The sequence below is a fragment of the Bos indicus x Bos taurus genome, chromosome 28 (assembly GCF_003369695.1).
Source record: "Bos indicus x Bos taurus breed Angus x Brahman F1 hybrid chromosome 28, Bos_hybrid_MaternalHap_v2.0, whole genome shotgun sequence".
Taxonomy (NCBI): Eukaryota; Metazoa; Chordata; class Mammalia; order Artiodactyla; family Bovidae; genus Bos; species Bos indicus x Bos taurus.
The window spans coordinates 43,294,133-43,414,315 of NC_040103.1; the positions used below are offsets into that span (position 1 = coordinate 43,294,133).

Consider the following 120,183-nt stretch of genomic DNA (forward strand, 5'->3'; position numbering starts at 1 on the left):
TTGTGACAACAACTTCTTCCCGTCACAACTGCTTTAGTTCAGCGTCCAGGGCTGTGACTTGGCAAGGCAGTCTCATTTGGGGATACCCTTTCCCCATCCTTGCTTCCTGTGATGATTCCGCCACACATGACCAAAACCAAATCCCCCCCAAATCTGAGAGTCCGTGCACTGTGCCTGCAAGAGCCACTGCATTCCATTCTGAGCGATGGGTTCTTCGTCCTTCATTTAAATGTATAAGCTGCTGTCCGTGTTGAACACTGCTTATCTACAGCTGTTCCCACAGACGCTTTACAGCAAAAACACACTGAAGAACGTTCCCTAGTTTCCATTTGAATGATATGTATTCCTTATCTTTAGAAATTACAAGATAGGCATAGTGGTGTATTTGATAGAAAACAAATAAGGAGACTTACTTTTAAGTTTATTCTGAAAATAACATTAAGATTTATCATCCCTAAGAAGCACTGGGAACAAATCACCCATTGCTCCCAGCTCCGAGCAGAGTTTGGACCGCTTGCTTCCAGATAACAGTGGGGCAGGCTGTGCTCAGATGTTGCCAAGAGCTTCCATGATTCTCTTAGGAAGCATGTTCAGTAGGAGGTGTTGGTCTTGAAGCCTCTTCTTAAACCCTATGTCAGTGGATCCCCTACTCACACACCTCAGTGTGGATTTATGCAAATATGACCAGGGTTTTGGAGCAAGAGTCTGAATTGAATCTATATCAATGATTTGTTGGATTTTAACCTACAGAGACCCTTCAAAACTCGGCTCTTCTTAGTGGAATGTGTTCATTTCCATATGTGATGATACAGAGCTCCCACTGAATTTAACACGGTGGGTCTGCAGGTGATTGAAGTTCGATTCAGTTCTGCAGAGGCCCAGAGGCCTCCTACTCCATTGCCCTCTCTCCATCACCTCTCAGATGCCCCACTCCCCACTCCCACCTGCTACTCCCAGGGCCCCACCCGTCTATATTTTAATAGCTCCTTGTGCAAATCAGGAAATCACTTTCCTTCCTCACAACACCATGTAACTATGTCCTACGGAAGAGTGCCATGATAAAACATGATAGAATGCCTAGGATACTAATGATATGAAAGAGGTACTAACCGTATATTCTCCTGTTCTAAACCATGTCCTCTTTCTGCAAAGTTCTAGTGAGATCTTCTTCAAAAATTGCACAGCTTACTCACTACCTTGGAAACTTGGCAAGAAGGAGAGTATGAGGTGCAGGCACAGGCAGCAGAGAATAACTTCCTTTTTGTAAAGTCAGGATGTTTTCGCTTCTGGAAAATCATCACCTGCTCCTGACTTGGACCCTTTCCAGGAAACCACGAGAGGCACTCATAAGCCATCACGGTCTTTGGGAAAGTTACCATAGAGCTAAGTTCATGGACAAATATTTACTTTTTAAAGTTAACACACTGAGAGCTTTAAATAGTAAAGGCACTTCATTTTAAAAATATGGACTGGTTTTAGCATGCATGTTAATATAGTGTACTTGTGTAGCAATTTCTAGCATCCAGAATCTTCCAAGTCATTATCCCATTATAAGAATTCTATGAGAGGTTAACTCACCTTTGTATAAATAGAGTCTGAGACTAAAGGGGATAAGAACCTCGACCAAGTTCACATGGCTGTACAGAGGGGCACAACTCACATTCAGATTGTGTTTAAAATATATAATTTAACATATATACATGGTCCATTACAAAGCCAAACAATTTCTGTAGTGTGCAGTAAAAACCCACCCAGAGTGCACTCACACACATCAAGTGTCCTTAACAACACAGCTGATAGCTTGGCCTGATCCAGAACGGTGAGGTCATGGATGTCATGTAGGTCCACAGAGCAACTTTCTCATAGATCTATTTGCCAGGCATCCCTGCATCTCTCCCACTCAAGTCCATTCGAATTAACATGCAAAGTTGAGTCAGCAAGGCAGGCTGTGATGGGCCAGCACAGGGGGAGGGTGTGAGGGGGTATCCAGGACACGTTTTTCCAGCCAGGCTTATACTTCCTACTCTCCTACCATTAGGGAAGCAGTCAAAAGACTTTGCTCTTACACGAATGGATGTTCAATTAGAGATAGTAACCTTGGCACACTTCCAAGAGGCCCCCTTCTTCTATTCTGCCATCAAAAGCACACCACCCTGCTCCTTTTGGAAAAGGGTGAGAACTTCTTGGAGAATAGTCTCTATCCAGGGATAAGCCCCCCTGCCAAAGGGCTGGAAGCACTTCAGAATGAACAATGTTCTACTTGCCCTGTGGCTGTGGACAATAATGGGTGGGGACATGGGCACAGGGGTATCCAGACAGTACACTGTCAGCTTAGACCTCAGACTGCCCCACAGTCTGTCTCTCTGCCCTTGAGTCAGCAGGGTCAGTGCATCTACTTAAAACAAGAGATGCTATCTTGAATGACTGCTTACAATAAGCACTTTATGCTGCTCTGGGTGCCCTGGTAATGTTATCTGATCCTTTGAAAACCAATTAGTACATCTTTACCATCTCACACTTGGGCCCATAATGGTATTTCCTCTAGCTATATACTATGAGCTTGATATCACAGATACAGGGAGGGTAGAAGATTAAAATTCAGATTAAAAAAAAAAAGATAAAGAAGAAAAAAACATAAAGGGGTTTGGCTCAGCAGAAAATCCTCTTGAATGGTCTCAGAATCAGAGTCCTCACCCTTCAGGGCTCAGACCCAGAAAATCTTGTCCTGGGAGATTTATCCAAAGGGCCGCGGCCCCTGCTCTTCGCAGAAAGGAGCGTCATGCCTCTCTGAGGGCACCTGAAATGCCACTGGAAAGAGGCTCCCACCACACAGAAGGCACGAGTGAAAATACAAAAATAAGGACTTTGTATCCAAAGTTTCATAAATAACTGGAGTGGCAGATATTAAATAGGACGCAGGGTTACAGCTTGTTCTCCTCGAAGAGGATCTGCGCGTAGACCGTGCTGGTGGGGATGCCCTTGGCTGCCCGGTGGGGCTTGATCAGCTCCAGCTCAGCATAGGTCAAGTTCTCCTCCGCGATCTTAGGCTATAAGACAAAACACAACACAATTGGAGCCGACCACAGGAGCTCAGCGTCACACATCCATTCATCAGGCATGTATTTTCATAGCACTTTGGGGATTCAAAGGGAAATAAATGGGCAAAAAATTTTAAGGCATATGTAAAACTTAAATAACCTAAAGCTACATCTTGTCATCTTATATAGAACACTATGTCCTGCAGTTAAACACCATATGATTTAAGTTGTCATAGAACACTTACAAAAAATGGTTAAACATGAGGCCACAAAATAAACTTTAATTCCAAAGTAAAAATAATGTAACTAACAGTCTCTGCTGGAAAGAATAAAACAGAGACAGAAACAAGAAGTCCTAGAAATTAACAACAAAACTAGAATGCTATCACCTAGAAATTTTAAGTGACTTAATCTATATAAAACTAAAATTTCAGCATATGATGAAAATAATGGCAAAGAAAATATTACATGCCAGAACCTAAAAATGTAGTACTTGGAGAAAAGTCATAACGTTAAATATTTATATTAAACAATATGGATGAAATGGATCAAACATCCAATTTAAGAAGTTAGAAAAAAAAAAATAAACAAAAGCAGAAGGAAGAACCAAAAAAAAATTAACACTAGACACATAAGTCAGAAGATAGGAAAACCATAGAATAAATAAAAATAGCCAAAAGTTTATGCTGAAAAAACACCAATGAAATAAACAAAAACTTAATCAAGATAGGAAGGGAAAAAGCATAAATGAATGGAATGCTGCTGCTGCTGCTGCTGCTAATGAATGGAATGGGAAATGCAAAAACCTTGAAATTCAAGATAAAGTGAGTAATATTGTAGAATAATATAAATTATAAACACTAGCATGTGAATTGGAGAAGGCAATGGCACCCCACTTTAGTACTCTTGCCTGGAAAATCCCATGGACGGAGGAGCCTGGTAGGCTGCAGTCCATGGGGTCGCTAAGAGTCGGACACGACTGAACGACTTCACTTTCACTTTTCCCTTTCATGCATTGGAGAAGGAAATGGCACCCCACTCCAGTGCTCTTGCCTGGAGAATCCCAGGGACGGGGGAGCCTTGTGGGCTGCTGTCCGTGGGGTCGCACAGAGTCGGACACGACTGAAGCGACTTAGCAGCAGCAGCAGCATGTGAATGTGCTAATTCCATCAAAGAAAAGAAAGAAAGAAAAGAAAGGGACAGAGGAAGAAAGGAAGAAGAGAAAAATACTGTCAAAAGCACCCGGCACAGGCAGTGTGATAAGAGAACTTCCAAAAGAAATCCCTTTGAGGAACAGATAATCCCAATATAATTAAGCTGGTTCGGAGCATTACAAGAAAGGAAAAACGTCACATACTTTAGAACAATCTCATTTATTAGTGTATAAGTAAGCATAAATCAGATTTACTCAACACAAAAAAAGCACACTAAAAGATGATCATGCTCAAATGGATCTTATTCTAGGAGTAGAATAAATGAAATAAATAAATGAATGGAATAAATGGTTCAGTATTAGAAAAATCTAATATAATTCATAAGAGTAATACAGAGAAAAACCATATGGTTATCTCTACAGATACTGGAAAGGCATTTAAAATTTAAAATTTTTGTTAAAAATAATTCTTGATAATATAATACAGTCATAGATATTTTTTCCTACCATAATTAAGGAAAATTATTAAAATAAAGAATAATTTGTGATCCAACTCCAGTGACATTAAAAATATAAAGCTACTATAATTAAAACTCTGTGATACCAACAAATGAATACACACCAATGGGATTGATGAAAACATGCATAAATTAACCCAAATATTATTTTTCAATAAATGGTGTTGGGATACTTGGGTAGCCAATTGAAAAAAGTCATATTGTTCACATCTATCTTTACATTAGATAAATTCCAGATAAATTAAAAAATTTAAATTTTAACATGGAAAATAAACTCAAAAGTGCTAGAAGACTGTGTGAGGAAATTAAAAAAAATAATCTCAGCAATTATTTTAAAATTATTTAAATTATTTAAAAATTATTTAAATTATTTAAAAATTATTTTTAAAAATCTCACCAATTTACAATATGTGTTTTAAAGTCTTACACAAAACCCAGGAGCAATAGAAAAATGACATGTAGATTTTCATGGGATATATTGCAGAATATTCTCTAAATAAAGTCAAAGGACAATTGAAAAAACTGAGGAAAATATTCACAACTCAGATCAAAGGGTCTTACAAGTGAGTAACAATAATGGCCAACAGTCCATTGGAAAAGTAAGCAAAGAGCAAGAGACAGGATCAGAGACTCCACAGGAAGGGAAACCCAAAGTTCTCACACGTGTTAAGTGAGACTCCGCCTCCCCCAAAATAAGACCAGAATGACTTAAAACCACTTAGATGTCAGTTCTTATCTTTCAAGGCGACAAACTAAAAGTTTTCGAAAAGAAACAGCAAGAATCAAGTCCTCTTGTATATTGTTGGTGGAAATGTTATTGGTACAAGCGAAAAATGGAAACACTTCTGTGGGCATCAATAGGAGTCTGATGCATTCTTTTTCTTTTTTTAATATAAATTTATTTAATTGGAGGTTAATTACTTTACAATATTGTATTGGTTTTGCCATACATCAACATGAATCCGCCACAGGTGTACACGTGTTCCCCATCCTGAACCCCCCTCCCACCTCCCTCCCCATACCATCCCTCTGGGTCGTCCCAGTGCACCAGCCCCGAGCATCTTGTATCCTGCATCGAACCTGGACTGGCAATTCATTTCTTATATGATATTATACATGTTTCAATGCCATTCTCCCAAATCATCCCACCCTCTCCCTCTCCCCCAGAGTCCAAAAGACTATTCTATACCTCTGTGTCTCCTTTGCTGTCTCGCATACAGGGTTATTGTTACCATCTTTCTAAATTCCATATATATGCATTAGTATACTGTATTGGTGTTTTTCTTTCTGGCTTACTTCACTCTGTATAATAGGCTCCAGTTTCATCCACCTCATCAGAACTAATTCAAATGTATTCTTTTTAATGGCTGAGTAATATTCCATTCTTAATGAAGTATTCAGCACAGTCTTTAAAAAGAATGATGAAGCCATCTGACTACTGTATGTTTTATCATTTGTGTAAATATGTGTGTATGGGAGTAAATACACATGTATATATTTTATGTGCTCAGAAAGCCCTTAGAACTCACCTGGAAATCAAGAACTTGGTCTTCAAGGTTCCTGCTGGGGAAGTAGACCGTGTGGTTGGAGAGAGACTCACCCTTTATGGTATATATTTGTTGAATCTTGTAGATGGCACATTATTTAAACAGCAGATTAATTAATTTTAATTCACAATTAGAAACATAAAAGTTGGCCACTGATTTATAGTTGTAAAAACACCTCACTTTTAAGCATCTCTGCTTTTATTTTTTGGTTTTGATTGTGTTGTCATGGTTTTATTTTCATTTTTTGTGCTATACCTTGATTAACTCACCAAAATTCAGGACAAAAAAATCGTATATATCACATTAAGTTTCTTAAAATGTATGCCAAAGGCAAAGCTCCTCCTTTCTTTTGAGATGAAGCATCACACTAAGGTACAGGGAGGAGAATGTAAAGAACTACTTACAGCAGTACCTGCTAGCGAGGGGCACCAGCAGGCGACCTTCATAATCACCTGGCTCTGTTTAAATTCAGAGTCAAGGGCAGTTACGTGGGTCAGAGCCTCCTGCTTGTCCGTTTATACCAAAGATCTTCACCGTTCTTCTCAGTCATCCACATCTCACCAGCCAACAAAAACGCCATTTACCTCTTGCCTTTCGGTTTAGTTACATTTCACGTTATAATGATTCCGTTTAGAAATGTCATGTGTCCTCAAATAAGCACACAAAACCCAACTCATGTAAATTTTAGAACCAAGATTTATGAAATCATATTGTCCAGGTGTTTGATCACATTACTCTGAAACTGCATTGTTTCCTAGCGTGGATTATCTGTTTATTCTTAAGTTATTCCATTATGTTTGGATGGGAAAAATAACACTAGCTTTCTCAATACAGGTCACCAGGCTGGCTGGGCTGATGTGCTGTTTTCATACATTTTTATGATGTTCCTATAGTAAACATAATTTAATAAAGCCAAAGCTCACTAAATAAATAATTGCATCTAGAAAAGCAATAAAAACAAATAAAATTAGTACTTTCACAAGTGGAAAGGTACTTCAATTACTGCCACAAGCAACAGCCCACCATAAAATGTGTCGAATCGTTCCCCTTATGCATATTTCTGGAATATAATAATTTGATTGAAGATACGAGGCGGCACACAAGAGGCTCTGAATTGTGAAGTGTATACAGTTTCCAACAGGAGATGCATAATATCAGTCCTTGGCACCTTTAAAGAACCTATTGTTTTTCTGGCATGCATCCTTGGCTATCCCCATCAACCACGTGCTTAATTACATTTCCCAGCTTGTTTAACTAGAAATAAATTTCTTACCGCCACTAAAAAGTGGAAAATGTAGACTTCTCACCAGTTTTCACTCAGCTACCTTTCTCTGCACTGATGCTTTAAGGGAAGGCTTAGGTGCATTAAGAAGCAGCTTAGAGAATAACATTGGCATATCAGTGAGAGTAGGTAAGACTCAGCTTCCCCGTTGGCTCAGGGGTAAGGAATCTGCCTGCCAATGCAGGAGATGCAGGTTTGATCCCTGGGTTGGAAAGATCTCCTGGAGAAGGAAATGGCAACCCACTCCAGTATTCTTGCCTGGAGAATCCCAAGGACAGAAAAGCCTGGTGGGCTGCAGTCCATGGGGTCACAGAGAATCCGACTTGACTTAGTGACTGGAACAACAGACAACAGCAACCACAGGGAAGACTACAGAGCTGGGAGCGAGACTGGGAGCCAGGAGCGCAAGGTCAAGGTTAGGGGCAGCTGCAGCCGCGCAGAGCCAGGGTGAGGGCCCGCCATAGGGCCCCACCTGCATTTCAGGTGGTGTCTTGCCGACACGAACGTGTTTAGATTTAAGATAAAGAAGCACTCCTGATGTGTAAGGCAATTCAGGAACTGGTGTGCAGTGAGTGGGTCTCTGAAAGTGGATCAAGACACACTGCAGCTAGTTCTCTGGCAGCTTCTGGCCCTCAAATGGCCCCCTTCAAGCCCCTGTCCTAGTCCTGGAGGTGCAGGAGGTACACGGGACATCAGCAGTCAAGAAAACAAACTGAAACACTCTTGAACTGGCTGTTCACAAGCACTCCGACAGCAGCTCTCGCCTGCACTTGAAAACATGAAGGAAAGTGTGAAGGCAGGACTTCCAGCCGCAGACACGGGCTTGACACCCGGGCCTGCTGTTGCTGCATTTCCCGGAAACAGGAGGGGGCTGGGGACCAACAGCCGGAAGTCCTGGTAGGGTCCTTTAGAAGAAGCCCCAGAACTTTCTAAACCTGTGAGAAGCAACAGCCCTTTTCCCAGGACTGTTTGGTTTTACTTTGTTTTCCCTTTCTCCAGGCCTGAAAGACTCAGCCCATTTCTCTTCGTATTCCTCCAACTGCGGCCCCGCATTTGTGTCAGCTGCTTGCTGTCTTGTAGGTTCTAAACCCCTTTGTTTCATGTGTCTTTAATCTCACTTTTCATCCATTTCCTCCCAGTCATGAAGAACCCACCGCCCTGCTCTGGAGTGGAATTCTGTGAGCAAGAGGGGATGGAGGCTCAGATGCAGACACGTGTCAGTGCATCCGAGGAAGGCAGGAGTAACAGGAAATTTTCTCAGTTCAGTGAACCTGTTCATGGGGAGGAGGCGAGGAGAGTGGCCCCGACACCATCACCCGGTAGCTGCCTGCAGAGCATGGGAGCAGGGGCAAACTGCTCACTGGACAAAGGATGAAGAGATTTTATCATACATTTTTATTAATTTATTTATTTGCATATATACTTCTATCTTTCTAGCCATGCCCCTGAGCTATGCTCTTCAATGTGGGTGACACCTCCTGCCCCTCCACCCCACAGGTTCACCCAGGCATGGTGCACCCCCTGAGCTAGGATTAAAGATCTATTCTCACCTCCTACTATGTCTTCCAGGGACACCAAGAATTTTGTTTCACTTCTTAATTTAGAGACTTCCCTGGTGGTTCATATGGTAAAGCGTCTGCCTACAATGCAGGAGACCTGGGTTCAATCCCTGGGTTGGGAAGATCTCCTGGAGAAGGAAATAGCAACCCACTCCAGTATTCTTGCCTGGAGAATCCCAGGAACGGGGGAGCCTGGTGGGCTGCCGTCTATGGGGTCGCACAGAGTTGGACACGACTGAAGCGACTTAGCAGCAGCAGCAGCAGCAGCAGCAGCCAGTATTCTTGCCTGGAAAATCCCATGGACAGAGGAGCCTGGAAGGCCACAGTGCAAGGCATCACAAAAAGTCGAACACGACTGAGTGGCTTCACTTTCTTTCTTAATTTAATTTTCTTAAAAGACATGTAGTAAAAGTGACTTTCTAACGGGTCATTGCAGGCATCCAAACACAAGAACAGGTTTCTGGGCCCACTGCCCCCACAGGACTCAGGACAGTCCCATCACATGCCTTCAGGTTATCTCTGCAGTCCCGTCCTCCCTCTAACAAGACCCTCAGGCAACCCTGACCTGTGTTCTGTCGCTGAGGCCTTCTCTCCTAAAGCGTGTCATGTGAAAGGCATCGGCATGTAACCCTGTGTGGTCGGCATTTTTCTCTCAGAATAGTTCCCTCATGTGTTGGCCAGCTTGCTGCATGCGTCAACAGTTTGCTCCTTTGGATCACTAAGTATTCCACGGGGGGTCACGTGCCACACTTTGCTTATCCATTCACCTGCTGAAGGACATTTGGGTCATTCTAAGTTTTTGGTGATTATGCACGGAGTTGCTATAAATATTCATTGCAGGTTTGTGTGGGAGATTTTCGTTACTCTAGGGTAAACACCCAGGAATGGGGCTGCTGGGTTGTATGGAAAGAATGTTTAACTTCAAAAGAAGCTGCCAAGCTCTCCATTCGGAGTCCACACCATTCGAACCTCCCCCAGCAATACTGAGAGTGTTCACTGCTCTGCACACATGATGGCACTTGGTACTGTCCGTACTTTTTATTTTAGCCATTCAAGTAGATGCTAGTGGTCCAGTAATTACCTTCTCACTGTCCTCAGGGGTCTCAGCAATTCCAGACTTGCACTCAAATTCTCACTGATGCTGTGCCCAATTAAATTCCCACACTGTACGACATCCCCTCAGAAGAACTGGGAAAGGATGATCACACAGACCAGGTTTCAAATACAGTGATGGAATCTTCTGGACTCCAGGTGTAACAAAGTGAGTCTACAAGCATCAGAGTTTGAAATGCCATGTCTCCCATCCCCTGTCTTTCCTTTCTGCCAGTGGTGAGAGGCTGCTACAGCAGATGACAGCCTCCAGGCTGGATCTCCCACTTCTCATTTAAGCTTTAAACTTACCCTCAGCTTTAGAGTGATGATTATGGAACATATGTCAATGGGGAAGGATTTACTGGCTAAAGCTAACACCAGAAAAGTCAGCTTCATAGAATTCAGAAGTCGTGTACCTCCTGGAAACACACCTCACTTCAAGCTCCTCATTGGAAATTTCTGAGTGCTTCAATTTGTAGGTATGTTTTTTAGGAATCAAGCCAAGAAATAACTTTCCTACCAGGAGAGAGAGAGGTTTAACAATCTATGCAGACTCCTGCAAAACAACACCTTTTCATAGAGATCACAGATGGATGTGCAAGTTGAATTAAGTTGCAGGAATAAAAGAAAAATGCAATTGCAGCCACTGCAAATTCTCCAATGTCAGAAGTTCAATTGGGTAATACCATTATTGCAGCAACAGATCAATAACTAGGACATGCGATGTTTATGCTAACGTCACCTTAGAGCTTAAAAATGTGATTGCAGTTCTACCGAGTTGCACGATCAGGAATCTATTTACCCAAGAGAGAATTACATATTATCCATATTATCGAGGGCAGACTTCCTCTTCCCCTTTTGAGATAAGTGCTCATTTTTTATTCAACAGAGGAGTACCTGGTAAAACAAACACTCCCCTCCTAACATCCATACATGTGCAACTATGGCCTCTCGGTGGGGGGAGGTGCTGTACATTCAGAGAAACTCTATTTGATGGAAAGTCTTTAGTGGAAACTTGTAGGTCCCAACTCCTGAAATGTCCTGTAAGAATCAACTTCCCTTGGAAATGAACTTGACTTAATTTTGAGTTCCACGGGTCTGTCAAATGGCTTATTTATTTATAGTTAAGCATATTATGGAAGGAAAAAGTAGAGTTCCCTGGTGTGCACATTAAATGAAAATAAAGGCTCAAAATGAACAAAATAAACACATTTCCAAGACAGATAAGTTAAATGATAGTACAAAGGATGCAATCCAGAAGTGACTTTGAGAGGCGACAGACAGAGGGGTTTGAGAAGTGGTCCTTCTGAGACAGAAGTCAGGAACTGTTAACTCACCTTCATTAACTCACTCACTCCTCACATATCAGTCCTGTGAGGTGGGGCCAGTGGTCATGGCCACTTCACAGAGGGGCAAACAGTCTTTAAAAGGCAGGCTCATGGCTCCAGGTCCTGCAGCCATTGCTAGGCAGAGTCCTGCCTGGAATCCACCCTCTGCTTAGGAGCAGTCCCCTGACCTTACACATGCAGGGTCAGCAGCAGCGACTAAGGCTCTGATGCGGACGCACCGCACCCAGGTGAGCCAGCCAGGCAGACAGCAGATCTTGAAATCCCAAAGGGGAAGAGTGACCTTCCAAGACAACAGGGAAGCTTTACTGGTACGAATCTCTGGAGGGCGTGTTTTCAGAACAGGCCTGCACTGCTCAGTGGGCAGGCAAGCTCCAGATAAAGGGGAAACGGGGCCAGGAGACCTGCCCACCCCCACCCCCATGCGAATCCCAGGCCTGGCTTGGTGTGGGGGGACAGAGGCTCTGAGGGCAGATGCGTGAGGCTGACACCGATTGGAGGACGACGGATGAGGAGGGGAATCTCGTTGGAATCCCTTCAGGCGATGCCTTGTCTCTCTCTACAGTCTTACCCCCAAAGGACTCTTAGCCCCCAAGAAAGGAGCAAGTGTGCCTCTGACCAGCCCGGGAAGAGGATGAAAAGGGTACAGGCTCTGCTTTGACCAGGCAGCATGTGGGGTGGCAACAGACTCTTGATTAGAGGTGCCCACTGAACAGGTAGAAATATGCAAGCCAATATGCAGGAAGGACTAGGGATAGGACTGAAAAATGCAGGGGAGTTTTCCAAGGCACCCTGCAGCTAGAGCCACGTGCCAGGGCTAAACTCACCGTCTCCTCGGAGCTGAGGTCAGTGGCACATTGGGATCTCTGGCTGTGGCAGCATAACTCGCAGCAGCATCCTCCTCAGCTGGGGCTGGGATCCAGCTGCACTCCCACACCCAGCAGGCAGCTGTGACCGCAGACGTCGGTGCACCTTGACAATCTGAACTAGAGAACAGGACTCTGCACTACTGTGTGTGGGGACAGAGGTGCTCTCTGAGCCCCACTCCCTTTGCTCCAGCCATCTATAAGCCTTGCAGAGTCCTACTCACACCCAGCTTCCCCTCCTCATGGTTACCCAGTGACTAACGGTCAATACCCAGTGTTATCTAGGACTCTGGAAGGATTAGAAAGCCTCTGTAACTCAGCAGAGAAGCCGGGGATGGAGATAAAGGTTTCAAGGTCTTATCCAGGTGTGTTGGCACCTTGGGTTGGATGAAGTCATTGAGAAACCATGAGCAGAGCAAATTCACATCATGCTCCTGAGTCTAGAGAATTCAAAGGATGTTTAGCAAAGTGCATTCCCTGAATGACTCTGACATGATGGAAAGTCACATGCCCCTGGCTAATTGCTCTGAGGACAGGCAGAGGTGACTGGCTTTAGAGGGTGACGAAGCCCTGCCCTGAAAGGCCTGAGGCTTACGAGTCATCAGACGGATGGATATCTCTAGATTTCACCAACATATGTTTTGGAAGCTAAAATGTAATTATGGACAGTGCTCTTGGGAGGGTCCTGATAACGACACCTCTCACGGCGTCACAGTGAGAGCTCCATGATCCAATAGAGTCGCTCATTTTCTCTTCCCCATGGACCGCAGATGAATGTTTTCCCAGCTGTCTTCCCAAAGTACTTTTCCCGGCAGTATTGTTCAAGAGAACGCTTATGCTTCGAATAAGAGAGTGTTTGGTTACCTACTTCCATATAGAAGTCCACTTTAAAAATCTTCACTCTTGAATCTCAATCTTCTAATCAACTTCAATCTTTAACACTTAGATTCATGGGTTTGAGCAAGGGTCTGCCTGGCGGTAAGAGCATGGACTCTCGGAGACTGACTTATTTACTGTCTGTGTGACCTCGGGTAAGTTGCTTAACCTTTCTGTACCTGTTTGTCTGTAAAGTGGGACCCATACTAGTACCTGTCCCACAGGGTTAGTTTGAGGATTAGATGCATTAATAAATGTAATGTACTCAGAAAATTACCCAGCAGCTAAACAGCAAATGCCACACAAGTGCTCAGTTATTCTTATGACTATAATTTTTATCACAGAAATGAACAAGTGTTGCTTTAACAATTGGTCCCTTTGAAATATTTAGAAGCAGAGAAAAGAAGACAGTCAGAGATTATTTGGAAAACATCATGTACCAGATACTGCTGGGTGCCACTGGAGCTCAGACAATTGCCCAGAAAAAAATCAGGAAACTTTTAAATAGTGCGACAGATAGTTGTTCTAAAAGGATAAGCTGAATCCTGCCATTCCCTGCTCTGCACAAAATTCCCCGTTGTTTCTCTTCACACTTGGAATAAAATCCAGGGTCCTTTTCAAGATCCTCATCCTTCAGATCTTGCCCTGGGACTCGTCTGTCCCCAGCTCACATCCTGTGTCCCCCGTGCTGACCAGTGCTCCGGCCATGTTGGTCTCCTCGTGTTTGTTGGACACACCTGGACAGCACTTCCTGTGTGGGGCCTTTGCCTGGGCTATGCTCTCTGCTTGGACTGTTCTTTCCCCACATGGCAGTGCGGCTTGCTCCCTCACTTTATCAGGTCTTCGCTCCAAGGCAGCCCCACCCCATCAAACACGTCCCTGCTTGGCTCCCTACCCTGCTCTCTTGCTCTGCAGAGCGCATATCACCCCTTGGCACTAAAAAGCTCTGTACATTTGGTGAGCTTCTGTCTTCTCACACTGGGATGCAACGACAGCACCTCGTGTTCACTGGTGCACCAATAGCTCTTGCATAACGTCCTCTTACTGCCACCCTCTTTTCACAGGGAAGGGCAAGCTTGGGGCCAAGAGCTAGCAAGCGCCAAAGCCAGGGCAAGGACCAGCCTCTCACCGGATCACTCAGCTCAGTGGGAGCAGGGGCTCTGCCAAATGTACCACTGCACCCAGTGATATGCAGGGACGTTGCTGAGCAACTGATCCCCCACGAAGAAAATTCATTCCTAGCATTTGCTGACTTACATATGTAAATCCTCCCACAGTGGCTGATTTCAAGATGCCAGAGAGATTTCCTCTCTCTAGTAGACAGGAGTGGGCTGGAGCATGCCGCTGCAACTTACCTCCTAGAAAGATACCCGACCTACTGCTACCTGGCACATGGGAGCTACTCGATGTTGTATCGGTAAGCACTGGGGTAGCGCCTGCATGGGCACATGCCATCAAAGTGAAGTGTGTTATCACTACTATCAAAACCACCGTTATCACCACCTTCATCACACCCGCACCAATACCATCACCAACACGAGCATTATGTCACAGACACAATGCCCAAGGCACGAAGCAAGCACGGAGCACAAATATAGAACAGCAGTAGGTATGCCAGTTTATTGGTTGGGTTTATATGTAATGCGGGCAACGGGCACCTATGACTGAATTCACAGTTTGCATCCATCATCTTTCTGTGCATGCTCTATAAGCTTAATTCACAGGGCTGTGTCTTATTGCCGCACATGTGCTTATTAGAATTTATCAATTCAGCTTTAGGGAATTATAATAATAGTGAGCACTGAACGTGGCTAGGGAAACAAAACCCCCTACATATACCATTAGTTTGTCACGAACTGAGCTTCACGTAGAAATTTTCTTCCTGACGTTCTGGGTGCCTAGCTTGATGTTACAGATATTATAGGTTGATGATGCTTTATTACTCTCTTTTTTTCCCCCCCCAAAATGGTACTTCATTTCTCGTTTTCTCTATTTGAGATTGAAAAAGTCTTCTAATAACAATTCTGAAGTGCTCTGCATTCAAAACTGAAGTTTTCAATGAAATAGGCTTTTTTAAAAAAAATCAAATATACAAATGATATTGCTCCATGAGATTACAAAAATAAAACAGAATGAAGGAGTTTAAAAAAAAATTTCCTGGCAGTGCAACGATCCCAACAATGAAGTTCCCAATAAAGACAGCAAATTAGCTGAGCTGAGATGGAAAGAGCTGCCTCTCACAGGGACGTTCCCTGTAGACACTCAGGGACGGGCCTGCCCCAGAGAGGGTTCAAGACCCCCACAGGCAGGGCGGGTCTGCGTGACCAGGCGGAGTCACTCAGTGGACTGCCCTGCTGGACTTCCAGCCTGCTTTCAGCCTGGGCTGTCCTTGGCCCCAGCTCACCTCTGTGACGCCTATTCACCTTTGTCAGGGGTCAAAGGCTGCAACCCCTAGAGCAACTCGTACACTCCTGTCAACACTGGATGTAAGACAGCAGAGCAATTCCAATGAATCTGTGACGCAGCAAATGGGAGAAACACAGCTCCGAGGTGGTCAGTCCCGAAGCCACCGGCCTCCTGAAAGCACACAGCTGCACAATCCTTCGAGAACAGAATGGGAACGACTCTGTCTGTATCACTTCTAGAGGATTCTCATTGTCTCCCGAAAAAGGGTCCCCAGTGAGTGCTTAGGGTGCTACCAGTCTTAAAAGATTCCTGAAAGCAATGGCTTCACTTGGGCCATCCTTAAGAACATCAGAGTCTTGACCAGCCTCCACTGGCCTGTGATACAGTTGAGAAGCCTCCAGCCCAGCAGCTGTTTGGAGACAGCGCAAGGCAGCAGAGGGACATCAGAACCGACCTCCTGGCCTACAGGGAAGTGACAACCCTGCATCAGGGCTGAGTCCCTAATTCGGGATGTTCCCACTGCCACTTCTGGGACGCCTGATCTTGCCTCCTTGGTGATCACATCTCATTCATGAAAGACCCAGCCGCTCGCCCCTCCCTCTCTGACTGAAGGAAGCCCATGAAATGAAACGACTTCTGTTTTCCCCACTCTCATCCATTCCGAAGCCCCGCATCCCTTCTTCCCTCCAGTCGACATACATAACTCCCCGTGACAATAACGGGATGTGCATGTGTACCGAGGGGGGCATAGAATTTTTATCTCTCTAAAAATGGGACTAGCGTGGTACAAGCATAGTTTTTGTTTGTTTTCCCAAGGCTTTTACTTGGGGCGATATATTGTTCATGTGGCTGTGGGTTTTTTCCTTCTTTTTAATTTTAAATCGAGATTATGCACATATATTATGCAGGTTAATATATCCTTTTCATGTAGAATTCAACTGGAACCAGTGCTGGTACATTTAACGACAACAAGAGAAATTCTCCAGCTTATTATAAACATCCTTCAAGAAACCTGAAATGCATGTCCTCTGGAAATAATTTTGCTGGAGTTTGGGTTATTATTAAAATCTTCTCAGAATTCCATCACTGGGGTCTAATGGGCCTCAAAGCCCTTTTCCGCTACTGAACAGAGAAAAACTCTTTTTGGTCTTAGAAGTACATTCTGGGTAGTGAAAACTAAGCTGGAAGAAGGGGGCTTCTTTCCAGACACCAGGGAAATACTGAACAGAGCTAGCATCTCAGTCCCGGGCTGACACTGGGCGGAAGGAAGGCCCTGTCCTAAGACAGGTTCCCTTTAACAATGATGGAATGAACCTCATCCTCTGGCTGTTTTAAGTGCTCTGATCTTTCAGATTCCATGAGAGGAGGCAGGTTTACTGCAGACTTTATAAACTCAAGGGAATCCCAGGCAAACGGGTCTTGGCTACACATTCCCTACATGTCAGAATTCTCTACCTGTGACTGTGAGGGGTCCTAGAAGCCCACAGGACAGAGCTACACCAAGCTGAGATGGGGATGAGCTCTCCAGGAAAGGTTTTCAGGAATGAGGGAGAGTCACAATACCCTTGAGAAGCAGATTCTCATGTTTAATCATCTCTGTTGATAATGAGAAAATTCACCATTCTCCCAAGTGGGCTGACCTGTCTTACTAAAATGTTAGTATAACTATTTCTGGAGGTGGCCAGTGATGACTCGGTCTTGCCAGCAATAACTCAACCAGAGCTGGGTACTGTCTGTTAAGTTACGCAGAACTGTACTTCTTAAACTTCAAGGTGCATCAGATTCATCTGGGACCCTGTTGAACTGCAGATTCTAATTCAGTAGATCTAGGGTGGGGCCTGAGCTGCTACTTTCCCAACAAGCTCCCAGGCGATGTCCAGGTTGCTGGTCCCTGGACCTCACATTGAGCACTGAGGACTTAGAGCTGCAATCTCAGATCTTTGTCCTCGACTCATTCACTCCACACACAGTCTGCAGATCCCAGGTCCCCCACTGAGGACACAGTGATGGACAGGTTGTCTATGACTTTAAAACTAATGTTAATCAAAATTTAAAACTTCTGGGCATTAAAGGACATAGTCAACAGAGCGCAAAGGGAACCTACGGAATGGATGAAAACATGTGCAAATTATATATCTGAAAGGAGTTAATATCCAGAATACATAAAGGAACATCTACAAACACACACAAATCTGATTTAAAAATGGGGAAAGACTTGAACAGACATTTCTGCAAAGAAGAGGTACAAATGGCCAAAGCACACGAAAAAGATGCTCAACATCACTAATCACTACGGAAACGCAGCTCAAAACCACAGTGCGGTACCACCTCACACCCGTTAGCAAGGCCACAAAATAAAACACGGAAAATAAGGGTTGGCAAGGACGCAGAGAAAACGAAACCCTTGTGCACTGTGGGTGAGAATGCACATCCATGTTCATAGAGCATGTGGCAGCATCCCAAGAGTCCATCGACAGATGAATGCATAAACAAAATGTAATATATATACATAAATCAAAATATTATTCAGCTTTAAAAACGAGAAGGAAATTTTGACACATGTGGCAACATAAATGATCCTTGACAACGTTATGCTAAGTAAAACAAGCCAATCACAAAAAGATAAATACCAAATGATTCTATTGATATGAGGTACCCAGAGCGGTCAAATTTACAGACAAAGTAGAGGGTAGCTCTCAGGGACTGGGGGAGGGGAGAGTGGAGAGTTATTTAATAGGACAGACATTTGCAAGATGAAAAGAGTTCTGGAAATTGTTTGTACAACAATGTGAATATACTTAGCACCACTGAACTGTATACTTAAAATGGCTAAGATGCTAAATTTTATATTATGTGTATTTTAACACAATTTTTAAAAAGCTTTTAAAAAATGTTTTCAGTGTCTAAGGTGTCTACCATGTCCAGCCTTCACAGTAAGAGAAACATAAAGGTCACTTTGTAAAAAGGCACGATGTGGTTCTAGCGAGGGAGAAAGTTGAGTCAGGCATGACAAGTGCCAAGATACAGGTGAGGCCAGGTGCTGAAGGAGCCCCGGGGGGCGGGGGGCGGTCCTGAAGTCAGACGGATGGGGAGGTGGTGGGCATGCGGGCCAGCTGTGGCCGGGGAGGAGGAAAGGACAGCCAGGGGCCTGAGAAGTAACAGATAGCCTTTGGTCACCAACGAACATGCAGATGAGGGAGAAGAAGGCACTTAGAGTTTGGACAGCAGGGATATCCTAGGTGGGGCAGGACCAGGGGAAGGTGATGAATTCTGTGTGCTTAAGTTGGGGTACATGTGGAGCCCCCTTGGGGAATGTTTCACAGTCAGAAGAGCCACTGTGGAACTGTCTTGAAGACTGAGACTAGGAAACCAATGCGCTGCACAGCTGGCTGTTGCACCTGTGAGTGTTGAGCCTCCCAGGCAATGTGTTCAAGGAGAAGAGGACCCAGAGGCAGGTGACACTGAGGAGGTGGAGGAGCGGAAGCCAGCCTCACCGTTTGGGGACGGGGGGCAGCTGAGATGGAAAGTGGTCAGCTGGGGTGATGGCAGGAGACCCAAGTTTACTCCCAGGGACAAGGGCATCAGTGCCTTGCGGGGTCAGGTAGAACAGATTAACTAAATGGTGCCATGGGAGTCGGCAATGGCAAGGCCCTGACATACAGAGGGGAGCACTGATGCCTAGGAGAGTCCAGATGTGTGAAGAAGTGGGGTTGAAGGAGCAGGAGGCCTCAGAAAAGAAAGTGGTGTGTGAGCTCCCTCCTGGAGGTGAGAGGCAGCCCTGTGGTAGGATGAGCCAGGCAGCAGGTGCAGGACAGAGCCTGTGGGGCCAGCAGTAAGGGGACCTGGACCACACAGGCTGGCGGGGTGGAGGAGGGGAGCGGCAGACCAGTGATGACAGCTGCCGCTGCAGGAAGCCATGCTTCATCCTGGAGGCAAGGGGGAGCCACCAGAGTATTTTAAGCAGGGAAATGACATGACTGGAGTTGGGTTTGAGAAAGATCCCTAGGCTGTAGTGCAGGAGATGGATCCGCGGGGGAGGCAGGATGCAAGAGACCCACTGGGAAACTTGTTGTAATTAAGCCCCTGATGTTGCTGATTTCCCCGTGTCTTCAGCCTTCTGCTCACAAGGGATAGTTTCTCCTTAGAGAACAAGGGTAGTCTGATCTTTCTAGCTACAGAGTGCTACAGGCAAGTGACTTGGTTCCAGAGAGAGGAAACAGAGGTGACCCACTTAGGGAGCATCACTGAGGAGGCGTGACCCTGAGGCAGGAGCCCACGGGCCTGCATCCTCTGTGAGTCGGTCTGGGGATGCTGCCAACCCGACCCTCCAGCTCACAGTCCCTGTTGCTATCGAGGTGTCACCTCCCCATCACAGAGACTGTTTTCTCTTCCTCCACAAGGTCTCTGAATCAGTAGGGCAAGAAAAGGAAATCAAACGCACTGTTCCTTCTGAAACAAGGGGGCGACAACAGCCGTTTCTGGAAGTGTGCGAATTATCTCAGTGGGGTCAGGGATCCCAAAACCACGGGGAGGAAACAGGGGTCCCCTGAAGGCCTCGGGGAGACTTTGATCTAGTGTCCGTCCCCCCACCGCCAACTGGAAGGATACACATTTTGAGTTTTGGGAAAGTGCGTCCTGGCCCCCTAAGGATGAAGAACCACTGATATATTGGAATAATGATTCATTGTCAGCATTCCAGGTTGTTAGACAAAGGGAACACACTGTCCATCAGAAAGACCTTTGGTGATAAGGCATGGCTTCATAAGCTAATTTTGAGAACAGATTGTTGTGTTTGGTTGTTTTGTAAAACTAGGGAAAGGCAGTTTTGACACCTAGATTATAAAACATCTAAAATGCCTGTCCCACCTCTTTTTTCTTCTTGAGTCCTATCATTGTTTCTTTCAAACCACTATTCATCTCTGGTAAGCTAGTGGAGGGGATGGAATTCCAGTTGAGCTATTTCACATCCTGAAAGATGATGCTGTGAAAGTGCTGCACTCAATATGCCAGCAAATTTGGGAAACTCAGCAGTGGCCACAGGACTGGAAAAGGTCAGTTTTCATTCCAATCCCAAAGAAAGGCAATGCCAAAGAATGCTCAAACTACCGCACAATTGCACTCATCTCACACACTAGTAAAGTAATGCTCAAAATTCTCCAAGCCAGGATTCAGCAATATGTGAACCGTGAACTTCCAGATGTTCTAGCTGGTTTTAGAAAAGGCAGAGGAACCAGAGATCAAATTGCCAATACCCACTGGATCATCGAAAAAGCAAGAGAGTTCCAGAAAAACATCTATTTCTGCTTTATTGACTATGCCAAAGCCTTTGACTGTGTGGATCACAATCAACTGTGGAAAATTCTGAAAGAGATGGGAATACCAGACCACCTGACCTGCCTCTTGAGAAACCTGTATGCAGGTCAGGAAGCAACAGTTAGAACTGGACATGGAACAACAGACTGGTTCCAAATAGGAAAAGGAGTACGTCGGGCTGTATATTGTCACCCTGCTTATTTAACTTATATGCAGAGTACATCATGAGAAACGCTGGGCTGGAAGAAGCACAAGCTGGAATCAAGATTGCCGGGAGAAATATCACTAACCTCAGATATGCAGATGACACCACCCTTAAGGCAGAAAGTGAAGAAAAACCAAAAAACCTCTTGATGAAAGTGAAAGAGGAGAGTGAAAAAGTTGGCTTAAAGCTCAACATTCAGAAAACTAAAATCATGGCATCTGGTCCCATCACTTCATGGGAAATAGATGGGGAAACAGTGGAAACAGTGTCAGACTTTATTTTTCTGGGCTCCAAAATCACTGCAGATGGTGATTGCAGCCATGAAATTAAAAGACGCTTACTCCTTGGAAGGAAAGTTATGACCAACCTGGACAGCATATTCAAAAGCAGAGACATTGCTTTGCCAACAAAGTTTCATCTAGTCAAGGCTATGGTTTTTCCAGTGGTCATGTATGGATGTGAAAGTTGGACTATAAAGAAAGCTGAGCGCTAAAGAATTGATGCTTTTGAACTGCGGTGTTAGAGAAAACTCTTGAGAGTCCCTTGGACTGCAAGGAGATCCAACCAGTCCATTCTGAAGGAGATCAGCCCTGGGATTTCTTTGGAAGGAATGATGCTAAAGCTGAAACTCCAGTACTTTGGCCACCTCATGGGAAGAGTTGACTCCTTGGAAAAGACTCTGATGCTGGGAGGGATTGGGGGTAGGAGGAGAAGGGGACGACAGAGGATGAGATGGCTGGATGGCATCACTGACTCGATGGATGTGAGTCTGAGTGAACTCCAGGAGTTGGTGATGGACAGGGAGGCCTGGCATGCTGCGATTCATGGGGTCACAAAGAGTTGGACACGACTGAGTGACTGAATTGAACTGAACTGAATATATACTTCTTGCAAAATGCCACGTTATCTTGGAAACGTAAGAAAAGATATTAAGCTTTGAGGATGAAAACACAAGGACCCAGGCCTGTCATTTTTGCCTGGAGCCCAAGGGTCTGCTGGGGGTCGGCGTGTGTGGTTGGGATGAGGGAGATGGAGCCTGCAATCACCTAACAGAGGAGCTGACACACAGTAAATGCTCAATAAGTGGAGGCTCCTCCTTCTTGCCAGTGAGTCAGCAGAGGCAGTAGGCAGGTTGCTTTCTTGGGGTGAGCATGTGTCAACATCACTCTGGACAGAGGGGCTGGGGAGCTGGAGAGCTCTGTGGCCCATGACCACTCCAGGAAACATTGTATTATGGACTTTGTGGCAAAATGCAGCAATTATAGAATTAAACACCTAAACTGGTACCAGATCCCAAAGAAAAGATGTTGCCAAATTATTTTCTAAATTACCCACCAAGGCCTGTGTGAGTCAACAGGTAGCTATTGACTGCAGTTTCAGCTGCCATCAAGACTTATTGATCTGAGAGATAAATATCGACCAAATTGAGACTGAGGTCAATGCTGGACTATTGGGAAAATAAATCTTAATATTAACCAAAACCTGTAGATGCTAGGCCTGGTATTTTTGACTCTAAACTGCTGATCAGGCAGAGGTACACTCAAAGTCAGTTCTTTCCTTTATTGTGTATTGGTGTAGGTGCAAACTGGCCTTCAAATTGACGCATTTCTGGAAAATTTGGTTTAAAACATTTTAAGTCTTTTCATATCTTAAATGATCAAAGGACAGGAAAATTGGTATTTAATAACAGCAGTATGGATATTTCCAAAAAACAAAGAATCCATTTTGAACTGCATATATGACTGCCCTGACTTTCTGTGCAAATCAATAATTTCCTCTGTTGGATCTCCGTCCCAGAGGAGCACACCAGCTCAAACAAACAAACAAACAAACAAACAAAAAGTCCACAACATTAGGAAGGAGGTGGGCAGGGGGTTCAAGATGCAGGGGACACATGTACACCTGCAGCTGATTCATGTTGATGTACAGTAAAAACATCACAATATTGCAAAGTAATTATCCTCCAATTAAAATAATTAATTTAAAAAATAAAATTTGATGAAAAATGAAAAAAAAAAACTCATGTGGAGCCAATTCCAATTAAAATAATTAATTTAAAAAATAAAATTTGATGAAAAATGAAAAAAAAAAACTCATGTGAAGCCAATTTAGGTGTGAAGAAAGTTTTAACCATCCCCCCAAAAAAGTCCACAAGAAAAAAACGTGTGATTGGGACCAGTTATTTTTGAAAATGCTATTGAATCTACTTCATTTATAAGTGGCCCCAAACTGCTGAAGGAGGCAGCACTGTGTCGCTGTGAACTAGAGAGCTGCCCATTCAAGGCTGCTGACATTGCTCCGTCCGGGGGGAGCAGCCCTTTCTTCCTGAGAGATGCAACGCTACCGCGGGTTGTAGGAACTCACTTTCCTTAAGCAGAGTGTTTGTGTGTCCCCACAGGCAAGTCTAGGAATGGGGGATCTTACTGTGAGAATTAAATACGATGACATGCAAAAAAGCACTTTTTCTTATACATCCCTGGGATGTATCAATGGAACGTCAATAAAGAGCAGTTTCTGTTTTCACAAGGGGTAAGAGATTAGATTAGAAACAACAGGCCCTGAGCAACTTAGGATGTAAAATGGCAAAAATTTACAGAAGTGTAATCAGCCTTGAGGTTGTTGATAAATACATGGGTTAGGAATAAAAGATCTGGAAAAGATGCACCCACACCTACACACGTGCAGTGGTATGCACAGCCGGGAGACTGAGCTCAGACTCTCGGGGGAGTCTGCTTCTCATGGGTAGGATGCAGGATGCTCTAAGAAAAGTGGACCATTTCAGCCTCTGGGTTCAACTGAGTTTCCCAAAGTCCACTGAATGACCATAAATCTATTGAAATTAGCAAAACCTTGGCTGCTGTATGTGAGGACAAGACAGGTATAGCCAATAGAGCAGAAATGGTGAGGAATTTTTGATAACATGAACCAGATGGAATCACCCTGCATGAAAATAGAACCCACAGTTCATTGCAGGGAAAAGGATGGTTCTCTCTTAGAAAACAGAGGAGCCATCCTGTCCAGAGGAACAGCAGGGAACCTGGGCACAGAATAGGTCAGAGGTAAGGCTGAGCCAGAAGATGTCAGAGTCATGCACAGAGATCCAGGTTTCCCTCGGAGACAAAGCTTTGAATAAGCTGGTTAAAACCTTACACTCTGTATTCAGAAGGACACAGGTTCTGATTGCAACCATCAAGCTCTCAACATTACAGATTTGAAAATCTTTGCTTGCCCTGACCTTGTGTAGCTATGCTTAGGAAGCTTTATTTTTACCTTTCATACTAATTAATTTTTTGTGTGGTGTGAAGTACCACATATATACGGTACCATATACAGAAAAGATAATCACCATATACGGAAAAGATAATCCCTTCTTCACTGCGCTGCAATGTCACTTTGTCATAAAATCAAGAGACAATGCATACGCAGATACGTTTGGGGCTCTTTATTATCTTCTTTTGGTTTATGTGTCTATTCTCGTGCTGATACCATTACTTGAAAGTGAAGTGAAAGTGTTAGCCGCTCAGTCATGTCCAGCTCTTTGTGACCCCATGGACTGCAGCCCGCCAGGCTCCTCTGCCCATGGAATTCTCCAGGCGAGAATACTGGCATGGGTTGCCATGTCCTCCTCCAGGGCATCTTCCCGAGCCAGGGATTGAACCTGGGTCTCCTGCATTGCAGGCACATTCTTTACTGTCTGAGCCACCAGGGAAGCCCAATTACTTACTACATGGCTTAATTACTGTGGTTTTAATGTAAATTTTGTGAACTGGCATACATAAACTCTCCACTTTTCTGTTCTTTTCCTTTGCAATACATACACATTTTAGAATAGGCTTGCCCGTTTCTCTGCCTCTCTCTCCCTCTCTTTTTCTGTTTCTCTCTCTCTCACACAAATATACAACTGCTGAACAAACTTAGCAACAAAATGAATAACAATACATTTAATATGTTAAACAATAATTTAAAAGAAATTAAATCTCCATGTATGCACACTGATGTAAAGAAATTAGTGAATAAATCAACAAGAGAAGGGAGCCAGCTCGTGCTTATAGAAGAATTTTAAGTAGTAAACAGAGACGGGTTGAGGAAAACAGAAAATCACCATTAATTCACCATAGTAATAAGTGCTACAAGCAAAATTCGCTGATGAACACTAAAATAAGTAGATGAAAGTTCAAGGAAAAACAGACTATTTGCATAGGCTGGATGAATCTCCCCTAAAATACCTATTACTGTGGTGGTTTTCATATGTGTCCAAAGTCTTTAATCTCCCTCCCTTCAAGAGGTACAGCTTCACGCTCCTCCTCTTGAGTGTAATCTGGACTTAGCGACTGACTTCTAACAAACAGACGACGGAGAGGAAAAAGTAGTGATTTTATATGAAGAAGTCTGGCAGACTCACCCTCACTAAGTGGTCAAGGTCAGCGTCACAGCAGGTCCCCCCCATGGGACGCAACGAGAAAGGCATATCTCTTCTGTGTTGTTCTTTCCTCAAATCCATAAGCTCATTTCTAATCATTAAAAACCTCAGAGAAACCCAAGTCAAGGGAGATTCTAAAAATGTAGCTGCTGCTCTTTTAAAGTGGCAAGGCCATAGATCTGAGGCACTGGGCTTGATTGGAAGAGGTTAAGGAGACAGGACCATGAAATCCATGTGCTAGCCTGGATGGGATCCTGCACCAGCAAAAGAACATTCGTGGAAAAACTGCTGAAATCTGACCCGAATCTGGAGTGCAGTTAATGGTAATATGCTGAGGCTAAATTCCTGGTTTCGACAAATACACCAGAGCTTTGTGAGACGTTAACCTTAGGAAAAGCTGGGCACAGAATAGACAGGAACTTTCTGTATCATCTTTCTAACGCTTTTGTAAATCTAAAAAGTATTTCAAAATAAAAAGGTACAACATACATTCTGGAAGGTTCTTTCGCAGTCTCTTCAGAGTGGTTATCAAGACAAATCTATACAAGCTGGTCCTCTTTATATTTTATACATTCCAGAGTGTGATTTTTTTTCCTTCTTTTCGAAAAGGAGCATGGATGATAAAAAGCAATCCCATGTGGATTTTTCAAAAGCCACTCTGGGAACTAGGTATGGAGAAAAATTGGCTTGAAAGCTGACCCAAGATGAGAGAACGGCTTTGCTTGGGGACGAAGCACCAAGAACTTGGAGCATGTTTTGAGTCAATAAAGGTACTCCTTGGACCAGAGTGTGTTTAGGGCTTGAGGGGACAACACAGAGAATGTGGTTACTCACCAGGGTGACTTTCCTCTGTGGCTTTAACAGCTTCGGTTTATGGAACGTGGTGGCGATGGGAGCTGTAGAAACACATCAAGGGTTTAGTTTGCAGTTCCTCCCAGGACCCCTAAAGTCCACATACCGTGAGTACCACAGACCCAGAGTCTTCTGGGCCCCTTCCTGCTTTGGTGGAGGAACTTTAGTTTCTGATCCAGGTAACCGCTGGACTGCTGCCCTTCGGGGAATGGTGATCCCCTCCTAGCCTTTGGACAAGTCATCCTCTCTCCTCAACAAGGTCCACAAAACACCGCCAGCTACAAAGAGGTCAGATGTGCAGGTGAGAGCCAAGTCCCCTTGGTTAAGGCTGAGGCTGGAACTTTCCCTGGGGCTTCCTCCTAGCTGCACACTAACCCTGACAGTGGTGACCTTTGACCCTCACAGCCACCCTGTGAGGTCATTAGGGAAGGTCTTATTGTCCCCAAATGGGAGGAGGAGGAGGAAACTGAGGCTCTTCCTGCAATGTCATGCAACTGATTCATATTTAAATGAGTTGGGACTTGAACCCAAAGGCAGGCTCTGCCACGTGGTTCTCTGAGTCTGACTTTCGTCTTTCGTTAGACAGGTCACTGACCACTCTGATAGAATGAGACGCTACAGCAGTGCACTGCCCAGCCCAGAGCAGGGGCCACCCCCTTCCCTCCCAGACCCACACGTGCCGTGCCTCCCAGGAGGCCCGTGCCTCCCAGCCTCTTCTGTCCACTGATGTATGTTCAGACTCAGCACCACTGCCTTCTGCCACACGGCTCAAAGGCAGCTTAGGGAACATCCTAGAAAGCCCTGGCTGAGGAATACAATGGATCTTGTCTTGCTATTAAATTATTCACTGGGGCATCCCTTGTATTCCTAAATCTATATCAAAACCTTTGAGGTATGACCTAAATTAGCCACAGTTATTTTAGGAACTATTGAAAGACACCTTTAGTTCTTGCCTCAGGAAATGCCCATCTTCCTCATTTATGCTGCTCTGTCATGATTCCTTGGAATCAAGGAATAACCCTCATTTTATCCCTAGAACAAATCCAAACTAAATTATACACCTGGTTTTTATCCTTAGAAAAATCAGAGAAACTTTTTCCCTTAAATTAACAGACACCATTTTGCCCCATCCTGCTTTGCACAGATCATGTTAGCAGTTCAGAAGGAAATACACTTTAGAATAGTCTGTAGAGGTTGACCCCCCACCACAACCCCCGCAGCTCCCTGATAAAGCCCTGTGTGGCCAATGGCACCACCCCCCACCAGCCCACCTCAGGGACAGGGCTCAGATAAGATCAGAATCTAGGTGGAGTTTTCCAGGCCATATAATCAGGAATGCCGCATGCTTCATCTGTCCGTCTCCCATCCTAAACTCACATCAGACCCCAGGTGCTCTGCTCACCACGCGGGTGACCACTGGCTAGCTCCCTACCTTTGGCAGGAACTGCGGGAGGAACGTCAGCTTTCTCCTTCCGCCTCTTGCCCTTCTTGGGCTGCAGTGGAGCCAAGCTGGTCACGCTAGTGACAGTCTCCCCCGAGCTGTAGAAGAGAAAGGTCCAGGTGAAGGCAAAGGCAGGTTTGTTCCAAGGAAAGGAAGCAACAGTTTCTGAGAACCCAGATGAAGCTATGTAAGGCAGGAGGTGTTTAGGCTGAAACACCTGGCTGAAATGAGATGGCTCTGTGCTTATCTCCAGGGATGTTTGGTACTGACCCATGGCTCAGGATGATGAGGTGAGCTAGTTAGGACTATGTGCTGTGCTGTGTAAAGTCCCCAGATCTCTGGAGAGACCCAGGGCCAGCTTGCTTACATTGCTTGGGGATGTATAGATTGGTGGTTTACACGTAGTTAATGGGTTTACCCAGTCTGGCTTGGCTGTATCACCAGCAGGGATTCAGGCATCGCTAAAATCTTCTCCTTGAGCCCCCTAACACCAGCATTCCTTGCACATGTCTTTGTAGTTCACAGTCCAGAGACAGAGCAGCCCCTGTGCACGTGAGGAAGGACCCTGGGGAGCTGCAGCTGGGAGCCCCCAGAGGCCACCATGACGGGGCATACCTTATCCTCCTGCTGTACCTTCCTGTAAGGCAGAGGCCAAAATGACCCTCAGGAGTGTGGTGAGTGTTTTCAATTATCTGGGTGGTCACTTATATAATCACTGTAGTATCTATCATATTCTATGTGTTAACCATTATAACCCAAAGTAATGAGTAAGCTTATATTACAGCTAAGAATACCAAGACTCAGAGATGCCAAGTGACTTGCCCTAAGCGACACTGTTGGTAAGCACCCAACACAAAAGCTGCAAACCCAGGCTGGCCTGATGTGAAACCTGTTGCCAATGCCACCTGCGTGACAGAGTTCACACACGTCCTTGAATGGCCATCAGTCTTCTTTCAAATGCATCCTATTGGCTCCAACAACCCAGAGGAGACTGCCTCTCTTGTCCTCAGACACATAATCGGCCAGGTACGTACAGATACCAAGACAGGCTATCTCCATGATACACAGGATGTCTAGAAATCCATTAAACTACGACCCAATAACCAAAATGAAGGAAGGTGATAAGCAGTTTCACCCAAGAGGAAAGGCTCATACCTAGGAAAACGTGCTAAAACTTCCTCAAGAAAGAGGAATCCAAATAAAAATGCACTGCGCTTCCTTTCTGCACACATCAGATGGCGACAGTCAGACTTAAGGCAAAACACTCTTTCGGCAAGGGTGTGAGGAGTCAGGCACTCAGGAGTATTGGGGGTACAAGTGGAAACCCTTCCCGATGCAGAGTAATTCAGCAATCAGGATCATGGGGCTATCAGAATTACAAAGGTTTATATTCCATGACCTGGCAGTTTCACTTCTGGGAATTGATTCTGTGGATATTCTTGCATGGGTACAATAGGTCCATGTAAGTCCTTATCATGCTCTTGGTAACAGCAATAGAGTAGAGACAGCCTAACTGTCCACCTGCACGGGACTGGGGAAGGGAAGTATGGTGAATCCATTGGTAACAGCAATAGAGTAGAGACAGCCTAACTGTCCACCTGCACGGGACTGGGGAAGGGAAGTATGGTGAGTCCATAAACGCATACAAAGTGTCCTTTGAAACTGGAATGAGGAAGCCATTTCCACCAGGATAAGGAAAGACCCATGGTTAAGTGAAAAGGCTAGGTGTTGGACAATGTGTAAAATATGTCACTTTTTGTATAAAAAAAGGAGAAAATGATATATATTAGTATGTATGTACACAAGTACAGAGAAACTTTGGAAATATTCACTTTGGAAACATTCATTAGAGAATTTAAAAAGTATTCCTTAGAATGTGGGTGCTGAGGAACTAAAGAGATAGAAGACCGACAGGGAGAATTATCACTGCACATATATTTTTTAAATTAATTACTTAACTCTTAAATTTAAATTACTAAACCAAGTGATTGTATAAGGGCTTCCCAGGTGGTGCTGGTGGTAAAGAACCCCCTGACAATGCAGGAGACGTAAGAGATGCGGGTTTGATCCCTGGGTTGGGAAGATCCCCTGGAGGAGGGCATGGCAACCCACTCCAGCATTCTTGCCTGCAGAATCCCATGGACAGAGGAGCCTGGTGGGCTACAGTCCATAGGGTTGCAAAGAGTCGGACACAACTGAAGCGACCTAGCACGCAAACATGTGACAGAATAATTTTTGAAAAACAGTAAATTAAACACAAATATCTATCTAAATATGTATATATTTAATAAAAGAAAATAGACTATTTTAAAACAGTCTTAGGGTTTTAAAATAACAAAGACTGAGTCACACAGTGACTAGTGGGGAAATTTCTAAGAATATAGTTCACACCAAGAGTTCCCAAAGATAGCTTATTTTTATTGGGCAGAAACTCTAACTGGCCATGCCTTTAAGTATAAGGTCAACTGTGTAAACTCACAAATAGCCAAAAGGAATGTGTGTTTACAAAACTCTGGCCACTAAGAGGGAAAAAGGGATCAGAAACCCTCAGGATTGTTTAAATACACAACCACACGTACAGCTTCATTTCCTAGCATCTTAAAGCTTGAAAAAATTTTTCTTTCCATTATAAACTAATGCATGTTCATGTTTTAAAATGGTAATAACAGACATGAAAACAAAAATAATAAGTCTATTGTAACCTTTGTAAATATTTCCAGTCTTTTTCCTATTCTGTTTTATTTCTTTTTTTTGACTTTATTTTTGTGAGCAGTTCTATGTTCACAACAAAACCGAGCAAAAGGTACAGAGATTTCAGACAGACCACTGCCCAGCCACATTATGAATGGTATATTCCACCAGGATGGTGTATTTGTGATAATTAAAGAAACCAGTTTGACACATAATTATCACCCAAAGGTCACTGTTTAATTAGGGTTCGCTGTTGGTGGTGTACATTCTATGGGTTTGGACAAATTCATAGCGTATCCACCACTAGAGTGAGGTACAGAATAGTTTCCATGCCCCCAGTTCCTCTGTGCTCCACCTAGTCATCCCTCTCCCCCGTCTCTGGCAACCACTATTTACTATCCCCATAGCTTTGCCTTTTCCAGAACGCCATACATTGTCTGAACCTTTTCAGATTGGCTTCACTCACTTAAAAATATGCATTTAAGTTTCCTCCATGTCTTTTCATAGCTTGATAGCTCATTTCTCTTTAATGTCAAATAATATTCCATTGTTTGAATGTACCAGAGTTTATTTACTCATTCATCTACTGAAGGACATCTTTGTTGCGCCCAAGTTTTGGAGATTATGGATAAACAGCTGCTTGGAGAAGGCAACGGCACCCCACTCCAGTACTCTTGCCTGGAAAATCCCATGGACGGAGGAGCCTGGTAGGCTGTAGTCCATGGGGTCGCTAAGAGTCGGACACGACTGAGCGACTTCACTTTCACTTTTCACTTTCATGCATTGGAGAAGGAAATGGCACCCCACTTCAGTGTTCTTGCCTGGAGAATCCCAGGGACGGGGGAGCCTGGTGGGCTACCGTCTATGGGGTCGCACAGAGTCAGACACGACTGAAGTGATTCAGCAGCAGCAGCAACATCCATGGGCAGGCTTTTGTGTGGATTTAAATTTCAACTCTTCCCTGGCTCTTATACATTGTTTTTTAAAAAATAAAATTGTATTACAATTTTGCATCCTTCTTGTTACTTAATCTACATTTTCCAAATTGATATATCCTCCTACTATTCTAATGACAAGACATGCTGCAGTTTACTTAGCCCTTCCCCAGCATCTAAACATCTGTTTCCCAATTTGATACATAAATAACATTGCTATAAATATATTTGTGCATGATGGTTTTCCATTCTTAGACTTTTGCTTTTGAATTCTTAGAGCTAGGAATACTAGTTCAGAAAAAAGGATCATGTTAAAGGCTATTCAATACCCACTGTCAAAATGATCTCTGACAAGTTAGTACTATTTTATAGCCGCTTGGTCAATGGATAAGCATATTTATGTTTTCATCCTTTCTGACACCAGATTTATCAGTTTAAAAATTTTCTTTCATTTAATAAAGAAAAATGTGATATCTCTTTTTATTTGCATTTCTCTGCTGGCTAGGAGGAACCTTTCCGGTGTTTGTCTAATTGTGTTTTCTCATTTATGAATGATGTATGGACACCTTCTACTATTATTTATTAGGATCATGAGTTTTTCTTATAGATCTGCTTGCACTTTTTACATCAATCTGACATGCTTATTGCAAACATTTCTCCTGTTTTGAATTTTGGCTTTTTGTTAAATGCACGGTCATTTATTTTTGTTAAAATCACTTGATATTTTATTTTTGACCAAGGCCTAACAACAATGTGCTCTGCTATTTTCTTGGCGTTAATCCTCTTGCTCCTTAAAATAAAATGAAAATTTTGAAATATGTAAGTCCAAGCCGTTAAGTCCAGGGCTTTCTGTAAGCTGAAAAAACCTCTACCTTGTCAGCACCATTCTCCCCGAAAACAGTGAAGCTGCACTAAACTCAGCTCTGCCTCACACCTCGGTCACGAGCCCTCAGATACAGTGAGTCACCACAATGGCATATGGCAGACAACTGTCCTCCCCGGGCCTTACGTCTCCTGTTGGGCCAGCAGGCCTGGCAGGAAATTTTGACAAACAAAGTGCATTTTATGATTCACTTACAAGAAAAGTTATCCTACATCTTGGGTTGCAACAGGACTGTATTTTGTGTCTGACACAAGGGAGCGAGCATTGCTGGAGCCAGTCAAACTGAGGAAGGTAGAAGATAGGCCAGAAACTCCAGCTAAGTTAGAGAGCTGAGTGATTGAACAGAGTGCTGTTGTGGGAAACGGGGCAGTTCTTCTGGATCCATCCCGGGTTGGGGAGGAGGCGCACGTGTGGGCCCCCGTTGTGGCGCGCACAGAGCTCCGGCCCAGCTGCCTCTCGTGGGAGTCCCCACCCCACGAAGGCTGGGCGCCTCTGCTCCATGGCACTTCATGGCTGGATCCAGCGAACAGGCTCTGGTGCGGGCAGAAGTGCACTGAGTCTGCTTCCACTCTGAGCAGGGAGGTGATGCAGGGCAAGTCCCTCACTTCCCTGGGCCACATCTCCCAGCCTGCAAAATGGGGAGATCCCAGGTCGCTCAGTAGTCAGAACCCGCCTGCCAATGCAGGAGATGCAGGACACGCGGGTTCTACCCTGGGTCGGGAGGATCCCCTGGAGAAGGAAATGGCAATCCATTTCAGTATTCTTTCCGGGGAAATTCCATGGACAGAGGAGCCTGGTGGGCTACCGGATAGCAAAGAGTCAGACACGACTTAGCGACTAAATAGCAACAACCATCCCCGCCATCTATCTCACAGAGCCATCATCAGGGTCAGATGAGACAGCTCAGCCTAAATTAGACGGGACATGAGCCAAGCAGCACGGATCCTGCCCTCCAGTCTGTGGATGCAGGTGAGGAACGGGGACATTCCACGGGGCCACCCAGCGAGAACAATTTTACCACTTGGTTATCTCACGGTGCCACGTCTTGCCCCTGAGGGGAAGCACAAACTTCAACTTAAATCTTGATCAGAAAATCTTTCTGCCTGATAGAGTACGGTGTGCTCTTCTAGAGCCACTGACGTAGCCACAGACAGACGGGTACCAGGCAGGACAGAGCAAGCGAGCAGGGCGTAGGGAGAGGCTGCGCCCGAGTGGTGGGCGGCCGCCCTAGGACACCAGGTAAAGCAGGGAAACTGGATTCTACCAGGCCCTGAACTCATTGTGACCAGTCATATTTTGCAGAAGCTCAAGTTAATAAGAGCTATATCAGTCTACCCTAAGCAAGGCACTGTGAAAAGTACCTGATGGCCATTATCTCTGACCCTCCTAGATGGGAAAATGAAGCCTCAGAGGGGTCAAGGCAGGCGCACTGGGATCTGAACCAGTTCCATCTGCCGCCAGGCCCTGAAGCAAGGACTCTGGGCCCAGCCCAGACAACAGAGAACAAGAAAACTAGGGCAGGAAGAAGGTCAGTAGAGCCAGATCCAGAACGGCTGCTCTGGGCTTAAACCAGCTTCCTAAAGAGAAGGTAGCAGAAGGCGTTACCAGCATTTCACTGCGTTTTCAGTCTATACTAAACGCAGCTGCTCGGAGCTCTGTCCTGGTAAGAGAGGTTGGACTGAGTGCTGGGGTCTGTAGGGTCCTAGAGGTCACGACAACCGTGTTAGCAACTCACTGTCATCTGCAGTCACAGGTCCCCCTCACCAAGGTCAACTGCCATCGATAAAGGCCAAGGACCAGTGTAAGTAGGGTGAATTTCCTGACATCTGGCGCGAGGCTTCTGAAAGCGCTCCATAGACTTCCACTACACACGGTCCATGCCAGGAGCTCTGCACAGCCTGCAGAACTTCCCTTTCAAGGTGGAAGAATGGTGCTTCCCTGGAAAAGACTTTTTCTCATAAATACGTCACATTATGTCAACACACAGAACTGCATCTGGTAAGTAGAAGCACTAAATGGGTGTCACCTGTGACTATCTTACCAGCATTGGTATCATCATTATTATGGAATCTGCTCTCTTTGAATAGGGAGCTGGCTGGACATGGCAGAGGTCTCAGAAATCTGCACCAGGGTGGGAGCACCTACAAAGGACCTGCAGACCCCTGGGGATCCTGATGCATTACTTTCTGCATAAGACCTTGCATGCATTTTGCAGAGAGCATCAGGATAAGAGCTGCTCCTTTGTGAGGTCATTGCCAAGGCAGCTTCCTGTCCACAGCCTCCCCATGGCCTTTCATCATATACTGTTTACATCACCTCAGAGGTTCTGCTGGGTCTTGTCATGAGAGCTCGTCCTTTGCAGTCCCTGCCCGTTCTCACTGAGTCTGCACACAGGCTTAGGTTTAGTTTGTAAGTTTAAGATCTCTGAACCCCAACTGGTAAGACTGGGAGGTGCTTCCTTAATATTCAGCGGTTCCATGCAGTGTTGGCCTTGGGTCATAAGAATAATGGCAAAACGCGATCCCTGGGGTTATCTGCCCAGCACCCACTCACTGCCTTCTAGGGCTGAAGGGACACGTTTGGGTGGCACTGACCCCCAACCCCTGCTCAGCACAGTCTCACCCTCTGGCCATAGAGCATGGTTCAGGTTGGTCCCATAACAGTGCGTGCAATTGCGTTTGCTTCCTGTGGAAGCAAGATGAGTCCTTCATGAGGCCAGGGTGAAGGCTCCCAAGCCACCTCTCCTTTTCTGAGGGGAGCAGGACTGGCTGGAGGATACATCAAAACCTGGAGGCAGCACTGCCCAGAGGGAGGCTGGGGACAAAAGTCACTGCCCCGAGGGCCCAGTGTCCCCTGGGTGGAGGCCCACTCCCTGTGGAGGCAGCTCTGCCCGGAGGCAGGCTGGGGACAGAAGTCACTGCCCCGAGGGCCCAGTGTCCCCTGGGTGGAGGCCCACTCCCTGCAGCATCCCAGCCAGGAGCCAGCCGAGTCTTCTCCTGGGTAAGACCATCTGCGCTGTCCTTTCTGTCGCTTGCAATCAAAGGTCCGTAAATAGTATAGAGGGCTAGCTATTCATCTAAGAGTTGGCAGTTTTATTCATGCTCTTAGTCTGGGGAGATTAATTTGTACCTGGCAGGCTTTTTATGAAGATTAGAAATAAACCCCATCAAGTGTTCAGCCACAGAGGTACACGGGCCCTTGATGAGTAATTATGAGGAATTAGTCCACAGCCGGTATTATCTCACTGAATCCTCATGACAACCCTGAGCCACAGGGACAAAGGCAAGTTGGTGCCCTTTTGGTGGAGAGTGAACCAGTCCCACAGAAGCTGAGAGACTGGCCCCATGTCACCATGCAGCTGGTGGCATATTCCAACTGATGCCAAAACCAGGTGGAGGTTTTTCATGTTATTCTAGGAATAACCAGATCCCATCACCACGGCCGTCCTCCCCTTGCATGCCTCTGCCTGGGACTCTGAAAGGAGAGAGGTGAGCCTGGCCCTGGTGTGGGCCAGGGATGCAGGAGTGAGACCAGGAGACACACACCAGCAGCCTATCGTCCCAGCCCTCACCCACGGGCCTGCTCAGCTGAATGTGGTCACAAGGGGAAACACCTATACAAACCTATGCCTATGACCAGAGGTCACTGGACTTTTCAAAGTCGGGAAGAGGCAGAGCAGCTGCAGTCATCTCCAGCCAAGTCCTTTCCACTTCTCCTTCCATTGCCCTGACTTTTCTGCAGCATTTACTTCTTGTCCATTTGTGTGACTGCCAATACCAAAGCTCTCACAGTCAGACCCAAGCTCCCCAGGACGCCTGGGCCAGCGTGTGAGCCCCAGAGCCAGGTGGCCTGGGCTGGTGGCCCTGCTGTTCCTGCTCTCACTGGTCAGGAGACCTTACCAACATCCACACTCTTTTTGGACTGGTTTCTCATCTGTAGGATGGGGATAATCACAGCAGCCACTCATGGGGTTGTTGTGAGGCCAGAAGGAGATGGTATGTGTCCCGTGCTTAGCACTGTGCCAGGCATTTAATAAATGAGGCTTTGTCATTACTTTTAATATGATGACTGCCATCCTCTGGAATCTGCCCTGCCACCATCTCCAGCCTCACCTCCCTGCTGTTCTGCCCTGAATCTCCAAGATTCCTCACCCCATGGATGAAATCCCTTCCCTAGCTGTGCTCTTCTCACCCCACTTCTGTGTGCTGCCCCATCCCTCTTCTCCTGGAATGCTCTAACTCAGCCTTCAAGACCTGGCCCAGATCTCAGCCCCAGGAGACCCCTGAGACAGGCTTAGGAGCACCTCTGCTGGGTGCCCACAACAGCGCTGTGGCCACGGCTGCCGCCACCTTCTAGTTTCTCTGGGTCTCCCGGACCTCAAGGCGTGGGCTGGTGTTATTTCATCCTCACTCAATGGGCCTTACAAGCCTACGGAAGAAACATTCGTAAGTATTGACTGAGTAATAACAGAACTATTTGCATAGAGCACACCATTTACCTGTTGGAAGCACTTTATACAGACTAATTCATTAAATCCTCCCAACTCCTTACATGCTAGAGCTGTGATTGCTCTCATTTTATCAGAGAGGTGGAAAAATTAGCTAAAGGCACACAGCAATCTATGGCAGAGCTGGCATGTGACCTGAGGCAGCCTGGCCACAGAATCTTTCCCCTTCACAGCAGACTGCCCTTCGCAGAAGGAATGAAGTTTTGCAGCGCTGCTCACACTCACTATGCTTCACCTTGCTTCAGTACCCGCGAGGCAAGGAGTCACACACCTCAGTTTGCTTCAGTACCCGCGAAGCAAGGAGTCACACACCTCAGTTTGCTTCAGTACCCGCGAGGCAAGGAGTCACGCACCTCAGTTTGCTTCAGTACCCGCGAAGCAAGTAGTCACACACCTCAGTCTGGAGTTCATATCTTTATATTCTTTTTGAAATCACATCTCTGCCTTCTCTCCAAGACCCTAAACAAATCACTTAGTAATCCCATACTTCGATAGTGGGGTATGTTTTAAAATGTTTATAAATCTCTGATGTTTCAGAAAAGACTGAAAAATGCTTTAAACTAAGCTCATAAAACACAGTAAAGCTGTGCCTGTAATTTATCCAACATGTAAAGAGTCTGTTGACCTGACTGTCTATCCTTGAGAAAGTGTATGCACCAGAAAACATGAAGAAAGCTTGGAAGACTTCAGCTGTAAATGCTATCGGCACAGATTACATAATGCCCACCTTAATGTCTCCCACTTGGAGATACTTTACTATCTCAAGTGCATAAGACGAGTTCAAGCAAAAGGTCAGGAAACGTACTGGCTGGGAACTGCCTTTTTGTGGCCCCGTCCACCCTCTTGACAGCTTTACTGAACTTGAAGAAAGGGCCCTGAGTGCACTGAGGAGGAGTCATGGTGTGGGGACACATCACAAATCTACGAAATCGGTGACCTTGCATTTACAATCTGATTTTCAGGAACTCTGGGGTACAGTTTCACAGTGATCAGTTGAGCTGCTCTCCAGATAGTTAAAATCTTGCAGTGCCCTGAGATGCTCGCTAAGGCCCAAGTATCTGCTCCGGGAGAGGGTGATCCGCCATGGGAAAGGAACAGTCCTCCAGCTCTGCAGGTCAAGGCCACCCTCCCAGGAGACAGCAGTTTCCGACTTCAGGGCCGGCACACATGAAGAAGAGACTTGTTTTCCTCCTGTTTGAACTTCTCTCAAAAGTCAAGGAATTCCCTAGAGTCCCCAAGTTCTGCCCCAGTCACTTGCCAAGGCCCCGCTCTCGGTGACCACAGCCTCAGGGCCAGCTCGTGGCCTCTTCCCGAGGGCCCCTCCCCTGCCTGTGCTCTCTGCCCATTCTCCTTAGGAGGAAGCGGCCAGAGGACAAAGACAGACGTTCATCCCAGTCACGGCTTGCGGGGCCCAGCGGCCCACGGCCACAGCGCTGATTGTGGAGCCCAGAGGTGGGAGCTCCCTGGCACAACAGGGACAGGAAACAGAAACGCCTGGGCTATAGAGGCAGAGCACAATTCAGGTCCAGGCCAGTTAAAATGGCAAGGACTGACCAGTTCACAAGAGGCCCCGTGGCAGAGAACAGCCTGCACTGAGCAAATCAGCCTGAGGTTCTCAGCAGAAAGCCGAGTGCGAGCCAGGAGGGCGCCCAGGTTCAGGCGGGCAGACCCCGCCCCTGCAGGGGCCTGGGGGACGGCGAGAGAGGCAGGTTTTCCAGAGGCAGATCTGTGGGCTGACCCAACAGGAGACAGGTCGTGCGGCGAGCTTAGCTCAGGCACCCAGTCTCGCTGACAGCACCTGCGGGTCAAGGCGGCAGCATTTAAGCGGGACTTTGCGCTCATCTCTAACCTCTGGCAGGCGCTGCAGGACTGAGGGGAGACCAACTCTAATGCCCACCGGGCTGGGGTGACATCCTCAGTGTACTTACAGCATCAGCACCAGCTCGGAATAGATGCAACCGAGGGGGAAAACGAGGGAAGGGAAGGAAGCAGGGCCCAGACTCTCGCACCGCGAAGGACTTGAGGCCAGACGCTAGATGCAAGTTCTGAGAAACACTGGCAGGCTGACCTCTCCAAGCCTATGCCATCCCCCGAGCCATGACCTCTTCCAGCGTCTGAAATGCCAATACTGGAGCCTTTTCAGGGCATATGCTTAAAAAAACAAAATATTTTTCCTGAGGCATAATTTACTCCCCATAAAATTCACTGATCATAAGCATACAACTCAATAATTTTAGTAGATTTATAAAGTTGTACAACCATTGCCTCAATACAGGTTTAGAACATCTCTATCACCCTACAAAAGTTTCCTCTTGCCAAATAAATAAGAGTGAATATGGCTGAGTCTATGTCTACTGTTTTAAGAAATCACCAAATTGTCTTTCCAAAGTGGCTACGCCATTTTACATGCTCCCCAGCAATATACAGTCTCGCCACATCCCGGCCAACATCTGACACTGTCTTTTTTTGTCGCAGCCATTGCAGTGGGTGTGTAGTGACATGGCTTTATGGTTTTAATTACAGTCCTTTAATACTAATGATATGGAACACACTTTCATGAGCTTGTTGGCCATTTATACATCTTCTTTAGGGAACTATCTTTTCAAATCTTTTTGCTCATTTTTAAAATTGAGGTACAGTTGCTGTGCAATACTAACCGAGTTTCAGGTGTACGGCACAGTGATACGCATTTTTTAAGGTTATATTCCATTTATACTTATTATAAAATATTGGAGAAATATTGGTTCTGTCCCCTGTGTTGCACCACATATCCCTGTGGTATACTTATTTTATACAGAGCAGTTTGTGCCTTTTAATTCTCTACCCCTATGCCGTCCCTCCTCCTTTCCTCTCCACACTGATTACCACCAGTTTGTTCCCTATATCTGTGAATCTACTCCTTTTTATTACTATTATATTTACTAGTTTTTTAGTGTTTTGCTAACAATCTAATTTCTTGACTTATTACAGGTTATTCAGATTATAGCTTTATTTTTAAATCAGTTTTGGAAAATTTCTGTTTTTCTATGAATTTTTCCATTAATCTATGTTGTCTAATTTGTTAGAATACATTTGGATTATAAGGATTATAACCTTTTAATTTTTATAGGGTTTGTGCTGCTGCTGCTAAGTCGCTTCAGTCGTGTCCGACTCTGTGCGACCCCATAGACGGCAGCCCACCAGGCTCCCCCATCCCTGGGATTCTCCAGGCAAGAATACTGGAGTGGGTTGCCATTTCCTCCTCCAATGCCTGAAAGTGAAAAGTGAAAGTGAAGTCACTCAGTCGTGTCTGACTCTCAGCGACCCCATGGACTGCAGCCCACCAGGCTCCTCCATCCATGGGATTTTCCAGGCAAGAGTACTGGAGTGGGGTGCCATTGCGTTCTCTTATGGGGTTTGTAGGAGTTCCTTTTTTCCTCCCTAATTGTGGTGATTGGTTTTTCTCTCTTTTTTATTTTCGTGGACAATCTAACTTAAGGTTTGTCGGGTCTACTGATCTTCACAAAGAACCAGCTTTTGATTCCACTGACACTTCTCTTTGTGTGTGTGGGTGCGCGTGCGTGCGTTTTCCACGCTATTGATTTCTGCACTGTGTTCTTTCTCTCTTCAGATTTCACTCACACTTCTCGTTCTAGTTTCTTATGGTGAAAGCGTAACGTATTGATTTTCGGCCTTTCTTCTCTCTGATCCAGGTCTTATGGTGAAAGTGTAGCGTATTGATTTCCGGCTTTTCTTCGCTCTGATCCAGGTCTTATGGTGAAAGCGTAACGCGTTGATTTCCGGCCTTTCTTCGCTCTGACCCAGGCGTTCAGAGGCCGTAAATCTTTACGTCAGCACTACTTTAGCTGCATCCCATACGTTTCGATACACTGTGTTTTCATTTTTATTTAATTCAAATATTTTCTAATTTCTCTTTTGACTTCTTTGACCCACACAGTATGTAAAAGTATGTTGTTTGAACTTTCAAAACATTGAGGAATGTCCCAGATTTCTTTCTGTCACGAATTTCTATTTAATTCTGTTGTAGTCAGAGGACAGACTTGGTATGATTTCTTACATAAATAAAATACCTAATTTTATAAAGATATGTTTTATGACCTAGTATATGGTCTATCCTAGAGAATGTTCCTAATACACTTGAGAAGAATATTTTGTGCACTCACTGGGCAAATCATTCTTATTTGTCAGGTAAAATTGCCTCATCTTCTGCGTCCTGGTTGATTTTGTGCCCAGGTACTCTATCAATTCCTGAGAGTGGAGCACTGACACTTCCAGCTTTTGTTCTAGAATAATTGAAAATCTTTCTATTTTCTGTTTTTTGCTTTACGTATGTTGAGGCTCTGTAGCTAGGCCCAGGTAATGTGTCATATCATCCTGATGAGTTCATCTTTTATAATAAAAAACTTCCTTCTTCGTCTTTAGTCATATTTCTCGTCTTACGTGATTTCTTATTTGATATTAACTACCACCTCTCTTGTTACTGTTTGTATGGGAAAATGTGCTGCTTCTTTCTGCCCTTCATGGATTTAGATGAAAAAATGCACTGTCGTTCAAATCTGTGTTTCCTTGTAGATAATAAATTGATTCTCTTTGGTTGTTTTTAAGATTTTTTTTTTTTTTTTTGCCTTTGTCTTTCGTAATTTTCTTCTTACTACCTTTCAGAGTCCTCCTTTGTTGGTCTCTTATATTATTTCCAGAACTGATAGTTATGCTTATTGGCAGGGAAGAAGAGCAGGGAGAAATTGATCTTACCCATCCTGTCTGGAAAAAAAGTCTCGAGTCTCTAAATACTCTTGAGTTTGCAATATCTACTATAACCATTGTTACCTGCTGGGTGTGTCCCATCAGCTAAAAGGCTAGCCTCTCAGCACACCCATCACTAATGGACACATTCTGGACAGTAGGGCACAGGACAAGAAGGCATTGGTGGAAGGGGATCGGCAGTGTTTGTGGTCAGAAGGCATCCCGGTGGTTCAGTCCATCTGCCAGTCCTCCCACACCAGGGAACAGTCCTCCAGGAGCATGTGCCAAGCCTCCTCCGGCATGTACACTGGGCCAGTATGAGTCACACGTTCACTGGCCCCTCTGAGAGTGAGAACCAGAATATGAAACCTGGAAACATGTGAGTGCATGCAGAATACATGTTTTTAGGTCAATCTGTAAACTAATATGCAGACCTTCAGATAAAGATATGAATTTAACCAATTTCTTGGTAATATCAAAAGAAAGTAAAATAGCAAAGACTTTACATGGAAAAAGGAAGAAAATATTCCTACCTGTTCTGAGGGCATTTCACCAAATAGTGTCTCACTGTGAAAGGAAAAAGAAACAGAAGATGGTAAATAAATACTACCTTAGATACATATGCCCCAGGAATTACTAGGAAATGCAGGTGGCCAGGTATTGTCCAGTGTTTGCACTAACCACCTCTCCAGGTTATCTTTGGATGAGTACAGTAAACTCATAGCAAGGACGCCATGGACACTTGATATCGTTCAACACCTGGATCAAGCCAGGCATGAAGCTGTAAACCTCAGACTTCCTGGTTAATAGCCCCCAATATTCTTTTTTTTTTGGCAAGTCAGGTTGAGTTGGATTCTAATCTGAAGAGTCCTGGAATAACAGAGTCACCCAATCTCAGAGCTGTGCCTTAGATAGGAGAAAGCGTTCTCAGGGCAACTTGTTTCCACTTAGATCCTCCTCTCTATAAAGTGGGTTTTCATTCTATGATCAAAGATCTTCCAGGACGTTGATTAAGGAGGCCCTGGGAAAGACAATCTTTTTTTTTTTTTTTTTGCAATGACATTCTCCATAGTAGGTAGCCTTCAGGAGAAAAAAAAAAAAATTCTAGCTGCAGAGGAAAAATAAGATTACCTAGGCAGTTATCCTAATAAGTGTCCAATCTAAGCTCACTGTTGAACTTACCTCAAATAGAAGTAAAGCTGAAACAGCCACAGGGCCCTGGAGTTGTGTAGTAGAGTGTTACATCAATGGCCCCAGTGAATCACACATTAATATATTCTATCTCTGCACATCCTTATATAACTCCCTCCTACACTGACACCGAGCTTGGCCATGTGATGAGCTTTGGCCAATGAAACATTAGCCAAAGAATCACAAGCAGAAGCATAAAAGGCCCTGTGCTTTGAGGCTTGTGCGCTCTCTCTCTCATTGCAGGGAACTCTTCTGTTACCACACAAACAAGCCTGGCTAGCCTACTGGAAGATGAAACCACGTGGAACAGACATAAGACATCCCAGCTGAGGCCCCAGAGCAGCCAGGCCCCAGTGCCCCACCAGCAGGCTGAAGCTGCATAAGTGATCCAGTTGAGGCCAGAAGAACTGTTCAGCTGAGTCCAGTTCACCTTTCTGATCTGCAGATAAAACAGTTGTTTTAAGCTCCTACCTACGGAGGTGACCAATGCAGACTCCAAACCAGGATGACAGAATCTGAGCTTTGGGGAGTTTTTTTGGTTTATCTGATCCAACCCCTTGTTAGTAACTGAACTCTTTCTGCATTGTGTTTGCTAAATACCTACTATTTGCTGGCTAATTTATAGTTGCAATAATAATAAAATCATAGTTCATATTTATTGAACTCACCATGTCTTCCTGGCAGTATCCTAAGCTTCCTATATAGGTCAGTGGTCTTTAGTCTGGGGTTTGCATACCCCTGGAAAGAATGGTTTGAAGGACATCATTTTCTGGATCCTCACCTCCCATGGTATTCTTTCCTTATAATTCATCCCACTGGAACTTGCCCTAGGTCTGGCTGTATTCCTTTCCCTCCCTCCCTGTTAAATGAGCCTTTCTACTTCATAAAATTAAGGCATTCCTCTCACCCATCCTGACTTGTACCTCAGAGACCTGTCCTGGGGCTAGAAGCCAGTGGGCACATCAATGGCCTCAGTGAATCAATAAATGATCTGGACTACTGGTGTCAGTGTTGAGAAAGCGAGTGACTAATGGCAGGGCACACAGACTTTTCACTGGAGGAGAGGTTTCCAATATTTTGCTTTCAACAAGGATTGAAATATGAGCTAATCCAGTTGTCAGCTGGTAGAGAATTAAAATCATTTTCCATGATAGATCATTATGACTTTTGACATATAACTTGAAAGCAGTTTAAAGTATTGAGTAGTGTAAGGAAACTTCATCCATTCCTGCCTCTTTTCATAGTGAGATTTTGCAGCGCTAACATCTATTAAAAATATAGGAATAGAAATGATGCTGAATTCTATTACTACGTAAATCCATACAAGGCTATATGAAGTAAAAATAAAAATCCATTTCCAATAACATTTTACTTCTTGAGATTATTAATTATTTATCTAAATTTATAATATATTTATGTGGTTTTGATTAATTTTATATTCATTTTCTAAATCTTTACTAATCATGCAATATTTACTGAAAACTCAATCCAAAAAAAAATTTAATACCTAGAGACTTGTGGAATAAGGACATTTTTAAAACCTTAATGCAAAATTTTTATACAAATACAGATTACAAGACCTCGCTTGCAATCTCCCTTAAACATGCATAGCATAACCACTGCTGATGACATAACCGCGTCACCTGTGTTAGCTAGGGGTCCCCAGAAGCAGAGTTTGTCTATAAGACAAGGATTCGAGTGCAGAGTCCATGTGGGAAGGAATCCTGGAAAACCCACTGGCGAGTGAGGAAGGGAGACCAGGAAGAGAAGAGAAGCAATAAGGGTGGTTCTGGAGCCAGTCTCCACCATGGGTCATAGCTTAGTACCCAGGGCTCTTGACTCAAAGGCTCCTGGTGTCACACAAGGCAACCGCTGTGCATAGAAGCAGAAATTCAGGATGTGGTGCTTTTAAATGGTAACCTGTGATTTTCCGGACTCTGAGGACTCTAAAAGGAAGGGCTGTTTCTCTCACCTCTTCTAATAGGAAGGTACCTGGGAGCCCGAGGTATCTCTGCCTCCTCAGCTCGGGCCACACTACACCCACTGCATGGCTAAGGCTCCCAGATGACACATCCAGGTTGCAGGCCGTCATCCCCCCGGGCCTGTCCCTGTCACAGCCACGCCCCATCCTGCCAGTCCCTGTAGCAGTGTTAGGGCCTCTGAGGTCTGCTCCTGAAGGTTCGGCCAATCTGCTCTAAGGCTACCGTGTCCAGGTGAGGGCTAACCCCAGCCTGGACACGGTCTTGCCTGGGCTACAGGATGCCAGCCTGCAGGTGGCAGTTGTACCAGAGCGATGCCAAGCGATGCCAAGCCCCAGGCTCTCGGGAGCTACGAGTTGCCATCTAGGAAGGACCTGGGCAACAACCACATGGAAGGCGGGAGGAAAATTCCTCAGCAAGGTCAGTCCCCAGATGGCTGAGGTTCTCTTGAGCAGAAACACGAAGGCTGAGGATGGGGCTGGGCTTGGACTCTACCACTCCCTCGAGTGGGGACTTGGACAAGCTCCCCAGCTGTGTCCTTGGTCAAAAGGGAGCGACGCAGGCTGTTGACTGGGCTGGCAGTAAGGATCCGTGAGGATGTGGAAGGGCCAAAAGGGGTCTAGCCTGCAGTGGGCACTCAGGCTGAGCCCTGACAGCTCACAGGGCTTCAGACGCTGTGTGCAGGTACGCGTGAGGCCATGTGGGCCCACTCCCAGGGGGCTGAGGGCAGCTGAGACCTGGGTTCCCAGTGGCCCCTTGAGAGGCCTGCAGTATGTGTCCTGGTCTGCCTTGTTGACTCTGGAAAAGAAGGACTTCTACTGAACTACCTATGTGGCTCTGTTTCCCTGCTCCTGCCCACGGCCTAACAGGACTTGCAGCTCCAGGCAGATTTCTCCATTATGCCCCTGAGCCCAGGAAGAGATGCCTTTACAGCAAAACAGGCTTGGGGACTGCCCATGTGGCATCCGAACTCCAGCAGCTGGGAGCAAAGCAGCTGGGAGACAAAGCCATTTGCCCACCATTTGGTGAGCAGCTGTCATCTGCCAAATTCCAAGGAGAATGGGTCAGAGGCACGGGCCCTGCCTTGCACGCTATCTGCCTGGAGGGAGGGAGATACATGTGCACATGTGCAACACACGCCACGAGCTCATCAAAGTCATCAAGGGTTTGCAACAGGAGAAAAGCCTGGACACCGTGGAGAAGGCAGGCACAGGCATGGAGGGGGCGCCCGGAGCGCAGCACAGACTCCAAGCACAGTGGGCAGGGCGCGGGCTGCGGAGGGCGGGTCTGCCTGTAGCTCTGGCTCTGGCTGTGGGCAGGGCGCGGGCTGCGGGAGGCGGGTCTGCCTGTAGCTCTGGCTCTGGCTGTGGGCAGGGCGCGGGCTGCGGGAGGCGGGTCTGCCTGTAGCTCTGGCTCTGGCTGTGGGCAGGGCGCGGGCTGCGGGAGGCGGGTCTGCCTGTAGCTCTGGCTCTGGCTGTGGGCAGGGCGAGGGCTGCGGAAGCCGGGTCTGCCTGTAGCTCTGGCTCTGGCTCCAGTGCTTTGGGCTCTGAGCTCCCATCCCGGTCATCAGCACTCTTCTCCACTCTACTCAGGCCCTGGAGGCTGACCTCTATGCACTTCCCTCTGGCTTCAGGTCTGGGTGGCAGGACCAAAGGAAAGCATCCCTGGGACATGTGAAGGAGGAGGGCAGGAAGGGGCTGAGCAGAGGCTCCTGGCTCACACCCTGCTCCCACCTGGCTTGGCCTGGCTGGGTCCTTCCAAGGCTCCTAGTGGTGACAACTCTCTGAAAGCTGCAGCTCTCACAAGTTCCAGAACCTCTCCTCCTCTTGTCCCCTAAGGTCTAGGGTGGAAACAGCATCCCATGGGTGTTGGTTCCTGAGGGCCTCCCTCTCCATCTCTCCCTGGTTCCCTTAGCCCTGCCTGCACCTCTGCAGAGAATCCCCTCTAGAAATGCTGCTCGGTGTCCCTGTTTTATTTTCCCCTTAAGCCATGGGCTCCAAATGTAATACTTGCCAGCTTTATGAACTTAGGCGAACAGTAATCATCATTATATATATTAATAACTATACGCACATGTCATCATAAATACAGGATACTTACAGGGAACCAGAATGTGTTAAGGGTTTCATTTGTGTTTTTTTTTTAACTTAATCTTCACAACAGTCCTATGAGACTGATACACTGCTGCACTCCTCACTATTTAGACGGAGAAGGTGAGGCATGGCAGGTAAGTCATAAGATAGGACATGAAGAGTTGTCACTGAACTGGAGTTATTTTAATTCCAAAGCCCAGCTATTACCCAGGTCATCTCTGGGAGCTGAAGTGTCCCCATCTATTTCAGAAATTCCTAAGTGGCAGGGCACAAGAAGGGTATTTCAGAGGAAACACACAGGAGCTGATGGAAACGTGTCATGGAGGCTTGGTGAGAGGAGGGGCTAGGGAGAGAAAGCAGGCAGTATTCATAGGGAGCTAAGAGTCAGAGTCGCAATTACTGCAATCACTCAGGAAGAAAGATTAAAGCAGGAAGGGGCTGAAGACAGCATCCAGGGGACATGGATATCAACAAGGAAGGAGGCAGAATGAAGTGAACACTCAGACTGGACAGGAGAGGGGAGGGAAGCCTTTCTAATGCCTGCCAGGCACAGTGTCAGATGCTGTGATTAAATTAAGAACACACAGCAATATTCAGTCTAAAGAAGGTGGTGTCCATTCCATGTCATTTAATAAATAAGAAAGCCAAAGTTCAGAGTGTGTAAGGAATGTGTCTGAAAACCCAGTCTTAAGCAGCAGAATCAAACCCAGGGTCATCTGACTCCACAGACTCTTCTGGGAGGAAGAGAGAGGTTAAGGGTGCTCAGAAACCGCAGAAGGAAGGGATTTAAGAAAGGGGGGGAACTGCAATGATGTCAACAGTGGTTACAGTTGATTTTCACAGAGTCTAAGGGAGACATATCTCCCCCACTTACTTTGCTTGCCAGTCACAGGTAAATAACCCCTGACTCAGGATGTGTTTTGCCACCAAAGTGATACTTTGCCCAGCTGTCTTCTGTCTGTCTGTGGTTTGCTTGCGCTGTCACCCCAGACATGACTTTATCCATTCTCTTACCTCTGGACTTCCTCTTGCTAAACACAGACTGCCAGATGATGGTTAGGGTGAAGAGCAGGACACTGAGAATCCCCACACAGCACACGAGCACAGCATACACGTAGAGATCTGAAAGGCAGGGGCACGAGGGTCACTGCCAGGAAGGCCACACCAGAGGAGATGCTCCAGATAAAGAACTCCACACATCATCAAAATTCAACTCAGAATGAACCACATGCCTACATTAAAGGAGACACAAGAAAACTGCTGGAAAAAGAGAAGAAAAATCTTTGAGATCAAGAACCAAGCAGAGAATTTTTAGACTTAACACCAAAGCATTACTCAAATAAGGAACACTTAATTAAATTGGATTTCATCAAAATGTAAAACTTGTGTTCTATAAGTATCCATATGAAGAATGAGATAACCCACATACCTATCAGAATAACCAAAATAAAACTAGAACGATAACAGACACGGACGAGGACATGAATCAACTGGGCCACTCAGACCTTGCTGGTGAGAATGTAAAATGGTACAGGGGCTTCTGGACACAGTATGGCAGTTTCTGAAAGGGCCCGCCAATAATCACCACGCAGCTCAGCAACCGCTTTCTGGGGGCACTTGTTCAGAGCAATGGAAACTTCAGTTCAACAAAAACCTGGCTGTGTATGTTTGTAGCAGTTTTATTCATAACAGCCCAAAATTGGAAACCACCCAGATGCTCTTCAACGGGTGAACGGTTAAACGGCGCCCCATCCACACTATGAGACGCTTCCCAGTAATAAGCGGGAACAGACTCTTAGCACGGCGCTCCATCCACACTATGAGACGCTTCCCAGTAATAAGAGGGAACAGACTCTTAGCACGGCGCTCCATCCACACTATGAGACGCTTCCCAGTAATAAGAGGGAACAAACTCTTAGCACAGTTGTGCTAAGTGAGAAAAAATCCCCCCAAATTACACACTGTACGGTTTTATTTACACAAAGCATTTTGGAATGACAAAAACGGTAGTTCTGGAGAAGAGTGGTTGCCAGGGGTTAAGGAGGGAGCGGGTGGGGAAAATGGGTCTTGCTCTCAGCGAGCCTTGTAGTGAATATTGCGTATCTCAGCTGTATCAGTGTCAACATCCTGGTTGCAATGCTTTACTGCAGTTTTTCCAGATGATGCCTTGAGAGAAACTGGATAAAAGGCTGAAACTGGTACAAGGAATCTCTGTATTACTTATTAGAAATATACGTCAATCTACAAATGTCTCAAAATAAGTTTGCTTTACAGTCCAAAGATGAAATCATGTTCATATCTATCTTAAACCAGGCTGCTGTAACAAAATACAAAGACCAGGTGAATCAGATGACAAAAATGTATTTCTCACTGTTCCAGTGACTAGAAAGCCCAAGATCAAGGCACTGGCAAGTCCAGTGCCTGATCAGGACTCTGTCTGGTTTGGAGACGTCTTCTCCAGTATCCTCACGTGGAGGAGAACAGAGAGAGAGCAAGTAAGCTCTCACAGGTCCCTTCGTATAAAGACACTAATCCCATTCACGAGGGCTCAATGCTCATGACCTCATCACCACCCACCCCCCTGCAATCCCTACCTCCTGATACCATTGCATTAAGGGATAGGATTTCAATATACAGATTTTAGGGGACACGAACATTCAGCCCATAACAATAAATACAACCATTTCTTAAACTCCAGTGATCAACTTATTCATCAATCCGACTGATAAAATGCCCAAACTGCCCAGAAATTGAAAGGGAAACCGGAAGCATTATCTAAGGCTTCTACGAAGCAAAAATAAAGTGAAAGTGTGAGTCGCTCAGGCCTGCCCGACGCGTGTCCAGTCTTTTCTACAGACCCCATGGACGGTAGCCCGCCAGGCTCCCCTGTTCATGGGATTTCCCAGGCAAGAATACTGGAACAGGTTGCCATTTCCTTCTCCAGGAGATCTTCCCAACTCAGGGATCGAACCCCAAGTCTTCCACATACAGGCAGCTTCTTTACCATCTGAGCTACCAGGAAACCTCACAAACCAAAAAGCCACAGATAATTCAAACTTAGTAAATGTTTGAACTTATAAAAAATGCTTCTCTGCTGACTTGAATGTTTTCAGCCAACAGACATATTCAGCCTGGAATCAAGATCGGAATCAAGCTGGAATCAAGATTGCAGGGAGAAATATTAATAACCTCAGATATGCAGATGACACCACCCTTATGGCAGAAAGTGAAAAGGAATTAAAGAGCCTCTTGATAAAAGTAAAACAGGAGAATGAAAAAGCTGGCTTAAAACTCAACATTCAAAAAACTAAGATCATGGCATCTGGTCCCATCACTTCATGGCAAATAGATGGGAAACAATGGAAACAATGACAGACTTTATTTTCTTGGGCTCTAAAATCACTGCAAATGGTGACTGCAGCCATGAAATTAAAAGACGCTTGCTCCTTGGAAGAAAAGCCATGATAAACCTAGACAACATATTAAAAAGCAATGACATTACTTTACCAACAAAGGTCCATCTAGTCAAAGCTATGGTTTTTCCAGTAGGCATGTATGGATGTGAGAGTTGGACCATAAAGAAAGCTGAGTGCTGAAGAACTGATGCTTTTGAACTGTGGTGTTGGAGAAGACTCTTGAGAGTCCCTTGGACTGCAAGGAGATCAAGCCAGTCAATTCTAAAGGAAATCAGTCCTGAATATTCACTGGAAGCACTGATGCCGAAGCTCCAATACTTTGGCCACCTGATGCAAAGAACTGACTCATTGGGAAAGACCCTGATGCTGGGGAAGACTGAAGGCAGGAGGAGAAGGGGACGGCAGAGGATGAGATGCTTGGATGGCATCACCGACTCGATGGGCACGGGTCTGAGAAGCTCCAGGAACTGGTGATGGACAGGGAGGCCTGGCGTGCTGCAGTCCACGGGGTTGCAAAGAGTCGACACGACTGAGTGACTGAACTGAACTGATATTCAGTTTGCTCCTAAGTACAAGAAATATAATAATGAATATCCAGAGGTCTTCTCGTCAAGAAGTCAGAGGGCTACATGGTACCCAAACTACAGACATACATGCCCAGTACCAGAAATACACGGAAGAGGGACCCATCCAGCTTTGGGAGGTTTGGAGGGGCTTCCCAGAAGACTGGACCACTGTGGTAAGCTGTAGTTAAAATAACATAGAAAACGCAAAAATGCAGAGAGGGAATAAAATCTGAAAAAGAAAGAGAGAAACAAGCCATCAGCCCTCCATCACTCTGAGGTGCTACACTTCATGATGTCTATGCATAGAGTTTTAAGATCGTAGCTATTTTATACCTTGTTTTTTATTTTTTCTCATTAGGGTCTCTTCAAAGAGTTATTTTAATTTTGAAAAATATGATAAAAGTTTCTGCTATTAATATATCATCATGAGTGACTTAGCATCTTATCCTTGGCTACTCAAAGTGTTCCTAACTTCCCTATAAAAAATGATTCTAAGATGAGTATTCATAACCTTAAACTTTAATGACTCTCTCACATTGTGTTCTCAAGATTTAAGTTCCTGGATGTGGAATTGCTGAGTTGGCAAGAATGCACGTTTGTAAAGCCATCAGGACATGGAGAAGCAGCTGGTTAAGTGCTGAAGCTGAAAAAGCAAGCAGTAAGCCTCCTGGGCTGGCTGGATTGCAAGGAGGCCTGGAGAAGCAGATAAGGTTATGGTCAAGGAGAAAGAAGAAGGGGAAATGGAACAGAATCACACATCTCAGGGTCCGCTAGGAGGCCCTAGGTAATCCCATCCCTGGAGAGCCTCCCTTGGTCTCAGGCTCAGCCAACATATTCACCTAAGCTAGCTTGAGTTAGCTCCTTAGAAGGCAACTTCGAAGGCTAGACTAAAAATAAGCTAAGTATCAATAGAAAGGGGCTTTCCTGGTGGCTCAGAGGGTAAAGAATCTGCTTGCAATACAGGAGAGCTGGGTTCAATCAACAGAAAGCACACAGGACAAGGTTGCTGGGGATGGGAGCACTTACAGCAGTATTTAGGGAGCAGGGCAGGTGGGTGCGATAGAGAGAGAATCCTACAAATGGAGCGGGAGCCAGGCACAGGAGCCGGGGAGGACCGAGTGAGAGCCGTGGAAGCCGAGACAGTAGAATGTCATAAGAAAGCTTCCCCGGTAGCATCCAGTGCTATTGGAAACCACCATTGGGTTTTCCCACTAGGAAGTTATTGGAAAAGTCCTGGAGGAAAGCCCCTTTAGTAGGGTGGTGGGGACAAAGCCAGATAACCGGAGTCAAGGAGCTCAATGGGGTATGAGGAGACTGAGCTAGACACAGAGAAAACTGTCTCCTATAAGTGAAATCAAAACTGCCTTTCTAAAGAGATGCCTGTGTCTCAGATGTGTGGGCTTTGCAGCTTAATTCAGTAGAGAACTCTGCAAGTGGGCAGTTACGGGGACAGGCTTGGCCTTCCATTTAACATGAAGTTCCAAGGGACAGAGCAGAGGTCACAGCCTGGGACTCAGGACAGGATACAGGACAGGCCAGAACATGAATAACATATGGCCAGTCCTGGATTCACACACTGTTGAGCAAACTATTCTGGGAACAGGACTACAGAGCCATTTCTGGCTCTAGAGGCTGAGGAACAACACAAAGTGCCAGGCAGACAGAACACGGGCAGGGGGGTGCAGCATCTGTCTCAAAAGGATTCCGGAGACTCGGGCCCCGGGAGCAAAAGGCAATGGCAACTGGACTTCAGGATTGGGATGGAGAGAACTCTCTTCCTTAAGTTTCTGTGTCGATGGAGCAGAGTGACCTGAGTCACGAGTTCCCCTCTTCATCAGACGGCGTCTCTGGTTTCAGGACTACAGGAACCAAACAGGGATGAGGTATCAGGGAGACTCTCCCACCAGTGTCCCCCCAAAACCTACCGCAGACATCTGTGGCACGCTCTAAGGTAGGAGGCAAAGGGCTCCAGGAGGCCCACATGACATTTTCAGATCACAGCCTCCTCAACGTGCACAGAATGGCTCTCCACAGGCAGCCACGGCTACAGAGTCATAAAACATCTGGCCAGTCTGGAAGGCTCAGCTGCACCGCCAAGCACACAGGCCCTCCGGGCTGTGGACACTGGCCAGCAGGCACCAGCCACCCTCACGTGGGTCCCACAGGCTTAGCACGGATCAGGCCTGCTCTATTGTATTCTCAAAGCCACAGGAACATTAAACAGTATCACCTTGTAGGAGGAGAAAAAGCTCAGGAACACCTGAGGTTTCTGTGGATTGGGCAGCACCCCCAGTTGCTGGTTTTTCCCTCTGTTTTCAAGCATCCCTTTGCTGCAGAAAGGCGATCTCCCTGCTGGAACTACTCAGAACACTAAAACCACCTCCCCTATCTTTCTCGGAAAACAAAGGGAAAACAAAGGTTAAACCCTGAGCCATCGGAAACGCCAGCACAAATGACTAAGACTCCAGGATGGTTTTTGCCAGCAAGCTAGAGCCAAAGTGTTCCTCGGGTGACACAGTATGGCTCCAGATGCGGTTCTCAGGCTGGATACTGGCCCGCAGTTGCCTGATCTTTCACCTTTTCCTTTACCTTTTATATAAACGCCTCTCTCATTATAAATGTTCGCCCAGAGGTTGTAAAACTCGGGCCAGGCCAAACAATGCTTGTCCGGAGGCTGAATCCTCACCTTCAGCTTCAGGTTGAACCTACACTTAACCAAATCCGGGCTTAGCTTTTCAAATACCACAAACACCTGAACGCTCAAAATAGTTCTAAAAATCTTCCTTGTTCTCCGAAATCACTTGCAGTTTCATCGTCTGCAGCTGGACTTCCAAAGACACCAACGTCTTTGTTAGATCCAACTGCAAGCCGCCATGCAGAAAGTTGTCTCCCCACCGCCCCCAGCCCAGGCCTCCCTGAAGCAGATGGCGGGGCCGGCAGGCTAGAGTGATGTGCATGCCGCAGGGAGGCAAGATGTGGTGCGCTGTGTCTGCATGCCAGCTCCCATCCGTTCAGAGAGCCAGGCCACACCAGGCCAGGCCAGGCAGAGCAGTCCCCATGAAAGGCAGCCTGCGCACCTGTTGCTGGGCAACCATGAGCCTGGCTGGAGTATTGAGCGCTGCTTTGAAACCCGGTGACCCCAGCATTCCTCAGCACAGGGAAGGAGCTCAACTACCCCCCCGCCCGGGGCCACTGAATCCAGAAAATTGATGTCCACCCTCTATATTTCCAGGGCAACTACAAATCCCTATTTTGCAGTTCTGTGGAAAAAACCAGGTACTTCTACTCCTGTTTTTATCCAGCCAGTAATAATATCTTGCTTGGGGAGAAATACCTGAGCTATAGCCCGGAGGGATTTTAACTTACTCCAGCATCTCACCAAGAGGCCTGACAATGCTTTTTTTGTGGTGCGGGCATGCAGCCAGGCCGAGCTGAGTCCCAGGAGGACAGATATCCGTCCTCAAGCGCTGCCGCTGCGCTCCCATCCAGGAACGAAAGGGCAAAGGCCTGGGATCAGACGCCAGCGAGTTTCAGCTGTACCCCTGACCTCGTCAACACTGTGGCTGGGTTAAAAAAGCAAAAGCCACAGATGCTGCTGCTGCTGCCGAAATCACAGGGAAAGAGCACTTTGGACACAGCTGCTCTGAGGCAGGATATACACTGAGAATTCCAGTCCTGCTTTTCTGTAGAAACCGAATTCTCTGTGTGGAGAAGACCATGGGCTATAGATTTTGTGTAGAGTTAAACTGAGAGTAACCCTGATATTCTGTAGCTACACATGAACTAAAAAGTAATCATTAATTGTACAAAATGTTTTAGAGATTGGGATTGTGCAGCAAGGTGTGTGTGTGCAGACTTTTAAATGCTCCAGTCTTTCCAAATATATAAAGTCCTGGGTTTGGGGCCATAGTATTTTCAAACAGTTTTCGGATCACTTGCACCAGAAACACCTCAAGCCCTGATGAAGTGCAAATTCTTTGATCTCTTCCTAAATGTATAATCAGATTCTTGGCAGGGGCAGGAGTGGAGGGCAACCCAGAGTCTGGGTTACTAACAACCCCCCAGGATATCCTTATGCACCTGAAGATAAACAGGGTTCCTGCTGTCATATCTGCCAGTGATCTGTCTTAGAGAGCCCCCAGGGTATCTCCAGACGTGCCCCCTTCCAGTGCCTGGGTTATAGGGCAGCCTCAGAATATGGGCACACCAAGTGCTTTTTCTAATGCTTCACTCTGTGAGGATGAAAGTCACACATCTCTTTGCTAACAAATAGGCATTCACTGAATGAAAGGCTAAAGGAGGGAACTGTGGATTATTTTACTTGGAGAAGATCATTAAATACAGAAAAAGCCATCTACAAAATGTGCAGAAGAAAAGGCAGGGAATACAAAGAATCACTGTTACAGTAAAGTGTAACCTGAGAAATGCAATGACTTCAAAATGAAACAATCCTAATGGCCTACCTGAGTGACACTTTATGCCTTGCAAACCAGGTTCATAATTATGGTTACGTTTTTCTTAGGGAGACAGTTCCTCAAGTCACTGTTATTAACTAGCTATCAGAAGAGGTAGGTTTGAATCCAAGTGCAGTCTGCCATGAGCATGTTCTCATATCCACTGAATTAACAAAGGGTGATGCTGAACCCCCAGGGGACACAGGTCTCAGATCCTTTTCCCAAGGTCCATACATCATCAAAAAATGCAATGCCTTCACAAGATGTAATCCTTCACAATTTCCTGATCACATCTTAACATTAATCTGTTGTGTTTTTTTTTAACTGATCAAAGGTTCTGCCTGAGAACTCACGAAGTACATTCTTTCATTGCTTATGGTTGTAATCTTCAACCACTTTACAATAATTTCCGTGAGTTGTCCATACTCTAAGGCCATATACTTTCTCAACCTTGGCACTCTTGAATTTTGGGGCCAGATAATTCTTTGCTGTCAGGGCTGACCTGTGCATTGTAAGACCCAACAGATGCCAGTAGCACCAAAATGTTCTTGTGGCAAGCACAACTACCCAGACGTTGGACAACGTCCCCTAGAGGGACAAAATTACCTCCTGTTGAGAATGACTGCTCTAAAGCTCCAGTCTGAGTATACATCAGATCACCCGGAGGTCTTATTAAAACCTAGGTTTCTGGGGGTAACACCCCCAGAGACTCTGAGTCCGTAAGCACGGCGGCACAGAGCGCAGTGCACTGTAACAGCCTCCCGGCTGTGCTGATGCTGATGTGACGCTGATGCTGCTGGTCTGGAACCCGTTTGGGGAAACACCTAGGGCCATGGCTGCAGGCTGGGGCCATGGCTGCAGGCTGGCATCTCGTAAAGAACTTCTAACAAGTTCCAACTTAATCAGAATCTCTAGAGATGCAGTTCAGGCAACAGTGTTTTTAAAGTTCCCAGGTGACTCTAACATGGGTTGAAAATCACTGGCTTAAGGAGAAGGCAATGGCACCCCACTCCAGTACTCTTGCCTGGAAAATCCCATGGACAGAGGAGCCTGGTGGGCTGCAGTCCATGGGGCTAAGAGTCGGACACGACTGAGTGACTTCACTTTCACTTTTCACTTTCATGCATTGGAGAAGGAAATGGCAACCCACTCCAGTGTTCTTGCCTGGAGAATCCCAGGGACGGGGGAGCTTGGTGGGCTTCCGTCTATGGGGTCGCACAAAGTCGGACACGACTGAAGTGACTTAGCAGCAGCAGCAGCAAGGTTTACAAATGTTTCCAGAATCCCAAACTCTTAAGAAACCTGAGATAAAATTAGTCACAGTAGATGTAATTTGCCTTTTTATATTGCTTACAGGTCTCTCCTTAATATCACTTAGGAGTAGGAATTGTGAAGAAAAACAAACACCACCAAATTATGCAGATTGGACCTTTCAACTCTGTTCTTTCAAATCTGTGGACTGATACCTCCAGGCATTCCCATCCTACTCCTGACTATGTTTAAATCAAGAAAACCATTTGATATTAGGAAAAAACTAAGAAGTCGGGGTCCTTTCTTCTTATTCTATTCATTTCCTATTATTGAAAAGTGAGGTTGCGTCTTATAATAAAGAAATAAGTAAGAATTACCTTCAAAAAATGCCCATGTCTCCTTCTTTTTCTCAACGGATGAATCTTCAGAAGATTTGAGGGAAATCACTGTAAGACAACAACAAAACGAAAACCCGAAATTGCGTGAAGTGAAGTAGTTTATGAACCTGGCCCGTCTCAGTCCCAAAGATTATATCACATGGGATACATGGCACTTACATTTATAAAGTAATCTTCACATTTGCAAAAACCACATTTAATTGTCACAACTCACATGCCAGGGGAAGGTGCAATGACTTACACGTAATAAGTAAGAGACCAGAGAAGGGAATTAAGTTTTTGGTACTCAGTTCGGTAGAAGTCCTACACACCCCATATATTAATACTTACTACATCTTTCCAAAATGTAGTGCACTTGCTGAGTACCTCTAGGGAAGCCCGAGGTCTTCTGATGACTCGGGGTCGGTGCTCTGAGCACCATCCTCCGTGTAAGCCAGTCACCCAGTAGCATGCATCTGATTCTGAGATTATTTTGTTGGCTTTCAGTCAGTGGTTAAGCACTGAATTCACTGTGCCTGCTTTCAATCATCAGGAAACACAACTGAGTTATAGGACTTTCCTGGTGGCTCAGACAGTAAAGAATCTGCCTGCAATGCAGGAGACCTGGGTTTGATCCCAGTGTTGAGAAGATCCCCTGGAGAAGGGAAAGGCTACCCACTCCAGTATTCTTGCCTGGAGAATTCCATGGACAGAGGATCCTGGCGGGCTACAGTCCATGTGGTTGCAAAGAGCTGGACATGACTGAGCAACTAACACTTTCCCTACTTTTTCAAACCTTGAATGTAATACTGAAGAGTCTAGAACCATGGAAAGCTTCCATGTACACGGGTAATCTAAAAATTGACCAAATGGAAAAATGTAAGTGTCAGGGGATGAGAGCGCTGTCCAATGGAACTTTCTGAGGAGAGGGAAGTGCTCAGTGCCTGCACAGCATGCGCAGCGGCCGCTGCACGTCTGTTGAGCGAGTGAGACGTGACTTGTCTGCATGAGACGAGGAGCTGAATTTGTAACTGTATTTCAGTTTAATTAATTCACATGAAATAGTTACATGTGGTCATCGTTTACTGCATTGAAGAGTTCTAGAGAAGAGAATCTAGGGCCCAGATAAAAAGACAAAGGTGGTTGGAATAAAAATTTAATTAATAGAGGAAAGGGACATGGCAAGGATGGTTTAAAATTTTAACTCTGTTTATTGCCCCTCCATTAAACTTGTATATTATTATTGCCATGGGTTCCAAATCTGAATTTTCCATCCTTATTTTTCTCCAGGTCTTGGATGGGTATTTCCTATTGACCTACCACACAGATCACTAATCTTCTCTTCACCTGTCTCTAAGCTGCTCTTAAACCCATCTACTAAGCTTAACATTTCATTTATGGTATTTTTTTCAGTTATAGATCATTCAATTCTTTTTTTTTATAAAGCCTACACTCTCTGATGAATTTCTCCAGCATGTCATCTAACTTTTCAACCATATTAATCATATTATTTTACATACATGCCTGATAGCCTTCACATCTGCATCACCCGTAAGCTTATTTCCATTGTCTGTTTTTCTTTAAGATTGTTTAAATTGTTATTTATTTATATTTATTTTTTTAAGTTTTTAATTGAAGGATAATTGCTTTACAGAATTTTGTTGTTTTCTGTCATATATCAACAAGAATCAGCCATAGGTACACTCATGTCCCCTCCCTCTCGAACCTCCCTCCCATCTCCCGCCCCACCCCACCCTTCAGCCTATCACAGAGCCCCTGTTTGGGTTCCCTGAGCCATACAGCAAATTCCCATTGGCTATCTATTTCACATATGGTATTGTAAATTTCCAGGTTACTCTCTCCATACATCTCCCCCTCTCCCTCCTCCCCTCTCCCATGTCCATAGGTCTGCTCTCTATGTCTGCTTCTCCATTGCTGCCCTGAAAATAAGTTAATCAGAGCCATCTTTTTAGATTTCAAATATATGTGTCAGTACACAATATTTATTATTTCTCTGGCTTACTATTACTCTGTATAATAGGCTCTATAATAGGTTCATCCACCTCATTAGAACTGATTTAAATGTGTTCCTCTTTATGCCTGAGTAGTATTTCATTGTATATGTGTACCAGAGCTTCTTTATCCATTCATCTGTTGATGGACATCTAGGTTGCTTCCATGGTCTAGCTATTGTAAACAGTGCTGCAGTGAGCATCAGGGTACATGTGTCTTTTTCAATTTTGGTTTCCTCAGGGTATACGCCTAGGAGTGGGATTGCTGGGTCATATGGTGGTTTTATTCCTAGCTCTTTAAGGAATCTCCATACCGTCTTCCATAGTGGCTGTGTTAGTTTACATTCCCACCAGCAATGTGAGAGTGTTCCCTATTATCTGTTTTTTATTTTGATCTTGTCCTTTGATGTGCCTGATAATTTTTTAGCTTGAATGCCAGACATTGTACAGGAAGGTCATGGCGACTCTAGATGGAATTTTATTATCCTCATCGGAAATCAGAGTAGGAGGACGCTCAGCTGATCCATTGAGAGTATGAGCTGCTCGGAAGCTGGGTTTCAGTTTTTATAGGATATGCTCTATTTCTGTTTGCCCTTACTTCAAGGATCCCCAATAGAAAGCCTCAAGTAATTATCATAGACCTTCCAATTTTCATCTCACAGTTAGAACTGCCAAAAGCTGTTTGCCTCATAAACAACCTGATTGTCACTTTCTGCATAACTTTTCTAAACAAGCACTGCATATTTCCATTCAGCTGCTCAGTCGTGTCCGACTCTTTGTGACCCCATGGACTGCAGCACGCCAGGCCACCCTGTCCATCACCAACTCCCGGAGCTCACTCAAACTCATGTCCATCAAGTCGGTGATGCCAACCAACCATCTCATCTCTGTCGTCCCCATCTCCTCCTGCCTTCAGTCTTTCCCAGCATCAGGGTCTTTCCCAATGAATCAGTTCTTTGCATCAGGTGGCCAAAGTACTGGAGCTTCAGCTTCAGCATCAGCCCTTCCAATGAATATTCAGGACTGATTTCCTTTAGGATGGACTAGTTGGATCTCCTTGCAGTCAAGCACTGCATAAGAACGGTTGAATTTCTTATAAATGACTCTGACAATTAGGCTCCATCATTGCTCTTCTCTGCAGTCAATCTATCTGTCCTTCAGAGAACAATTAGGAGAGCTGAAATACATAGGCACATATGTAATTGCATAATTATGTCACGCAAATATATCTATGAAATATAAATAAAAATAAATTTAGGAAAAAATCCTAATAAATTAAGAAAACTGAAATGCAGACTACTTTTTCAGCTTTTCTAATTGTTCTCAGAAGGAAGGTTTTGTCCTGTGGGGAACAACTCCCCTCCCTGTAGATCCTAAATTCCTCAAAACCAAAAAGGTGATACCTCCACATCACCATCTGGGGCACCCTGCCTGGCAGCTGGTCAGCGTCCAGTAAATAACTGACCTACTTCTTTCTGATGGCCCCTGAAAGAAAGCAATTTGGACATCCAGGAATGAACCCTTAGTGGACATTTGGTCTTTCGTGCGTTATTAGATATGTCAGACAATTTGCCTAACATCCTTCCTGCTTAATTTGCCCCACCCACAGCCTGTATAATCTACTCACTGTCAGAGCAACTGATCAGACTCCCCCTTCAAGAATTTAAACAGAGTAAATATGGTGGTTGTAGGTCCTGGGGTTGAAAAGTCTATGGACTCTGGGGTGGGCAGCTGTTTCGGAAAACAGGAAAGCAACTGGAGCAAGGGCAGAACCTGCAGAAGGAAGGTCGAGGATAAAGAACTTGATCCTGGTGGCATCCTGGGTACCAAGAGGCTGATGTGTTTTCTAACCTTGCATTCCATCAGTTCTGTATCCTTAAACCATTCCCACCTCTCTCCTGAATTAGCTTGAATGAGTTTTCATCTTCAACGAGTTGAGCCTAGGCTAGTATAACCACAGAGTCTTAATAAAGACAATACCAAAAGGAAAATAAATGGACCTCTGAGGACCTGAGATTTCAGGAGATCAGTGATGCCCGTCATGGTCCAGAGCCTTACTACTCTAAGTGTGGTCCACGGACCACCAGCATCAATGTTACCTGAGAACTTGTCAGAACTACAGGATTGCAGGGGCTCCAACCCAGATCTACTGGATCAGAATCCGCTTTTAAACCCAAATTTCTCGAGTGAATCATATGCACTTTGAAGTGTGGGGTGCACTGATGCACGCTGGGTGAAATACCAAGCTGCCATTTGCTAGTTATGTGACCGTGGGCAAGCCACTTACCTCCCCATTTGTTATACAGGGATGATAATAAGTTCAGAATGAGTGTGAAGCCAGAAGGGTTAATATATGGAAAGTACTCAGAACAGTGCCTGAGACCTAATGAGCCATTTTTATCCATAAGACAGCTCCATAAGAGCTTAGCTCCTTAGCTCCAGAAGACAGCAACTTGGTCTCTTTTATTCCCTGCTCTAATCCCCACACCTAATTATAGCATGGTCCTTCCCTGTCAGCCCTGTGCCTCAGAGTGTGACTCTTCAGATGTCCAAACGGTCCATAAGAAAGAGTTCCTTGTGGCTTAATGTCTGCAGTCCCTTTGCCTTATTTGAGATTAAAGGTAATAAATAAGGTCTCCCCAGAGGACTTGCAGAGATGGGTATTGAAAGAACCAGCAAGCTGGGATTCAGAACTAAGGGACTCTAAGCAAGGAGTTTGTGGAGGTTCTTCATTTCTCTCCAGTGCGGCTATTTTATGGGAAAGTACAGCAACCTTGTTTGGCATATGAAGATCAGCAACATTGGTCATAATCTTATCTGTTCTTACAAAAAAGAAAATTTTTACATCAATTCTGCCAGAGCTTTTGAAATTTTCCCAAGGTTCGGCATTAGCTATCTTATTTCAGCTGCTAATCCTGTGCTATCTCAAAGTGAATGTGATACATTGTCCAGCCACACATGTCTGAGTCCAGAGATTCAGGCCAATGCCCTGCTTGAGGTGGCCTTTGTCTTGCCCCGTGCTTGGAGCCCAGCCTCTCAGCCAAGAGCTAATGCGGGGCTGGGCAGCGTGCCCTCCAGGAGAAGGTACACTACTCTAGATGGTAGGAATGGTGCCAGCCCTGCCTCCCAGGGAGCCTTGGCTCTGCCACCCTTCCTGCATCCCAAAGTCTTGTGAGGGAGGGCTGTACAAGGACCGCCTCCTCCCACAGGGTATGGGGCCTGGAAAGAGGGCGGTAAAACTGATCAGGGAAGCAAAAGGAAGCCCAGTTTGGCCTCAGCACCAAGCTACTCTTCTCAATACAGCTTTATCAGCAACATAGTGGGCATTTTGAGCTCTGACTCCTGTGCCCATTTATCAATGGGTCTGGGCCACAGGATAAAGGGAAAGCAAAGAGCACTCAAAAGCTAAGTCATCAGCTGACCTCTTGATGGCTCTGTAACTTTCTGGGGACCCCAGCCCTTGGTGGGCTGCCCTTCTGGTGAGGCGGTGGCCTGATAGCAGTGACAGGCCATTCTGGGCTCCTCCCCAAGACAGCAGAAGCAGATGAAATTTAAGAGGGGTGGGCTGTGGGAGCCACCACATCCCGGCCCTCTGGTTGAAAGTGGCCGCGGGATCAAACTGTCTGAAAGAACACAGCCCAGAGGCACCAAGACAGGACGATCCTTTCAGCCTCGTGTCTGGAGGAAGCAGATTGGAGAGAAAGAATCTTAGTCAAGTATCCTTTGCTGGGACCTGTGGGGCAACCACCACGCAGAGAGGTGTGAGACCTGAGACCCTTGATTTCTGACTCGGACAGAACATCCTGCAGACTCCCTTGGGGAGGGCGGATTTCACAGGCTGTGGCAGGCTGTGTCCCCCTGAGTTCACATCAAGATGCTGTGACAAAGCCCTTCAACTGAGGGACTTCCTGTTCCCTTCCTAGTCTCCCGTTCACCGATGATACAGACACCTTTATCTGAGCCTGCTTTGAAGGACTGACCCATCCCCCCACCCCACCCCCAAGCCCGTCATTCATGGAATGGCGGACTCAGGATTGTTAGAGGCCCTGGGAAAGCCTCCTTTCTCCCAGTAGTCTTTCCCTCCTGCTTACCTGTGCCTCCAATTCCTTTCACAAAGAATCCTATGATTAAAGGAGCTTAAATTACAACCAGGGGCTACATCGAAAGTGAGGAGCACATTTCTGACACAGAACACCTTCTGGGAGGCAGGAGCTGGTAGAGAGAAGTGTGGGGAGGGCCTGGGTACAGACAGGGGAATGAGGGGGCCGGGGAGCAGCAGCCCAGATGCAGGAAGGACTGGCCCCAAATTTGTGAGACATGCCTGTACCTTCCTGTTTCTACCACTCACTGAGCGCCCGAAGATCAAGGTTTTTAAAATGTTAGTGTACAGGGGAAATAATTAGGCCTCTTGTGGCCTCTTGAGGATTCCCAGGCATGACCCCTGAACTTCTGGTTCAAGTAATTTGAGGGAAGGCCTGGGAATCTGTATGATTAGGGAGCACAAAGTTGTGGAAATTCTGAGGCTCGAGGTCCCAGGAAGCCGCATGGAGAAGCCCTGCCTCACACACTCCTCGGATAGAAAGAGGTGAGTCCCATGAGACATGGGAGAGGGGATTCAGGTCATGAGGAGCCAGACCCTAGGCCTCAATCTCCCGTCTAGTCCAGGTTAGGGTCCAGAATTCAAAACTCAACCAATGCGCCTCAATTTAATCCAGGGACAACAAAAGTAACAGCATGACCTGAAGAATAAGACTATCACACAAGTGTTGTTTACAAAGGACTCCAGAAGAGCCCTTTAATAACACGTCTCAGTGCAGGGAAATATACGGTGAAGAGCACAGCTTTCAAGGAAGTTATTTTCAAAAGAGCAGACCATCTATAAAGGATGATGTGTCTCCCCAAAAGGCAGACTCAAACTTGGAAGCTGGAGAGAATTTGAGTCAGAGAGGCCTTCCTCCAGTGATTACCTAATATTTCATACCCTCTATTCCTGCTGAATGCATTGCCTTAGAATGCATCATTACACTTTGCTCATTGGTCCAGTTCATTATCCCCCTCCTCCAGCTGAAGGGAAGTTCCATGCAGGCTGGAGCTGCATCTGTTTTCACGTCCCAGAATCCTTCCTAGTCCATAACAAGTCACAGTTCCTTTGAATGAATGAACGAATGCGATGACTATGATGCTGTATTGGTGGGTCAAGGTATCCCAGAGAAAGCTTGGTCCTGGGACCAACTTACATTGTAGAAGGCTGAGAAGAGAGTCCAGGGCAGGGAGCCCAGGCCTACCCAGCACCTTGCTTCCCATGGAAGATCTGCATCAGAAGCAGGGGGATTGCACCAGCTCACCAGGCCTTTGGAGCTGATTTCTCTGGAGGGCTCTAACCTTGGAGCTGCTGGCTCTGGGTATCACAATCACTTTTTGGCCAGAGAGTTCTTAGTTTCTTATAGAATGGAGGCGGGAAGCCTGCAGACCTTAAGCAGGCAACATTCTGCATAGAGTAATAGGAGAGAAAATCTGCAAGGACCAGAGAAAGCGGTATTCTTCGCCTTGTATTTCTGCGCACAGAGATATGTTATTAAGGGGCTCTTTTGGAGTTCTTTGCAAACAACACTTGTGTGATATGTTTATTCTTTAGGTTTTGCTGTTACTCTTGTTTTCCCTGGATTAAACTGAAGAGCATAGGTTGAGTTATGAGCTCTAGTGATATGAAATGTGCACAAGATTCTTAAATAAAAAAAAAGAGGAGTCAATACCGTGGCTCAAATTCAAAAATTATTATAGTCATTTCGCTGACCTTTCTTATTCAACGATGAGATGGTTTCCCAAGGAAAAAACTAAATGTAGCTGTGTCCTCACTATTTATAACTGACTCGGTGTTCTCAAGAAAGGCAACTAAAACCCAGAGAGACACAGAGACCGCCTCTGTTTCTGCTCTCTGAAGTTTGCCGATTGCTTCCTTTCTCCCTTGACCCTCCAAGCCTCAGGCTGAAAGTGGCCTCTCTTGGGGCTTGGACAAAGCCATGCATGTGCATAGGACCTCTGGGTGACCTGCTCTGATGGAGCAGCTGATGAGAAAAGAAGAGCTCCAACTTTGTCTATTTTAGGCCACTCTTTCCTTTGCGTTCACTCTAAGACAAATTCTAGAAAATACAGCAAAAGAGCAAACAAAAACTCATATTAAATAGACTTCCCATTGTGACAAGGCAGTGGGATAAGAGCTATGCATTCTGAGATGGAATCAGCTACAGAATACAAAGGCCATCTGTATTTAGAAAATATTAAGACTTAAGGCTTGGTAAGTTTTACCAAGCCCTCTCCAGACACGACCCTGGGATAGATCTATATATTACCCTCTTTTTCTAAGAAAGAATTATCTATTTTTGGCTGCGATGGATCTCTGTTCCTGTGTGGGGCTTTCTCTGGTGGTGGCAAGTGGCGGCTACTCTGGCTTCTCATCGCAGTGGCTTCTCTTGTAGGGCGCAGGCTCCAGGCACCTGGACTCAGCAGTTGTGGCGCACGGGCTTAGGTTCCCCCTCCCTTGGCATGTGGATCTTCCCGGAGGAGGGACTGAACCCATGTCCCCTGAACTGGCAGGCAGATTCTCAACCACTGGACCAGCAGGACGTCCCTATATCTTATCTTCTTGCTACCACCTTCCACTACTTGTTACTATTAATTAAAATGGCACGTTATTCAAAACCATGAGTGATCTGGATCACTCATTCAGTCCTTCACTAAAAAGCTCGTTATACCAGCACATGTCAGGCACGTGGGTTTGTCTAAGAACTTCACAGGATACCTGGAGGCAAGGTCCCTGACCAGGGCCACCGTGGCAGCCTTTCCTCTTATCACCATCCGCCTCAGCCCTCACCAACCACAAACATGCGTCCAGCTCCATTCAGTTATTTGCAAATCCCTCTTCTCTCCCATCCACGCCTTTGCTCTGGCTGTTTCCTCTCCTGACGGGCGTGGCCCGCAGTCGAAGAGCCCTGCTCACCCTGCGGCCCCAGTGGAATGCCACATCCTCCATGTGAACCTCTCCCGTTCCCCCGCGTATGTGACCTTGTCTTTTCCGTACTCTCATGCAAGTGTCAGCCTCCTCTATGGCCTTTTCAGACTTTCTATCAGCTATGTCAGTAAAGTCTATCCAATATATACCCATATCGACATACTTCTTCTCCAGATTGTGAGGTTGGGTCCCAGGACAGTGGGGATCAAACCTCCCCACACGTACCTCTCTTTGGGCAAAGCACAGGGATGACAGGCTCATAAACTGGGGCTTCATACATGCTCCTGAGTTTGTTCCACTCTCTTAAATTCTTCCAAGACCACGGCAGTTAGAATGAGGATAGACACAATGAAGGATTGTTTGAAGTTGTGTTTAAATTACACTCTGGTTGTCAATTTGTTCCCTTTGAGTATCTGGACCTGTTGACACTCTAAACATCATGATGTGAGCTTGCCTAATTAAGCAGTAGCACTAAATGTTTAGTTAATCTCATTCCTAATTATCTGCTCCGTGTCTCTGGGGAAAAAGGAATTATTTAATTTCTTCCACTGAAACTTGAAATATCAGTTCCCTGTGGTGGTACTTTCAGATCCAATTATTAAATTCTCTCTAATATTTCAGTGTTAAATAGATAAGAAATTATAATTTCATCTTTTCCCCTAAACACGTTTAGGGTAAACACAGTTTTCCATTTTCTTTGTCCACTTGTAACATTTAAAGCTCACTTATATAATCTGAAGTCAAATAACAATACGATTTGTTAAAATATGTTATTTGGGGTTGAAATACTGTTTAAATTGCAGGAGACAGCCCTTACAAATTGCTTGCATTATTAGCATTTTCACCGTTAATGAAAACATCTCCGTCTGAAAAGAAGGAGATTGAATTCTGCTTAGAATATCAGACTGCTTCTGAATCTCTGGGTGGCAGAACCTGGCTGAAAAGCCATTGACGATAATTTTGTACAGAGCCTGGAGAACCAGGAATGGAAGCTGCTCTGCCCCTAAAAACAGAAGCCTAAATGAACGACAGCCTCACTCTTGAGAACCCTGGGGCCCACACTCCCTGGGGGAAAGGGCCCATGTGGCACCCTCACGCAGAGCCCCTAACTGGCCCGTGTCAATAACTGTTAGGGACATGTGGCACCCAGGACTCTGCCAGAGCCTGTCGTTGACCAGGAACCCCAGTTATCTTCAGGCTTCATCTTGGAAACTCTCCTGAAGAAAATCCAGGCTTAGGAGCTGGTTTACCCCCTCAGGGCTGTCCTCATGATTACAACTATCCAGGGTCTGCGTGTCCTGAGAGAGACCAGGCTGATCAGTGCAGAAAGGAGGACAGATGTGGGAGGCCGCTGGGGCATCAGACAGGATGGCAAAGGCACAGAGGCAGAGACACCACCAAAGCTTGGGGAGCAGCGGCAGCAAAGGGAGGCCAAGGGGCGATCAGAGAAAGCAGGCACAAAGCCACCAGACGAACCTGGATGAGGCGACGCGGGGCGGGCAGGGCCGATCAGAGAAAGCAGGCACAAAGCCACCAGACGAACCTGGATGAGGCGACGTGGGGCGGGCAGGGCCGATCAGAGAAAGCAGGCACAAAGCCACCAGACGCACCTGGATGAGGCGACGCGGGGCGGACAGGGCGAAGGGTGCGCGGAAAGGCTTAAGGAAGACGGGCAGCTTCCTCTGTAAACCGCACACCTGAGGCGCTGCGAGTACCAGGCAGCGCTGAGCGCACAGGACACACGCCAGGTCAGATGCTGTAACACCTGTGTCTACAGGGACAGTGTAACGTGAGTGTCCGAAAGCACCACGATTTGTGAAAACACTGGTTACAAGTGGTTAAAATGCTTTGTTTTGCACCTAGACGACAGATGGTGCCCCCTAAAATGGCAAATCTTCACCTCGATTTGTAAGTGATCTTGGAATCTTCCCCAAAGAGAACAGCTCGTCTCCGTGCCTAGGGATACATCATGCTGTGTTTAGAACAGAAATCCTTTTTAAGGCTGTTGGACCCAACTACTTAAAAAGCAAACTTATTATTTATTTCTTTTGGCCTAAAGGAACCAAGAGCATTTGGAAAACTTTGCATTCATCAATCTATGAAGCCTCCAACTCAGAAAATCCTGACCCTCCCAACCATCAATAAGGCTCCCCTTAAGAGACCCTGCTGAACAGCTTCATCTCCCGGTTGGAAATTACCCCAAATCACTGCCCATGCTCCCTCTGTTCCCATCCTGACTTCCCTGCTCCATCAACTCCAGCCTCGCTCTGCCTGTTCCGTGCTGGGCACGCGGCACTCCAGACTGGACCTCCCCACATTCTTGGTGTTGGCCAGGGCAGGACTGTGTAGTTCACTTCCTCCTGTCTCACCTGCAATGAGATCCACCCCTGCATCTGACCTGCTCACGATGAATGAGCCAGAAGCTGTTTCCTAGAGATCCTTTGTTTTTTCCCCCCACCATCAAAATATTTATTGGAACCAAAGCAGAGGGAACAGAGCTGTTAAGATGGCAAATCAAAGTGCAGATTGGAAAGTGGGGTAGAGCAAGATGTGGGGTGGAGGGGCACTTCAAATGCCACAAGAGGGGTCCCTGTGGTCTGGGCTGGAGAGACGCCCTTCACCTCACCCTGGCAGTGAAGACCCCCCACTCACCTCTCCCATCTCATATCCATCCTGGGGGCAGCTGGGGCCCGGCAGTGACCCCATAGGGAGGGACCACCCCTTCGATCCACCCACGGCTATCAGTCACTCTGTCTCCCTTCCTCATTTTCCCAATAAAGAGGACACAGGGCTTACCTGGCAGCCAGGATCAAGCCAATGCACCTCCCTCCTGCCTGGAGCATCTCTGAATTCCCCAGTCTGTGGGACCGTCTGGGACCGAGGAAGAAGCTGCTGTGTCCTTACCCTCCGCTGTTGCTCTCTTACTGAAAAGACTTTGCCCTTTCCAGACAGCCATGAGGTTGGCCCAGAGGAGCCCATCCCAGACACCAAGCCAAGCTAGCTCCATCTGCTGCCCCAAATACTAGTGTTTCCCAAGGCTCCTCGCCTTGGCCCCTGCCCCTCAGAAAGTAACTCACCCTCTGGTGATTTCACCTGCCTAATTCAGATTCAGTTCTCACAAGCCAGATCGGACGGGCCCTTCAGATGCACGTTTCTGCATACTTACTGGCCATCAGTGGGTGCCTCCGCCCAGCTCACTCTCAGTTTCCCTGTGGATGAGCTCCATCTCTTACGCTCCCTTTGTCACCCTGGACACGCTGAGTTACTCTCCTGGGTATCACCCCAGAGTTTTCTCCCTTGCCGAATCCAGTTATTAAAGTCTCCTTATTTGACCTTTAATGTCTCTCCATTCCTACTATCGAATTTGGCATCATTTAAAGCCTGTGCAATGGGCTTCCCTGGTGGCTCGGATGGTAACGAATCTGCCTACAATGCAGGAGATCAGGGTTCAATCCCTGGGTTGGGAAGATTCCCTGGATAAGGGGACGGCAACCCATTCCAGTATTTTGCCTGGAGAATTCCATGGACAGAGGAGCCTGGCAGGCTACAATACATAGGGTCTAAAAGAGTCGGACATGACTGACCAACTAACACTTTCACAAGGCCCATGCAGCCACAAAGGACTGCCTCTTCACTCTGTAGCCTGGTCCTCCCAGAGGGGTCTGTCAAAAGACTCTATATGCTTCATGGACTTGCCAAGGACTAAAGAAAAGACTCTCCACAAACGCCTGATGATAAAATCACCTAGTCTGCTAAGTCAATTCATTTGTGTCCTACTCTTTGCGACTCTATGGACTGCAGCCCTCCATGGAATTCTCCATGTCATGCCCTCCTGCAGGGGATCTTCTTGACCCAAGGATCAAACCTGAATCTTACATCTCCTGCATTGACAGGTGGGTTCTTTATCACTAGCACCACCTAAGAAACCCCGAAAATCACCTAGACTAGATGTTAAACATTCAAATTCCAACCCAGGCTGAACAGACTAGAATCTCTAGGGTAGATACTTCAGAATCTGGCTTTGGTGATACTGATCATTAGGTAAGGCTGAGAACACTAGCTTACAGAATCAAGTGGAAATGCTTTGCCATTCAGTATTGTCCCCTCCGCCATCAGCCCAGCCTGCTTCCCCTACACCCACTGCCACCTCCCCTCCCAGTTCAGACTCCAGCAGTCCTGATTCAGTGCTGTGGGACACCCTACCCACCAAGATGCCGCCTCATCTCATCTGCTGCCCCACATAAACAGCCAATGGCAGCTCAAGCACTGCCTGCTCCTCATCCTCAGGGGCCGCCTATGCATTCACACCATGCTCCGTGCACACCTGCATCATTGCACCAGACACCATGACATCATATCTGCTTCTGTATCTGCCACCCTATAGATAGATCCACCCTGTGTCCCCAAGTTTCCAGCACAGCGAGGTACAGAGCAGGTGCTCCATGAAATAAATCCCCGCTGAGTGAGGAATAAACGAATCCACCAAGCACTCTAGTCCATATGCAATTCACTGAGCCCAGCAAAGCTTCCTCAGCTAAACCGATCATACTCTGGAGGCTGCCTCTCGCTCCGATATCACGTTTGCTACTCTTCTCTAGATCGAATCTGTCTTTCTGCAAATGGGGCTCCCCAAATAGACTGCACAGTGAACACTAGTGTCTCCCCAGCAGAGTACACATAACACAGCCAGCTTCCCTCTTAGGGACACCAGGCCAGTTTGTACACGGATGGAGATAGCATGGCTGTCCGCTCTGCCATATCACCCTGCAGTGGTGGTTCAGTCGCTAAGTTGTATCCAACTCTTGTGATCCCAAGGGCTGTAGCCCATCAGCCTCCTATCCATGGGACTTTCCAGGCAAGAATGCTGGAGTGGGAAGCTATTTCCTTCTCCAGGGAATCTTCCCAACCTAGGGATCAAACCCAGGTCTCCTGCATTAGAGGCAGATTCTTTACCTACTGAGCCACCAGGGAAGCCCCCTGTCACCCTACAGATGAGCATCTAATTTGCCACTGACACCACCGAAGTCGCTGCACGGAGAGCCTCCTATTGACTCTCCACCATTGCCTGTGAGCCGTTTCCCCTAGATGTACATCACTCTGCCGTTTTCCAAACTGAATCTCATTCTGTTATATCCTGCTTGTGTTACCCACCTTTCTGGATTCCCATTTGCTATGTTTTATTCCTTGTTGATGTTAAGAACATTTCCCGGTTTTGTATTTTATGTAAAGTTCATTACGGTGACATGTGCCCCCTTTTCAAATCATTGATGAAGCAATTAAATGAAATCAAACCTAACACCCACCCTCCTGGAAACCTCTCCAGAGGGTTCCAACACCACATGTCACTTAGGGCTCTTGGATCCAGGGTCTCTGCAGGCAGGGCTTCTGGCTCACTGAGACGGTCACGTGGCACAAGCCACTGAAGAGCTGCACGGCATCCTCGCCTTTCCTCCTGCCTCCGTGCAGTCAGCTGACACTGACAAGCTCGTGGGATATGGCAGATTCTCTAAAGTAAGACAAGCATGACTCCAGTAACCTAGAGGCTCACACATGTTCGTTCTTCATTGCTTCCCATCTTCTTTGGAAGATGATAACTATCGTCTCCTAGAATCACGAGTGCGCCCCCTCCACGGTCTCATATACATGTGGTTTTCACACAAACCCCAATTTAAATCTTTCCCATTCTTCAAAATCCCCAATTCTCCATCATACTTTAATAATTTGTTCAGTTAAAACATAAAATGACAACTTATGTTTTGCCCCAAATTAATACAGCCTATATTTTTTAGCCACACCCTTTCAGAGATGTCCTCAGGAAAAAACCCAGGACAAACTCATTTATTAACATAGAATTTTTTCCCAATAATTTGCTACTTATTTTTTTAGTCACCTCAACACACATGCTCAAGGACTTACTCCAATTTTGGAGAAACTCAAAAACACACATAGGGCAAAATAAAGCAAATAAAATTGCAGTTGTTGGGGTAGATTGGTTATTTGGTCTGTTTTTAAATTTTTGTTCAGATTTCTCGTTCTGCATGACGCTGGGAAAGCACTCTGCAAGCACACGGCTAAGGAGCTGGACTGTGTCAGGAGACACCACCTTAGGGACACGGCAGGAATGTGGCCGGTTGCAGTTTATGCACAATTCCCTGGACACCCCCTTGTAACTCCACCCCTTCCTCTCACACTCACAAGAGCAGATCAAAGTACCAGGCAGTGGGGGAAAGAGACTAGTTTCAGTGTAGTTGCGCAAACCACCTTAAGTTGTGGTAACATGTAACCAAGTAAATGTTCTAGAAGGAACCCAGCTTCACTCACTGACGGGGACACACCTGAATAATGGATGTGCCGACAGCACTTACGTGGATGCGATGAACCTTTTTATCTATTCTAATCGGCAGGGAGTCGTTACTGCCCAGAGATTTACTACAGGGCTCCAGAATACACCGGGACATAAGAGTTAAAAAGGGTATAACTTAAGATCATATGTTTCAGAGCCAAGTGATATCCAGAGTGGATTCTCTCCTCAGCCTGTGGTCATCTGATTTTTCTATTTTCTGTGCCAAAATACATATTTATATTAATAGTCATTTGTTGTCTTGAATTAATTTGCTTAAAGAGAAAAAGTGCACAACATTTCAGATAATAATCATTCCGTGCTTAAGAACATGAAGACAAGCAAACTCCAAAGACCGATGAAGTTGGACTATCCGTGTGAATTATTTACTTTGACATATGCGTGCTCAGTCGCTCAGTGTGTTCTGACTCTTGTGACCCATGGACTGTAGGCCACCAGGCTCCTCTCTCCGTGGGATTTCTCAGGCAAGAATACTGGAGTGGGTTGCCATTTCCTCCTTCAGGGAATCTTCCCAACCCAGGGATCGAACCTGCATCTCCTGTGTCTCCTGCTTGGCAGGCAGATTCTTCACCACTGAGTCACCAGGGAAGCCATTGGATGACAAACAGGATGTTAAAAATGCCTGTTCACAGCTGAGTTCTGTCCCTTTAACGGCATCACTATTGCCTTTAATTTAAATGACACGTATAAAATAAAATTAGATTTATCGTCAGGTTTATTTTGTGGTTCTCTTGATTTTTCTACCAGGCCAAATTCATGAGCAAAGCAATCAAAGATGTAATTTTAGCACACAATAACAAGTCTTATTAAAACTGCTATAGGTGGCTTCTTGAATGGAACATCAGTGGTAAAAAATGATAACCACTGGGAAACTCCCTGGTGATCCAGTGGTAAGGACTCGATGCTTTCACTGCCTGGGTCCAGGTTCAATCCTTGGTCAGGGATCTCAGATCCTACAAGCCACACATGGGAACTCCACCAAAAAAAAAAAAAGGATAACCCTTAAATATAGCATTTGGTAGCTAAGATGTTCCAGAACACGGCCCATGCCTCTTATCTGTTTCCAGAAAGGGAGGGCCACCTCTGGTCCCTTACCCACTTTTGGATGAATTTCTGAGTGAGCTGCTCCCTGAGGCTTGGATCAGTTCCTCTGGGCGATGGATCAGAGCCACCAGGCTGCCCTGCTCTGAGGCCTGGCAATTCACAGCAAGGCACTCCCAATGTGTGCCTCCTCTCAAAGGCATCCGGCACTCCCATCCCCAGGCAAAGCAGTCAAGGCAGTGCAGACCTGAGCTAGAGGCAAATGAAGCACGCAGCCAGTCCCATCTTTCAGGTACAAAACAAGTCTGCCCAGGGCAGGTTGGCTGGCATGGGGCCAGACACCTTCTGTCCTGACTTACGTCTATAGCACAAGTCAGTCCCAGCATCCACATAAAGACCTATCCTCATTCTCATGGCCTGGCTCTCACCATGGCCTTTAGAGTCCAGAAAGATGTATTCTAGCTCAGTAGGACTGTCCTGGAGGCCACTGTTTGGCCAGCTGGAGGGAGACCCTCTGACTTGGCCCCTTCCCCTCTGCCCAGAGAGAAGACGTATTCTTACCTCTCATTTCTGTCCCCGAGGAACCGTTGGACCAAGCTGTCCACTTATTCCTGTGCTTGCTGATTTCCTGGACTTTGCAGACATAATGCCCTTGATCTGCTGGCTGGAGGGTCAAGACAGAGAGCGTGTAGAGTGCCCCACGCCGCTCCTCAAGGAGGCGCAGCCTCTGCCGGTAGGCGCTGCGGCTGAAATTCCCGTAGTACTGCACTATCCGGAGCTTGGTCATCTTAACCATCAGGGCTTCCTGGGAGTCTGGTCGCGCGAAGAACCAGCGCACAGCCAGCAAGCTGTCCTTTCGCCTCTTCTGGGAGACGTGGCAGAGAAGAGTGGCATTTTCCCCCTCCAGGTAGTCAACCACGGGCCCCGGGGACACAGTGACGTTGAGGGCTCCACAGACCTCTGCAGCGAAAACAGGGAGGAAGAGAATGAGGAAGGCTACCGCCACTCCCCAGGTGCGCACACACAGCCTCTTTCTTCAAGGAGCCAGAGTGATGCGCAGGCCAGAGAGGCCGGCCACCTCCACCCCATCTATGCTCACGCTGCCTTCACGAAGGAGCCCTCCTTGGGGCATGCAGTGGGTCTCTGTGGCCCCCATGTCCTCAACCTGTGAGACGATCCCCTGCAAGTGGGATGTCACTGATCACCTGGCCTAGATGCTTTTCTCTGTTTTCAGTTAGTTGCTGATATCTAAAATTCAGGAGCTTTCACATAAAGATTTAAATTCGGGGAAGCTCTTAAAAATATCCAGCTTACATCAAATCCGCCTTTCCTACCTGCCTCCCCAAGGCCTGCTTCAATCCGTTTCATCACCTTCCTGAGGAGGCGGCCCTGTGGCCCCAGTCCCTGTCTCCGCTCTTTCAGCTACATCCAAGGCAGATTATCAGTACTGGTCAGGTGAGTGTTAAACCAGTACCAGGGAGCTGGAATGACAGAGGTGCCTTGGTTTCTCACTCCAAGCCTCTTAGGACCATGATCCACGGTCTAACAGCTGAAGTGCAGGAAAAAAGAGCCAATGAGCCCAGGAGCAGAGAGGGGTACCAGACTCGCCCAGCAACCGGAAATACGCTCCAGGAAACCAGGCCCAGGTTGAATTCTTGTCCTTTGGTCTCAGGGCTGACTCTCACCAGCCACGGTTCTGCTCCAAGCTGACATTCGAGGGTGCCACTCCCTGTCCACCCAAGATCAGCCAGCCCAGTACCCTTGCCCAGGTCTTCTCCCAGTAGACACACTGCACGGCGTCTGCAGGATTACATATTGCAGCTGTGCAGCCCGGGAGCTCATGAGTGCAGCCTCCCCCTGGCAGGCAGAGTCCAGGAAGGACAAGATGCCCAGAGCCTGCTACTCTCCAAGCTGGGCTGTCTTCTCACCAGATCCCACATCATCATCCCTGCACTGCCCAGCAAGCAACTCCAGGAAGCATGATGCCCTACTGCAAGAGCAGGTGTCCCCGAGGTCATCCCAAACTACTAATAGCCCCCAAATACCCCCTCCCGGTCACATGAGGGGACTTGGGGGCCTGGATGGCAGAGTTGCCCAAGACTTTGAACCCTGGTCAGCACTATACGTAAGCAAGGAGGAAGGATGAAAAAGAGAGTAAAGATCTGGTCCTTACACTGTGAAGAGGCTGTGAGTCAACAAGGTGAGGCCCTGTGTGTGCTGGGGTGACAGGGAGAGTTTAACACAAACAGTATCCTTCATTGTAAAAATTCAGGCAATAAGCTCCTCCTTACATATCGTTTTGACATAGTTTCCACTGTTCATTTAATAAACTGAACACCTCAAGAGATACAACTTGAGAGTCTATTTTCTTTTGCTTCTCAGCTCTTAAAAGCCAGGCCACCAGGACACTCCAGGATATTTCAGGATCCTTGACTTAATCACATCCATAAAGTGCCTTTTAAACTGCATTCACAGTTCCAGGGATCAGGATGCAGACATCTTTGGGGGTCATTATTCAGCTAACAGCACTGTGATAGTCTTTTGTTACCATTAAAAAAAATAGATGGAAGTGAATTCAGAAGGAAAAGATGGATGCTTGGCTGGACTCAGCTCACTGTGAACAAGAATGAGGTCTTGTATGTTTACAGTGACAAAGAAAAAGCCGCCCAGGGAGACACTCGGGACTGCAGATCAACAGGTACCCAAGGAAGGCACACGCCCCTAGTAACAATCTCTATCTACACAAGTCACTCACACAGGACAAAGGAGGGGCTGCCCTCACTGTTTCCCTGCAGCTCTCCCACCAGCCCACACACCACGGCATATTAGACCAAAAGCATTTCCCCAAAGTCCGCTCAGGCCCCATGGTGGGAGCCCCCTGAAGAGCACAGAAATGCCAGGCTGACCCCACTTTAACAGCTGCCCGAGAGTTTGGCAGGCGGAGTGCAGCCGAGATGGAGCAGCTGGCTTCCAGGACTGAAGCCCTGCTCGGCCCGCCCCCAGGGTCTCCCCACTGGAAGCAAGGAGAGCTGGGGAAGGCAGGAAATTGAAACAGCATGGATGGGATGAGCGCACAGCCGGGACCCCACACCCTCGTCTCCTCCTATTAACGCGGCAGGAAGGAGGGGTTATTTATAGTGGCTGAAACCAGGAGAACATGCCAAGTGCTCCGGTCCTCATGGGAGGCCAGATTCCATCCTGGAGGCAAACTAGTAACTCTTCCACTTCTGCAGCTCAGGCTGAGTTAGCAGCTCCCGGGAAATGGAGCAAAGTGCACCATCTTCCCCAGTTAAAGATGGAAACGCCTCTCTGCCTTCAGTTAGCCCCTCTCTTACAGATGGCCCAAACATGTCACTCCCACTGATGTGCCAAGACCCTTGCTATGGGCTGAACAGTGTCCCCCACACATTCCTATCTGCTACATCGCTTCAGTCGTGTCCGACTCTGTGCGACCCCATAGACGGCAGCCCACCAGGCTCCCCGTCCCTGGAATTCTCCAGGCAAGAACACTGGAGTGGGTTGCCATTTCCTTCTCCAATGCGTGAAAGTGAAAAGTGAAAGTGAAGTCGCTCAGTTGTGTCCGACTCTCGCGACCCAGTGGACTGCAGCCACCAGGCTCCTCCGTCCATGGGATTTTCCAAGCAAGAGTACTGGAGTGGGGTGCCATTACCTTCTCCGCAAATTCCTATACTGAAGCCCTAATCCCCAGGAACTCCGAATGGGACTGTATTGGAGAGAGACCCTTTAGTGAAATGACTAGGTTAAAAGGAAGCCCTTAGGGAGGACCCCGATCCAACATGCTGTCGTTGTTCAGTCACTCTTTGCGAGCCTATGGACTGTAACCCACCAGGTTCCTGTCCACGGGATTTCCCGGGCAAGAATACTAGAGTGGGTTGCCATTTCCTTTTCTAATCCAACATGACTGGTGTCTTATAAGAGGAGATTAGGAAGCAGACACGGACGGAGGAAAGATCATGTAAACATATAAGGAGAAGACGGCCGACTAGAGCCCAAGGAGAAAGGCTCAGAAGACAGCGACCCTGCAGACTTCTGGCCTTTGGGCTGGGAGAAACTAAACCTGCTGCTGAAGCCCCCAGCCTGCGGCACTTTGCGACAGCGGCCCCAGTGAAGCAATTCAACCTTCCTCCCAGGAAGGCTCATTTCGGCCCTAGTCTTCCCACCAGCCCAGATATCCACACCTACTTTCCACACGAGAGTATGGGGGGGTGACTGAAAGGATACTGCCCACAGGCTCCTCGGGGCATTTAGCTTTGTTCAAAGACACAGGCTCTCAGGTTGTATGGTTCCCCATGCAAACAGTGACCTTCTCAGAAAGCCACCGCCCCAGGCAATGCCCTCCCCTCTACACTGGAAATGACTACCTCAAGCCCAGGGAACACAACTCAGCCCAAAGGCAAACAGCTGTGAGAAGTGGCATTGCTCGAGGGAGGGAGAAAACGCAGGTAGAGAACCCAGTGCCTTGCAGACCTCTGTTGAGCTGGATGTTTAAATACTAGAGGAAAGCATCACACAGCTTCTGCCCATGGCAATTATCAGGCCCCATATGGCTCAACCGGCTTCCCTTTCACTTTTCACTTTCACGCATTGGAGAAGGAAATGGCAAGCCACTCCAGTATTCTTGCCTGGAGAATCCCAGGGACGGGGGAGCCTGGTGGGCTGCCGTCTATGGGGTCGCACAGAGTCGGACACGACTGAAGTGACTTAGCAGCAGCAGCATATGGCTCAACAGAGAAACTGCAGAGCGGCCAAGAGGCACGCAGTAGAGACAGGCTGACTAGAGTGTGGTGCTGGGGAGGGGCCCAAGCCTTTCCCCTCTGGGTCTCAATCTGAACAACAGGGCATCCACACCCTGCAGGCAAAGCAGGCAACAGGGACCAAGCCAGCTACCAGGCAGGACAGGCAGGTGTCACCAGACCCTCTGACACCACATAAGGTAAGGGAGCAGCCCCGGGCAGGGCAGAGTCTCCCCTCTCCAGCCGAGGAGGAAGCAGCACTGAAGTCACTCTGCTGGAGAACTGAATTTCTTGCTTTCTGGTCCTGCACTGCTGGGAAGTGAGGTGGGAGGTAGACCCCCAACCCCGTCCCCACCCCGCCACCTCCACATTCAGCACTCCGCTTGCTCCAGCTCACACCCTAGCTTAGGCTTTGTTCACTTAATCACTTGACAAATAGTTGCTGAGCACAGCCATGTGCCAAGCACTGCGAGAAGAGGCACCCTGACCTCAAGGAGCTGAGAGGCCAGTGGATGAGGCACTGGCCATCAGGAAAAAGACACACACACACAAAATATTTGTTTGTGCCGGGTCTTAGTTGCGGCATGTGAACTCTTAGTTGCAGCATGTGGGATCTGGTTCCCTGACCAGGGATTGAACCCAGGCCCCCTGGGACAATTGAACCAAGGCCCCCCGGAGAACGCGACTACAAACAGTGTCAGGTACCACACAGAAGTGATGCGGGGCTTACAAAACTGAGAGAGAGACTCTGATCTCCATGTGTCAGGGAGGAAAGAAACCCTGGGGAGGTGAGGGTGAGTGGAAGGCTGAGGCGGGGCTCATGACACAAATTCAGGGCAGCAGCGAGGCAGTCATCTTCGTGGGAGATGGTTCCACCTGTGCAAAGGGTCTGAGGCAGGAGGAACTAGTGCAGGCTGGAAATGGGAAGATCAGTATCCTCCAGTGAAGCGCCCTGCACCATAGCCCAGGCAGCCACCCAGGTCTGCAGGCAGACCTCTGGGGGGCCACTGCACCCCAGTCAGGGCCCCCAGGACCTGTTCTTAAAGGAGGAATATGACAACATGGGCAAGAAAGAGACTGACCCAAAACAGATGGTCAGGCTTCCTGTTGCAGAGAACCTTATTTCTTCAACAAGCACATGTGCCATGACCTGGTAGCCAGGTTTGCCCTCCGCTCATGGGCTGGGCGCCAGGATGCTCAAGACCCAGGGCCTTGCCAGTGGTGTGGCAGGACTGGGCAGAGAGTCAGGGGTTGGAATCCAACAAAGCCAGGCTGGAAACCTGGTTCTACTAGGAGTGAGGTCCTCAGGGCCTCAGTTCCCTCATCTCAAAACCAGGAAGATGATGCCTTGCGTGGGGAGTATAAGGCTCCAGCAAGAAAGCACCTTTAGGGACATCCCTGGTGGCCCAGTGGCTAAGACTCTGTGCTCCCAAGGCAGGGACCTGGGTTCAATCCCTGGTCAGGGAACCAGATCCCACACGCAGCAACTAAGAATTCACATGCCGCAATTAAGACCCGGCACAACAAATATATTTTTTAAAATAAATTTAAAAAGCTACTTTAAAAAAGCACCTTTGAAATACTGATAATCTTTGCATGCTCTGAGAACAGGGCAGGTGGAAATAACAGAAAGCGACACACTCGGTGATCTACAGGAAGAAGGCTGGGCTTCTCGGGGCATGGGCAGCAGTCATGCAGGGCCTTAAGCTTGGAGGCGCTCCATTCGATTTAATCTCTGCTGTTGCTCTTTTAAAACCCTAAAAAGTTTAAAATGAAGGACCCTGCATTTCCATTTTGCACTGAATCCCACAAATTACATAGCTGGTTCCCCCTGTAAATAAATGTTGAGTTCCTGTGGATAAGATTGATGGGGTCTAATCCTCTTGTTCCCATTTGGATAATGTTATGAAAAGAACTAAAGCTCAGAAAACAGCCTAAAAGGACTTCAGTATAGCCAAACAGTACACAACCTATTCATCTAGTACTCAACCATCTTCTCTCCCTTGCCCCACTTACCCGCTCCCCACAGGTATGAAGTGAGAAATAGCAGCTTCCAGGGACAGGGGAATATAGAACTTCTAACAGAAGCAGAGTGCCTGCCTCGTCTGGGACACAAAGGTGGCAAGGTTAGGGTCCCTCTGCTCCAGCTTGGCGAGCTAAGTGCTAATGGCTCTGTGCCCCACGCTTCTCTGTCTAGAAGAAACTTCCTCTCTCCTCTCAGGAGGCCAGGAGCCTCTGCATTGATAAGGGATGCACTCTGCGTGTACCGGTTGGCAGTAATCTCAATCTCACTGAAAGGATAGTCTGAATTTGTGACAAATAAATCTCTGAAAGAAATATAACTGAATTCCTTTAAAGCCCACAACACTCGAAGCCAGTGTTTACCGAGTACCAAGCGGAGATCCAGCCTACAGGGTAATGCCTTCATATTAAGGTGGTCACCTTAAAATAGCTCTCATCCGGGATGAACACAAGGCCCTGACCCATGATGAACACTAACATTTACTGGATGTGAACTCTAGAGCAAGTACTGTTCTAAGCACTTTAGTTGTGTTTTCTTAATTTATCCTCATAGTGTGTTTATCCCCATTTTACAGACAGGAAGGCTAAGGCCCAGAGAAGCTAAGCCACTTGTCCAAGCTCACACAGAACATGGCAGAGCAGGAATTAGCGACGAGGCCATCGGGCATCAGAGACGGTTCTCAACCACCAATCTGGACTACAGCGTGGCTTTGAGTAAATAGTCTGCCCCCTCAGCTTGCTGTAAAATGACAGGTGGGACCAGGTAACCCCTAAGGCCCCACTTTTCCCCAAAAGGGAGATGTAGAAAAGGGCAGCAGTTAAGAGCCCAGACTTAGGTATAAAGTGGATCTGCCAGGCCTTCTTTTGAGGTGCCGCAACCAGGGGCTGTGGATGAAAAGCTTAAAGAATGACTGGCATACTGAGTGGGCCCAAGCAGAAGCTGCCATCACCACACAGCCGTGAGCACAGCCAGGGTGGCTAAAGGCTCTCGAATTCCAGGCGACTCCCCTGGCAGTCCGCAGTTAAGACTCTGCACTTCCAGTGTAGAGGGTGTGGGTTTGATCCCTGGTCAGGGAACTAAAATCCCACATGTCACACAATGTGGCCAAATAAATAAAGGCTCCCTAATTCCAGTTCTCAAAGCTCCTGAGGTTTCCTGGGAAAAGCCCCTCTCTGGGGACACCACGGCTGACAGCACCTGAGATTAGGAAGTCTGTCGTGGAGCCCAGGGAACAAACACCCTTGCCCCGTTTCTTGCCTCTTGCTGGCTGCTGGCCACTAGAGCTGCCCTGGCCCAACTATCTCAGTCAAACCTCCAGTAACTGTGAGCCAAGACAGCAACAACTGTGAAGAACATTTCCCACAGGGCCGATTTCAAGTTCGCTGGAAACCCCACTGCACTGGTAGCCAGGGGACGAAGGGTAAATTTCTTCCTACTGGGAACCAAGTCCCATCCCCCATTAGACTCGATCTACGCTGGCTCAAATGCTGGGCCACCCACCCAAATGCTGGAAAATTACTTAACTCTGTTAATCAGCCCCCTTACTTAAAAAACACTGGCAACACAGCCTAGCCAGTAAAAGCGGTCTAGACCCAGGATTCTTGCGTTCAAATCCCAGCTAAACCAGGTATAAGCCTTGTGACTTAAAGCAAGTCAATTCATGGACCTGGCCTGTTTCCTCATCTATAAAATAAGGGATAATAATAATAGCATTTCCCTCAGAGACAAGTTTAACTGAATTAATGTTTGCAAAGCACTTGGATATATATATTTACTCTTGTCATTATTTCTTTGAAGTACTGTGTGATTAAAGGGGATAACTGTAACACCCAATGGGCACCCAGGAAATGTGAGTGCCATCAATATATTTATTATTACTATTATTCTAGCCAACACTGCCCTTTCAGCCTTGGGAAATAAAGAAAAGTCTTCAGCACCTTAGAAGTGGGAGCAGAAACCCCAAATGGAAGCCAGTAGTGCGGTGGAGGCTGTCCCAAAAGTCGGGTGCTCAGGGAAAGGGGAAAGGGCCCGGCTTCATCCAGCCGAGGATCCCCAGGCCGGGTCATCGCAAAATGCCCGCGATCAAGTCCCCAAACCCCACGGCCGGCGGCAGATGCAGCCCCTTCGGACCGGTCCTCCAAAGAACTCTCCGAAGAGAATTAAAGGGGAGTTGCTGCCCACACTAACCTGCCAACAGCTGTTGGCTCTGACTGCTGGGAAGAAAACAGAAAACAAACCAACACCGGGGCTCGCAGAGTCCTGCTCGCGTCTTCCACTTGGAGGCCTGGCCCCTGGGAGAGAACTGGGCTGCGGAGGGTCCGGCGGAGCGCTGGGGTCCCAGCCAAGAGGGAAGCGAGGAAGGGACGCGGCATCCCGACCCTCCAGAGGCTCCGCTGAGCTCCGCCGCCTGGACCGACAGACCCTGGCTCGCGGGCGCCGACGGGGACCGGGAGGGGGCGGCCCGGAGGCGTCGGGGCCTCCCGGCCAGGCCCGAGTCCCAGGTCCCCAGCCCCGGCCTCCGCGGGCCCCGCCACCCGAGCCCCACCCCAGGGTCCCCGAGCCGCCCGGTCCCGCCGCGCTTACCCGGGGCTGGAGCCCGCGCCAGCAGCACGGCCACCGCCAGCGCCAGGAGCCGCATCTCCCCGCCGCGCCCGGCGCTGTGACGCGGGAGCAGCGCCACCGCCTGCCCGCCACCCGCCCCCCACTCCTCCCCCGACCCCGCCGCCGCGCAGCCCGCCCCGCGCCTGCCCCACGCCCGGCTCCGGCCCCCGCCCCTCCGGCCGCCTGCCCCCACGCCCGGCCAGGGCTTCTGGGCTGACGGCGAGGGCGAGGCCCCGCCGGCGATCCTCTACCAAAACCTGCAGGAGGCTCATTTCACCACTCCCATTTCGCAGATGTGAACACTGAGGTTCTGGGAGGCAATGGATCGGATACAGGGCATGTGTAGCTGCAATGATATTGGAGGTCAGTTTGCATCACAGGCCAGTTATTGCTACGGGGACGGTGTCTGGGAGCTTGGGTGAAAGATGGGGTGGGGAGCAACTACCAAATGCGGGGACTTCCTGGACCTAAGGCTAACCTGTTGCCCAGCGAACCTCCTGTAGTCTCTACACAGAGACCTTTGGGAGCCAAGGAGCAGCTGAATTCGAATGCGGGTGGGGGATGCCATGCATGGGGATGCTTGGAAAATGGAGAAGGTTCACACACGTAAGTTCAGAGTGTGCGGACACTATAAACTGTGATGACCGCTTAAGGTGCCCCCAGCCACAGACATTGGCTAGATACTCTGCAGCATGTCACTAAGCCCTGCCACTGTGAGACCCTGGGACAGCTCCTCAACCTCCATGCGCCTCAGTTTCCTCCATCTGTACAACGGGGAGATGGGCATGTCCCTCCCTGGGTGCTTAAGAAGATCAAGTGAGACAGTTCCAGTTAAGGCATTGTACCTGGTACCCGGGGCAGTGAATGTCACCTGTCTTTACTATTATTGCTGCAGATAAGGAAGCAGAGGCAGGGAGATGAAAGGGCTGTTCCTGGTCACACAGCCAGGATGTGGTGAGAAGGCCATTCAGCCCTTCTCACCCTGAGTCAGTGCCTGATCTCTTCCCCATGCTTCTAAATTTGGGGCCAGAGCCTGACTAATGTGTTAGTCCAGCACTTCTGGAGCAAAGAAAGTGTGTGTTAGATATGTTTTGCATGTGTCTGTCAAAGGAGGGCTTTGTGGGGTTCCAGAAAAGGTGGACCCTAATTTGGAGTGGGGTCCCTGAAGGAAGAAGAGAACATGGCCCCTGTCTCCTTCCCTCTAAAAGCAGTGAATGAGGGTGGGGAAGGCATGAGATAGAGGTGGTACTGCCCACTGGCTGCTTTTAGCCCCAGGTCATGTCCCAGAGGACAAGTCCACCCTGCAGCCCAGGCCAGTGGGTGCACAGCACTTGTGATGTCTCCAAATGCCAGGTATTCCCTGGGGTCCTAAGGCCAAGAGTCCATAGGACTCTTCTAGCTGAGGACTCTCACAAGGAGCAGGGCTCTGCAGGGACTGGGCTGACCATCCAGGCAGCCTGATGGGAAGGAGCAGCCCCACCTCTTTTCACCAGGTGGTGACAGAGTTGAGGAGTCCATGGGGAACTGGCTGCAAGGTTGCTGGGTCTGATGCCAAGGACAAGAAGTGAGGGCAAGAACTGGTGTCAAACAGGATCCTACAACCCAGGAATACAGACATTTCTGGGAGACTTCCAGACCAGAGCTGGGAAACCACTTTGCATATATAAGCAACTAAACCTCACACCCCACCCCTGTGAGGTCCCAGGGTCCATTTTACAGGTTAGTAAGCTTAGGCTCAGAGAGGTCTCCTATCCAGGACTCTTGGGCCACAGAGTGTCTGGATGGAGAACTTGGATTCTGACTATGGAAGACAGTGCTTGGTGAGACAGGGGAAAGGATGCCAGAGGTGGAATGCTGATTCTGAAAGCTGACCAGTATCCCACCCTGGGTACCACTTGTGGGTCCCTGGGCAACATAACCTCTCTGAACCTCATTGTCCAGACGATGGTGACATATGTAAAGTGGCATGTCGGCATGACCGCACGTGGGCAGGAAGCTAAGGAAGTGGCAGGACTGTGTGGTGTCCTCTGAGACCTCCCACCTCAACCTTTGTGCTTGCGATTTACTCCCTGTTGGGGGAAAGTAGAAAGAGCCCTTTACACAGGTGGGGCACACTCAGGGGAGCCAATTATCGCTTTAGTATCATTTCTAAATATCATTTCCTGCAGAAGTGAGCAGATATTCAATCCAAAATCAGACTTAAGGGTCCACCCTTTGCCTCGCCCTCTCTTTGCCAAAATTGATGTTCTGCTGGAGATTTAGGGGCTGAAAAGTGCTTTTCTTATAGTTCTGTGACACCTAACAGTATTTTCTTTTCAGTATTCTCTTTGCAGCTATCTCTCTCAGTCCTTTTCAGCTTCTGAAATAATCTACCAGAATATCTCGACCTTTGCTGCAGACATAGGAACAGGGAAACACACCCAGTCTCCAGGGCAGGCACCATCAATGACCCAGATGAGATTCAGGATTTCAGTTATCCTGGATACATAGCAAAGGCCTTCCCGATACTTCCCTTCCCCTTGCTGCTGCTGCCTGCTAACTCACTCACAACCTTAAGACAATTTGAAAATTCTCCACCAACTTATTTGTCCAACTCCTGGCTCCATCAGGTCTGACTGTGTTCTGAATTAGAAAAATAATACAATCCAATTATTTTTAAAAGTTATCTCTTCTAAAAATCCCCCTGTCTGGGGTTTCTGGATGAGTGTTCAGACTGTTCTGAAGTTGATCCAGATCCCTGAGGACACCAAGCTATGCTGAGGCCCTATTCAACTAGTCCTGAATCTATACCAGTCACTACTGAAAGAATCTTAGAAATACAAGTGCCCTTAAAATAAATTACGTGGCAGGCTACGAAGTGGAGGTCTCCTTTTCTTCTTCCATTATTCAGTTGTCTGCTAAAGCCTGGTCTGAGATGAAAGAGGATGGCATGGTTTTCTAATCAGCTTGACTTTGTGTATAGCAAGTATATTCTTAAGCTGAAAGCACCAAGGAAAATTAAACACCCCCATCTAAGGTGCTCAGCGGATTTCTGTGTTGCTTTTTCAGTCTGGATTTATACAAGTAATTTTTAAGATCTCCTCCTTCCTGCTGTTCACAGGCATTTTGGAGCCAAAAGCACTTAGTTGCATGCTTGAATTATCACCAACAGGGAGTGAACAAAGACTTTGGACAAAAGAGGTTTCAGCTGTGACTGATGAGAGAGAGGATAGGAAAGAAGAGGTCGTGGTTACAGAGGACGCGTCTGTCCAATCAGAAGAAGAAGAAGTCATGAGCCAGCAAGGGTGGAATTTAGACAGAAATTGCAGCATCTTTCCCCTGCACAAACAGGGAAGGGGTGGGGAATGCACTGGTTTTTCCCTAAAGGTAAGGAGATGTGAAGCTATAAGGCTGACAATACAGCTGGATAGAAAGAGCTTCTCCAAACCAAGCTGTAAGATATAAATTCAGGCCATTCCTTGACCTTAGCAGCAATTGTTAGCTTGGTTGTCAGACTCTGCAGGCTGGCTGGATGCAGGAAGAAAAAAAAAAAAAATGGCCCCTAGGTTCTAGAACTGGAGAAGGAAATGGCAACCCACTCCAGTGTTCTTGCCAGGAGAATCCCAGGAACAGAGGAGCCTGATGGGCTGTCGTCTTTGGGGTCGCACAGAGTCAGACACGACTGAAGCGACTTAGCAGCAGCAGCAGCAGTATATTCTAGAAGGCTCCAGACAGAAGAGATTGGAATGAAGGCAGGTTTAGGAACTGGACAGGTCATCTATATCACTGATCACAACAGAGGCCATGCCTGCTTCCTCTTCCTCATCTTGCTGGAAACCTCGACAGTGAAAGCAGCCCTTGAAATGAACCTCAGACACGACTGAGCGACTTCACTTTCACTTTTCACTTTCATGCATTGGGGAAGGAAATGGCAACCCACTCCAGTGTTCTTGCCTGGAGAATCCCAGGGAAGGGGGAGCCTGGTGGGCTGCCGTCTCTGGGGTTGCACAGAGTCGGACACGACTGAGGCGACTTAGCAGCAGCAGCAGCAGTATCCTGGGAGAGTTCCACCAGCAGAGGGTAAGGGACTGTTCCAGAGCAGGAAACAGATTGCCAAAGCACAGTGACTGAAGGACATAGGAGGGGCATCAGCATTTCTGCTTCAGGAGACAAGGGTTCAATCTGTGGTCAAGGAACTAAGATCCCACATGTTACCAGCCAAAGATATTAAAAGTAATAATAACAAATTAAAAGACACAGACACTTCAAGTCTTGCAGGTGGCTCCTGAGAGCTTAATAGACTAGTTGTATCTGGGGGGTGAGATGTGGACTGAGGTACAGGCAGGAACAAAGCCCTAGAGGCCCCCGAATGCCAGATCCAGGAGTTGGTACTTCATCCCAGCGATGGTGGGTGATGTCAGTCAAGGAGGGGAGATGTCACAAGGCTCCTCCAGGCATCTCACAGAGAGGGCACCACTGGGTTTGGGAGCAGGGACTTCACTGAGTCTAATATGTCCAATGTTATTGACAGTAATCCAAGGGAAGTGTTGAATTTTAGAGTCTGTGACTCACAACGAGGGTACAGAAAAAGAAACGACAACTGACTCATCCTCAAGCCAATAGGAGATGCCTTGGAAACCAGTGTCACTGCCCAGGATCTGAGACAGGGGAGGGCTGAGCCTGAGCCCTAGAAGCGCATTCTCGCGTGGTACCCAGTGCATGGCGGACCCTCAGTAAACCTTTTGGCGGTGCACGGGTGCACTAGTAAATGGAGAAAGGAAGCTGTTTCTTGGGCTCCCATAACAAAGTGCCACAAACTGAGGGACCTAAAGCACAGAAATAAATTGTTCTGACCGTTCTGGAAGCTAAAAACCTGAGATCAAGGTCTCAGCAAGTTTGCTTTCCACTGGAGCTTCTCTCCTCAGCTTGTGTATGGGTGTTTCCCCCCTGTGTCTTCACCTGCTCTTTCTTCTCTGTGTGTCTGGGTCCTAATCTTCTCCTCTTATAAGGGCACCAGTTATATGGGATTAGAGCCCAGCCTAATGACCTTATTTTAATTTAACCACTTCCTTAAAGGGCCCATTTCCAAATACAGTCACTTTCTGTCTGAGAGAGATTCAATTCAACCCATAATAGTAGGGAAGAAGGGAGGAGGAGGGAAGAAGAAGGCAGACAAAGAGGGAGCAGATAAAGGGAGCTAAGAAATAGAGATGGGGGTAGGGAGCCAGGAGACTGAAGACTCAGTCACCAAGGTCAGCTAGCAAGGAGAGGGATGGCTAATCCCAAAACAAAGTAACAAAAGAACCAAGAAAATCGCTTACCCTAACCTGGAACTGAAAAGCGGAGAGTCTAGCAGAAGATCCCTCTTTCCTCTCACACATTCAGATGTCCATGAGTAGCAGCCTTTTTCACTGGTGTTCAGTGGCTTTACGATGCTGTGTTAGTCTCTGCTGCCCAGCAAAGTGAAGCAGCAATGTGTGCACACATATCCCCTCTTTGTACCACAGAGCACTGGGTGGAATTCCCTGTGCTAAAGAACAGGCGTTCATTAACTTTCTATTTTATACGTGTGTGTGTGTGAAGTTGCTCAGTTGTGTCCGACTCTTTGTGACCCCATGGACTGGAGCCTACCAGGCTCCTCTGTCCATGGGATTTTCGAGGCAAGAGTACTGGAGTGGGTTGCCATCTCCTCCAGGGAATCTTCCTGACCCAGGGATCAAACCCCGGTCTCCTGCATTGTAGGCAGACCCTTTACCATCTGAGCCACCAGGGAAGCCTATATATATGGGCTTCCCTGGTGGCTCAGACGATAAGAGAATCTGCCTGCCAATGCAGGAGGCCTGGGTTCAATCCTTGGTTTGGGAAGATCCCCTGGAGGAGGAAATGCTGTATATATGTCATTCCTAATCTGCCAGTTCATCTCACTTCACTTTTCCCACTTGGTGTCCATACATTTGTTCTAAATAGCAGCCTTTCTTGGACCACAGCAATCCAGAGCTAGGAGCAGCTTTCATACCGGCACCCACCCGCTTCAGTGCTCCATCAGCCCCGCTTTGATGAACCCATCCTGGTCTCCTTGCTGCACCTTCACTGTGTGCTGTGGGCGCTTATTACTTTGTGTTTAATCAAACAAGGACGGATCAGTGCTCAAGGCTGGCAGAGCCTGTCCTTGGAGAAACAGCCTTCAGTGGGCAGCATGGACCCCCTAGGGGTTTTTGGAAATGTGTGGAACAGTTTTGATTGTCACAATGATTTGAGGGGTGAATGCACAACTAACGTTCAGAGACCATGATGTGAAAGCCCTAGATTGCAGTGGGCAGTCCTGCAAGGGAAATAACAGTGCCCACAAAATGCCAATCATGCCCACGTTAGAAATGAGAGTGGTGGGAGGCCACTGACTCAGGCAAGAGAAGGCTTCTGGGGTTTGTAGGAAGAGTGTGCACAAGATTCGGTCATGTGCAAGTACAAACCGGCTGTTGATTGTCTTCCATCAGCTACAGGTCAGTATGCTGCTCTCGGACTAGGCATCTCCAAGCCGAGTCTCTCACCACCAGTCTGGCTTTTCTCTCTGCTTCTGCAGAGGAGTGCTGAGTCCAGCTCTCAGCTCCCCTGGGCCAGGAAAATCAGAGACAGGACTGCTCAGCTGCCTCCCAAACACTGGCCCAAATAGAGCCAGGGCTGGTCAAAAGGGAAGCCTGGCTGATAGCTCAGCCTCCATCACAGCCAGGCCAGGTTGCTGCTCCCAGCCTTCCTGGCTAGATGAGGACAAGATGCAGGAAGCTAGTGTTTTGTGCAGTATCCAGAGTAACCTCTTTTTGAGTGAGAAAACGTCCCACTCACTCCCCTAAGAGCACACACACATGTACCCCACTCCACACACGGATGGATGAGAGATGAGACATCTTCGGGGTATGTTTCCCTCTCCCCAGTACCCACCCACCCCTCCACAGATGAGTTATGAGATCTGGTCCTAACTCTTCTCCATGGTCACTCCCTAACTCCATTTCCATTCCCTCAGGGACTTCCTCTATAGCTAACTAATGAATTAATTCATGTAAAAGGCTTAAATTAGTATGTGAGTTTTCCAAGGATATTATTATTAAAATAGAGAAGGACAAGTCTTGAGTCAGTGAATGACTCTCCGATGATGAAATTGCTGAACCATTAATTGCCTGAAGAGAAGATTGTGGGGACAAAGGAGCGAGCTCTCTAGAGGACAAAACAACCCTTTCCCGTCTTTATAATGATAGCCTTTGTTTTAGAAGTTCAGAGTCCCAGTCTTATCTCAGTTTGGGATATCTGGACTAATTGCCTCGTCAGGGAGGTGCTGGGTTTCTCTCCTCTTAAGACTCTGCTTGAAGAGGTACTACCTGTTCCAGGAAGCCTTCCAAGTCCCGAAGACTGAGTTAGTTCCCCTCTTCAGAGCTCCCACACTTTCCTATACAAACCTCTACACACAGCATCGTAAATGTGCCTACTGGACTCTCTGATCCCCAAGACCAGACACTGGCCATCCATCATCTCTGTGTCCTTCCTGCTTGAGCCCAGGCCCTGGCTGCGGAGGAAGCAGTGGGTGAGTGTCTGTGGAATAAGTGAGGGGTGTTCCACATGAGTGCTCCTTGGTTTCATTTCTCAATCAGGGTTCCAGGGCTCCTCCTGCTCCCTAATGGAATTTTTAAAACTTTAGGGCAAAAATTTAAAGCACATGGATTTTCTGCTTACACACTTTATAAACATTTTGTGGCACATGATTTCTGTGCCCTTGTTTGCATGTAGGTTGGCAACCGGGATGCCCTTAGATGATACAGCTTTACATACTGTCCACACTGGGAGATTGTGTCATCTTACTATGCTGCAGTTAGGACCCATCAGCCCCAGAAGAATCTGCCTTGCGTTCAATCCCATACTCACTTAGGAGGCAACTTGGTTTTGCAAGCACCAAGCTCAACAGTGACATAAAACTAATGTTGTCAATTTGAGTTTTATTGCTGATGCAATTGCTTTGTATTTAATGTATAAATTTGTTTTTATTTTAGAGTTATCAAGGAACTATAAACTAGAATATTTGTTATTTAGGTCATTGTGTAAGCAGCAAAGAGTAAGTCAATGTGGGCCGGGTAAGAATGTTCTTGGCGTTTGAAAGAATAGTATTCAGGTTTGAAAAAATAGTCCTGTCAGTAATTTTCTCTCTCTCTTCCTAAGATGATGGTAACTGGCACTTCAGTTCCTGGGTGTGCTCTGGGAGAGGCTGCAGGAAGTCCAGCAACAAAGCATCAGTAAGCCCCAACAAGCCCATTAGAGCATCATTAATGGACCTTCCTGCTAGGTCCTTGTGCTCCACCCCAGCCAGGCACAGCACAGCCCAGCACACACATGCATACACACCCAGTCACACTCGTGCATGCCCACGCACACACACGCATGTGTACACACACATGCTCTTGTCACCGTGGCATTTTCATGAACTTCTTGCTCCATCTTCCCTACAGCTCAGCATGCCCTGGTGCTCATCAGCCCTGTCCCAGCTCATTTCTAGGGGGGGCCTTCCGGTCTATCTCCCTGAAAGGGGGAGCAGTAGAGGCTTAGAGTAGAAAGGAAGGGAACATACCGGATTCTCTTACCCAACCTCCAGGCCACCACATACTCACATGCCAGAAGCCCTGCAACCCCAGCCCAAAGCACTCTGCATGCTCAGGACCGGGAAGCCACTCTGTTTTGCCAAAAGCCAACCTCTGGGTTTCAAATGCCTTCATGCCACTCCAGGTATATAACTCAACAAGTACTGATTGAGCGCTCACTGTGGGCTCTCTCCTGAGGACCTGGGACCCAGAAGGCTCCCCACCAGAAACACAGGCCTACATGCTTGGCTCTGGCCCTTGTTCTTCAGCATCTGTAGTCATTTGTCAGGGCTGCCTTGACAAGACACTCAGACTGGGGGGCTTGGCCAGCAGACATGTATCATCTCCCAGTTTTGGAGGACAAGTTCAAGATCAAAGCATCTGCAGGGTTGTGTCTTCTGAAGCCTGCCTCCTTGGCTTGCAGTTGGCTGTCTTCTCCCCGTGTCTTCACGTGGTCTTTCTTCTGTGTATATCCGTGTCCTAATCTCCTCCTTTTATAAAGACATCAATCACAATGGATTAGGTCCCGTGCTAATAATGATCTCATTTTACTTACTTCTTTAAAGATCTTATCTCCAAATAAGATCGCATTCTGAGATTCTAGACTTTGACCTTGAAATTTGGGAGCGAAGGACACAATTCAACCCAGGACAACATCCATAACTGAACACCTCAGAGACTCCCATGGAAAAGTCAGTCAGGACTCCACCGTCTGTGATGGACCCTCATCCTCTCCCACCAGCCTCATACCTGGACCACCTTGGTGACGTCACATCCCCCTGTCAATGCATCCTCCTCAGCATCTGCCATTTCTCTCTTCCCTCTTCTCTCTCCCTTCTCCAACTTCATTTTTCCTTCATCCTGCAGCAATGCCTATGCACCCCACTCCAGTCCTCTTGCCTGGAAAATCCCATGGATGGAGGAGCCTGGTGGGCTGCGGTCCATGGGGTCTCGAAGAGTCGGACGCGACTGAGCGACTTCCCTTTCACTTTTCACTTTCACGTTTTGGAGAAGGAGGTGGCAACCCACTCCAGTGTTCTTGCCTGGAGAATCCCAGGGACGGGGGAGCCTTGTGAGCTGCCATATTTAGGGTCGCACAGAGTCAGACATGACTGAAGCGACTTGCTGCTGCTGCAATGCCTTCCCCTTCTTTCCCAGCAGAGCCCCCCTTTCGTGATCGTGTTCTCTTCCCAGTGTCGCTATCTTTCACCCTTTCTCTCAGTTGACCTCCCACCAGTTTTCTCGCAAGATCTCCCTCTCACTCACAGCTCTCAACCTTTATCAGAAATGAGGACACACCACGAAAAGAACTTTGCAATTTAACTCTCTTGCGTTGGCTGCGTTCTCATTCATTATAATGTGCTCTTCAAATCAAAGCTAATTCAATTCAGAAGAGCCAAAGTTTAAGATGTTAAGAGCTGGGCTTTGCAAAGTGTGGTCTGTAGACCACAAATGTGGAGGCTGAAAGTCCCTTGTGTCACTTCTGACCTCAGGTTATGTTTGATTAAATGTTTTATTGCCTTTTTATTATAAAATCCATACTTCCTCAAATAGAAAACAAAGAATAATGTTACATGTTACAGGGAAACTAAAATTTATTGACAATTATCAACTGGAAATAATCACTGATATTTCATTACACCTGCAGTATTTCCATGAATTTCTATTTATCTAGTAAATGGACAATTTTCCATGTTATTTCCTAATTAGTCACATCTAATACACACAAAATTTTTAATATCCATTTTGTCTCAATCTTTCAGTTACGGCTTTTTTAAATTTATTTGAGCTTCCAAGGTAAATATATCCTTTTTCTAAAAAAAGAACAGAATTTTCTGTCCATTATATATAACATTTGTTTCATGTTTTATTAAATTGGTTGTAACTTTCAGAACAATGTTAAATAAAAATTGTGATAAATTACATATTCTACCTGATTTCATGATCCAATGGATGTTGGCAATTTGATCTCTGGTTCCTCTGCCTTTTCTAAATCCAGTTTGAACATTTAGAAGTTCACAGTTCATGTACTGTTGAAGCCTGGCTTGGAGAATTTTGAGTGTTACTTTATTAGTGTGTGAGATGAATGCAATTGTGCAGTAGTGTGAACTTTCTTTGGCATTGCCTTTCTTTGGGACTGGAATGAAATCTGACCTTTTCCAGTCCTCTTCATGGGAAATAGATGGGGAAACAGTGGAAACAGTGTCAGACTTTATTTTTCTGGGCTCCAAAATCACTACAGATGGTGACTGCAGCCATGAAATTAAAAGACACTTACTCCTTGGAAGGAAAGTTATGACCAACCTAGATAGCATATTCAAAAGCAGACACATTATTTGCCAACAAAGGTTCGTCTAGTCAAGGCTATGGTTTTTCCTGTGGTCATGTATGGATGAGAGTTGGACTGTGAAGAAGGCTGAGCACCGAAGAATTGATGCTTTTGAACTGTGGTGTTGGAGAAGGCTCTTGAGAGTCCCTTGGACTGCAAGGAGATTCAACCAGTCCATTCTGAAGGAGATCAGCCCTGGGATTTCTTTGGAGGGAATGATGCTAAAGCTGAAACTCCAGTACTTTGGCCACCTCATGTGAAGAGTTGACTCATTGGAAAAGACTCTGATGCTGGGAGGGATTAGGGGCAGGAGGAGAAGGGGACGACAGAGGATGAGATGGCTGGATGGCATCACTGACTCGATGGACACGAGTCTGAGTGAACTCTGGGAGTTGGTGATGGACAGGGAGGCCTGGCGTGCTGCGATTCATGGAGTCGCAAAGAGTCGGACACGACTGAGCAACTGATCTGATCTGATCTGAGGCACTGCTGAGTTTTCCAAATTTGCTGGCATATTGAGTGCAGCACTTCCACAGCATCATCTTTTAGGATCTGAAATAGCTCAACTGGAATTCCATCACCTTCACTAGCTTTGTTCATAGTAATGTTTCCTAAGGCCCTCTTAACTTCACATTCCCAGGATGTCTGGCTCTAGGTGAGTGATCACACCACTGTGGTTATCTGGGTCATGAAGATCTTTTTTGTATAGTTCTTCTTTGTATTCTTGCCACCTCTTTGTATTATCTTCTGCTTTTATTAGGTCCATACCATTTCTGTCCTTTATTGAGCTTATCTTTCATGAAATGTTCCCTTGGTATCTCTAATTTTCTTGAAGAGATCGCTAGTCTTTCCCATTCCATTATTTTCCTCTATTTCTTTTCATTGACCACTGAGGAAGGCTTTCTTATCTCTTCTTGCTATTCTTTGGAACTCTGCATTCAAATGGGTATACTTAGCAACTGAAAAACCACAGCAATCATATGAAGAAATTTTCTATCCTCAATTCAAAAAATAATATAGGAATTATTGGTGTATTTGTTATTTTTAATTGCTATATAATTTGCATACTATAAAATTCAGATTTTTAAAGCATAAAATGCAGTGGTTTATAGGATATTCACAAAGTTGTGTAATCACCACTGCTAGCTAGTCCAAGAATGCTTTCATCACCCCAAGAAGAAACCCCAAATCCATTAGCAATCACTCCCCATTCCTCCTCTTCCCTTGAATCCCAAGCAATCATCAATCTGCTTTCCATCACTATAAATTTGCCTGTTTGGAGATTTCACATAAATAGAACAATGTGTTTGTAGCCTTTTGTGTCTAGCTTCTTTCACTTATAGTATCTTCAAGGTTCATCCCTGTCCTAGAATAAATTGGTACTGAATTCTTTTTATGGCTGAATAATTGTGTTTAGCCATTCATCACTAGATGGTTATTTTCACTTTTGCCATGAATATTCATGTGCAAGTTTTTGCGCGGACATTTGTTTTCAATTATCAGAACTCTGGGCCATATGCTAACTTTATTTTTAGCTTTTTGAGGAACTGCCAGAATATTTTCTGAAGTGGCTGCATCATCTTACATTCCTACCAGCAATGTATGAGGTTCCAATTTCTCCACATCCTCACCAGTGCTTCTTCTTATATCTTTATTTTTATTATAGGCAGGTCACTGTAGTTTTGGCTTGCATTTCTCTAAAGACTAATGATTTGAGTATATTTTCATATGTTTATTAGTCATTTGTATATCTCCTTTGAAGAAATGCTTTTCAAATTTTTCCCGTTTTTTAACTGGGATGCTTGTTTTTGATTGAGTTATAAGAATCTTTATGTAGGCCGTTCCCGCCTCCGTACGGCCCTCGCCGCCGCGCCCGCAACCAGCACTATGCCAGCGGCCGGCTCCGAGCCGTCGCGCCCGCCGTCACCGCCCGGCGTGCAGGAGCAGAGCGCCGAGCCGCGGCCAAATTAAAAAAAAATAATAATAATAATCTTTATGTACTTTGTATAGTTCTAGATCTTTATCAGATATGTGTTCAACTATGTCTCCCATTTTGTGGATTTGTGGATTGTTTTTCACTTTCTTAATAATATTTTATGAACACAAAAGTTTTTAACTTTCATGAAGTCCAATTCATGTATTTTTTTTTGCGTGTGCCTTTGGTGTCATATCTAAGAGAAATCACTGCTTAATGCAAGATCATGAAGATTTACACCTCTGTTTCCCTCTACAAATTTTATAGTTTTAGCTCTTACATTTAGATCTTTTTTATTTTAACTTTTATATGTGGTGTGAGGTACCATACCAACTTCACTCTTTTGCGTAGTTATTCAGTTGTTTGGGCTGAAAAGATTATTCTTTCTCCGGTTGAATTATCTAGGCACCATAGGTGAAAAACAATTGACAATAAATATATGGGTTTTTTAATTTTTTAAAATATATACTGAGACTATCATAAGATCCTTCTTTCCATATGAAGTATTGTTAGATTTAATTTTGTCTTTACAGTCATGAGATGACCCAAACTCATGTCTTGGTGAATTGTTCTTTTCACACTATAAATTTGATTTGAGATCATTTTGTGTTTCTAAGTGAGATCAATATATTTTTCACTCTTTCAGCGCCATCTTTGTCAGGCTTTGTTATCACATTTCTGTAAATTTCGTAAAACAAATTCCATTTCTTTTTATAGTCTGGGGAAATAAAGGGTGTAAAGTGGTTCAAGATTTAAGACGTTTGAGATCCCACAACCCTCTGGAAAGGTTCCCCTTCCTCACCCTGATCCTTGTCTTATTTGGTGGGGGTCCCAGGCCTCTACAAAATGGTAAGTTTAAACCACAAATGAATACTTACCTGAGCTGAGTTTAAGATACGTTTTAAAAATAAGTCATTATCTTAAGAAAAATTTTGTCCCATCCTTCCTTCATCCGTGTCAGCTAAAATTATCCCCTACATTAGAAATGTGTTTCCCCAAGGTTCTTGTCATCTTTTGCTTGTCCTGAACACCCTGATCTCCAGCTGCTACTATTTAATCCAAAGAAAATACAACCTGTGGAGTTGACATGTTTGCTTTTATAAATACCTTGCATCTGTCTTTATGTTAAAATGTGGCTTCTCCGTGTGATGGTGAAAGTGCAGGCTCTGGAGCCAGGCTGCCTAGTGTGAAAACTGATTCCGCCGTGCACCAGCCCTATGACCTTGGCAAGGTCTCAGCTTACTCACCTGTAGGATGGGACTAATCATAGGACCTACGCCTCACTGGATGGTGGAGAGCATTACATGACTTTATATTCGTAATGTGTTTAGAACAATGCTTGGCCCTTAGAATATCTGTGTTTAACACAAAAATACACTTGTCTTTTAAAGGCTGAAATTCCAGAGCTTAGATGCTATGCCTCATTTTATTTCCTTTGCAATTAACTTCTAAATAGGAAAGTTCTCCTCCTTGCCAGTGCTCGCTCTGGCTCACCTTCTTCCTCCCAGGCTGTCCTTGGATTCTGCCTGCTCACTGCTGCTGCTTCATCACTCAGTCGTGTCCGGCTCTGCCTGACCCCATGGACTACAGCCCGCCAGGCTCCTCTGTCCATGGGATTTTCTAGGCAAGAGTACTGGGATGGGTTGCCATGCCCTCTTCCAGGGAATTTTCCCGATCCAGGGATTGAACCTGGGTATCCTGCATTGCTGGTAGGTTCTTTACAGCTGAGCCACCAGGGAAGTCCACCTGCCTACTAGACTCCCTCAAACACCACATAGTTCTTCTGATAAAAGCTTGACAAAGTTTGAACCATTGTCCCTTCCCTTTTTTTCTTCCTGGTTATCCACCAACCTCTTTCAAAGTGGATTGAGAAAGTCTGTGCCCCTGCTACATCTTGAAAATGGTGCTGAGATATCATTCCCATGGTGGACATCTGTTCCAAAATGATCCCATGGCTCCTGCTGCACTGGGACCGGTAGAGAAGGCATGTAACACTAGGCCACATAAAGCACCATAGTAACCACACATGCATGCTGCTGCTCCTGCTGCTAAGTCGCTTCAGTCGTGTCCGACTCTGTGCAACCCCAGAGACGGCAGCCCACCAGGCTCCGCCATCCCTGGGATTCTCCAGGCAAGAACACTGGAGTGGGTTGCCATTTCCTTCTCCAAAGCATGAAAGTGAAAAGTGAAAGTGAAGTCGCTCAGTCATGTCCGACTCTTAGCGACCCCATGGACTGCAGCCTACCAGGCTCCTCCGTCCATGAAGTTTTCCAGGCAAGAGTACTGGAGTGGGGTGCCATTGCCTTCTCTGCCACACATGCACAGATGACCACAAATCTACCTCCATCTCTAACATTCTTCCAAGCCCAGGGTCCTTCTAACTAGCTCCCTTCCAAAGGTTTCTATCACAGACAGCTTATTCAAAAGTGGGCTCATGGGCATCCCAGCAAACCTTGTCCCTTGGTGTTCCAAAATAGAACCTACACTCACCAACCACGCAGGTGAAAAAGCACAAAACTTGGAAGTCATTGTGGACAATTTCCTCTCACCACCCTCATCAAACACTTACCCAAACCTGTGATTCCCATCTCCTGAGTCTCGTGAACTCACATGAGAGCCTCCAATTCTTCAACCACACCCCTTTGTCACCAGTGATGTGGTCTCCTCCATTCCTGACCCTGCTCACCAGAGAGATCTTTCACAGAGGCCAACCTGATTTGCTTAAAATTCCTCAAGAGCTCCTTGCAGTTTCCGGAGGAAAAAAAATTAATCTCTATCATTTTGGCTCCCAAGCCTTACCTGACCTGACTGCCCATGTGCCTATGCCAGAGGACATGAAGGGACTGTCCTCAGGGGCTGGTCTCTGTATCTGGCCAGATCCAGTCTCCTCTCACTTACCCAACTCCTCTTTTCTCATTTTTCTGGCGTTCTCAGCCTCCCCTCTCCTCTGCATCATTCCTGCTAGCGTATCAACTTTCTCTCTCCCCATCTTTGCCTTTTTGCAGTTTCCTTTTGTTCAGCTAAACTACCATTGCTTTCCTTCTTAGACAAACTTGCTAGCAGAGCTGTCTGATGTTTGTGTCCAGTGTTTTGTGTGTGTGTGTGTGTGTGTGTGTGTTCACTACTGCTCCATGCCCGTCTGGCTTGTGCCGCCCTCAGTCCCCAACACTGCTATCCTATAGCCATCAGCACCCCACTCCAGTGCTCTTGCCTGGAAAATCCCATGGGCGGAGGGAGCCTGGTAGGCTGCAGTCCATGGGGTCGCTACGAGTCGGACACGACTGAGCGGCTTCACTTTCACTTTTCACTTTCATGCATTGGAGAAGGAAATGGCAACCCACTCCAGTGTTCTTGCCTGGAGAATCCCAGGGATGGCAGAGCCTGGTGGGCTTCTGTCTATGGGGTCACACAGAGTCGGACACGACTGAAGCGACTTAGCAGTAGCAGCAGCAGCAGTAGCAGTCTCCATGTACAAATGATAGGAAATGCTCTAGTCTCAGCTCAATACCACTTGCTCTCACTATTAACAAGGCTCACCCACTCCTAGAAACTGTCTTTTTTAGTTTTGTTGATCTGAAGAAAACTCCTGGTCTCACTAATTCTACCTGTCCTCCAAATCTTTGTGAGCATCAACCTCTTTGGACAGTTTTCTCTTTCTTCTTCAACCAGCATGAGCTTGGGAGCCTTCCCCTGGGAGCCCTCCCCTTCCCTTTGCAATTGCCTGCCCTAGCTGCCTCTCACTGAGAGCTGGAGTGCATGCCCATCAGCATGCCCAACACTCAGCGGGCACCGAGTATTTTCTTGAAAGAACACGTGAAAGGGCAGAGGCAAATTTCACAGCAGTATTTAAAACAGTTGGCGTAGCTGAGCTCAGGCTCAGCAGGACTTAGTCAGCCCCACCTCTACCCTGGGAACCTGCCATTCTCAAGATGTCTGTGCCAGTGGGTAACCTGCAGAAATGGCAGCATCCTGTGGGTCCAACCCAATAACATGATTCACTCCATTAGCCATTGCCTTAAACTTTGGGTTATTCAAGTTTAATTCCAATAAAATAAGCTATAGAATTAGGGCCTATGATGAGTTCCTAACAATGAAAAAATAGGGCTGAAATTTTGTTTGTAGTTGTCTCTCCTGCGAGTCATGACCTGCTTGACCCGCCAGCAAAAATAGAAATCCCGGTGGCCACAAGCTTGCGGGCTTTCGGGCCTTGCACCCACTGTAAGAAACACTTGATTCACAGTTTGAAATGGATTCTGGTTGAAAGGCTGTGCCCTTTGGGAGGGTGACTTCCCCGACGTCTTCACGGCCCTCCCAGCTCTACACTCCGCTCGCCTCCTTCCCCGGCCCTCTTCCTTTCTCCCTGCCCTGGTGGCTCTGGTCCTGATGGCCGGGAAAGGAGCGACCGAGGTGCCGGAGGTGAGGACAGGGCAGGGCACATACCTCCGGCTCAATGCTTCTGCGACTGTGACTGTGACGAAGGCACCGTGACGCGGGGCCTTGGACCTTTGCTGCTGTCCGAAGCGCTCTCTTGCTCCTCCTCTGGCTCTTGTTCCTGCCCTTGGTCCCGGGCCCTCCTTCTCTCCAGCATCTCCTCGAAAAAGATCTGGCAGCTGAAGCCCTCCTGGATGCCATACTGGGCGTGCTCCAGCAGTGCCTCCAGGGTGGGGAAGACCCGGCAGCAGGCCACGCACCGCAGCCCGCAGTTGGTGGTGACCAGCCAGTCCGGGGTGTCCCGCAGCTCCTGCAGGCAGCACTCCAGGGGCGCCAGCAGCTCCGCGTCCTCTGGCTCTGAGCTGGTGTTGTTCTTGCTGGCTTCCAGTTCCCAGCGCAGGTCCGTATTGGAAGCCATCTCAAAGGAGGAGCCTTTCCGCCTCTGCCTCCTGATGAACTCGGCTTCGCGGATGCGGGGCTGTCGGGTGACGGGCTCGAAGCCACTGTCGGTCTCCCAGGCCACGGCCACACCCTGCACGGTCTTCACGTGGGTGTAGAAGGCACACATGCTCTGCTGGGCAGCGTCCTGGTCCCCATAAGTGCAGGAATGGCAAGACTGGTACTGGGAATAGGACTGGTACTCCGAGGATGACTGGGATGACGGCGAGCTGCTCCAGCTCAACATCCCCCGACCCTTGCCCGAGAAGTAGACGTTCTCCGCGTGCGGGATGGCTGGGCCTGGTGGTGGAGACAGCTGTTCTCTCTTCACAGGCCCTGGGAAGTGGAAGGACATTTTCATCAGTGCCACAACTGCTTCAGGTCTCTGAAAGGATGCAAGCTCCGGGGGCCCCAGGCAGGTACTTTTCCTCTCTGTGCCTGTTTCCCCATAAATTAAGGATGATATACTTTCCTTTTGGGATGATGACAAGGATCAAACGTAGAGATGTAGCTGCACCTTATGGATGCGATGACAAAGATCAAATGGTGTATGAATGTAGTATCTAAGCCCTTGACTAAACCCCAAAGGCCACCACCTGAATACAGATTGTGGGACACCCATCCATACAGCACAGTCTTCTTCATTGATAAGAAGGAATGAGCTACTGTTGCATGCCAAACATTGATAAGTCCCTAAGGCAAGAATACACAGACAACCCAGATAATCATGATGGTGTGACCACTCATCCAGAGCCAGATATCCTGGAATGTGAAGTCAAGTGAGCCTTAGAAAGCATCACTACGAACAAAGCTAGTGGAGGTGATGGAATTCCAGTGGAGCTATTCCAAATCCTGAAAGATGATGCTGTGAAAGTGCTGCACTCAATATGCCAGCAAATTTGGAAAACTCAGCAGTGGCCACAGGACTGGAAAAGGTCAGTTTTCATTCCAATCCCAAAGAAAGGCAATGCCAAAGAATGCTCAAACTACTGCACAATTGCACTCATCTCACATGCTAGTAAAGTAATGCTCAAAATTCTCCAAGCCAGGCTTCAGCAATACGTGAACAGTGAACTTCCAGATGTTCAAGCTGGTTTTAGAAAAGGCAGAGGAACCAGAGATCAAATTGCCAACATCCGCTGGATCATGGAAAAAGCAAGAGAGTTCCAGAAAAGCATCTATTTCTGCTTTATTGACTATGCCAAAGCCTTTGACTGTGTGGATCACAATAAACTGTCGAAAATTCTGAAAGAGATGGGAATACCACACCACCTGACCTGCCTCTTGAGAAATCTGTATGCAGGTCAGGAAGCAACAGTTAGAACTGGACATGGAACAACAGACTGGTTCCAAATAGGAAAAGGAGTACGTCAAGGCTGTGTATTGTCACCCTGCTTATTTAACTTATATGCAGAATACATTATGAGAAACACTGGACTGGAAGAAACACAAGCTGGAATCAAGATTGCCAGGAGAAATTTCAATAACCTCAGATATGCAGATGACACCACTCTTATGGCAGAAAGTGAAGAGGAACTCAAAAGCCTCTTGATGAAAGTGAAAGTGGAGAGTGAAAAAGTTGGCTTAAAGCTCAACATTCAGAAAACGAAGATCATGGCATCTGGTCCCATCACTTCATGGGAAATAGATGGGGAAACAGTGGAAACAGTGTCAGACTATTTTTTGGGCTCCAAAATCACTGCAGATGGTGATTGCAGCCATGAAATTAAAAGACGCTTACTCCTTGGAAGGAAAGTTATGACCAACCTAGACAGCATATTCAAAAGCAGAGACATTACTTTGCCAACAAAGGTCCATCTAGTCAAGGCTATGGTTTTTCCAGTGGTCATGTATGGATGTGAGAGTTGGACTGTGAAGAAGGCTGAGCACCGAAGAATTGATGCTTTTGAACTGTGGTGTTGGAGAAGACTCTTGTGAGTCCCTTGGACTGCAAGGAGATCCAACCAGTCCATTCTGAAGGAGATCAGTCCTGGGATTTCTTTGGAGGGAATGATGCTGAAGCTGAAACTCCAGTAGTTTGGCCACCTCATTCGAAGAGTTGACTCATTGGAAAAGACTCTGATGCTGGGAGGGATTGGAGGCAGGAGGAGAAGGGGACGACAGAGGATGAGATGGCTGGATGGCATCACTGACTCAATGGACATGAGTCTGAGTGAACTCCAGGAGTTGGTGATGGACAGGGAGGCCTGGCATGCTATGATTCATGGGGTCGTGAAGAGTTGGACACGACTGAGTGACTGAACTGAACTGAAGGCATTCTGCTAAATGAAAGAACTTAGGGTGAAAATGTCATAGAGTATTTGATTCCACTTAGATGACATTCTAGAAAAGGCAAAACTGTAGGGAGAGAGAACAGAACAGGGGTTACCTGGAGCTAAAGGCAGCAGGAGAACTGACTGCAAAGGGTCACTAGAACCTTTGGAAGGTGATAAACAGATTCTGCATCATGGTATTGGTAGTGGTTAAACAAATGTGTACCTGCAAAAATTCTTCAAACTGTACACAGAACTGATGTGGTTTGTATTTGTGAATCACAGCTCAATAAAGCCTGAGAGGGGGAGCGCTTTGGCCAGACCAGTCAGCCCTACCTTCCCCCTGGCATCTGGGGGACATGTCTCATCTTCCTCCAGGAGAATCTCACACTTTCCTTGAAACCCTCACTGGATCTCATCACCATATAAACACTAAGTGCTTGTCATAGTTTAACTCTTTCAGTGTTCAAAAAACCCTAAGAAATTGCATTGTTCTGATTTTTGACAAGTTAGAAAACTGAAGCGCAGAGCATTGACATGATTGATAGAGTGGGTACCAGTCACTTGGCCCGAAGATGGTGTGACCCTTGGGCGCTGCCCATGGTCACTTCAAAATGATGTTACGGATTAACTTTCATCCATTTATTATAAAGGAACTTTTTATATCACTGCTGAAATCACAGAACTGACACCTCAATTCTGTTTCTTTCAAAGCAAGTTAAAAGATATGACTAACATTTTAGGATGTCATCCTCATACCTCCTGAAATCCCCTTGTGTACGCACAACAGCAGCCCCGGTAAACCCATCGTCCGTGTTTATGGCCAATGCAGGACTTTGGTGACAACGCCGAGGGGTGAGCCGGTGCCTTCCCTTCCCCTTCCCCCAGGAGCCCGTCCTGTCAAGGACACACCAGCGACCCCCTTCCTTTCGACCGACCTGTCCGGCGCGCTTGTACGCTCTCCTCCGTGGACTCCGGGCTGGCCAGGCTGAGGGTGGCCTGGTCCGTGGGCGACTGTTCTCCCCTTCGGTCTGTGAAGCGCTGCTTCATGATGACCCAAGCGCCTGGGGCACAGAGCTCCAGCTGTTGGGTGCGAGTGGGCTCGGCCGGTGCTAAAGCCTCCCCTGGCCTCAGTCCCAGTGGCTGCTAGGTACCCGTGGTCACTAGGCTCCTGGCTTTATTCTGTGACCTCATCAGTGACTTTGATCTGTTCTGTGACCCGTGGCCAGGCTGCCAGGAGAGGCTGCCCACCAGGATCCCATCCCCTCCAGGACCTTCCCTGCTTTGTGTGTTGTCAGAGACGCAAACATACAGTGCGCACGCACACACACACACACACACACGTACATACACAGAGACACAAATGCCTAAAAGCACACATGCAGACACTTTTACACACGTGAACACACGTACATTCATGCTGACACACGCAACCACTCAGGCACACATACACTCAAACATACATGAACACTCAGACACACACACACACACACACACACACATACACAGAGACACAAATGCCTAAAAGCACACATGCAGACACTTTTACAGACGTGAACACATGTACATTCATGCTGACACACACAACCGCTCAGGCACACATACACTCAAACATACATGAACACTCAGACACACACACACACACACACACAAATGCCTAAAAGCACACATGCAGACACTTACCCACATGAACATACATACTCATGCTGACACACACAACCACTCAGGCACACATACACTCAAACGTACATGAACACTCAGACACACACACACACACAAATTCAGAACACGGTCGCTTAACCGCACACACGCTCGCGTACATACGATCATCACCCAACCTCAAACTGGGCCTACCTTGAACTGTGGCCGCGGCAGGGGGCCGGAGCCTTGCCGCCTCCTCACTGCTTCAGAGGCCCCACCGCTGTCTCGTTAGGGCTTTCGGTGCTCCGCGGCCTGGGGACCCAGGTGCCTGCTCACGTCTCCCCGCTCTCTGCTTACCCTCGCTCAGGTCTAGGGACTCAAGCACACCAGGGATGCTCCTGCCCCTGGGCTTTGCATTTACCCTTCCTGCTGCCAGGAGTGCCCACCCCTAGGCCCCACATGGCTCACTCTTGTCTGCAGTCTCTGAAACGACTCCTGTCCGAGCCACCTGGAATCCATTCCCCTCAGACTCTATGACGTGTGCATGTACAGGCATAACCACTTCCCAGCATTCATCTGCTGCTGCTTAAGTGTCAGCTCCATGAGGAGAGAGACGTCATTCATTCATGTCCCCCATCATATCTCCAGCATCTAGTAGAATACATTGACACATTCACAAGGATTCCAGAGATTATTGTCAAATTAATGAATAAATAGTGGGTGAACATGGCGGACATGTATTTGGATGGACCGACAAGGGCAAGTCTGTCTAGGAGAGTTGCCTTCTCTCTGTACCTCAGATCCCTGCAGCCCCAAGGCAGGCTGGCTCTCATCCCACAACTCTGAGTCCCCTCCTGCTTCTCCACCTGCACAAACCTCACTCCAAGCTCAGTCGCTCTGGCACCTGTTCCAGCTTGCCCTCTCTCTCTGCTCCAGGATGTCCTGAGCACACTTCCCCCAAAACATTTCTCCCCATATCCCCCCCAACCCCTGCTCAGTCTCACCAACTCAATTCCTCTGGATCCCAAATTCTCAACAGCTCAGAAGATAATTGGTTGAAAATAATCCCAAAGCAACACAACCACCACAGCACACGCAGCGCCTAGGAATACTCTCCTCTCCAGAACCAGAACAGAGGAAAACGCCACAGAGCTTTACTGAGAGATGGAGAGGCCCACTCGCACCTGTAAAGAGGCAGAGCTCCCTGGCAGGAAGAGGAAACACTGTAAGTGTAGTCTTTCTCCCTTAATAAATCAAGAGACTTGCCTTATAAAAGTAAACAGTAAGAGCACAAAAATCAAATAGATCAATGGAAGACAAAGGCAGTCCAGGAAAAGATCATGTTATGTATTAATATTTGAATTTTTAAGAGATAAAGTAAATAAAGGTCTAGGAGGAAAAAAAAGTCAATAAATGATGCTGAACATTTTTATTCACTTTTTAAAAAATCAACTTTGGCCTTACCTCATATAAAACAACTAAGACTAATTTCATGTGACTCTGGGGTAACTTTCAATGTAAAATATTTAGAAAGAAAATATAAATTAACATTTATTATTATAGGGTGGTTTCTCTAAACTTAAATGCATCAGTCAACACAAGCATTGAGAATCTTTTTAATTTCATTGCTAAAACACAAAAAACTCACTGTTTCAGTTTCCACTTCTCTGCTTTTTAGTAAAACTGAAATGAATAGTTCAGTAAAGGAAATAAATAAGCAATCCCCAGGAGAAGAAGGGCAGATGGCTGATAAACATATGAAAAGATGGTCAACCTAATTCTAGGAAGGAAGCAACAAATTAAAAACACATGCTGTATAAGTATATTGTTTTCACCCACAAGGCAAACAAGAATTAAACAGATTGGCAGTTGTTAAGTGCTGGTGAGAACAAAATGAAATGAATGTGTTTCTACTCTACCTGTAAGTGCACGGCTTGCCTTTCTCAAGGGAAACTTGGTAGCACCCATTACAATGAAAAGCGGGCTCTTTCAACTCAGCAATTAACATCACTGCCTGGGAAACATTCACAGTTAGTGCTAAGTGCATACAATAGCACATCAAGAAATATTTACTACAGTAGTATTCAAAATAGAAAATAAAAAGAAACTTGTCAAAGATCCATCAACATAAAGAAGTCGTTAAATAAATTACACCAGAACCAAATTGTGGTAAGCTGCTGCTGCGTCGCTTCAGTCGTGTCCGACTCTGTGCGACCCCAGAGACGGCAGCCCACCAGGCTCCCCCGACCCTGGGATTCTCCAGGCAAGAACACTGGAGTGGGTTGCCATTGCCTTCTTCAATGCATGAAAGTGAAAAGTGCAAGTGAAGTCGCTCAGTCATGTCCGACTCCCAGCGACCCCATGGACTGCAGCCCACCATGCTCCTCCGTCCATGGGATTTTCCAGGCAAGAGTACTGGAGTGGGGTGCCATTGCCTTCTCCGAATTGTGGTATACTATACTGCAATAAAGAGATCTACATGTATTAGTAAGTAAATTCATGTTAAGTGAAAAAAGCAAGAGATAAGTGAATCCCACATATGTAAAAACTAAACATGCAACCCCTCCCCACAAAACCCTAAACCAAGCCTATGCTGTGTATGAATGTGGAGGCACAGAGGAAGCAGTCACATCCCAGTGGGAGCAGTGGTGACTTCAAGGAAAGTGGAAAAGCTTCGGTGGAGCTATGGTTGACTGGAGGTGTTTTCCCCACGTGACCACACCTGTGCTCCTATCCCACAGGCTCCTCTTACAATGTGAAGCTGACAGTCCTCCACTGAGAGACAGGTCCCTCTTCCTGAACCAGAGTGGACTTTGTAACAACCTCCAGCAACTGAACGCAGAGGGGTGATGCTTGGAGACTTCGCTAGGTTGTAGAAAACAACATCACTTCCTCTGGGTTCTCTCTGTCTCTCTCTCTCTCCTTTCCTCTGGACCCAGCCGGCATGTTATAAGGAAGCCTAGGCCACACGGAGGTGTTCCAGCCAACAGTTCTGGCAAAAATCCCAGCCAACCACCAGACGTGTGAATGAATGTGCCATCAGATGAGTCTGACTTCCAGCCTTTGAATCTTCCAGCTGGGGTCCCAGACTTCTCAGGGCAGAGAAAAGCCACCACCTCTGAATTCAGCCATCTTCTGCCTGAATTCCTGACCCTCAGAAACTGTGAGCAGCTTCACACACTAAGTTTTGGGTGATTTGTCACTCAGCCATAGGCATTCCGTAGACTGACTTTCCATGCACTGTTCATGTATGTCCGGTGAGACGGCTCACTGAGCAGCATCAGGACTACGGTGTACCCAGCTGATCACTGGGGCACACCCAGCACAACTTGGGAGGAAGGTTGCCACCACCCACCGTCTATTTTCACACTTGTGCAACCCCAGCATTCACGTAGAGCAGCTTCAAAGTTGTTAACCCTTGGGAAGCTACTCTAACATCGAGAGTACAATGCTTACACACAGTTCCTTTTGTATTTAGCCATTCAGTTTCTAGTTGAAAACACCATTTTCCAAAGGTACTTGGGTCAGTTCCTTTATTGCCCTAGAATCTACGTATGTTCCTTCTAACCCTCCTAACAGTCCTACCAGTGAGACACTATTAACCACATGTTACAGATGGAGGTTGGGACTCCAAGTACAGGTAGGTGACAGGAGGATGGACTGCTCAGCCCTCAAGCCCAGAGGCAGGACTGCTTTGTCAGGCTGCCCCATGCTCTTCCCCTAGGTCTGCTTCCTGGGGGCAAGGCGGAGGAGGGGGTGTGTGCTTAAAGCAACGCAGCATCAAAATGTGCCACTGTCCTTCATTTTTACACGGGCTGTGAGCAGAGTCTGGCCATGGGAAGGCTCTCTGTCACAGCCCCATCTTCTGCTCCAAGTAGCTACTCATCGGAGGCCACCCATACAGGGTTCCTGCCCTCCCTGGGCAGGGGGAGTGGGGGAGTGCAAGGGGAGGATGGTAACAGATCAGGCCCACCCAGCCCCCTAACGTCTCAGCCCCCGCAGCTTTCCAGCTGGGTCTCCAGCCTCGCCAAGAACTTCATGCTGCATTGCTGGAGCCGGCAGGGCTGGTGTGCAAAAGCCCAGAAGGACCAAGACAGCACTTTCTCGGAGCTCTGACTCCTGGCCAACTCATTTCACACGTCACGTGCGAGTCTTAAACCTCATCAAGAAGGCCTGGAGGAGTTTCCAGTCTCCACTTTCCTTCCAAAACCTCCTCTTCTCAGCCCCCTCCCTTTTCTTTCTCCACTGAGAAGAAACTAACAGGAAGCGAACCAGCCACAGCCCCAGCAGGAAACAGAGACGCCACTTCTCGCTTCCCTTCACTTTTAACTCTAGAGATGGGCTTGGGCCACAATTTAGGCTACAGGGAGAATCAGATCATTCATCCTGGAGCCAATGAGCCTCCAGAAATAGCCTGTCCACTTGGCCAAGGGGCCTGGCGTTACCCGGGTTGGTGTACAGGACACAACATTTCTGAGGCTGAGCCGATTGCTGTGTAAAGTGCTTTAAGTGGACAACACCCCTCCCTTCAACTGGAAATTAGGGCCACCTTGTCACTGCCCCTCTCAAAAAACTTGTATTGTCAGACTGAACACCGAGGGAGGCGGGGAAGTGGTGAGTTGCCGTAGACGCTGCTTGCCAGGTATAAGGCCGGCTCCAGACTGGGAGTTCATCCCAGTGAAAGCCAATTTCCCAGGAATTGTTTATGACCTTAGCCTGTGCTAACTCTGCAGAGAAAGTGCCAGAAGATAAGTTGAGGATCAGAGTAGAGAAGTATCATCTTTTGAGTTCATTTTCTGTTGCTTCTTGCCACTATTTAAAAAGAAGTGAGTCAGTGGACCACGTAAGGAAAAACTCAGCCGCAGAGAAATGTGATACGAAGTTCTCCCTCAGCCTCCCCGAGTGAATGAGGAAGGGACTTTTGCTTTTGTTTTCCTTCAGACTTAATAACAGGCTGCTTCTTCTCCGTGGTTTGTTTGGAGCTGTCTCCCTGACCTTAACCTCAGGGCGCCCACACAAATAGCCCAGGACTCCTCTGTCATTAGGCAGTAGGGAGGAGGGCACCCCTGTGGGCCTCTCGGGCACATCCCTGGCTATGCCCCAGAGCCCCAACCTGGCCCAGAGCACCCCCCACCCCAGCTCTGGCTCCATGAGACTGCAAAGATTCAACAAGTTTTGGGGATTCAGAAGTGTCTTTCCAAATTGTGTTTCCTTGAAAAGGTGACATCAGCTGGGAGGAAGGGCACTCCAGCTGAAGGCCACGTGTGTACCCAGGAGCTCTGGGACCCCAGCTGCTGGTCCCTCCCCTCGATGGTTCTTAGAGAGCCACACAGAGAGCTCTGGGGAAAGGGCTGGGTCTTCCTCCCCTCTCTGTCTAAAATGTGCTGGCCATAGGCCACCTCGGATACAGAGCTGAGGATATCAGCTGCTAACTTGTTCTGAGAGAACTTTCTGGAAGCATGGCTTCTGCGTGGAAGGGGAGATCCCAGGACCCTAAAGACCATCAGTGAGGCAGCACAACTTCTAAATGCACTTCCTGTGCAGCCTTCAGCTCACATCCAAGGTATCTGCAACCAGGCAATCAGAACTGGGATAATTTATTTTTATCCCCACGATCAGAATGGCTATTGCAGACTCCCCTCTTAAGACTGCCTTTTTCCTATCCCAGTCCTTCAGAAACGGTGTCTCCTTTGTAAGTTGATGGGCTTACTTATCGGATGGTAGAGGTGTCCCAGGGGAAACAGCCACCGTCCCTCCCCAGCCTGCCACCCCCAGCCTTGCAGGTGGTCCCACGCCTTCCAGGAACGTAAGGGAGTCAGGTGGGAGGACTTCCAGGAAGGCTGGATCAGGCTGTGTTTTCCTTGAAAACAGGAAAGTTCCCAAGAAAGGAACCCAAGGCCAAGACTGAGGGGCCAGCAGGAAAGGCAGTCCATGAGCCACTCCAGTCCGCTGCTGGCTGCACTCTCGCAGTGCACTGAGACTGGTTCCAGCAACGCCTCCCCAGTGGGGTTTGTATGTATTTTCAATGTACAAACCCTGCCTTCCTTGATTAAAATTGATTCCTAGGTATTTTATTCTTTTGGATGCTGTGTAAGTGGATCCGTTTTCTTAATGTCTTTTTTGGATTGTTCGTTACTATTGTATAGAAATACAACTTTAAAATTCAGTTTTGTTGAATTTGCTTATTCAAACAGATTTTTTTGCGGAGGTGTGGATTCTTTAGGGTTTTAATACGTAAGATTATGTCATCTGCAAACAGAGATACTTTTACTTCTTCCCTTTCCATTTGGATGTCTTTTCTTTCTTTCCCTTGCCTTGTTGTTCTGGCAAGAACTTCAGTATCCTGTTGAATTGAAAGCTGGTGTCCTTGTCTTATTACTTATCTTCAGGGAAAGCATTAAACCTTTTACTATTGACAACGTCGCTGGTTTTTGTACATGGACTTTTTCATGTTGAGGAAGTTCCCTTCTAATCCTAATTTGTCGTTGTTGTTTAGTGGCTAAATTGTGTCCGACTCTTTGTGATCCTGTGGACTGTAGCCCACCAGACTCCACTATCCAGTTAGATTTCCCAGCAAGGATACTGAAGAGGGCTGCCATTTCCATCTCCAGGTGGTCTTTCCTACTTAGGGATCAAATTCATGTCTCCTGCATTGGCAGGAGGATTCTTTACCACTGAGCCACCAAATCCTGATTTACCGAGTGCTTTAATCATGAAAGGATGTTGATTTTTTTTTTTAGAATGCTTTTTACGTATCTATTGACATGATTTTATCCCTTCATTCTATTAACATGGCTTGACTTTTCAGTTGTTGAACAGCCCTTGCCTTCCTAGGAGAAATCTCACCTGGTTTTGCTGCGGCGGGCAGGCTGCTCCATGTGATCAGCGTGTCCAGACGGCTGAAGTGGAGGACCCCCGTGTCAAGGAGGCAGCCCGAGGCTGTAGCACACCCACAAGTGCACAGAGAATGAGCAGAAAGCAGTGAGCAAGCACCTCGCCCCTGACCACCTGAACCAGCCAGCATCCTGGGCAGTGTGGCACCAGTCCTGGAGAGGAAAGATAAGCCCTGCCGGCGTTGGTGAGAAGGAGATCAGCGTTGATTCACATCACAAGGGACAGACAGCTCTCCTCAAACGCTGTCCCAAGTCCACTCTGCCTGTCAGAAATTCAATAAATATGCTGAAGATCAGAAGGGAACATAAGAGAATTATTTATTATTTACAAGAGAAGACTAAAAGCATCTGCATATTATTTAAATTTTGGTTTATAGCTTTAAAATGAGTCCCTAAAACTTGAAGTTAACTCAGTAAATATATTATTACTTTATTAACTACAAAACACAATAAGCTATTGATACAGCACAAATTCACAGGCAGTGGTGCCTGACAGTGAGACAGCAGTGTAGAGATCGCAAAATAATTTTTTATATTATTTACCTGCCTTTGTGAAAGGAGTATGACTAGCTGGCCTTTGGACCACAACATACATACAAATCAAGTCAGCTTTTTGGAAAATGACAGTCCATAAGCATGTGATAAGGAGCAGTCACACTGTAGGATTCACCACCCAACCCACAGCAAATTAAATTGATCACGATAAAGATAAACAAAGAAAATTAAAAGGCAAGAATGGCAGCAGTTGAAAAACACATCTCTCAAGACCTCACTGTTGAGGTTCTGGAAGCAAAGTCTTCTTCCTCCACATTGCTGGGTTTCTCTCTATGCATCAGTGTGTGCAGGAGGAGCTTGGCAGCCATGCATGAGAGCCAGACGTCATAGGACGACCCCAGATCCCAGTCCTTGCAAAGGCTAATATTAGACTATTTTATGTATAAATGTCAAAGGTTTGGAACCCAAATTATTCAGATTGCCAGTGTTTTGCCCACAGCCAAGTGTAAAAAAATGAAGTTGGCATAACCAGGCATTATTCTTCCCGAAAGATAGAAAAGTGACTTGCATTTTTAATGAGTTTATAGCCAAGAGGGGAAGCCAGTGATGATCTGGGGCCAGCTAGGACTGGCTTACGAAAACCAATTGTTAAATCTTTCAAGAATTTTGAAAGCCAGTTGTGAAACAGCTTTTATCAAAATCAGAATCATATCAACTTATAATTAGATTATATAATGCACAAAAGTAACAAATATTCAAAACTTCTCAATTCCCAATTATTTTACTACATTCCGTGACACGTTGGCAGCTTGTAAGAGGACTTGGAGGGGGGATTTCCATCATGGTAATTGGCAGAGTAAAATCAAGGCCTTTCCTGCTTGCCCCACTACCACCCCAGGCAGGGGACAGGTTGTTCAACATTTACTGGCCCACCACCAAGGCCTCCTGCATGCAGTTAATGGAGCCCACAGTTCTGGCTGGGAAGACAAGCCTTTTGGGCAAATTTCTCCTGGTAATTCTAACTTTCGGGAAGTTTCCACAATAGGGGCTGCTTCTGAATTCTTCAGGAAGTGCTCAGACCCTCCCGTCTGCAAGTGAGTCACGGGTAGAAAGGGCGCTCAATCCCACCATCATTACGATTCTCACAGCAATCTAGAAATGTGATCAAACGAGGATTCTTTCTCCACTAACATGACAAAACAGCCTCTGTGCACTTGGTGCGGTTTCCTGGGTTCACACAGCCTGTGGGAGGCGAATCTAGCTTTCTATACAGATTAGCTAGATCAGATGGATACATTTTATCTTAAAAAAAAAAAAAAAAAAGAATTAAACAAACACAAGGTCCAGAACCAGCATACTCTGGTGGAAATACAGATTGAAACAACGTTCTGGTAGAAATACAGATTGAAACAACGTTCTGGTGGAAATACAGATTGAAACGACGTTCTGGTAATATGCAGCCGCAACTTGAAACCTGTGATACCCTCACTCTCAACAATCTCACTTCTAGAAATTTATCTTTAAGGAAATTAACAGTATGCCGAGATTTTTCTGACCTATTTTCAATACAGTGATATTTGTACTCACGAATTCAGAAGCAACCAGTGTCCCAGGAAAGGAATTTTGGTTGATTGGGTTGCATCCTTGATACCTGGGAATTTGTTAGAAATGAAGATTCTTGAGTTCAACCCCAGTACATCCAGCCCTCTGGGTTTAAATAAATCCTCCGTGTGACTGATTTGAATTTGAGAACCCCTGGGTTGAATAAAATATGGGATAACTAAACAAAGAGATGCCATGGTGTTCATGAAGAACTTGGGAAAATATGTTCACAATATAGTAAGTACAGCCATATATAACTGACCCTTGAACAACTCTGGTGCTTGGGGTACCCATCCTCAACACAGTTGAAATAGGAATATAACTTCTAGTATCCAAGGTTCCTCATCCACGGATTCAACCTACTGTTGTACTTACTATTGAAAAAAATCCACATATATGTGGACTTGCAAAGTTCAAACCCGTGTTGTTCAAGGGTCCACGGTACCATACAAACCCAGTTATGGAAACCTAGTACATATGTGTGTGTGTGCATATATATACATGCTCAGATATGTAAAGTTGAGAATGATAAACACCAAAAAGTGAGCAACATTTATCTTTGGAAAAGGAGTTCCCCCGTCCTTTTATTTATCCTTGTTTTTTTAATTTTTGTGCAATAAACATGTAAGAAAATAAGCAAAAAATTGTTGTTGTTTAGTTGCTAACTTGTGTCTCTTTGTGACCCCATGGACTGTAGCCCATGGGCTCCTCTGTCCATGGGATTTCCCACTGGAGTAAGTATTGCCATTTCCTTCTTTAGGGGCATCTTCCAGATCCAGGGATTGAACCCATGTCTCCTGCATTAGAAGGCAGATTCTTTACCACTGAGCCACCATGGAAGCCCAAGCAATAAATTCTCTCTAGTTTTATTTAAATACTACTGAGTTTTTAAAATACATGCATATATATACACATATAAACCCAAGATTTTGTAAAACTCCATGCCTCCTGCCCATCCATCCCCGGGATGCTTCATATCAGGTCCTACAGACACGCCTCGGCCCAGGACCTGGAGACAGATGTCAGAAGGCAGCATTTGGCTCACTGGCTGCAGGAAATAGGACTGGGATGAAGAGCAGAAATCTGGCCCTGTCTCAGTTTAGTTCAGTTCAGTCGCTCAGTCGTGTTCGACTCTTTGTGACCCCACAGACTGCAGCATGCCAGGCTTCCCTGTCCATCACCAACTCCTGGAGCTTACTCAAACTCATGTCCATCGAGTCAGTGATACCATCCAACCATCTCATCCTCTGTCTCATCTGGCCCTGTCTACACAGGGTTAAAATATAAACTGGTTAGAGAAAAGCCCGTGGGAAAGGCATGACATTTGTTTGCAAGGAAACATAAACAAGGACAAATGAAGACAGAAAAGTGGCCCAGTGAGAGGCTGATCGAAGCCAGCTGGGCAAGCAAGCTCCCGCCTTCAGGAAAGACAGAGAATCAGGGGCGGGCCTGGGGCGGGGCGGCGCAGGGCAGCCTCTCTAGCCCTGAACTGCCCCAAGGAGCCAGCATGGGGAAATGGAGCTTCAGGCACTTTGGGACCAGAATTAGCTGTTCCAGTTGCCTGGATGGGAGGAAGCACCACCCAGATTCCGTCTTCTCAGCTCCAAGTTCATATACAGAAAAGAATCCACATCTATCTACCACCAGCCACAGGCCAGGTGCAAAGCAAAGCATTTCATCATGTTATTTGATCCCTGTAACGGTCCTGGAGAGCTCTCATCCCCCTCCACTCCTGCCATTTGCCTATCCAACTCGCCCAAGGTCAAGTAGCTCCTGAGTTGTGGACCAGGTATCCAAACCAGGACCCATGTCCATCTACAGAGTGCAGGCTTTCCCCATCACCGCAAGCCAAGTGGTCCTCAGTGACCACCAGAGTGCTTCCAGAGCTCTCGCCATGTCCCTTCCTGCCCCCTCTGGACACCTGCCCCAGTCCACCGCTCTCCCATCCACCACCATCCACCAACTCTGAGCATCTGAGCCCCTTAGAGAGCTCAGCCCTGGCCTTGGTATCATTTCCTGAAATGATACATATCTTGTAATGAACATGTAATGATACCTATCTTGTAAAGAAATGATTACATATCTTGTAAAGGCTAAGGCAGCTTTACAAGGCTTCTTTTCAATCATGCTGGGCAAATGCTCAGAAGTAGTGTAAATTATCATTAATTTGAAGAGATATTTCCCTTTGAAAGACAAAACGGCTCACTGATTTCATGAATGATAGCTGAAGCTTAGAAGTTACACTGAAGTTTTCTCCCTTGTCCTTCGCCTAAATCTGACCTTTTATTCCTTCTCCTCATTGCTTTCAGAGCAAAGACACAGGAACCTCCCCCCAAGGAGGGGGAGGCGGTGGAGGGGTTCCCTCAAGACCAAACAATGTCCGAGAGCATAACCAGCCCCCGGCTGCAGGGCCCAGGTGTCAGTCACCCGCTGGCACCACCTCCTCTCCCTTCTCACCCCTCTTTCCTCATCTGGGTGTGTCATTGCCGTCCTCCAAATGAGGTGAAGCTGATAAAAGGAGACAATCTCAGCCTGCTTGAGGTCAAACCCCCCTTGACTGGCACCCATTTTCCTTCCTATGGGGACTTCAAGGGTTTTACATGACTCAGCTTCTGATAAAGCTTCTTTAGATATTATTTCCCCTCTAATGAGTTTCATTCACACAGGAAAAACTTTTTTTTAAAGGGCAAACTCCCTTCCTGTCATTCTGCTCACTTCCCCTTCTGGGGAAATGGAGTTAGTCCCTTTTGCCCAGACTTTCTTGGGAGGGGAGGCACCTGCAACTGAGGTGCACAAAACCTTCTACATGGTCGTCTACACCACTGATGGTTTTCTCAGGGCTGAGCCATTAGGAAGTGCATGGTCACCATGACAGCTGAGAGTGTCTGGGTCATGTGGCTGTTGTCACGCTGGAGATTCCCATACTGACTGAAGGCCAGTCCATATCAGTTCATCCAACTGATGGAAATAACAGCCATTATGTCTAGGCGAGTTACTCCTCCCAAACTAGAGGAGAGACATCAGTGTAGCCTTGACCCTCCTCTTGCTTATTCCACTGCTCCTGACTTTATTTTTGGGGGCTCCAAAATCATTGCAGATGGTGATTGCAGCCATGATATTAAAAGGCGCTTACTCTTAGAAGGAAAGTTATGACCAACCTAGACAGCATATTAAAAAGCAGAGACATTACTTTGCCAAGAAAGTCCGTCTAGTCAAGGCTATGGTTTTTCCAGTGGTCATGTATGGATGTGAGAGCTGGACCAAAAAGAAAGGTGAGCGCCAAAGAATTGATGCTTTTGAACTGTGGTGTTGGAGAAGACTCTTGAGAGTCCCTTGGACTGCAAGAAGATCCAACCAGTCCATCCTAAAGGAGATCAGTCAGTCCTGGGTGTTCATTGGAAGGACTGATGTTGAAGCTGAAACTCCAATACTTCGGCCACCTGATGCTAAGAGCTGACTCATTTGAAAAGACCCTGATGCTAGGAAAGATTGAGGGCAGGAGGCGAAGGGGACGACAGAGGATGAGATGGTTGGATGGCATCACCAACTCGACGGACTTGGGTTTGGGTGGACTGTGGGAGTTGGTGATGGACAGGGAGGCCTGGCGTACTGTGGTTCATGGGGTCTCAAAGAGTCGGACACAACTGAGCGACTGAACTGAACTGAACTGACACCCATAGGTGCCCCCGGCCTGACTCAGCCTGCGCCTGCAGCCATCCTCACAGCATCCCCACCCTCTGCCTCACCAGGCAATGGGCTGTCCTGTCCTCTACTAATTGTTTTTACCATGTTTCTCCCTTTTGGATAAAGTGGTCTTACAGTTTATTCCATCAGCTTCCCTCCCTGAGGACTTCCCAAGACCACTGGAGGCCACCCACTCAGGCTGGCAGAAGCAGCACTTATTCCCCTTACTCTTGCCCATGGCCCTCTGGCACTGGAGCCAAGTCTGAGGTGCAAACTAGGATGGGGAGGCCAGAGAGGGATGTACTTTCCTTATAATATCTAGGTCCAGCAACCTTGGAAACCAGGCGTCTCAAAATGCTGGCAGATAATATCATTATCCATAACACTGTTCCTCGGGCCATTTTCACACTGGTCATGCCACCTATGCTTTGCAGTTTTAGGAATAAAAGTTGTATCTGCCCCAGAGAAATCTTTATGTCTCTCCCAGAAGCATATACACAAGAGTTTTCATTCTTACTCTTCCCCTCCTCCTCTTCCTCCTGCTGCTACTTCTTTTTCTCCTTTAGAGCTGACTCACTGGAAAAGCCCCTGATGCTGGGAAAGACTGGGGGCAGGAGGAGAAGGGGACGACAGAGGATGACATGGCTGGATGGCATCACTCGATGGGCATGAGTTTGAGTGAACTCCGGGAGTTGGTGATGGACAGGGAGGCCTGGCGTTCTGCGATTCATGGGGTCGCAAAGAGTCGGACACAACTGAGCGACTGAACTGAAGGCTTGTAATTGTTTAGTGTTTTCTAACCCTCCACTGTTTTTTTATTCTAGGGGTTCTTAGAATTTACATTATGCAACCCTGAATTTACATTATGCAAATTCAATACTGTATTTTTCTACTATCATTACTGAGAGCTAATCAATATTCTATATTATGTCCCTGAACAACTTAATGCTTTTATACCTATCATTTCTCCCACACAACCTCCCATATTGAGATCATGTGAGATTTTAATGTATTATAATGGCACCACAATTTTTAAAAATAATAGTTGCTCATGTAAACTTACATATGAATTTTGCTGGTTTCTTTGCTCACTGACACTTCTTGTATCTCACACATTCCTTTTAAATTCATTTTTCATTTTGCTGAAGTCCATCTTCTGGTCATCTTTTTTTTTTTCCAGAAAGAATTTTGGGAGTAGTAAATTTTCTGATTTTTTTATTTTTTTTTCCTTTTCACTTGATTGATCGTCTGTTTAGGTATAGAATACTATGGTGCATAATCATGTCCCCTGAGGATTTTGAAGATATTGGTTCTTTATCTTCTTTCATTCAGTTCCACCAACAAAAAGTCTAATTTCTCTCAAAATCTCATATTTTTATGGGTCGTTTGCTTCTCTTTGTTCCTGATGCTCTCAAATTTATTTTGATTCTGCTGTGTATAGATGGTTTTGCGCGTCTCACTACATCCTTCCTTTTAAGCTGTTGTCTAGTCCCTTTCTGTAACTCTGCTCACTTTTATTCTCTCTCTTCTGATATGTCTTTGTTTTTGTTCTATTTGCTCGTTCCTCCCAGAACACCTAGCAAATGAGCACTGGGACTTCTGGGATCTTTCCACTGAACTTCTTTTTCACATACGCACTTATGTCTTTCTGAAACTGGCTTCATGAAAGAGAAATGAGACTTCACATATCCAGACAACCAAACGGCAGGATACGCTGTGTCAGTGCATCAGGACACTGCACATCAGGAACTGATTTTTCCTGACCCTCCTCCTTGCAGCCTACGCCCACGCACAGTGATTGCTTTGCCCTTTCTTCACTTTGTCTTGGTCTTTTATCCTCCTGGGTATTGGCCTCACCAGAGCCAGTGAAAGTCACTCAGCCATGTCCGACTCTTCGTGACTCCATGGACTACACAGTCTATGGAATTCTCCAGGCCAGAATACTGGAGTGGGTAGCCTCTCCCTTCTCCAGGGTATCTTCCCAACCCAGGGATGGAAGCAGGTCTCCCACATTGCAGGTGGATTCTTTACCAGCTGAGCCACAAGGGGAGCAGGTATTGGCATAGCAGGTTCCAAAATGGTCTGCCCTCCTCCCCGACTCATAACTCCTCATGTCCAAGCCCGAGTGACTTCACTGCACTCTGCACACACAGCCTTGGAGAAGCCTATTTGTCATCTATTGATAACATCCATGTGAAATGTCATATTTTTGAAGGATGCTTAATTTATCTGACAAGCCCTGGGATTATGACAAATAACTCAGAAGAGAGCCGATCAGGGGGATGGGCCCTGAGCACAGGCTGGCCCTGGCCCTTCTAGGGTTCATATCACAGGTACCAGCCCCTCGGCTTGTATCTTCAGCTCAGCTCAGCTTCCCTCTGTCTAAACAACCCCTCTGCACACTCCACCTCACTGTTAAAGAGCCTTACAGCTCCTCCAGGCCAATTCTTCCCTGCTTTTCTCATGGATCTCAGAGCACATTCTAGAACAATCTCTGAGGTGTGCTTTTAACCCCAGTTTACAAGCTTCAACTCCCATAGGAACATGGGATTCACTCTCCAAGTGCAGCCAATCTTTTGGCTCGCCAAGAGCTGACCCAAGAAACCCGAGAACTGCTGCAGACCCTTCCTAAGGTTAGCACTCCCTGGGGCTTCCTTCCACATCCTTCTCCCTGGCACCACACTCTGGGACTGAGGCTGAGTCACTCTTTGCTCCACACCCAAATCTACGTCTGCAAGCCCTGGGACCCCTACCGCTAAACCCCATCCAAAATCCATCCATCCGCTGCACCTTTGCTGCCCACACTGCAACCCCAGCCACACTAACCTCTTGCTTAGACTGGGGCAAGGACCAAGCAGGACTCTAGAGCCTGTAGAGTGATATTAACGTGTCATGACTCATTTGAAGATCAGAATAACTCCAATACTTTCATCTCCATCTGTTTAACTTGTTTATCTACCTCTCAGCTATTTCCAAATTTGGATGGTGAAAAGGGCTGTTTTTCACTTACTTATTCAAACGCCC

General features: G+C 46.8%; 2 protein-coding genes across 3 annotated transcripts; both read right to left on the reverse strand.

The window, feature by feature from the left end:
• Positions 1-1,661: 1,661 nt before the first annotated feature.
• VSTM4 (V-set and transmembrane domain containing 4) lies at positions 1,662-82,899 on the reverse strand. 2 transcript variants are annotated; one of them, XM_027530529.1, is made up of 8 exons: positions 82,784-82,899; positions 73,985-74,383; positions 57,001-57,069; positions 47,951-48,058; positions 42,207-42,240; positions 27,906-28,012; positions 26,456-26,517; positions 1,662-3,047 (listed from the first exon to the last, which is right to left on the reverse strand). In XM_027530529.1, the coding sequence occupies exons 1-8, from the start codon at positions 82,836-82,838 to the stop codon at positions 2,922-2,924; spliced, it is 960 nt and encodes a 319-aa protein (XP_027386330.1). In that variant the 5' UTR covers positions 82,839-82,899; the 3' UTR covers positions 1,662-2,921. The 2 variants fall into 2 exon arrangements, with proteins under 2 accessions (XP_027386330.1, XP_027386331.1); XM_027530530.1 differs by lacking the exon at positions 47,951-48,058 and having other exon boundaries at positions 82,784-82,888.
• A 16,807-nt stretch (positions 82,900-99,706) lies between these two features.
• Positions 99,707-105,416, reverse strand: FAM170B (family with sequence similarity 170 member B). Its single transcript, XM_027530952.1, has 2 exons — positions 103,783-105,416; positions 99,707-100,907 (listed from the first exon to the last, which is right to left on the reverse strand). The coding sequence occupies exons 1-2, from the start codon at positions 103,892-103,894 to the stop codon at positions 100,150-100,152; spliced, it is 870 nt and encodes a 289-aa protein (XP_027386753.1). The 5' UTR covers positions 103,895-105,416; the 3' UTR covers positions 99,707-100,149.
• Between the last annotated feature and the right edge of the window lie 14,767 nt (positions 105,417-120,183).

What these genes read in the sequence shown, in the direction of transcription:
- FAM170B (XM_027530952.1), bottom strand. Translation starts at nt 103,894, where the DNA reads ATGAAGCAGCGCTTCACAGACCGAAGGGGAGAACAGTCGCCCACGGAC. An exon ending in CGTACAAGCGCGCCGGACAG is followed by an intron (nt 100,908 to 103,782) that starts GTCGGTCGAAAG and finishes TCCACTTCCCAG; the next exon opens with GGCCTGTGAAGAGAGAACAG.
- VSTM4 (XM_027530529.1), bottom strand. Translation starts at nt 82,838, where the DNA reads ATGCGGCTCCTGGCGCTGGCGGTGGCCGTGCTGCTGGCGCGGGCTCCA. An exon ending in GGCGCGGGCTCCAGCCCCGG is followed by an intron (nt 74,384 to 82,783) that starts GTAAGCGCGGCG and finishes TTTTCGCTGCAG; the next exon opens with AGGTCTGTGGAGCCCTCAAC. An exon ending in GTGAAATGCCCTCAGAACAG is followed by an intron (nt 28,013 to 42,206) that starts GTAGGAATATTT and finishes TCTCTTCTACAG; the next exon opens with CTCGGGGGAGACTGTCACTA.